This window comes from Platalea leucorodia, assembly GCF_965183815.1.
Source record: "Platalea leucorodia genome assembly, chromosome: 9".
In the NCBI taxonomy this organism is placed as follows: domain Eukaryota; kingdom Metazoa; phylum Chordata; class Aves; order Pelecaniformes; family Threskiornithidae; genus Platalea; species Platalea leucorodia.
The window spans coordinates 40,379,418-40,492,654 of record NC_138831.1 but is presented as its reverse complement, the minus strand read 5'-3'; the positions used below and the strand labels follow the sequence as shown (position 1 = coordinate 40,492,654).

The 113,237-nt window shown below is 40.7% G+C and overlaps 5 protein-coding genes across 11 annotated transcripts in view; 2 read left to right on the top strand and 3 right to left on the bottom strand.

Annotated features, from left to right (window-relative positions):
- Positions 1-18,202: 18,202 nt before the first annotated feature.
- GATM (glycine amidinotransferase) lies at positions 18,203-32,326 on the bottom strand (the record flags this gene model as incomplete). The annotated part of the gene is made up of 9 exons (XM_082321376.1): positions 18,203-18,315; positions 20,276-20,392; positions 20,494-20,557; positions 22,458-22,622; positions 22,915-23,052; positions 24,368-24,558; positions 25,788-25,983; positions 31,612-31,827; positions 32,258-32,326. The coding sequence occupies 9 exons, from the start codon at positions 32,324-32,326 to the stop codon at positions 18,203-18,205; spliced, it is 1,269 nt and encodes a 422-aa protein (XP_082177502.1).
- A 15,588-nt stretch (positions 32,327-47,914) lies between these two features.
- On the top strand, positions 47,915-64,550 carry SLC27A2 (solute carrier family 27 member 2; the record flags this gene model as incomplete). Its single annotated transcript, XM_082321671.1, has 10 exons — positions 47,915-48,392; positions 51,412-51,621; positions 52,891-53,049; positions 53,579-53,703; positions 57,396-57,590; positions 57,939-58,029; positions 59,618-59,816; positions 60,429-60,526; positions 63,111-63,241; positions 64,374-64,550. The coding sequence occupies 10 exons, from the start codon at positions 47,915-47,917 to the stop codon at positions 64,548-64,550; spliced, it is 1,863 nt and encodes a 620-aa protein (XP_082177797.1).
- A 2,074-nt stretch (positions 64,551-66,624) lies between these two features.
- Positions 66,625-80,348, bottom strand: HDC (histidine decarboxylase). 2 transcript variants are annotated; one of them, XM_082322107.1, is made up of 15 exons: positions 80,306-80,348; positions 78,964-79,050; positions 78,008-78,107; positions 77,102-77,259; positions 76,075-76,247; positions 74,895-75,008; positions 73,378-73,500; positions 72,428-72,562; positions 71,318-71,461; positions 70,996-71,062; positions 69,990-70,152; positions 69,797-69,887; positions 68,520-68,618; positions 67,722-67,823; positions 66,625-67,534 (listed from the first exon to the last, which is right to left on the bottom strand). In XM_082322107.1, the coding sequence occupies exons 4-15, from the start codon at positions 77,127-77,129 to the stop codon at positions 66,776-66,778; spliced, it is 1,998 nt and encodes a 665-aa protein (XP_082178233.1). In that variant the 5' UTR covers positions 77,130-77,259; positions 78,008-78,107; positions 78,964-79,050; positions 80,306-80,348; the 3' UTR covers positions 66,625-66,775. The 2 variants fall into 2 exon arrangements, with proteins under 2 accessions (XP_082178233.1, XP_082178234.1); XM_082322108.1 differs by lacking the exons at positions 78,964-79,050; positions 80,306-80,348 and having other exon boundaries at positions 77,102-78,586.
- GABPB1 (GA binding protein transcription factor subunit beta 1) lies at positions 79,576-105,517 on the bottom strand. 6 transcript variants are annotated; one of them, XM_082322112.1, is made up of 10 exons: positions 103,947-104,077; positions 97,188-97,291; positions 96,743-96,850; positions 95,674-95,841; positions 95,005-95,199; positions 93,746-93,893; positions 93,281-93,394; positions 88,134-88,319; positions 86,682-86,797; positions 79,576-81,701 (listed from the first exon to the last, which is right to left on the bottom strand). In XM_082322112.1, exons 3-10 carry the CDS (start codon positions 96,848-96,850, stop codon positions 81,549-81,551), a joined length of 1,188 nt encoding a protein of 395 aa, XP_082178238.1. In that variant the 5' UTR covers positions 97,188-97,291; positions 103,947-104,077; the 3' UTR covers positions 79,576-81,548. The 6 variants fall into 6 exon arrangements, with proteins under 6 accessions (XP_082178238.1, XP_082178237.1, XP_082178239.1 ...); XM_082322111.1 differs by lacking the exon at positions 103,947-104,077 and adding an exon at positions 98,244-101,328; XM_082322113.1 differs by lacking the exons at positions 97,188-97,291; positions 103,947-104,077 and adding an exon at positions 105,016-105,517.
- A 7,592-nt stretch (positions 105,518-113,109) lies between these two features.
- USP8 (ubiquitin specific peptidase 8) overlaps positions 113,110-113,237 on the top strand; it is a gene marked incomplete at its 5' end in the record, with an annotated part of 16,597 nt that continues 16,469 nt past the window's right edge. Inside the window, one exon of the mRNA XM_082322055.1 lies at positions 113,110-113,123. Coding sequence (XP_082178181.1) covers positions 113,110-113,123 — 14 coding nt within the window. The remainder of the gene's footprint in view (positions 113,124-113,237) is intronic.

Here is a 113,237-nt window from a genome sequence, read left to right as displayed (position 1 = left end):
CTCATTTGCAGAGAGCTGTTAGTAACCTTGGACTCTTCTCACTGTAAGCGTCTTAAATATGAGCTATTCCTCACCAGGGAGAAATCAGGATTTGATACTGCACAGCAACGAACAGCTGAACAAGCCAAATCCTAAAAAATGGCTGCGTATGTTCTCACGGAAGTCATGGTATAGAATCCATCAGGTTCAGGAATTAATCTGGCCAGACACCACAGTATCTATATGTTAACCTGAGTTAAGGCAGGTTTCAACACTACTGAAAAATCCCACCCTCCAAACGAGTTCCGTTTCCGAATCTCTGACCTGCTGTTTATGGAAAGGGAAAGAAGTGCAGTGATGAGGTAAATGTGTTTATGAATGTACTACTGTTACCTTTCTACTCTAACAGCTTACAGCAATGACTTTACCACCCATATTTATTGCTAATCAAGATCAGCACTAGGGGAGGAGGAGGAATCATTTCTGCCACAAAGTTTGTACTAAGTCAAGACGTTTTTTCCTCATCACGTGAAAGCCATAGCCCAGGCAGACTTACTTGCAGCCTGTTAATGGCTAGAAGTATCTCTTTTCTGGGAGTTTGCTGTTATTTCTCACAAGCGCTCACATTTTACCTGGCACCTCTTCTGTAGAGCAGCAAGCGCAGCCTGAGCTGCAACAGAGCAGCAAAGTCGAAGCGTTCAGCAAGCTTCGCTGAACTCGTGTTTGAGGAGTTTCCTCAAAAGCAGCACAAGCTACTTTGCCAGCTAATCTTTCCAGCCTGCAGCTACAGAGCAAAGCGTGGCTGTGGACCTGTGTCAAAGGTACATTTGTTAACACATTTCCCCCGGAGTGCTAATTAACATTTACATCAAGTACTATGAGAGTGAAAAAGCTTCAACACAAACACACTGCAGGGAAACGCAAGGAGCAAGTTCTCTCTCCCCCCCAGATGCAGTGTACTGTTTGCCCTTCAGGAGCTGGTGAAAATCCAGTTTGTTTTGTAATCTTCTGTTCTCTAAAATCAGATATTTCTGCAAGTTAATAACTAACCAGCTTCTTTTTGTTTAAAAACCTACAAGTGCATTTAAAAGTCTATGAAAGCAAGGCCCTGCTGGCACTGGTGCGAGCCAGCCCGCGCGCACATCTCCGTGCTGAGTCACAGCACGGGCGCTCCCCGGTCTAACTACAGAAAGTGACAATACTTTTTATGATTTTATAATAAATGTAAATAAAAGAACATCAACACACTTTCGCTTGCATCTTGAAACAAGATTGAACCCTCTTAAACTAAACACTAAGATAGGGAACACAAACAAAAATATTTGTAGCTGGATCTTCAGTTGCCACATTTTGGGACACCGACAAAGAAGCTCTAATGAGTAACATTTGTACCCACAATAAAATGCAGGCAAAGTTATTTGCAAACACAAATTTGCTTTTAAAAAAAATGCAGAGGCAGTTGCTGAACAGCTGGTTAATGAACTCTTCTCAATATTATTTCTCAATACTTATTGAGAAAAACGTGCTATCACATTGACGTAAAATTTTTAAGACTGCAATATAACCTAAATATGGTTGAAAAAATCCTCTAGGTTTTTCCCAGGAAAAAAAGAAGTTTTTTCCAGTTTTTAAAGGAAAAACTAGAGAATCCCAGGTTTACAGAAGGAAAATCATGTTCTGTGAGCCATAAAACAGTAGTATATAAAACTTCACCTGTTTTGTGAACTTTTAGGGCATGAGAGAGTGCATATTCAATATACTCTCTTCTGCCACAACCGTGCATCCTGCCCAGGCTCCCACGAACTCAAATCTCAATGTTTAAAGTAGTGCCAATATTCTTTAAACAAGGCATACTTGCAGATGTAGAAAATTTTGACTGAGCAAGGGGTACAGCTGCACGCTACTTCCAGAAATCAGCTTCTAACTCTCCGCCTCCACAGGAATCAGGATCCGAGATGAATAATATATACTATGAAAACACAGACGTTTTGATTGCAAACCCGTCTAGAGTTCTGTGAACATATTTTGTTATTGTTGCCTACTTGCCAAATATTTGGGGTGAATGATTTTCAGCCTCAGTGTTTACAAACTGCTGTCATTGTTTTGTCCCTGTTTTTTTTTTTTTGTGTTGCTTGCTTCTGCCTTTTAATTGGATATCCTACTTTGTAAACAAGAAAAGAAAAATAACAAACAGTAAATGCAAAAGCAATGCATATTATTGTTGGAGATACTCAAGTGGGGGACCCTAAGCGCTAACGGGAACGACAGCCGGGGCAGGACCGTGGGAGATGCGCCCCGTGATCAACGCCGAGCAGATGTTCCAGCAGGACAAGGTGACTGTGTTTCTTTCACTTGACTGGCTCTTGAAACCAAACGTATTTTCCTTAGATACACACATTTCTGTATTCACTAAGAATATTTTTTAACGAGTAGCAAACACTCAGGTATTTTGCAGACTGCCAGTTTTCTAAGTTCTCTGTCTTAATTCCCAGTAACTCCCATCAAGAAAAGGCAATTTAAAGCTAAAATCTAAACTGGCACATTCCTGACATGATCTCCCAGAGACTCCTTCTCCAAAGCACAAATGTCTGGCCTGAAATCCTGGCCTCAGAACAGGCAATAGCAAAACTTCCACCAGTCCCCTCCGAAATTTGTGGAGACAAAAAACCCCCAGTATTTTGGGGGAAACCAAAATGGAGGTAAAATGCCCAGCTCCCAAAACACTAATCGTTTAATCTCATGTAGCAGGATGAGATTAATATAAACACGCTGACCTGTCCAAATTGGAAATCTTTCAAATTTCAAGCACAGGAAACAACACGGGTTTTTTCAGACAGGATGTCAGAGTTACCCCCGTGGTTGTATGTGAGCTGAGGACAACGCTGTTACATGAGATCAAATTACACACACAAGCAAACAGAAAACAATCTCCGAACGTCACTGTTTGAGATTTGACAAGGAGCACAGCTGACCCATTTGGAAGGTGAAATGCTCTCGAGCGAGCTCTGGGAGAGTATCAGGGGTTTGCTGCTGGACATAGAGTTCCATGCAGTTAAATTGTCAATTTGTTTGCCCAAGTTAATGCTTATCTTACCCTATGCTTGCTGCGGTTTTACTAAACACATTTGACCTGCAAATCTTAAAGCAGTGGCTTTGCTAAAATTGTAAGAAGTTTCTGGATTTTCCAAGCACCTAAGAAAACTATTTTGGTAGTTTCCACAGCACAGAAACCTGTAGTTACTCAGATATTTGAAACTTCCAGTGAGGTGGATGACAGTCGCTTAACCACACACATTACCATTTCATTTCTATTTCTAATGTTTAGCACAACCTTGCTCTAAGGAATTTCTGAAGTTGTTTACAAAGGCTGATGCAGAGGTTGTGTGCAGTCTGGTCCAAGGGCAATGGTTTACTGAAGTCACTTGCAAACAGCAGAAAGAGATTAATATTTTCTGTAACTGGGGGGTGGGGGGGAGGGAAGTCCTCACCTTGCACCAAGGACCATTAGAGACAGGGCTGGTTTCCAAAATATCTGCTCCTTCATTTTCTTCCATGTCTGATTTGTTGAAAAACTTTGGTTTCCAATGAAAAACATTAAATCACCCTCCGGGCAAAACCAAACCAAACCATGCAGGCTCTAGTATTCCAGTTGGCGAAAGCCCTGCAGTAAGCCACACACCAGTTTTATGGTCGCTGGTCTAATCCAAGGTTGCAAATCCTGGTTCCTCGCTGGATTTCACAGAGCTTGGCCTTTCTTTTAAGCCTTGATAGCTCCTCTTGTCAGGCATTTCTCTCCCTCTGACCGTCCTTGCGGATCCAGGTTTTCACATAACAAATGGCAAACGTTTATGGCTTCCCAGGCGCTATAGGAGAACTGACACTGAACCTCTGATCATCTCAGGAGAAGCCTGACAACGTAGTGCAATACATGGCCACACCTCTCCGCTGCCAGAGCTGGCCTAGACCATAAAATCAGAAGCAAGGTCACCCAGCAACCAACCATTCCACGTCACTACAGTAATAAAGCCAACTCACATTTGACTTACTGCTTGGGTAGATAAATATTTTTATTAGATGAAAGAAACCAGAGAAGATGGCGGGGAGCTGACTGTTCTGAGCCGAGATACATTCATTTTGATCGATGCAAAGCTCTCCGCAGACACGTGCGGGCCACGTACAAACCCACAAAGCTCTGTTTGCAAATCCCGTTGGGGTCAAACCCCGAAGCCCGTCTCCCTGAGGATGAGCAGCCCCGTGTGCCCCAGCAGGCTGGGTGGGTAACCCCCGCAGAGTCCCCTGCAGCAGAGACCGTGAGCTCCCACCCGGGTGCCGGCAAGACTTCCATCTGCCACATGCTCAGCTCAAAAAAGTTCCACTCTCAAAAGTCTACATAAAATAGGGACGAATTTACAAAGCAGACCTCAGTTCCCTGCCAGAGTCCCTAAAATCAGGCTATACCATAAGGCTGCCTAAGGGAGCGTTCTCAAGCAAGTGGATTATTTTTCTCAGGGTGTGGAGCAACCACGTACCTAACGGAGCACGCTCAATTTAGAAGGTGTCATTTCTCTCCAAACACACCGCGTGCATTATAGAGAGGGGCTACAATAAATATAAATACAAGCAGGTAACAAAGGATCGATCCTCTTTGTTCTGTTTACACTGCATATCAGGCCGTGCCATTGCAGATAGCTGGTGCCCTAACATTTTGAAACTGACTGTGATCTCTGACATCTATTTAAAGACACACATGGCTTCATTTTCCGTGCAGCTGCTTGGCCTGCTCTGGAAAGGCCTCTCTTTAAGAATCCCCAAAACAGAGGAGTCCAGGGTCACTGGCTACTCTGGAAAAGTAAGGCCACTTTTTCCTCTCTCTAATATGCACCCTTTCTTGCTGCACAATTCTTTATAAATATCTATATGGCAGGAGACAACTTTTTTTTTTTGGTGGCAACTGTGCAGAAAGATTAAAGTTAATTCTATCAAAACATAAAATATTTTAATCATATGTTCATATTGGTGGCATCATTAAAAGTTAGCGGTACAGGAATCTGATTTTTAGACCTCTTTCTGCCACTGAAGCACGAAGTGCATAAGTGATTTGCTCAAGACCACGTGCTCAATTATATACTCATCTTTTCGTTAATCAGATTGGATTTCATGAGATATTTCTCAGCAGTTTAATTAAAATTGGTCTTTAAGGAGTTTGAGATTACATTTTACAAAATTGTCAGTAACTAGAAGTGTCTATCTAGGCTACGCCATGAATAGTTACAGGCCCTCAAACGCTGTGAGTAGTGTATGTCTAACTGTGAGCCAGGTGTACGCACTGTTGATGACGTGTTTATTTCAAAGAAGTGAAGTCAAACGTGAGAAACAAAATAGGCAAGAAGTATAAGGGCACAGATGTCTCTTTATGGAGAGACAGCAAAGGAAAGGATGAGTGCAGATTTGGAAACCAGCAACCTAGTCTGTCTTTGCCATTGATTCGGTGATTTTGAGAGGTAAATCAAAAGCTCTGTGCCTCAGTTTCCCCACCTGTGCTGCGAGACTCAGCGCTAGTATCTCACAAGACCAGCTGGCTGTGCACTGAAGATACTCAGTGTCTTCACCAAACTTGCATCTCTGTCTATTGACACGTAGACTCCTTCTATCATTTGCCCACACAAGCCCCAGGGAAAGCAAAGTTGCCTTATCCCCACAGCCAGCTCAACCTCAGGCAGAGTGTAAGAAAGACAGGGAACGGAGCGGGGGGGAATTATACCAATCTTTCCCCAGTTATTCACAAGGGCTGTTTACTACAGCAGCTTCAAGGACCCTGTTTTCCACCATTCCTTTTACTCTCTTGGGCAAAAATCTCTGATCACTAATTGCCTGCTGAATTTTAAGAGAGCAGGCAAGGGGCCTGCCTGGAATATCAAATTGCTTTGCATTTTGTTTTTTCTCTAGTTTCTCTTCACAGGTCGCCCATTTAGTGACATATTAGCTATGTCCCCGAGCAGGCGAAACTAGCCTTCTGAAGTTTGCTTGCATTAAATAGCAAGCAAAAGTCCTGTATCTCATTATCCACGTAGGCGTCCATGCTACATCTTCTGCTTTGATGACATTCTGTGGCAGTAATTTTCGCAGTTTTTCTGGTTTTGAATTGGCCATTTCCTAATTTAAAACAGAGCAATCAAAGGAAACACTTTCCCCATACGCAGCATAACATAAGGTAAACTTTCCTATGGTTGCTGTGGAGAAGCAAACTCACAAGGCTTTCAGCTTCAACCTTTAGTGTAAACCAGACATCTGTTCCGAGTTGTGTCAGATCACAGGAAGGATAGCCCACAGCTTGGTTTACTCCAGACTAATTTAGGAAATCAGGACTCTCCCCATGGATTAGTCACTAACTTCTTGGGCAGTGACAGGCCAGACACATTTGTCTCCGCAGCTCAGCGGTTTTCCCCTGTAAAACAAGGGTGACGGCTCTTCCCTGCGTCAGAAGGTGACCTGTGGCTGGAGGATTTAGCCCCCATACCAGGCCAGAAACTAAACTTTTCAGCCCATTCGTACATCTGCAGTCCTGATGTCAAAGTCCACCAGGAAAGGAAAGAAGAGGAAAAAGAAAAGGGAAAGCAAAGATGGGTCTAAAGATGGCTTTGAAGTACAGCCCAGGAGTGGAAGTCAGGAAGCGAGAGCTGTAATTGCAGCTGGGTATCAGTTTCCTTTTTTATTTCAGGAGAGCCCACAGCATGGTGCAGCTTCTCTCTCTCCCTCGGAAAGCGGGCAGGAATAACACTCACCTCTGCAGGAGACCAGAAGGAGCTGTTACATGGAAGCGGCCTTAGAGACAAAACAACTCTTTGCATTTCTAATGCAGAGGCAAGTAGAAAGCATCATGAACATGTCTGAAATGACTGTTATTTCTTCTGGACCAGCAGGGAAAGCTAAAACTATTTCTCATTTTGTTTGCTAAGGAAATTGCACTGTATCACTTGCGGGCTCTGCCTGAGTTCCTTGCAACAGGGCCAGCTTCCAGCAAACTCAATAAAGAGGAGATGTCATGTTCACAAAAATAGGTGGTGCGGCAGACGGAAGAGGTCCTGCAAATACCCACAGAGCGAAAGGCTCCCAGGTGAGCTCAAGCCATCACGACAACCCCTGCGAGAAGGCGCGCTAGAGGGAAGCTGCCAGTGCTACAGAGGTGGTACATCTGACGTCAGGCTCGGGCAGGTTTATCCCAAGCTGCCCCAAAGCTGGCACTGCCAAGCCGTTAGTGACACCCCGACACTGTTCATACCTCACCGAGCTGGGTGTTCAGCCGAACACACGGTGGGTGCAAGCATAAGACTCAGACCTCAGGTCCTACAGGCCTTTGACCCGAGCCCTGATAAGGCTGCCCGTTATGGAGGCTGCCCTGGCCTGTCAGTAACCAGCCGCTGCCACAAGCAAACGTGTCAGAACAGGTTAATCAACAGCCCACCGTAACTTTAAAGATATTAGTCAACACTAAACGAAGGTTTAAATCTTTTTCCTTCCTGAGATAAGCTGCAAGGCAGGGATCAGGGCTGCTGTGAGAAAACATGGACTCTTGGTATAGTGAAATAAACCTGTTTGTTCCAGTTAGAAAAGGTTTGTGAGCTGAACTCAGGGGCCAAGTTATCACAGAAATGACTGCATCTTGAAGACCATTGCAAAGGGTTTAGGTTTTGGTATTTGCTAGGCATACCTTGAGTGTTTGGCCATTATAAATCCCTTCTTGTTTAGGAAAGAAATCTCATTTTGCATCATACTGTGCTTATCTTTTAGCAAAAGCGGGGGCAGGATCTGAACATGCTGGTGTTTGCAGACAGCAGTGGTGCAGTACAGCCCGTCTCTTAGCTTCACAATGAAGAAAATGAGCTACAATTGTGAAATCATTGCCTAACAATTGATAAGGACAACCACTGCAATCCTCTTCCCTGCCTCTCCTTGGCCAGTGTCCCATTTACCACACATTACCAGATATATAGAAAAGAGAATGGCAGTGTGGTTAAAGTACAAGCCACACACATAGAAGACATAGATTATTTATCTCCACGTCTTGTCTGATTTCCCCTTTCACCAAGGCCAAGTAGCTCAGTCTTTGCAACTCCTTCTTTTCTCCTTTCATGACTATATTTACCATCCTTCTGACAACCCTTGAGTTCTCCCAGGGAATGGGGCTTTGTAAATAGGGTTGGGGGGCAGGAGCTGGAGAGACCTATCCCTTCAAAACAAAGCCACGGCAGGTATATTGAAGAAGGTGCTGCAGGAGGCTCTTTTAGCAGGCCTTTGCTTTGCAGAAGAATGAGGTTTCTCCTTGCCTTGCTTCAAATCCAGACAGCCACCCCCATTTCACCCTTCTTTTCAGGAACTCCCTAAGGCACCACAAACACCTTGCAACGTGAGATGCCAGCTCCTGATGTCAGCCATCCCAAGAGAAGTCCAGCCCACCACAAGACCAAAGAAATTTGCTTCAGATTTTTTTGCCCAGAAAGGAAGGGCGGGATATATACAGTTCCTCAGTCTTCAAAACTCTTGGGAACAGCAAGCCCACACACCCAGAAAAAGTCACTGTTGCCACTACCATATTGAGGGATTCAATGACCATTTTTTCCCCATGAGAGGAAAAGCCTGTAGTAAACCAAATACTTTTATATATTAAGTATTAGATAAACACTGACATCATAAAGTGTTAAGTAATGGTACTTTTAACAATAAAAAAAAATTAGTGTTATTACTTCCTGTTCTACATGGATGCCCCACACTCAGTGGCAATCATATTGCTCACTAGTCAACTGCAGAAAACACTAACAGTTCTGGTATAATTTTTACATGAGCTGTGTAACAGAGCCCGGGTCACTGAACTGTAGCTCCCTTGAAGAGTTCAGTATTACAGCTAGCTAGGCCCAAACTCTACGCGACATCCCTGTAAACATCAAGCAGGTCACCTAATACAGTTATTTCAGTGCCTTGCTGACTCAGAAGTAATATAGAGAAAGGAGTAAAGAGGATAGATTGGGTTTGAACTGAAATTTGCTGTTCAAGAGTGCATCACTGATGTACTACCAAGAGGAGACTTCAATTTGCAGAAGAAATAATGTGCGATTCACAGGCAATTGCTGCTTCTGTAGAAACGTAAATTGTATTTTGTCCTAATGGCTTGGAATTCCTTAAGGGTAATGTGAATAACTTCCAGTTCATCTTAACTCCCGGTTCTTCCAAATACATTTTATATTTCTAAGAGCAAGCAGTACATTTTCATTAACAGAAGGAAATACTCTGAACAGTAATCTGAGGGAACAGGAACTGCTGAGATAAACCACATCACCCACAGAAATCTCACCTGTATCGCAGCTCAATAAAATACCAACATTTGGTCTTTATTTCCTGTAGAGAGGGAGGCATAACTGAACCCCAATGAGTGATCTAAAAGAATGAGGAATGACCCCATAAATGAACGACTTCTGGGCCATAGTTTTAAAATTAATGGCTACGTCAATACATTTTTGTGGCACTCAGCCCATGTGAGGAAGATTTCCAAAGGCAGAGATCAATCCTCATTTGGCCCCAATGTCCTTTCTGACACCCTATGCAAGCCTAAACAATACAACTGGCCTTAAGGAAGTGTCCGACTGTGTCCTTGCACTCCACAGCAATTGCTTTTACATATATAAATATGTACTTTTTGATGCTGAGAAACAGTACTTTATGTATGATCAAACAAATGATACCTACAGGTGAAAAGCATTTTGAGGTGTTTGCGCTGTCTTTGATCAAAACATCAACAGGAACAAGATGAATAAACAAAAATTGTTCTAAAACATCCCTTAGGGTAGACTGCAGGGAAGTTTCTGACATCACAGCAGCACCCTCTAGTGCTGCCATCATTGGAATTTGCCAGCACTTCCTAGACAAAATTCGGTATTTGGTATCAGGATGGCAGCTTCACTTGTTCTAGAGCGGACGGTCCCTGAGGTCTCCCCGCTGGCCAAAATCTGGCATACGGGGCCCTGACTGCTGAGAGCCCTGCGCTCATCACATCCCACAGGCTGAAGGGGGCCAGGCCCTGGCGCGGGTGGAAGCCACCGTGGACTGACGAGTGGGTTAGTCTGTGCAAACTGCCAAATAGGTGTCCAGACTCATTGCAGGGCTGTGGTTTTGGGAAGGGGTTTCAACGAGGCATTCCCTTTTCTACACCTCCCTTAATGCACGGGGGTTTACTCTGTAAATGCTTGCCTGGCCTTCGAGGGCCTCACACAGGCAGTGCTAAAGGTTATCTAATGAGCTCTTTTTAGGGTACATGCCTCAATGAAGGTTTCATTGACACAGAGCTCACAATAAGGGCAGAATATCAACACCATGTTGCAAACAAAATGAGACACAGATGACTAAGGAAACAAATCCATCAGTACTAACAAATGCTTGAATAAAGAGCTGCAGTTACTTAGGATCCTTGTGCTGTGTTAACAGCACCTACAGCACAGCACAATATCTCCAACATGATGGGAGTAAAGAGCAGTGCAAAGGCAGAGATTATTTTTTGATTGTTCAGTGGAATAGAAACGAGCCTGCTCCCACAGATTTCAAATAATGTAGAGATGCAACACCAAAAGTAACTACTGTCAGTCACAACAAAATAGGTGCATAAGTCCAGGTCCATAAACCAGCTAAAAATTCATCTGCCGCAGCGATGTACGTAAAATAAAAAGATGGAGGCAAGATTGAGTATTTAAAACACAGTGGGTGAGATACCATACTTTAGAAGGGGAAGGTTAGGTATGACTTTAAAAAACCACTTACTGCTTTCCTGAAGTCCTGGAGTAGCTGCAGGGCAGCCAAGCCACAATGCCCACCCTTTCCCCCCCTCAATCCCTGCAGCTGCAGGGAAAGCCGGGGAGGAATTAGTGTTGCCTCCAGTGCGGCACGCAGCCACACCCAGCCACAGCCATTAACAACTTGGCCTTCATCTCCTCGCGCTGCTATGTGTTATCCTTTGTGCCTGGGAAGCACAAATGTGAGATCCTACTAAATCAGACAGAGAGAAGTACCAGGCGATGGTGAAATGTCTGCACCTGAGCCCAGCCATGCTCAGAGCAAACTGGATCTTATGGTCAGAGCTGTAGCAAGTGTAGGGCAAGAGATTGCCGTGTCCATTACACTGTTTCTGCCATGCTGTCTAAGATGTGGGTGCATGTAAGTCCCATAAGGTGCTTCTCTCTATCCTTAACTACAGACCTACCTTTTATTATTTGGCTCTAATAATTCTGAGTGCCGCACACGCAGTTCTCAGAATCTGCCTTTCTCCAAGTGCCACAAATGTGGCAAGGCCACAGTTATAGTCACACTGGGTTTGTCACTTTAGCATCTGGCACCCCAACCAGATGAGGCAAAGATCCAAAATCTCCCTAAAGGTAAGCATTGGAACTTAAAAAAAAAAAAAAAAAAAAAAATTCCTACTTCACCGTAGCTCTGCTCTAAGGCAGTAGGACAGGCATATTACACATCAGGAAACAACACCAATAAGATGCCAACACAGAAACACAAAATAGTATTTCTACACCTTTTTCCACATGGGAACACAGAAGCACAGTTAAGTCTATCAGGTCCCTAAACTATCATCCACGTAGATAACAGATAGATCAACCTACCTGAGGGAGTTACCTTAGTCTCTGCCAGTTCCTTCTCCTGCTTACCCCTGCTAGCTGGAATCACCTTCATGTTATCCTGTCTGGGTCTCAGCCAAATAGCTTCCCCCTCATTCTTGTCCTGCAAGACATAGAGGGAGCAGGGAGATGGTGTAAACTGTCAGAGCATCCATTGGATTGCTAGTCTATTTTTTGTGGGGCTGCCCAGTGCATCACACTACCAAGCTTATGAAAATAACATGGCAGCAAGAAACTGTTTGGAAGTTTCTGTTTCTCATTCACACATCTGACTTCATTAACTCACAAATCGTGAGAATTTGCTATAAACTAACAATGAACCACTAGCTCGGGACATCATTCATTATCATAAAGCTATTTCCTGCCTGCTTAATTAAGCTCTGAGAGAATGCTCTAGCAGAAGGGAGCAGAAGCAGCCCCTCTTGGGAAGTGATAAATGCCCGAGGCTGAGGGGCATCCTGACAGTTTCAGCTCAGCTGAACACACTGGGTTCTCTCCCTAGCAGGAGTAAAGAGCCTCGGCCAGTCTGAGAGGCTGGAACAGGGAATTCAACTCTAGCAACACCTTTGACTAGCAGAAATGTCTGTGAATCCAACAATCTAATTTCTACTAGCACTGCATAAAACCAGAGAAAAAAATATTTTCCCCAGTGGGCCTAATTTTTGATCTAAAAGCCAAGACTAATATGCTGTCATGTAGACATCAGCCTACCCTTCTTAAGCATTGACATAGCAGTTGCAGAACTGTTCACCAAATTGCAGTTTGGGTTATTAATCATATGGATCCCAAAAAATAGAACCAAGAGAGAGTGTTTTAAGCTAGACAGCAGAAACATCCAGGAGATACCAAAACAAGAAACAACCATTTTCTGCTGGCACAGACACAGCCTCAAGCAACTGACTGGAGAGAACCATTCTTTCTCTTCTGCCCACTAAGTAGGGCAAAAAACCCCACCTCCTTCCCCCACGTTGTATCATAGCAGCACTTAGCCTTCCCCGCCATGAACTACAGATGCACAGCAGGAGGCTATCCCTGCCTCAAAGACTTTACCTTCTTTCCACATCCTCTCTGGTACGGTGCTGAGACTTCAAGAATTAAGAAGTTAAAGAGTTATTAAAAAAGTTATTTTAAAAGTTATTAAAGAGTTAAAAACAGACATGAAGAATCTTTATTACAGGCATCTATGCAAATACACATGGCTTCTCATAACCAGTGAGCTTACTGCAGCCAAGTTTCAGAAACAAAATGGAAGGAAAATCTTCGCTGCCCAGGGCCCCTGCCCAGGGAGTGGTTAGCTAATTCCCTGCAGCTGAGCTGAGCCCGCCCTGAAAAACTCTCAGTAGATTAGGCAACTGATTTATCACCTTTCCTTATCCTTACGCCTCTAACTGATGCAGTGTTTTAGGCCTCCCAGTCAAGTCTGTGTTTCTGCTGCTTCTTTTGATGGTGCTGTCTATTTTGAAAGCTGAAGCTGACCTTCTGCCAAGCAATAGCAAGTATTTAAGGCTTTCTCAGTAAGTGAAAAACAGATTATGGAGAATTCAAGTCCAGCCTGCATTTAATTTGCTTTATTTACGTATAAACTGCAGCCTGGAACAGAAGTGGTCAAACACCATCATGCCTGCTTCCTCCAGCCAATCGTATCCTGTTGCCCACATGTAATTTGGCCTTAAAAATTTGCTTGTAATTAGATATCAAAGCAAAAACCAAGCCCTTCTGTTTCTCACTGTAGATTCCTATTTCCAGGGTCTTGTCTAACCAAAACCAACTGTGGCACAGGCTGACCTCCCTCTCTGCAAGAATAAAAATAACTCGGAAGATTATATGTATCAGTATTATGTGGTGGCATCCACCATAACTATATTATATATCATGTTCCCTTCATCATTCCTCTGAAGGTTTTGCTATCTCTGCATCACTCCCTCTTGAATGGGTTACTGGGGAAAATGTTGCTTCTCATCAGCATTTTTCAAGTTCTTCCACTATAAAGAAAGCCCACTAGAGCTTTAAAATTTACCTTTGAACTTTTTTCATCATTGCATCGTCCACACCATAAGTTCTCTCCTATAGCAGCACAATCATATCTCTAAATAAAACTGATAGGACAGAAAAAATTGTGAGACACGTAATGTTACATTTGGTAATACAGACATGCATATCCACCCCAGGGACATTTGTAAACATACCTGTGAATAAATTCTCATACTCCCTGCACTGGTGGGAAAATACTGCAGCTCCGGGAGAGATACAAACTTTGTCCTTGCTGGTCTTGTGCTGCAGGAGACTTACACAGGATCCCACAGGGTTCCCCGATAGTCTTCAGGACTTTTGTAGACTGGGACAGTTTCCAGGCATTTATTGTTTAACCGTCGCTGTGCCTCATGGAGTACCTAAGGGTGGTCCCCTTTTAACTTAGGTGGAAACAGACTGGCCAACTGACCAATTTAAGGCCAGTGAAGGAGTCAGGTCTGAGAAGGTCTCAAAAATATTCCAACCACCAGATCCTCTGTCCCGAAACAATGGTAGTAATGCTTCCTCGTGTCCGTGCATTTCTGCTAGTGTGTCTCTCCACTCTGTATTCTGACACTACTACTGAAACGGAACAGAAAGCTTCTGCTCACAGGGAACAACTCCCCTGCCTGCCTTGTTGAAGGAAAGATGACTTAAGAGACAAGTCTATTCCCAAACCAGCTGAAACCTCCAAGGATTAGGTAAAAGAACTTGTATTACCAAACAAAAAAAACCAACTTCAGAAGCATACTGGTGGTTTCCAGGCTGAAAGACTTGGTACTGTGTGTGCAGTTTAAGGTAAAAAAAGAGCATTTGATAAGGGATAAGCAAAAACACTGGCAAGAGGCTGAAATGTTTATGAAGTCAGAGTTTTGGCACCTAAATTTGGTGCTGAATAATACCCTTTTCTAAATGGAATGTCTTTTATGAATGGAAAAGAAAAATTCTGAAGCTTTGAGACTATAGGGAAGTGCTCATCCCCTGTACTCAGCACTGGTGGGGCCACACCTCAAGTACTGCGCTCAGTTGTGGGCCCCTCACTCCAAGAAGGACATGGAGGTGCTGGAGCATGTCCAGAGAAGGGCAACGAAGCTGGTGAAGGGTCTAGAGCACAAGTCTGGTGAGGAACGGCTGAGGGAGCTGGGGTTGTTTAGTCTGGAGAAGAGGAGGCTGAGGGGAGACCTTATTGCTCTCTACAACTACCTGAAAGGAGGCTGTAGCGAGGTGGGGGTCGGTCTCTTCTCCCTAGTAACAAGCGATAGGATGAGAGGAAACGGCCTCAAGCTGCGCCAGGGGAAGTTTAGGTTGGATATTAGGAAAAACTTCTCCACCGAAAGGGTAGTCAGGCACTGGCACAGGCTGCCCAGGGAAGTGGTTGAGTCTCCATCCCTGGAGGTATTTAAAAGAAGGGTAGACGTGGTGCTTGAGGACATGGTTTAGTGGTGGACTTGGCAGTGATAGGTTAATGGTTGGACTTGATGATCTTAAAGGTCTTTTCCCACCTAAATGATTCTATGGTTCTATACCTAGACATTTTTAGACACAATTCAGTTTGCATAAATGGGTACAGAAAGGGAGCAATTCCAGCTCATCTGTGTATTAACTTCACCTAAGTAAAACAACAAAATTCCTGGTTACAAAAGAAAAGTGATATTAATTCTTGAAGCTGCTCTTCAAATAAGTATTACAAGTAAGAAGGCTAAAGCTAAACTATGACATTAGAAACTTTGAAATCCATTTTTTGTCATGGTCTAAATAGGAAAGCATAGTAAAACCATTTCTTTCCTGTTAAACTAGAAGCCTAAACTTCCTAGTCAGTACTTTTGTTTGGTTGGGTTGGTTATTTCAGCTTCCTAAAATGAACTGAAGAAAAAAAAATCTGAACTGAAGGAAAAAAATCAGCAAGACAAGCCTGCTGTAAAGACAGCTTTGTGCCAGCATTAGAGCTTATGCATTTGTCATCAAAGTAATAATTACTACACTTTCTTTAAAACCGTAGGAAAACATGTAAGTGTTGAGTAGGTTCAAAGAGTACATGGTTCCATGGAAGTGCATCACATGCCTAAAAAGAAACAGCCCACAAGCAACAGAGCCTGAGAATCACAGAGGTGCGAGAATCCATACAAAACAGAAAAGGCTGTAAAAGAATTCTATCATTTTTCCCCTCAAACTGAAAAAAATGAATTTGACACAAAGGGTGAATTACAGCCCTTGTTGGATTTTTTTGCCATTTGGTTCTTGCACTTCACCCAGATGGGTATAAACAACTACCCAAGGTTCAATCATGTCCACCATTGGGGATACCCAAGCCTTAATTCAACACTACAAATCAGAATAGCATACAAATGGTGGTAACCAAAAAACTTTGGAGTTAAAGCATTTATTGGGAACTAACTTTAAGATATTAGTCCAATGCTGAAGCTAAATGTATCTTGAGTGTTTCCCTGTGATGTCAAAATCTCCAGTCTATACTATTTTTGAAGGAATTACACCTTCATTATCAGAACAAACAGGCAGACATCCCCACCAATCCCTCCTTTCCTATTGCTCTGAACAACAAGAAACAACTGATCACATCAGAGCAGACAGCAGCATGTTTTCCAGAGAAAGGGAACCTTAAGGTCATGACACATGCAGGGCTTTCATTGCTGGGGGTCAATCATGCTCATTTAGGGAGGAAAAAAAGAAATTGTGATGGTCTTATACCCCAAGTGCTTCAGAAGAGTACACTGAGATGAAGTCAGAGCATTTGTAATGTTCATTTAAAGCACCACTGCCCTGTCAAGTAGGGGTCATGTATAACATGATAAAGTCTCCTTAATCCTGGAGGTATCAGGGGTCCACACATCCTGCTACTAATCTACACTTGGCCAGAGTTTGTAATGGTTTCAGCTGTACTTTGTGATTACTTATGCCAAGCACAAACACACAGACATCATTTCAGCACTACAGCATGCAGAACAATGGGAAAGATGAGCTGCTGTGCACGCTCCTCTACCCAGCTGTCAGCTCCATTGTCAATATTGGAAAGAAAAGCTTGGTTAAGGAAGACTCAGATTAGTTTCCATTGTCTAAAGAGCCTTGATTCTAAAGGGAAAAGAGGGACAATCTCTACCTGGTCAAGTGGTGGCAGCTATCTCATTAGCTCTTCCAGTCTAGCGTATCTTAAAGCATTCTAGATTGTTGACGTATAACCTGTTTAGTCCCACCCAACTCTGGGTAAAATACAGTCTAATAGTAAAATACTAGTGTGATGGTAGTTTATATGTGAGCATGTTACGCCTGACATCTGATTTTGCAAGACCTTTTCTGTCAAGGTGCACTGCATTGTCTGATGGAGTAGATCCCTCCACATGCTGGTAAGGAACATCTATTAGTGTTACTTTCCCCCACCAATCATACTTCTGTGCAAAACAGAAGCAGCAACATACTGTATGAACAATATCATACAAGGGTTTCCTGCATTATACAAGTGCCTAAGATGTTACAAGTTTTACAGAAAAAAAAAAAAATCCGTGTGTATTTTGTATTTCCATCTGTATTCTAAAAACATGTACCCATCCAGACATTGCATGCTTACTCATTTTCAGAAGGGCAACAAATTGAGAATGCAAAAAACTTTATTAGCATAAAAAGTACATATTCAGTAATCAATAGTCAGATTCCTTCACAGCATCTGGCATGTTTGATACATCTTTCTGTATCTGCTACAGCTGGAGGAAGAAGGGGTTGTAAGATGTCAGAGGTTTAGGATTAGAGGGGGGTTGTTAGTGGGGGTTTTTTGTTTTGTGCTTTTTTTTTTTTTTTAAAGTTATGTAAACAATTCAGGGTGAAACCTGTACTAGCAGAATATTAGCTATCATTTGTACACTTCAAAGTTAAATAAAACCCAATTTCAGCAATACAAAAAGCAATATAAAAAAGTATTCAGATGCATGACAAATGCATCAGAAAATGTAGAAGGACATAGGAAGTAAGTGAACATGTTTTAAAAGCTAGATCATACTGGAAATTCTCTGTAAATATCTGTATGGCTCAACATGAAAAACATTATAAAATTACTTGGTTCCATAAGAGATCTGTACAGTTGCATCTACTTTAACTTCATTAAACACAAATATATTAGAACAATAGACTGATTAAAAGGAGTAAGAAAAGTTTACTCAAGTTTAACATTTCAAGCTGCCTATTTGATAGAGTAACTAGACAGAGGTAGATGTCCAATATTAGTGGCCAAGCTATTCTAGCAAGACCCTTTAGCTAGCTTGTCAAGTTTTTACATTCAAAGCCAATGTGAAATGGCTTCATAGATGAAGAATGTCTTTCAAAAAGCCAGCCAGAAAACCTGTTTTGCTGATGGAAGTAGTTTCAATTATACTGCTGAAAGCGAGGAGTATGTAAGAATAAATCATTTACCAGACCACTGTAAGGACAGCACTGATCAAGCACTAGAGCTCATGCAGTCGTTTTAACAAAAGTGAAATTAATTTGTTAATTTCCTATGCTTAGTTTAGAAGCTGAACCATTGCTGCCTATCTGGCTCATAACTAATCAAAATAAGATTGCAGGGTACCACGGCGGCGGATATCACATGTCCAGCAATGGAAACCACCTCCCAGTGAATTGGCATGGCGAATATTCACTTTAATTGTAGAAATGCCTGCAAGAAACATACATTGCATACTTTAAAATTAAAATCTCAAAATCATGTGGTAAGCTTTGATCAGAACATTAGATAATCAGGTCATATGGCTAGATGCAAGTACGGAAAGTATTTCCTACTCATTTGGTAAGAATTTCTTTTCCCAAAGTCTAGGCAGAGAACAAGCTAGGAACATAGCTGGCTTGTTTATTCCAGTGATACCCTCAGGAATATACAGTGCCTGGAGCACAGATGGTGTTTGATGTGTTATGATGTGCCAGTCATAAAAAGAAAAATTCAGTTTTTGCGGTATATGAAGAATTAGCTGAAATTCTGCTACAATATATGACCAGGGCACATTTACATAAATCTGTGTGAGCACTTATGGTTCAGACACTAAATGTGCTCTTTCAAGTGCCTTTCAAGAAAAGAAGCATTCAAAGTACAGAGCTCTGAGTCCCTCTTTCTCCAAAAGGGGAAAGAGGCTGTTACACTTAATACCTAGGTTAAGCTTCCACTTCTTTTCAGCTGTGGCTTGGCTTATACAAAGTCTTGACAGATAGACTAGGATCAGAAGACTTTTCTGTTATGAAGTTGGCCTTTTTGCTTCTTAGTACTTTCAGGAGCTCAGGAGCAGCTCAGTAGAATCTATCATCTAGGTCAGCAATAGTTTTTTTCCCAGTAGACCCATCTCAGTCCTAGGAACTTACTGACTGCAGGAGTTTGTTTAGAACTCACACAGACTGTGAAGTTCAAGTGTGAAAGATATGTCATGATTAGCATTAATAGCCTAATTTTTTAAGTACTTTCACGCATTTATAAATCCTCAGCTCCTTGGTCATGCAGAGAATTAAAACAACCTAAGATTGAAAAGCTAAGTGATTCACTAAAGGTTGTATAGCCAGTCTTTAAAAGCAGATTAAAGCATTATGTTGCATGGTTCTCACCTGCAGTTTGTCTCAGATTTGAGGGAAGCTTCAATAAGTGCACTCACATGCATGGCATCAACCCTTCTTCTAGGTTCACAGTTGCTATCTTCCACCTTTGGATCATTCTCTCCTTCCCATCATTTTTCTCCCTTTAAAGGAGTCTTTTGCTATTGGGAAGTATTATCTTTTACTCTACAATACAATGATCCCTCACTTCCCTTGACTTCTCATCTACCCGCAAGTCGTCTTCCTACCCTGTCAACTTTGGTATCACCATGTACTTATCCTGCAGCAATAGTCAGCTGGCTGTACCACCAAGCAATCTGGCTACCCTCCTACTAAGCAACTATGAGCCACAAGTAGATCTACCCAAATCCTTCCCTCCCAGCGTGACGGAAGCAGTTGGATTAACTGCATGCACTCAGATTTTTAAGTCTATATTATTTCTCTTTGGAGTTAGCTGTGCATAGTAAGAATTTCAGATTTTATATTGAGTTACAGTTCTCCTGCCACTGCATATCTAAAGGAATTCCACCCTATCACAAGGTTACATCTCACAGGACTGAGATTCTCCATAAATGAGCAGAAATACCTGGGTTAAGTGATCTTAATTTGACAGTTTAAAGTACAGTGAGTTTGAAACTAGAAAAATTTGAAAGCATTTTGGCAATGAGGGATAGCCAGCTCTATATGACTCAGCAACATGCGCACTCAACCTCTCCAAGACAGACTGACTTTCAAACTGAACAGTTTTACGTTAAAAAAGCTCATTCAAAAGCATGCTAGCCATAACTTTAATTGCTAGTCATACCTTTATTTGCTGCAGGCTTTAGGGGGCACAAGATGCAAGAAGCCCATATTCACATGACCAAAGTATTCAGGAGAGAAATCACTGAATGATTCTTACTTGCTAATCCAATTGTTTGAGTACCTTTTCTAGTGCTGGCTGCTTTGACTACTTTAAGTGAAACCTCCATTCATCCTGATGTGTATAGCTGGTATCAAGATCATTTTGTTTTAAGTATATGTTGAAATATGTTAGGACATACCCAGATTTTCAAACATCTTCTGAATTGATGTCTCATTGGCATCCACCATCACACGTTTCTCATCCAGCATGAGGACATTCATGGAGAGCCATTTAGAAGACATCCACAGTGGGTGATCTAAACACATGAGATTGAACCTTCTACTGTACCAATGTTGCCCCATATTAATACTCTTAAGAATACTCTTGGAATTCTTAGAAAAGAAAGAGTGAATATACCATCTGGGATGAGTGGCACTGGGGGGCGAATCACGGTCCAGCCTGCTTTCTTGAAGAGCTCAATCTGAAAGAGACATTTAATTAGATTCTAAACAGGGTTCTTAAAGTAGTATGTCCTCCAACCTATGCCATGTTTTCTCAGGCTACTTCAATATACATGACATCCCCTTCCCTCCCTTCACTACCCTTGCCCTCATTCAAGTTCCATCTACAAACCCAGTTTTTATACAAGCATTTTTTTTTAAAGCCTTTTCAAACTTTGCATACCACTAGCATTTGTTTCTACTGTTTTTATATATGCTAGGTATACTAAGATATGTTAAAGACAAAAGGTAACACATCCAGTTTAGAGCCTGTGAAGTAAAGATATTAGTAACAGCACAAAAGTATTAAATTCTTTATTTTTGGTATTATTTCTTCCCATATGACTGTAAAAGCCATTGATATGAATTACACTGCCATTTATAGAAACAAAACCACCAAAAATACCCCATAAAATTACGTTTGCATCATGCTTCATAAGAAACTTAATATGCAGTTTATTTAACAAAAGGAACAAAATAAAGGCATCCTAGGGAATAATTTGTGTCTCTAAGAATTACACAATTAAGTGAAAAATAAGAGGAGGATAATTTGGCTAAGGAGAATTGACTTTTCAACTTCACTGTCTGAATACTTGGATGAGCTCTTTATTCAAGTGTTACCACGAGGTGGAGCTCCGATTCTGAAAACCCAATAACCAGCCTGGCCTGCTAGGATTTTAAAGAACCCCCCCTTTCACCCGCACCTCCCCCCCATTTCCTGGTCATCCAGAACTGCCAAATCAGTTTTTGTGAAAGAAAGCTGCATTTATCTTTTCTATCTATCTACGCAGACAGCATTTTTCCATGAAAAAAGTCCCAGCACATGGGTTTAACACACGGAGACCAAGACCCTCCTCTTGCAAGTAAGATTATGAAAAACAGGGGAAGGGAAAAGGGGAGGAAAAAACTACGATTGTTTTTAAAAATATATTCTCATAACAGATATTACAAGAGGCAGTAATTCAATGGGACCATTTGCACTGAAGACACTTGCTGCGAGGAGACTAATATTACTCCTAAGAGCTATGCTGTGTACATGGTTCCATCGTCTCCACTGCACACAGCTCTATCCCACTGATTAAGTATTGGCTCAGCTATTCCCATGTGGTTGTACAGCTCCCAAAATCATGGGGATCCTCACAAAAGTCCTCAAGCACTGACAGTACAGGTAATATGCCTGTAACAGAGATGAGCTCTTACTCTGGAGGGCTTTCTGATCTGATTGCACTGTTTAGCAATATTAGCTTTTTCCAAGAGTGAAGTACTAGGTTCTACATACTGAACCATGTCTCTCCTCTCTCCTACTCTTCAAAGAGTATTTCTCGCTCAGCTATTCACAGCTGAATGCTTGAGCAATTACCAGCCTCCTGCTATTGGTACAGTTAACGATATCAAAGGAGAGGCTTCCAAAATAAGAATAAAAAGGGGGATTACTCATCTGAACAGCAGAAAACCCTCAATTTCTCCTTGGATACAATTAATATCTTAAGTAGTGGAAGTGTTCAGAGAAGCAGTATATCCTATGTACTTGCTTTGTTACTACATTATTACAAAATAGATCACTTCCACCACATTTAAACAATGTAGATAGGAAGAAACACACAACACATCCACCTAGCTTCAGGTGAAAGAAAGCACAAAGAGCAGTAGCAGAAAACTGGGGGAGAACAATGGTCATTGTACTGCTGAGAAAGTTCTAGAGTCCAGATGCAAATACATCTACAAGTTCCTGAACAGCTGTTTGAGTGCTATTTAAATTAAATAATTTAATATTAAAGTGTATACAAAATAAACTTGTGGATTAGCAATTATCCAGCAGGGACCTAGACCAGCTGAGTCATTTTTAAACACAGAACACTTTCCCCTCTGCTACACTCTTACCTGATGGCAGGGACGGTCTGGGTTAGAGAGCACAAGATAAGGTCCAATGATATTAAAAGTTGCATCAATGTGCATAGGGTTAGGATCCTTAAAGGATATTACATGCACTCTATAGTCTGGTGCAAGATGTCGTCTCATCCATTCAATGCCCATGTAATTTGTAACCTGGAAACAGGACAAAGTAAGTTTCACTAGGCTAGAATATAAACTGCATCCAAGCTTAGTTTATCTAAGGTTTTATTTAAATAAATATTAAAGACAAAATAATAGAAGTTTGTGCCTTTAGCTAATCTCTTAGCTGTAAGACAGTCTCATCCTGTATATGAGACATTCTACAAATAGCAACTTCTTTTGTCAACACTATTATTTAATGCTGTCCAGAAATTCAAGGAGACATAAAAACCAGTATCAATCATGAAGACAGATACCAAAACTGTTGGAAGAAACCTTTGTTTACCTGGCTCCTTTGTACAAAGATATCTCTTCCAGCTCTAATGAAGTCAGCAGCATCAAAGCATGGCTCAAATTCAGTAGTTACATATTTTCCCTGAGCAGCCAGCTTATGCCTGTCTTCAACAGAGCGGACTGGATAATCCTAGTTATAGAAAAAGGAATAACAACTTTAGGCTGGAGATAGTAAGGGAAAGTTTTCAAAATATTTGCTATGGAAGAGTATTTTGAAATGAAAAAAATATGTTTATATTGATAGCTAGTATATTCTTTGGAGGTGGTTTGGTTTACTTGTTACTAGAATAAAAAAATAAAGCGTAAATGTGGAAGTTTAAGTAAAAGGTTTTAAGTACATTCAAGAATAGATGATGAGATAAGAGATAATAGTTACACCAAGAAGTTAATTGCTCTTCAGAGCCACTGTCTCTACAATATTCTGGCTTCTGGATGAAAAGTATTCATTACCAGTGGAGTTTAACTATCAGTCCAACAAATCACCGCACAGCGATAGAAATACTGGTATGCAAGCTATTGCCTAACAAAGGTGGATTCCTTACTTTTTCCACATTTTAGAGTAGAGCAGTACTTCAAGGTAGAAGGTAGGAATTTAAATAGATTTTAGAATGAAACAATGCAATTAAGAACAAATGAGGTAGGAAAAATATCACAAACAAAAACTACTGGATAAGTAAGCATGCTTTAGAACAGGCTCTGGAAGTTTTCTAATACTGACAGATTACTCTAAGGTAATTTTGTTTAACAAAGACTTCTTTGCATCATTGATAAGATGTCACTGTTCCCAGAAAGTTACAATCATTCCACATCCAGTTTTACTGCACTTATTGTAGATGCTCTTACCAAGGCCCTAATGTATTTGGGGGCCTATAGGAAGCTACCAAAATTGTCTGAGTCAAAATTATTACAAAAGAAAAAAATAAGAAAATATTAACTTCAATATTTGGAAGGTAAATAGTCACAGTTTAGATCCTCCTCTATTTCTTTTATGTAACTTTGAAAATACTAATCATCACGCAAAACAAGGATTATGAGCTTTTTTTTCTGTGACAAAATATATATTCTTTCTGATTTTCCTGATACACTCAGGACATATCGACATTCTCAGGGAATCTCAATTCTTTAAAGTAATCTTTGTAATGTCTTTCTAGCATTGCTTCCTCTTTAGTAATGCTAAGTTACAGCCAGTAATCAAAACAATTCCAAGCAGACTTGAATTCAACAGGCACAACTTCCTGTTTCTTATTCTCTAATTGCACACACTCAGTTTCACCTGGAAAGGCTACAGAACATTTGCATACATTAGAAAAACCACAAATTTCCAGAGCTGTTTTGTTTCCCCGCCTCTACCCCCCAATTTTATGAAACCTAGATATCAGGTTGAAATTATCAACAAAATTCTGTATAACCAGAACTGAAGTTCTGAAGCAAAATGAGAACAATACCTGATCATAGAGTTCATCTGCCATTGTGGGTTTGGGGGCAGTTGTCCACTTAGCACCACAGTTGAAATAATCTTTGATTATTCGTCTATATGCTCTGTACTCAAAGAACCGAGCACGCCAAGCCATAGGCGCTTCAATAATTTCATTTCCCACCACCAACAGAATGTCTCTCGGCATGGCAGCATACATACCTGAAAGGAAAAAGGCCATTAACCCGCAAGACAAATATGCTTTTCTCAGCTCTTTCAGCTTATTTGCTTTTCACCCTCCTTTTTACTATTACTTCTGTCCAAAAGATTGGCAAAAAGCGTCTTTACAAAGGCCAGGGAACCAGCACATAATTTGAGGTCCTTACATTCTTCAGTAAGTTTTCAGAGTGACATTTTTTTGTTCAAAATACATGCAACATTTTGCTACAAAGCCTCACTCATAACAAGTTCACAGCTAGATGAAAGCCATCCACAATCTACAAGCCTCCACTTCATAATTTGGTTAATGGAAATTAACTAGACAAATGCTTATGAATTACCCAGATGACTTTAAAAGGTGATGATGGGTAGCAAGTTTTCCAAGTAGACCTCATCTCTTTATATGCCATCCTTTTAAAAAGTAATAGCACAGAAGAGGAATTTGATGGAACACAGAACTAGTGCAGGAAGCAGTCCCGTTAGACTTTTCATTATCATTATCTGTTCCCTAATGAATTTGAATTCCACTAGAACAACTTAAGAACATATTTGACATGAAAGGAGCCTGGAGACTACACTTGATGCAAAGCTGAGTATGAGCCAGTGTGCTCTAACTGCAAATAACCAAAGCCACATGGTGCTATACAAGGAGGAATGTGGCCAGTAGGTAGACAGACATTAAAATTTCCTTGACACTAGTGAGGATCCTCCTGGAAAACTGTTTCTAGTTTTGGCCTCCATAGTTTAAGATGGATCCAACTCTAGGATCCAACCAAGGGCTTATCAAGACAGTCAGGGGGGCCTTACAGCACATGACCTGGGAGGAAAAGTAGAGGAACCTCAGCTTATTTCATGTGGCAAGTAGGGGACAAAGCAGTAACAGCCTACAGCTACTTTCTGGGCCATTAAACATGACAGATGAACCCTTCTTGGTTCTGGCAGTGACAACATAGCAAGGGAATCTGGCAACAGATGCTGGTGTGGGAAGTTCAGGTTAGGTGTTGGGAAAACATCTTTCATTAGTAAGTCCATGCAGCACTGAAACAGATCAGCAAACCAGGTGGCAGAATCCCCATCCCTGGAGATTTGCCAAGTGATAGCTACACAAAGCCATCACTGACCTCATCTAGCACTGGCAACTGCTCCAAGCAAGAAGGTAGACTAGATGACATCCAAAATATCTCAGACAAGAACTAAACAGACAAGGCCTTCAACAACGGAATAACATTTACCTGTAGACTCAAAATCAGGTGTTTTGTACTTCACAGACCAGTCAATTGGATCAGGCCTCTTGACAATTACACCTTCTCTTTTCAAAATATTGCACATCTCTTCGATTTCAGCAATAGCTTTTTTTAAATGGTCTTTGGGGAAGCTCTGGCCTCCAAATTTCTGATAAAATCCCCAATACTTTTCATATGTGTTGGCCTAAAACAAAAGGACAGGTAAGTGACAAAGAATAAGCATCAGTTATTTTGGTAGAGTGAATTAAATGCATAAGACACAATTCTTAATGTTCAAAGTTTCTTGTTCTTCTTTCACTGACTTCCCATTGCTCTGTATGTGTTATGACCATAACACGTCGTAGTGTGCCTTATATTTGATTCCTGCAATATTTTAAAGAGTTGCTAAGAATTGTTAATGTCATGCTGATTCTTATCATAAATAAATAAAGGGGGGGGGGGGAAGGAAGGGAGAAGCTTCAATGCTTCAGATAAATGCTCAATTATTCTTGGTTGAGAATCCCTATCCTGGTAACACTCTGCTGTCTTTATTTTTTCTTACTACTTCTATTTATACACACCATTGGCAAGGTTTCACTCAGACGTTTTATGATATGCACGGGTCCAGTCATTAAACTTAAGTAAGTGCAGGTGCTAGGCTAGTTGTGAATGGCTGATGTCTTCACAAATACTTACACACAGTAACAAAGTTAAGTTTCAGCTGCATGTGCTAAGCAGGCTCATTCAACTAGCAGATAGCTTCAGTACTGCTGACAGACTGTACATGTGGCATGATGCCCAAGAAAAAAAGTCTGCTGAGGAATAGCAGGAAAAACAAAGGGAAAGCCATTCTGGAATTTGGAGAAGTACACATTTCATTCCCATTTGCAAGTTTAGTTTGACTTTTAGATAGGATTTTCAGGATATTTAATTTCCTCATATTTTTGGATATAGATGGCTCAAGTAGCTTATATCACTTGTTTCTACTGATGGAAATACTATTATAAATAATGTAATAAATATTTCTAAAAGTCTCTTCCCCTCTTTAGCCATAGCCCTACAGAAAGTCTCATTATTTATCAAATTACAGATGAAAACCAAGAGACTACATTACACTTCAGTTAGTATTTAGGGGCTACTATTGCCAAGTGGCCATGAAAGACTCGGTCCTTATTACACTACACCTGTATAAGCACACCAAACAGCAAACCCTATAGACTCTGCTATTTAATAAGGCTAGCAGACATGTTTTTAAATGAAAACAACCTTGAGCTCATCTCCAAAATGCATACATCTGTAGTCACCTTGTTAAAACCTCACTTCGGTACTGTCATGGTGGTGACACCAGGAATTCTAAAGCCATCCCAAGTACAGGTAACATGCCTTGTTGGCTAGAAGCAGCCATACTTCAGGTACAGCAGCAGTCTAGAAAATGCAAGAGATGATACTAAATTCACCTGTCAGGGTTGGATTAAAACAAGTACAACATTTATAGGCCTAAATCCTCTGCTCCTGAAATCCTGTGATAGTCTTCTCAAACTAAAAACTAATTCAAAATAATGTCCTAGTTCTCATGGTTAAGAAAATCCAGACACGTAATCAAAACAAATGATGCTGCTTCAGTTCAGTGTATCTTTGAAAGTACTTCATTCAGATTTATAAGCTGTGAAACCAGCAGTTTTGATGGGTCTCTGCTAACACTAACATGACAGAGGAACAAGTGCATAAGGAGCCCTTCTGGAACGACAGCAGAAGGGGTCAGGAAGAGGTGAGCAAGTGGTCAGGCCTTCCTTCTACCAGAGTCCTGCTCATTCAGGCAGCATGAGTGACAGCAATGGGATGCAGGAGAACCTGCCCTCCCAAACAGGAGGTTATCTCCTCACACTGCAGTCCCGACTGCCTTCCAGAAAGCAATGTTCTGGACAAAAACAATGTAATGATGTTAATTTTGTGCTAGTACTGTCAGTGAGCCCTGAGCAGGCAAGGCCATTCATCTGAAGGCATGCCTGATCTCCTTGAACAATCCAAGCTATCCACTGTATTCTCTACTATTTCTGGATATTTGCCCTCATGCTAGAGAGGTAAGATGGAAGAGAAAATTCAACCTTTTGGACATCCTTAACATTTATATAGAGAGCCCAGGCAAAGGTCTCAGCGTGGCCATCCTGCTCCCCCAGTACTGAAGCTTCTTCCTATCCTTCCTGAAGGAATTTATTCTTTTTCTCTAAGTGAGGCCTTGGGTAATTTGATCACCTCAGACTTGCCAGCTGTTCAGAAGTCACATGCAGATCATATGAAGCGCCTAGCATTCCTATAGAAACCTGTTCTGCTAATGAGACAAATTTGTCCTAAGGAGCAAAGCTAGTTATTTTCAGAGCCACTCATAATGTATTTGAATATCATTAATTCCTAAGAGGTGCAGCTCCCCTCTTCACCAGGTGTCCTCTAGTACTGCCCTTTTTCAAACCTGAGAAATGACACTTGTGTTGCACTAATATCATGGCATAATCTTAAGACAGAGTAAGGGTTAACACCATAACACCATTCATATTCCCTAACCTCTGAATAACTGGGAAAAGGATATATGATTGGGACATCTATTTCATACCAATTCAGGGTTGAGATTTCAGGCCCCTTTGATCATATACATACAACTCATTTCAGACTGTTCAAAAAGCACCATGGCCAGAACACAAAAGAGAGCTTTAAGTAATCTCCTCAATGCACCTTATAACCTACTGTCTGAGAGTACCTGAGAAACTGTAGCAGCATTTAAGATAAACCCTTTCTTTTCAGAAAGAAATTTAAGAGTGTGCTGTAAGGAAAAGATTGTCTTTAAGAAACAGAATTACCCCCTATAGTTGCTATATATTTTAAACATTTGTTGTGGAAAATAATCAACATTATCAATGTTAATGCTCTCAAGATGTACCTTAAAGCTAGTAATGACAGTTATTAAACTTAGTACACTGAAACAAAACAAAAGTTCAGATCAAAATGCTTTTTGCCTAACTCAGTAGTAAACACACACACACACAAGCTACTCACTCAAGATATAATTATCTGTAAATATAATATAATATAATGATCTATATAAAATATACTGAAATACATTGCAGAGTACAAAGCAATAAAGCTCAACTGTTTGACTAAGTGTCAACTGCTTCAGAAGAATACATCTGAACAGTGAGATTTTTGACCAAAGTGCTAATTCAAAAAAAGGGCATCTTCCTAATTAATGTAGTTGTTAACCTCCTAGTTAACACTTCCCATGTTTCCCAATAGTGTATTTACCTCTACATAACCTACATAGCCCATTTCAAGCTCCCAAAAGGATATGCAATAAAGTGTTGGCTCATTAATATTCATCAAATATGTAGGTCTCCCTATTCAATTCATTCCTTCCTCCTTCTTATGCCAAGTACATCATTCCTACATCACAGCAAAGACTTGTGTATACCAAAACCGTGTCTCAAACTACAAGAGAGTGCTGAATGCAGCCATACTTCCTGCACTTAAGTGTTTTGTAAACATACATACATACAATCTTAAAACACCACTTAGAAGTATCTCAAAGCAAGTATTTACCAGAACTGTTATACTTTGAGATGTGTTTTTTAAAGCATGTCAAGTCAAAAGCCTCAATTTTTCCTTATAGAACTCAAATTCTCTAGTTTTAAACTGCCGTTTTTATAACCAATGACCCTCGTTCATACTTGGCAGAAGGCATGTGATAGACATCAACCCTAGTGTTGCTACTTACAGGGACAGTGGCAGGGATTTCTGGCTGCCGTATTACACTGGAGCAACACACACATACACACCTTACCTTTCAGCCACATAGTGGAGATATGAACACTAATTGAATCTATTAATATCTTTCGGTATTGGCAAGGTAGGATTTGGATTAGTTTGGATTATTCAGCAACGCCCCCAGGTAAAGTTACTGTTGCAGTTTCTTACAGCATAATTTAAGACAAAAGCAGAGAAAACTAGAGGAAACCACATCTCGGCTGGCATGCTCTATTATATTACCTGTTATGGCCAATGTATTCTTTAGACTTGGCAGTTTACATAAAGCAAAGCTAAATCTTGCTTTAACCCCAAGTTGTAGGTATTTGAATTGCAGAGGTAATCCTATACTTTGACATTCCTCATTGAGCTTTTGATATTGCATGTAACAGAAAGTGAAGTTTTGACCTCACTTGATTAGTTATGGCTTAATAGGCACTAGAACCAGGCTAGCTCTATAGCATGTGACACTTCAAGTTAGACATTTGAAAGAATATCTTCTCTGATATTAAAGCAAGCTGTTGCTCACTACCTGAGAACAGAATTTTGCCTCATTTAATGTTACAACGTAAGAAAGTTAGAAATTTTTTCCCTTACTCTTCCTGTACGTTCATTATGGCAGTTTTAAGTACATAAATGCACATATGTACACTTGTGTATTAGAAATGCCAATCCTCATTCACTTCTTTTTCTGAAGCTGCTAGAGTATCTTTGGAGTGTCTGAAACAGGATTCCAGAGGCTGGAATGAGCTTCAGCTTTCAAGGAGTAAATACAAGTCATAATGAAGTCAGTGGTAAAGTTTTCATTGCACTCACTGGGGCCAAGACATCATCTCAAATGTCCCAATGTAAGTCAACTGATTACTTTTCTATCTGGGGATTAGAACTACCAAGCTGCGGTAATTCATTCACACTCCTCCAAACAGTTCTGCCCAGAATCATAGCCCAGATTCTAAAGAAAAATATATAGACATTAAACAGGCTGGGAGAAGAGAAGTCTTCTTCACAAGTACATACCAAACTTCCTCTAAACTACCATTTCCAGCACTTTAAACATATTTTCAGTATCTTTGTTTGCTATTCCTTCGATGTCAGATCAGAAGAATTCCCTTTCTTTTTTTAACTGAGGTCTTCTGGTCAACTTTGTCAAGATATCCTTTAAAATATTACTAAGGTCTCTTCAGCAAAGTAGTGTGCCAGCTCATGTTGCTGTGATAGCCAGGGATTACGTGCTGCCTTGCAGGCAGTACTGTACTGTGACACTGGAAGAGAACAATTCAAGATCATCCCTACAGATGCAGGTAACAACACATACTTAGCAACTTTAAAGTCCAGGTAAAGTACACAATAAAAATCTGGAGCGAGCCCATTGTTTGAGTGTTCCTGTTCTAAAACACATTTCAGAGAACGAAGAAATGTGGATTTATTTAGGTTGCTGTTGTAGTTTTAGGCACCAAAAAACTCTGAAAAACAGAGGAGTATGTATTTCCATGCAATACTTACTGTAGCACATGAGAGTTCCAGTGAGCTATTTAAGAGCCATTTAAACAGAATGGTCCTGCTAGTCTACAGCTATAAAACTCAATCTTTCTCAGACTATTAAGGAGAAAACTATATTTTTTTTCCAAGTGGTAACCCTGCTTAGTTTTGAGCCCAATTAGAAAACTATACTTTTTTTTAAGTGGTAACCCTGCTTAGTTTTGAGCCCAATTAAACTTTCATCAGTCCTACCAACTATCTCAACTGCCAGAGCGTGTAACTTGACAGCATCAGGGCTATATTACTAGAGCAGATCGTACATATTAGAGATTCTCTCTACTACTGACTTCTGTTAAAACAGCTAATTCAGCTGAAGGTGGGAAGGAAAAGCATATCCCCCGCTAACATGGCTACGCTGTAAAATTTCACAGATGTAAACAACTACTTTGAAAGAAGAATCCTCAAGAATAAACACCACACCTTGTGCACTGTAAAGCTTAAGCAAATTGTATGTATAAAACCCACATTATTTCCTATTTAAGGTTGGTTTTTTATTGTTTACCTTAACCTCCACAGAAAAAGGGGGGACACAAGCATTTTCAGCTCTTCCCACAATGACCTCTTCCAGTGGGTCCCATTCATTGTATGAGCAAACAGGACAGTCCTTAGGCACAGAGCTAGTAGCCTTGTCATCAGCAGCACAGGTGTTCTGGGAGGCTGTAGCTGCCTGGGTGCTCTGGAAAGATCGCTGCACCCATCCTGTAAAGACTCTTCCAAGCTTAAAATAAAAATAAGAATGAAAATTACGTTTCCCTTACAAAAGGCAAAAAGCAACGGTTCAGTCCACAAGTGCCTTACATTGTAATCCCAAAGCAACGTACACTATTTGGAGCATTAACAGAAACACACGGTTTGTTACAGCCATTCTAATTTATTCACAGCCTACTAGATGCTTAAAGGACAATTCACCTTTTAAAATACACTCAATTTAGGAGGGTAATGACATAGTAGCACAGCACTGACAGTGGCGAGTAGAGTCACTGAACTCTGTGCCGCTGAACTGGGAGGATGCACGGGTGAGCCTCAGCCAAAGAAGCCTGCAGCCGTCCCGCGCCCGCTCACCACCGCCCGGAGCCCCCCCGACTCCCGACGGAGCATCCTCAACCCCAGCCCCTCTGAGCCCGGCGGCGGATCTGCGTGGCACCAACCCGCGAGCCGATGTAATGCGCCGCTTCGGCCCCCCGGCTCCCCCCGCGGAAGCACCGCACTCGCAGCATCTCTGCTGGCAGGACGAGGCAGGACGGCTCCGCGCCCGCCCCCACCGGCAGCACAACTGCACCCCCCGCCCGGCCCCCGCCTTTATAGCGGCCCGCCACGCCCCCGGCCCCGCCCGCTGGCCGCGGGGGCGCGGAGGGGCGCGGAGCGCACGCCGGGGGCGGCAGCGCCTGCCCGCGTACGGCGGCAGCGGGGCCCCGGCGGGAAGGGCCGGGGCCGGGGGAGCGGCGGGAGCCGCCCAGGCCCAGCTGGATGAGGCAATCCCCAAAGCTGCCTGACGGCTGCTTTCAACAGACCTGGATTTCGTTTCCACAAGTGGCTCTTCAGCAGCAATTTAACTTTGAAGATCTCCAGTCAGGTTTAAAATTCTTCTCTGAAAAGTGTACTGAAGTGCATCACTCGGTTATTTTTAGTCGTCAAATATGCATATTCTTCATTAAACCTGTAGTGGACAAAAGAAATTCAATTTTACCAAAAATTCCAATAATTCATATGTTAGGAATTCAGATTTTTAGACTACAACCTAAAGATTTTGTGATTCACCTAAAAATATTTTAAGGCTTTAATTACTGAAGGGGTGTTTCAAGAATATCCCAAACAATTTCAAATTCTGCCTTCTCAAAATGCATATTGTGATATGATGAAAAATCATTTTAAATAAAAACCTAAAATGGTTAGCTCCTCATAGACCTATACTTATTTTCCCCTGCAAAATCTCTCCATGATAAAAGCGATGGAATTATCTTCAAAAATAGTTCTACCTCAGTCTACAACAAGAAATGTGTTTGCTACCAGCTCTACTCATATTTAGTATATCCCCCTTAGCCTGATACATTATTCTATGTTTTCTCAATTTTGCATACAAGTTCACTTTTAAATTATTTGATTTTGCCGTACAAAAGCAAAGAGCAGACATAGCAAAAATTAGTTTTGCCTAAGTTACTCTGTTTAAAGTTGTAAACATCTGCATCTTTCTTTCAACCTTATTTTTGGCTCTGCCTTTATCACCCATGCAGTGCCTAGCATTTCTTCAGCCTTGTTCAATACTCCTTCAGGCTGTGCTTCATTACCCAGAGCTAGGACGGTGGGGCGTGGCTGCAAACAGACCTGATATTTAACGTTACTTCTATATGCAAGATGGTGGGTAGTGCTAGTCAACTCATCTCTATAGCAGGAAAAAGGTAAACATCAGTAGTATTAATGTATATTGTAACATAAGCTGTGGTCTTAGAACACAGCAAATCAGCTACAGTTTAAAAATGCTTTAGATATATGAGTAAGCAAGTTTTATTCTACTGGGTAATCAATCATTCAGTAGTTTGCCTTTTTGGCACAGGTAAACACTGCACCTTCCCAGGAGAAATAGGACAGTGCGAGGTCTCTCTTCGTGAATTTACATACTTCTCAGAGCAAAGTTAATTATTTTAGTCGGTATGATATCAAGCATGCTTTGCCCTGCTTCATATGACTGCACAACCTTTTCATAACTCTCCCATCTTAGTTTGTTAGGACTCATTTGTAACACAATTGCCTCAAACACTATTCTTGTATTGAAAAGGATACAGGGATATTCTTTTTAGTTTCAAAAAGGAATTTTCTTGATGCTACTTAATTCCTAGTTACCCATTTTTGTCATCTATTTAATTAAAAAAAAAGCTTCTAACTTTATGCTAGTTCTGCTCAAATGCTTGTTATTTGATTCAGTTGATTTTGCTAAGGTCACTCTACTCACATTGACCTTTAAAAAAATTAATGATTGGCTTGTGTCTAAATCCAAAGGTCTTGCTTCTTTTTCTGTCCTTCTCGACTTATCAGCTAGTTTTGGACCTTTGGATCATTCTTTATCAACTCAGTTTACATAGTTTTTCTGACTCTGCACAATACTTCTTTTTCTACTTACTACATATGTTTGATGCTTTGTACGGTCCCTAAAATTGTCCTCACCATCATTACAATGAGCTTTGTGCTCAGTGCTCTACCATTTATTTATTTTCCTGCTGGACTGCATTTTTTCTGCTCACATTTTTTTCAGTGAAAACATTCTTTCCCATATCTCAAAAGTCTGTTTCTTCCTTTCTTAGGTGTAGTTCCTCCTGGGCCTAAGCCAATCTTCATTTAAGTACAATCAAAGCAGAAATTCTTTCCTTTTCCTAACTGGCACGTTTATGGTCTGACCTTGAAACCTTTACTCACGGTAAATAGCATTTTCCTTCCAGCCTTCATGGAGTACCAGTCATTTGACCCCCAGACTGCCCTCACATGGGCCTTGATACCTGCAATGCTATCAATGCACTAACCATCTAATATGCACTCTAGTGGTATCCCTGTGCTTCTTTCATCACTTGACCATCTTCTGGGTCACTTGAAAAAATCTCATTTGTCTCCTTAAAGCAGTCACTTGTATTTTTCTGCCTACATCTTTTTATTCCTTAACACCCAATCCAGACTTCATACAGTTCGCATTTATGGTCTATGGAAGTGTCATTCCTCACAGTCCCCTCTTTGGCATCAAAATGAGAGTCCTCTTGCTTCTTGTATACTAGGTAGCTCTTTATATCTTCTCCTTCCTCTTCTACAAGAGGGGCTTGATCTACCAATGTACGTTTTAACAGTGACATAAATCATGGAGCACACCACCAGTAATGATTATTCAAATGTAAATAAAGCTAAGTTCATTCATGCAAATACAAGAAAGTTACTTAAACATGTGGTTGACTACACAAGTGCTGAGCTCTTTGGATCAAAAAATCTCATTCCAAAGATCACATCATTAATGTTATTACACACAATTGCTAGAATTATTATAACACCTTGAAAGTTCAGCTCACTACCCAAAAGCTTGCCAATTATTTTCAAAATTATGTGCTGATCTAGTGGAGATATTTTCTTCCACTGAAAACCTCACCTCAGTATGGAATTTTAACCTGAAACAGGAGCAGGAGCTTCACATTGCTATTGTTGAGATCTGGCCTATAAAGATTAACTAGCAAGTCTTTTGGGTTTGGTTTGGTTTTGTTTTTAATGGGGCTCTATGCATTTTTTATAATATTCTATCTGTCATTTTTGAATGACATAAGGTGCCTTGCAGGCTTATATAAAACCATCTCATCCTGATAACTAGGTAATCCGCTTAAAGCCATGTGGTTCCAGTTAATAAAGAACAATGTTCTGGCCCAACAGCATTAGAGAATAAGACATTAAGTAGTAAAATCCACCCAAGGATACTGAGGGAGCTGGCAGAGGAGCTTGCCAAGCCACTCTCCATCATTTATCAGCAGTCCTGGTCAATCAGGGAAGTCCCAGATGACTGGAAGTTAGCAAATGTGACGCGCCTCTACAAGAAGGGTCGGAAGGAGGATCCGGGGAACTACAGGCCTGTCAGCCTGACCTCGGTGCCGGGGAAGGTCATGGAGCAGATAATCTTGAGTGCCATTACGCAGCACGTGTGGGACAACCGGGGGATCAGGCTCAGCCAGCATGGGTTTATGAAAGGCAGGTCCTGCTTCACTAACCTGGTCTTCTTCTGTGACAAGGTGACCCGCTTAGTGGATGAGGGGAAGGCTGTGGCTGTTGTCTACTTGGACTTCAGTAAGGCCTTTGACACTGTCTCCCACAGCATTCTCCTGGAGAAGCTGGCTGCTCACGGCTTGGATAAGTGCACTCTGCGCTGGGTTAAAAACTGGCTGGACGGCCGAGCCCAGAGAGTGGTGGGGAATGGAGTCAAATCCAGTTGGCGGCCGGTCATGAGTGGTGTTCCCCAGGGCTCAGTGTTGGGGCTGGTCCTGTTCAATATCTTCATTGATGATCTGGATGAGGGGATCGAGTGCACCCTCAGTAAGTTTGCAGATGACGCCAAGCTGGGTGGAAGTGTCGATCTGCTGCAGGGTAGGAAGGCCCTACAGAGGGACCTGGACAGGCTGGATCGTTGGGCCGGGGCCAACTGTATGAGATTCAACAAGGCTCAGTGCCGGGTCCTGCACTTGGGGCACAACAACCCCATGCAACGCTACAGGCTGGGGGAGGAGTGGCTGGAGAGCTGCCCCACAGAAAAGGACCTGGGGGTGGTGGTTGACAGGCGCCTGAACGTGAGCCAGCAGTGTGCCCAGGTGGCCAAGAAGACCAATGGCATCCTGGCTTGTATCAGGAATAGTGTGGCCAGCAGGAGCAGGGAGGTGATAGTGCCCCTATACTTGGCACTGGTGAGGCCACACCTCGAGTACTGTGTTCAGTTTTGGGCCCCTCACTCCAAGAAGGACATGGAGGTGCTGGAGCGTGTCCAGAGGAGGGCAACGAAGCTGGTGAAGGGTCTAGAGCACAAGTCTGGTGAGGAGCGGCTGAGGGAGCTGGGGTTGTTTAGCCTGGAGAAGAGGAGGCTGAGGGGAGACCTTATTGCTCTCTACAGGTACCTGAAAGGAGGTTGTAGCGAGGTGGGGGTCAGTCTCTTCTCCCTAGTAACAAGCGATAGGACGAGAGGAAATGGCCTCAAGCTGCACCAGGGGAGGTTTAGGTTGGATATTAGGAAAAACTTCTTCACCGAAAGGGTGGTCAGGCATTGGAACAGGCTGCCCAGGGAAGTGGTTGAGTCTCCATCCCTCGAGGTATTTAAAAGAAGGGTAGACGTGGTGCTTGAGGACATGGTTTAGTGGTGGACTTGGCAGTGCTGGGTTAATGGTTGGACTCGATGATCTTAAGGGTCTTTTCCAACCTTAACGATTCTATGATTCTATGAAAATTCTAGTTTAAAACCACAGAATTAGAAAAAGCAACAGGAGACATGCAGTAGAGAGAAGTTATTCTTGGCAACAAGACCAGTGTTAGTGAAGATCAAAGTATAAACTCAGCTATGTTTTAGGACAGTACCTGGTCTCAGTCTCACGTATCTTTTTCTCTAACACAGATCTATTAGAGAAACAGAAGTCTCAAAGGATTATACTACTGTTTAAATGTGAATTTCTATCTGTCCGAGACTTGAGGTCCTGCCTTTCACAGCAGATGTTGTTTAGATTTGTAATGTGGTATAGCAACTTGCCTGAAGCACTTGAGGGACCTGATGTTTAAGGTTAAGGAACAGCTTACCCTTTCTTACCAGTATTTCTGCTATATTACTGATTTAATCGATTTAGTATAAGATACTGGTGTGAGCTGGTCTTAACATTTACATATATTCAACAGTTTTTACTTATCCTTACTTTTACTTTACTTACAGAAACGTACTCTTTTCAACAATACAATTGTGAGAGACTTCAGTTCCTTCTAGTGCCTTGTCAAGGATACTGCTTGCTAAATTCCAACAGTCTACACCCACAAGAAGAGAATTTGGCACAGCAAATCTTATCTGTTAGCTATCAGGAACAACGTAGAAGAATCTAGTATGCTTCTTAGAAAGCAAATTTCAAACTTCCTGAAGTTCAGAATTCTGGACCTTTCTAGTTGGAAAGAATAAATGTACCTCAAAATATTAAAATTAATTTTTTTTTTCTCCTTTAAGCTCATAGTTTTGTTGTCAACTCTGAACTCTAAAACCAGTCAAAATAGTTTGTTACACATAATTAAAACAATTTCTTTAATTCAACATTTTACTTTAGCTTGTGACCTATAATAAGAGCTGAAAATCAATGTACTATTTTCAAAGTCCTTTGAAAGGTATTTCAATTTTAATTAAATAATATAAAATCTTGCTTTATCATTCTTCACACTCAGAAGAAAGATATAATTAGATTCAGTCCCTTATCCAACCAAACAAGCTACATATGTAAAATGGCAGGAAATTCTTTCTCCCTAATCCCAGCTTCACCAAACCCCATTTTATCTTTAAACTTGCTGACAAACTCTACATGGCTTCTGCCTATTTTGTCTTTTATAGTTATTGAAGGACAAATCCTGTAGCTTTCCCCAGTTGCCAATTGTGGGTACTTTTTGGAAGATTTTCTGTTCTTCCTTGTCAGGACAGCTTCACTGTGTGACATGCTGAAGTGGCAAATTCTCCATCAGACTGAATGCAATCTGCTACAATGGAGTTTTGACTACAGAATGAAATACTTACTCCTATGAGTACAAGAACTAAGTAAAACTGATTTCCTCTCTTGTTGTACAATTCATATGGTAAATGATAAATCCTAATCATAAATTGGATGGTATTTACCATAATCAGAGATCAGAATTTATAAGGAATCTCCATTATGTGGATACACTGGTATCTAATAGCTCTGCAACCTTTCTGCTAGTTGGGGCACTTAAGGGGTCTTTCAGCTAGCTATTATCACGAAACTTGCAGGAACTTAATACCATTGAGACCTATGACCCTTTCTCAAATTTGTCTGAAAGTAGCCAACAGGTTCAAGTTACAGGGAGGGGAGGGAGGAACAGACACAGACATATATGCACATACACAACCCACGGTCATATAATGTTATGTTCTTAGGAAGCAAGACTAAAACCTCCCTTGTCTTTAAGAAATTAAAAGATGAAAAAAATTCTCCTGTTTGAAAGCAGATGACTTATGTAGAGGTTTTCTGTATGAACCTATAGATCAAAATTTTTCTAAGATTGCTAGCACAGTGGTATGATTCAATTCTTAGTGTATTATTTTATTTATGCAAACATTGCTCTTCATATCTTTCTGTTAAAATGTCTTTAAAATTTCATTGCAAAATGCCATCAAGTCACATATACAATCAAAATGCATTTCAACATATGTAATTCAAAAGAACATATCAATATTAAAATGTATTGCACTAAATTTCAAGCATGTCTGATAATTTAGGAAAGAATTTAACTTCTTTTTTGGGAACCAGGTAGCTGGAATACTATCCCCACCCAAAACAAGGCTCAGTAACTGAGCAAAGGAAACAGTCCAGGTAGTAGAGGTGCACGTATGTGAAGGGCAGGACACTGGCCAGTGAGGAGATAGAAGTTGCAATTGAAATAGCAAACACAACGACAGAGCTCTGATGAGATAATCGTTAGACAAAACTTTTGGCTTAAAAGTAGTCCAAAAAAAAACGTTTGGAACTTTGAGCAAATAAAATAGTCCTTGTTGACTGAATCCACCTGATTTCAGGAAGATAGGACTTTCCACTATCCTTCCGGCTCACAAATCACGTTATATCGTAGAAATGACTCATTTAATAATTAATTTTTTTTTCCTAACAGAGCTTGCAGAAATCCACATTCTGACTAGCTACACTGTATGTGCACGTAAACATGAGTACCAACATACATATAAATATCTGTTTTAATTTTAGATGTCATGTTTCTATTATAGAAAGGTGACAGAGCTGAAGAAAGTTCTATGAAGGCAAAGGATCTGGTGATCATAATCCATGACATTTTACACTCTGTCATTTCCAGAGGCAGTGCAGTGCTGACTACTGAAAAACACAGGAGGTCCAAGCTGCAAAAGGCACATCACTTGGTGGGATAGATTTCATTCAGGCCAGTATTTCCATGTATACAGTAACACGATCTGCCAACATTTTCTAGGGTCAGTACTGTGACAATACTTTCTGTCAGGGCTGCCAAATGAACTTCATGGCTCTAGGACATTTGAAATCTCTTGAATCTCAAATATATGGTCTTGCGACACAGCCTGTTGTACATTAGCATTTAAAATTTGAAAACTGCTTCACATTTTTCTTGAAGAATATTTATAGAAATTATTAATATAACTTTGCTGTGCCCCTGAAATAACAACTGCATCCAGTTTTCTTCTCACTCGAACTGGAGTTCAAATTGCAGCCATATCACATCATAGATCTGAACAACAGTTTCAAAAATTCTGGTTCCTTTAACCATTGTGTGAGTGGCAAGTAAGCTACAGGGCTCCTAATATGAAGGGGGTTTGCATGATTTTTATGGCAATACTTGCCATTTGTTCCACTTGTTTTCTTTCTTGGAAGGGACAGGAAGCCTTGGCTCTCCAGGAAAGGACAGCCCGATGCACCAAAGTTATTAGACCTCTATTTACTTTAGGGAGAATGCTGCAAAAACCAGCTTTCCTCTGCTTCTCCTTTCTACACTGAACCACAGAATGCCTTGAAGAGACTCCCTGACAAGGGGAATAAGCCACACAACCTCAGTCACTCTGTGCAGTTTCTTAAGCTTTTGAATATTCCCTTTGACAGACAAGCAATTACTCAGTTACTATTTTCTAGCATATGCATGAGTTTATTACTGTGAAAGAGGTTGGAGTACCCTTAGACTAAACTAGATGGCAGATCTTGTCTGTTCAGTTTGCTACTGCTCAGTAAATAAGGCTCTGAGAATAAAGCCTCTTTTCCCCCCCTCCCTTTTTGTAAGAAAACACAGTTCTTTTTGATAAGCACATTCCATCACTTGATGCTCTTGTTGGCAGCATCTATGAATGTTGCTCATACTGTAATGCCCCTGAAAAGTTTGCTGAGCATAAGCTTGCCTTGATGGTAGGATAGTAACAAATTACACAAGTAGGGTTTGATTTGAGTGTCTCCTTCAGAGGATTTCATAAATTCATTGTGAGTTTTATGCTGAACCCGATTCAAGCCTAAAGTTAGTGGTTAAAAAACAACACTGGATTTGGACATATGGATGTCATTTACTCTTCCATCACAAATGAAAAAAAAAAATGGCAACATCAAAATTTGGGGGAAAGGAGTAATTTTAAATTCTCCTGAGGTCAAGGCTCAGCTAAGCTTTCTGCTTAATCCTTACCCTTTCATCTCTCCTTGGCCACTTCAGTTCCTGACAGATAACAAGCCCTCAGCAGAGAGGAGAGAGCAAGTAGCTTGCTTGCAATGACTGGAATACCTGTACTAACCTAACTATCTGAACTCCGAACTACTGCTGGCATAGCTCTGGAATGAGTTTGGCTGTGTATCTGTCATGAACTAACAGAATTCAAAATCTATTTATGGGATGGAAACATTTTCTCAACTCCATGAAAGAGAATTGAGCAAGGCTCCCTTTGGAGTTTCTGTATTAGGAGATGAGATAATTCCTGAGCTTTGACAGCTCCCTTCCCTGATCTTGAAGAGCACATCTGTTCTGATGAATCCCAACCATGTCCGTATAAGGAAGATGAGGATGGCCTCAGTGCCAAGAATCTAGTTACCATCCAACACCAAGAATCTCTCACATGTCGCTGTAGAATATTACAATTTTGTTCCTAGAATTTCTTACCAGTGGCTTCTAACACCTCTGCAACAGAAAGATGAGTCTCACTATGATTCAGACAGCTTCACCTAGAATTTCTTTAGCCAGTCATAAATGAGCAGAGAGCCAAGCCTGGCAATCTTCTAGCAAAACAAGTTCTTAGTTGTAAAATGCCAATTTCTTGAAATGGAAAGGTTTCATTAAGAGGTCTTAGATCCAATAAATTTAGGCAGAACAGAGGAAAGGATCCCTTTCCTTCTTCCACTTTCTGCTCCAGTTTTCCATGCAGGCTGCTGGGAAGACAGACACTCACAGTCTGCTGTGAGTGCTACAATTACGCTACGAGCCTTCTGGCTTTGCAGCAAAAGGTTAGATCTCCAACTAGAGCTACTCAAGGCTTTTGAAGACCAGGTCCCCTCTCAAGATACCATATATGCTTCCAACCAGTGGGCTAAACTACTAAGTCATGATAGGCAGGATGGAGTAGCTAAGATTGCATACATAGTAATAGTATTGTCGTTTCATGCTACCCTACTAACCACCTCTCACCTTCTGTGGAGTGTAGCAGATCTCCTGTATGTCTACACTATTAGATATCTATACGTGCGGCACACAAATCTGGACTATCTATATGGTTTTGTCTAATGAGTCATGGCATGTTTATTCACACCCAGATTGCACCTTTTTTGTCTTTTAAAAGCAATGTTATTAACATAAAGGAACATAAAAGAGCTTGTGACAGAGTGCAGCAAAATAAAGGCACACTGTAACATCTAGATTTCTTGCTCTTTGGAGGGATCTGGGTAATCCATTAGACAAAACTTTCTTGGAAATTCCAGGGTCATAGGAGTGGTTCACACACTTGGAAGGAGACTTTTGGAAGTTGGTGATTGCAAAGTATTTCAGTGAACAGATGTGTCAAATCAGCTGCAGATTGGACCAAGCAAGTCAGCTCAGCTAGCTGACCTATTAGAAGTCCTGATGCATTACAAATTTGTAAACATCATCCCTCAGAAGGGGGGAAAGATCTAGAAAAATACCAACAAACCGCTGATGTTAGCACATTTTAAGTGGTGCCAGAGCATGTATTTCACTGACCTTCATCTCCTGAACCTCTGCCAGACAGGGAGGACAAAAATGGAATGGCTTGAACTCTGCCATGAGTGGGTTTAGTGATTTATCTCTCCATAGACTATGAAATCGGTTCTTATATTTACAAAATTATTTTGCCTGGTTAATAGGTACCTTGCAACCCATATAGAAGTGGGAAGGGAACAGAAGGAGAATTTGAGATGTAGCATGTAGGGAAGGGAGATCAAGCTGTTGCTTATTATCTCCTCATTCCCTCCTTTGCATCGGTCCTCATATTGGTACTAATATGACCCTTTGATGAGCCTGTTCTACTCAGTGAGTTAGCAGAAAACTTACCCAGCAAAATACAGTTTTCTGCTGGCTTAGTGAGCTGAATTCATCACTGAAGTGTCAGAAGAGCACCAGAGCTGGAGCAAGGGAGGCAGTGGAGCTAGGAGGCCACATAAGGAGGAGAGGGAAACAGAATCACCCCTTTTGGCAGCACCAATGAATTAGATCAGGTCAGCCTGTCTCATCTGATTGCAGCCTTACAGAAACACTGTGGTAATACTGCAAATAAAGCTTTAATAGCAACTGTAGTAGCTGTGAATTTCAAAATGAAACAGAAAGCCATTTGAAACTGGAAACTGTAGACTTGAAACTGTAGACTTCAGTTTAGCAATCCTGAAAAATACCCAGTTGAGGCTTTCAGTGGGAAGGGTCAGGTGAAACAGGTAAGAAAAGAACCAACCCAGCTGACCTGTTACACAGGTTCACTGAAGCCACAAGTCATCCATTCTGAATCCTATCTCTCTGCCATTCATCAGTAGTTAGGTAAGTGTTGTTTTGTGGTATGATTATTGTCACTTGAGCTAGCTAGAACGGAGCATGCTGCCTTGTACCATTACAGTGAGGTCTCCCATCAAACCATAAACAGAAAACGAGAAAAGAGAGGAGGTTGTCTGCACAGAAAATGCTGCAGCCTGGAGCATCCAATGGTTAGCCAATAGAAGGAGTGCTGGGCTTTCCCATGCTCCCTGTCCATGTACCTTCCCCTTAACTAACAGTACAGTGAGCTTGAATCCCAATTTAATACAAACTTCCAGTTACTTGTTACGCTCTGGTGACATCTCGTGGATCAACGCAAGATATCCCTGCCTGCTGGCAAACCCTGCAAAGCCTCGAGTGTCTGAACCTGCGGAGTGCAAGTCTCTTTCCCAAGTCTAAGGAACTCTATAGCATCTGACAAGGTTTAGCTTTTCTTTATTTTTTCCTTCCTTTCCTGCTCAGTGCAAATGAGCACTGTACCAACAAGCCCCCTGCAAAGAACTGAAAATAGAGGTAAGCAGGAAAAAAGCAAATGAGAAACCAGAGCACAGAAACTGAGAAAAGAGGAGACTAGTCAATAAATTTCATTAACTATATTTTCTAGTAATAAAACAGATTCTAATGTCTAGAGCTGAGTATAAGCAAGTGTTGAGCAATTAGAATTTCATAGCTGAAATCAAGAGGAACCTATGCACTGCTTGCCACAGTGGCAGGAGCAAGCAAATAATTAGCACCACATTATCATAGCTCATTGCACCCTGCAAATATTAAGCAACTAACCCTCCCAGTATGCCTGTGGGCATTCACAGGGACTGGCGCTAAAGACTCAGCTCAGATTCGAGTTGCGACAGTAAGAAATGGAAAAGTTAGTAATACATTGCTAAAAATATTAATCGATTTTGGATGGTTAATTTTGGAGCCTCCACTTCAAAATACTTAGACATTCATCATATAAGTTAAATTTATATAAGTTTATTATATAAGTTAATTATGTACATTTCAATTATAGCCTCATAATATAGGAAAAAAATCACTTCTACATAACAAGAAATACAGTCCCCTGTGACCTCTGCAGGTACCTTGAAATTCGATCCACCCCCCATGGAGGATATTGATGCAGAGAAAAGAAAGAGTTCCATGAATGTGAGCTATCATGGAGCTACAGTAGAAAGGTATCTGCTTTTCAAGTACTTCCACAAAGCATTAGGAGACTGAAAGCTGGAAATGAGGAGACTATGGAAACGGAGCATACATGGGAAGTCATAAACTCATTAACTGAACACCCACTGAAACCACAGCGAGCAGCTGGGAGCAGCATCTTTTCGCCACTCAGCCTATGACTGTGCAGGCTCTGAAGGGGTGCTCGGGCAGTGCCAAACATCGGCAAGAGGCCTTCTGCAGAGCCAGGTCCCAGCACAGGACAGCACTGCCGACTGCCCACAGCGGGCCAAGCCCTTGGCCAGTTTCCAGCACAGGCTCAAGCACGCATGCCTCTTGTAACACTAAACAAGTGTCAACCTGTCATAGGAAGCTCCATCAGCTCTCTCCAAAAAATCTGCATTTAGAGTAGCTAATTGGAAAAAAAAGGAAAGATAAGGTATTAAATAGGGTTTACCAAACTACAAAACCTAGCAAACAACTAAGACAATAAAAAAGCACTCCTTGTCCCTAGGCTAACAATATTTAAATTGATACTTGGTTCAGCAAAAATACTGAAGCTTACATACTTCAATTTCTAGCCAAAGTGACAGCTGTTCAAGCAAAAATATCAACGTACCCTATGGCAATCCATAACATTAGTCAAGCACAAAATAACCTGCCTGGATTAGTAAGTCACTCACAAAAATAACTTAAAAAACAGAAAAGCACCAGCCACTTCTAAGTCACACCACATCATATGTGACACATTTCATGATATATTAACCTCAAACAACATATGAATTAGCAGTTGATTACCTATTAAAACTGCTATGGCAATGAGAAATACTTGAACAAACAAAACTATATCTAGCAGTGGACTAACACACCTTCACCCCTTGGGATTACTGAAGAAAAACAGATTGTCCCAGTGTGCAGCACAGACTAATTCCTAACAGGGCTTTGCTTTGTATGGTTTTAGAGAACAAAACAAAACTTAGTGCTACATCAAAAGTATCAGAAGGAACCCTATAGGCATAGGTAGCTAGGGCTTGGTAAACGTTAGAGAAAATAACAGGAACTGAGGAAGTGTAGTTTGTTTCAAATTTGGAGGCTATCTAAATGCCTAGTAATGCTGACATAATTACTGCTTAAACTGCTGAATTCTAGTTGCCATTGCTAGATTAAGCATCGGTAAATATTGCCTCTGAAATTTAACTGTCTCAGCAAGCTAGCTAGCTCATCACTGAAATCTTTGTAGAGCTGAAAACCTTTATGAGGAGCCTGTAATTGGAGGACAGTGGGAAAGGTTTATCTCAACGAATAGCTTAGAAGAACAATTTATTGTGAAAAACCTGGCCAGCAAAACAAGTATTTGTTGTGTGGAAACTTACAAGTTTTTTAAAAAATTAGTCCTGAATAATAAGGCAGCCCAAGGTCCTTCAAAATGTCACTGGGGCACACTCATGATCAATTAACCTGAGGCTTTTAGCTCTCCAGGCTGCTGATTGCAATTCCCTACTAAAGTTACAGACCTAATGCCACTGCCCAGGCGAGAAAGTCAGAGATGTAACTGAAGAAGAAAAGGTTACATAGGAAAACTCTTCTTCAGAAAGCCCATTGCAGGACCACAGCACAATACTGCTACACCGTCTTCTGAGCCAGAGGCTGGAATTAGTCATGGTAGTTCAGCAATGCTTTGGGAAGACTGGCTGTGAACGTAGCCAATAGGGTGTACTAATTCCAGTCAGTTACCATCAGATAAAGAAGCTTTCAAAAATATTCTGTAGCTTTTACACCTCTGAAGTAACTCTTAAAAAAAATACTTGAGGCACCAGTTTGAAACAGTAGCTCTCTTACAGAAGAACTGTAAAAAACCTCTGATTTGTCCAAATGCTAAAGCCTAACGATAGTCAAAATTTACCCTAGACATAAACCAGTTAATTTTCACCTGCGCTAGCTCCCTGAACCAGCTCCTCACTCAGTCCCATGAGTTCTAACGCTGGCTCATGGGGAGGAGTATGTGAGCAGGAAAGGCAACACTGGCTGTTGGCCACTTGCAACCCACTGGGTCCAGTTTCAACTGCAGAAGCTGCCTGGGAGGTCTGACCGCAGTTAAGCTAACCGGACAGCTCTGCTCCCTCCCACCCTGCTTGAACATCCAGCACTTGCGTTGCATTACAGCTAGCCACAGCTCACCTAACAGCAAAGTGAACTTATCTGGCAAGGGAAACAAACTCTGCAGTGAAAAAAGAAGTTTCCTGACAGATCAATGACCCGAATCAACTCACCTTGTGGTGAGAAGAAGTATCAGATTTGCCATAGAAGGGGAGCAGAAAACTGTGAACAAGAGGGCAGGAAACTGTCCACTTGGTGGCACTTAGCAAAATATAAAATTAAAAATAATTTAAAAAAGAAAGAAAAAGCAGTCCTTATTCACAGTAATGGCTGCTTAAACTTCACCAAGAAAAGCACTGTGTTCTGGTCGCTGGGTCCAGTCAGAAGGGTGAAATTCCTGGAGTTTCCTTCAAGGTTGTCTGAGCAACTAATGTGTCTCTTAGCCTTGGACAAGGGCAAGACAGAGAGACTGAGACTGTAAATTCCTTTTGTGCATCTAGAATGCTAATAACTGCGGGGTTTTTTAATTAAAAAAAAAAAAAATTAAGTCACACCCCAAATTTTCAGTTGGCTCGGCTACTATTTACCTAGTAGACTATTTACCACCCAGTGAGGAATAGCACCAGGGCTAGTACAAGAGGAGGGCAGGAACATGTTCCCCAGGGCAGCTCACCACTTAGTCTGCCAGGAAGCCTCATCCTAAATTTCTCCCGGTGTGACCCTTGACTAGGCTGGGCTGCCTTTGCCACTGGTGACTGCAGCCTCACAAGGGGACGCGCGGATGGCCCGTATCCCACGCAGGATGCATTCAGGCTCTGAGAGAGGCACCGGTCCCGACTGCAACAAAAGATGCCAACCTTCTGCCCTGAGCCTGCATGTCCCTTCTGCTGCACCGCCGGGCCCAGCTTCTGACACGGCACGCAGGCAGGGGGCCCGCAAGCACCTGCCAGGCTGCGACTCCACCCTGGCACGCACCACCTGCCGCGCTTCGATTCCCTACGGCGGTCATCAAGCCGGCCCTCTAATTATGGCGGGGAGCCACTGCCATCAATTCAGACAACCCTTCCGGGGGCTCCGAAGCCCGGGAGGAAGGCTCGACGGCGGAGCTCTGTCAGCACCCGACGCGGCCGCGGCGGGAGCGGGGCCCGCCGCCCCCGGGCTGCGAGGAGGCGGGCGCGGCCGTTGGTCCTGCCCGTCCCTCCTCGGGCGCGAGGCGCGGCCGTTGGTCGTTCCGCCCCCTCGGCCGGCGCGAGGCGCAGCGGTTGTAGGCGAGGGCGCGGCGCGGCGGGCAGGGCAGGGGTGGCGGCATGCTGTCCGCCCTCTGCACCGCGCTGGCGGGGCTGCTCCTCCTGCCGCTGCTGCTGCGCTGCGCCTGGCCCTTCTTCTTCCAGGACCTACGCTTCGCCCTCACGATGGCGCGGGTGGCGAGGAGGGCGCGGAGAGCCGGTGCCCGCCGGCCCGCCAGCACCCTCCTGGACGTCTTCGGGCGGCGGGCGCGGCGGACGCCCCACAAGCCGCTGCTGCTCTTCGGCGACGAGGTCTCCACCTACGAGCAGGTGGAGCGGCGGAGCAGCCAGGCGGCGCGGGCGCTGCGCGACGCCGCGGGGCTGCGGGCGGGCGGCTGCCTGGCCCTCTTCATGGGCAACCGGCCCGCCTACGTCTGGGTCTGGCTGGGCTGCGCCAAGCTGGGCTGCGCCGTGGCTTGCCTCAACTCCAGCATCAGGGCCGGTTCCTTGCTGCGCTGCTTCCAGAGCAGCGCGGCCACCGTGCTGCTGGCGGCCCCAGGTGAGGAGAGCACCGGCCCCGGCCGGTGGGGAGCGGAGCCGGGCCGCGGGGGGCTCCTCGGCTGCCCCCCGCGGTGACGGGGCTCCTCGGCGGGGCTCTCCCCAAGGGGGGGGGGGGAGGAGGCCCCCCCGTTTCTCCCGCCTTGGGCCCCCCGGGGACGCCGGGGGTAGGCTGGAGCGGAGGGACGCTTTCTTCTGCTTGCATCCCCTCCTCCAAAGGTGAATTTGGGGATTTGAGAAGTTGCTTCAGACCAGACGAAAGGACAAGGTTTCCAAGCAATTTGCACCGTGTTTTCATTTTCAGCTCACGTACAAGATGTGGGCATTGAGCTCTGATACCCTGTTAGCTATTTCATAGAGTCATAGAACGGTTTGGGTTGGAAGGGACCTTTTGGTAAGGGTAACAAAGACCTAGAAATAAAATAGCCCTCCATCATAAACATGATTAATTCACAGTTAACATTCACACAAATGTCCAAATTAGAAATAAACAAGGTAATGTAGCAGAATCCTCTTGCTGCAGCTGGACAGCGACTTAGACACATGAAGGTGGTTGCAGTCTATATAAAAGCCTTTGTCAGGTTTCAGTTCAAAGAAAGAGGCATGAACCCATGTAGACAAACCATATTCCTCTTCCATAGAAGAGACTTTGACATATTCATATGTTTTAAATGGAGAGCTACATTCTGTTCCATATAGAGCAGAGACCTTATTTCATGCCCAGTCCTTTGTATATATTTGTATGTATATGCCTGCATACAGTATGAATGACTGACCATACGGGAAGTCAGAGATACTCTCTTTATCTGCCTAGAGTTAACAACTTCTACATGAATATGTACTCTGTTTCAGCATAGATAGTTGAACTTACTCGTCTATTGTATGTAACAACTGAAGTATTTTATATGCCCCTGAACTTTAGAAGTTCAGATGAAATATTCTCCTTTCGTGATAAATGTCTGCCTCACTGAGAATAAATTCTGTGCAATCTCTGAACTTCCAAAATTAATCAATATTGGAGTTACTAGCATATGTGGGAAAAGCTTTTGTGTGGGATAGGAAATATTTTTCCTCCTTCTATAACATACTTGCATCAGATTTTCTAAAAAGGCCTTCCGCTCTGAGGAAAAAAAAATAGTAAAGAACATAGAGCCTAATTCATAAAAATTTGCTACATGCTTGACTCCACTAGGGATTGCTGGACATCAGGAGAGGAAAGAAGTCTAGGTCTCTTCTGTTGGACCTGGATTCTTTCTGTCCTTAAGTTTCATCCTTTATTATCTCGCTACTCGATGCAGAAGATAAATATTGTCTCATCAGAACTCACCATCACATGAGATCCTGTGTGTCTGCTTGCACAGATAAGGTCCTGAAAAGAAATATGCCGAATTCATTAGTATAGTTTTTATGTCATTGAAGTTACTTATACCTACAGTAAAATATGGATTTCAAAGTTTGTCGGAGGGTTGTTTATCTCGGTGAAAGTTTATTGGGGGTTATTTATCGCTAAGGTGCCAGCTTATTAGATACTTGCATAAGAGGCCTTATTTTATCTCCTTCATGCCTGATAGTGTCTCAGGAGCACTCCTCCCACCCAGGTTTATTCTTTGTGCAGTCCAGTATCTGTGCAGTGCTGGAAAGCATAGGTGGAATGTAGGAAGACAGCCCAGGCTCTGCTAATATTTTGAGGTTTCCTTACCTGTTCACTAAAAGAAGCCTTCATTAGATTTTCCCCGAGTAGCTTGGTGGCTAAAGGGCACACATGGTAATCCCAGGATGTTGGACCAAAGTTACAGCAGAAGTACAAAATTGTTTGATGGAGAATTCCAGAGTCTGCCAGACTTGAAAAGGTAATGCTTTTAATAAATTTTTGTGCAATTGAGACAAACTTTTGGTGTGGATCTTGGCTTTATCTAGTCAGTTAGTGTGGAGATATAATTTCCAGTAATAGATTTAGCTTTCAGTATTAAGTTGCCTCAGAGATTTGTTGATTTAACAATATTTAATTTATTCCTTGCTTTGAAATAAAATAGAAGTGGTAAAAAATAAATTACATGTTATGGAAAGTTTTATATTGTGATGTTTCAGTGCAATTGGTGTTGAGGATTCTTTTTAAATCTTGTGGATCATCTATTCAAGTAAAAGTACCTGTCAGTTGGAAGGCTTTTAGTCTGGATTCCTGAAGAAACAAGGTTCATACAATTGCACCAGCTGTCTGGTCATCCTCACTTCATTCTATTATCCAGCTTCTTAAGGGAATAAAAGTCTCGAGGACGACTACATTCTTTCCAAATTGGTTGAAACTGGCAGTGGGTAGAGACCTGCATTACTGCTTCAATAAGAGAAAGGCAGGCAGGACTTTATCATGCAGGGAGTTAGTCTACTCATTGCACATAAATGAAGTCACGCGCTCATGTTGGTTGGAGATACCAGAGGGAATACGAGGAGAACCGGGATTAATCAAGACGTGCAGGAGGCAGGCATCAGAAGAGACAGAGCACAACTATCCACGAGTCCAGGCTTCAGTAGTACCACTACTTACTGAGCAAGTCACTCTTCATTCTGCTTTTCAAGTGTTTCTTCCATTTGTGTTGGGACTTGAGAAAGATGAGGTTCATCTTTATGTATAAAACATAGTGGTGATTTAAGCAGCACCTAACTTTGCATGGGCACTTGCCAGGTGAGGCATTTCCCCACGGTGGAGAGGGAAGGTAGCAACATGGAGCTGGTGATGCCAGCTGTACTCTCCCTCAGTCCTGCAGGGTCTGCAGGCAAGGGGAAGTGTGCTTGGATCGCTCCTCTGCAGTTCTGTTCCTGCTGCAGAAAACCAGATCAAATCAAATCAATCCCAGTTCTGTGGGGAGGCACTATTCCTCTTCAGTCCTTTTTACCAGATTCTGAACGTGAATTTCTGCAAGAGCAGCTAAACACGAAAGCTGCTGAGCCAAAGTTGATGGACTGATAGTATAGTTCACAGAGTACAGAATTTTCTTATAATACTTTTTTCTCTCCTCTTTAAGAACTGAAGGAATCTGTTGAAGAAATACTGCCATTCTTGAAGAAAGAAAATGTTAAAGTTTATTATTTAAGTAAGACATCTGCTACAGAAGGAGTTGAGAGCTTTCTTGATAAAGTAGATGCTGCTTCAGATGAGCCTACTCCGTTGTCTTGGAGATCAGATATAACCTTTAAAACTCCTGCCATGTACATTTATACTTCTGGTACTACAGGTAACGTATAAATTCACAAAAACTATGTGGAAGGCCACACATTCTTACCGACATTATGATTTTTTTAGTAAGGAAAGAGAATCTGTTACTTCACATTAAATTCCTACTGTCATTCATTCCCCCTCAGAAAACTGAAAATTTGGTATCTGTATCTAAAATCAAAAAGCACATAGAATGTCGGCTGACTTTAAGCACTAAATCTGGGGGGAGGTACTGAAGTAAAAGCCCATTAAACATACAGATTTTATGCCAGTCAGGTCACTAGACATCTGCTTTTATCCCTGGAGACACTGCTGGCCTAGGTACATGTCTTGGCACCCACCTTACACTCAGTATCTTTGGATCATGAACTCTAAATGCTGGCCGTTAAGTTTTTGGGTGTCAGAGTACCAAAAGCAGTGAGGGCAGCACAAAATACAGCTAGTCATGGCCACTGTGCAAAACTGCAGCTGGTATAGGAGCTGCAGCCTGCTCTACATAAAGGCATCTAGCGTTAAGAGCACTAAGCCACAGCAGAAACTGGGTGACAAGGATGAAGATGAAGACAACACCTGAAGACACTCAAACCTATAGCTTCATTAAGAAGAGCGGGGTATGCCTCCACACTAGCTCAGTCTTTGAGCCTCTTAGGGCAGGAACTCCCCTGGAAGGGAAGAAGTACAAGTTTGAATCCTGTTTGGGCTGCAGGAGGCAAATAACTCCAGTGTCCATCATCCTTGTTAAGGGTTCTGACATCTCTTTTCTTACAGAATAGGCAAGCACTACCATAATTTTGTCTTCTAGCATCTGTTTCAGCCAGTAATCAGTTTAACTGTATCTGATGGGAAACCAAGAAAAGATTCGGTAGGGGGAATTCCAGTTTCATGTAGGATTATTCAGAGCTGCAAGGAGACACCTAATTCCAGGAGAGATGCAAGATCCAAGATTAACCTGTTTTTTAGGATTTCTATTCCCCTTGCTCAGCATGCTAGATTCTCCAAATCCCATTTCCTCATTCTCTAGGTACTTGCTATTCCTAGGTACCATAGTATTGGGAATTTGGGTGCTTAACAGGGGGGTTAATCACCTAAAAGTTACATGTGGGAAGGCATATCCTCACTAAGGGTAAACACCAGTGTGTTGTGTAGACACAGGCTGCATACCTCCCTGAACTCTGGAGCTATCACTTGCATCAGTGAATGAGAGAAAGTCTTTTCGTAAGCCCTTGTGAAATCGACTATGTTTATTGTTCGAATGAAGTTACACACCTTTTTGCTTGACTTTAAACAGGTCTCCCCAAAGCTGCAGTGATTAACCATGAACGCATAATGCTAGCTTGTGGTTTGTTTGATGCTGGCAATGTTACCTCAGAAGATATTGTGTATACTGCTCTACCGCTCTATCATAGCTCTGCCCTCCTCGTTGGAGTCCATGGATGTATCATGAAAGGTACCATGCACCTGACTAGTATGAATGAATGTGTTACTGTGCAGAATTCATGCACAGATATGATCACAGATACAGTAAGCCTTTCCCTAGCTACCAAACTTCCAGATTAAATACTTGGTTGTACATGTCTCTGCTACCAGAAACTCCGTAAGTCAAGAGGCGTTCTTGTTTCTCTGTCATCTTCATATCACTCACACAGATCTTCGCCCTGTACAAGTTTTATTTCATCACCTGGACAAACAGGATATATCCTATCTTACATGACAGCTCTTTGCACAGTTTTAGGGTAAATTTCTACAGAGTTTCGTCCACAATAATAGCCTTTAACTTCTGATTAATAGAAATAAGAGTTTAAACCAATTATTCAGCATGGATTGTATTTCAATATGTTTTAGGAAGAGTACTTGCAAAAGCTATATAACCCTAATTCTACAAGTTTTCTGCAATGTTGTGCTAAGAAATTCTATATGGTCTTACGTTATAATAAGAATTGTTCCTTCTGTTATTTGTTTTACTTCTTTCTACACAGGTGCAACTATTGTTTTGCGTGCCAGATTTTCAGCAAGCCAGTTCTGGGATGATTGCAGGAAATATAACGTAACAGTGATACAGTATATTGGGGAAGTGCTTCGGTATCTGTGCAGTGTGCCACAGGTAACATTAACTACCTGTCTTTTTTGGCTAATTAAATTACTGGGAATATTTGTTATATTACACTTAAAATCTAACCATAAGAGGAGAGGGAAAAATACCCCAACAAAAACCTTCCCTAATGAGGTCTGTAATCTCATTGAATACTAACATGAACTTTTTTTCAAGGAAAAAAAAAGGAGCTTTTGGCTTGAATTAATGATTCTTTTGAATAGTGGAACAATGACAATCCATTAATTGACATTCTGTTAAAATTGGTAGAGAAAACACTTACCTTATATGAGTACTCCAGCTGCAAACCAAAAACGAGGAGTTCTCTAGGAACCAGTGGACCTGTGTTTTGGACAACATGAGTTTTGGAGTTTTTGTAGCTAAGATGTCCTAACCCAAGGTAGTCAGGTGATCCCCAGGTGAAAGTGTTAACGTGATTATTTAAAGAGTGCCCCCTCTGAAGATGCGCTTGACATACTGTCTTCATAGGGTACCTATTCATAGGCACTTTCCTGCTGAGATCCCTGCAATCACATTAGTTAATCCTTAATTTCAAAAATGTGTTTGCATAAAATAACTTTCACAGAGGTAGGCCTAGTGAACTGCAGTTAGAACTTAGTAAGAACAAAGGTGGTATCAGTCAGTCCATCTAGCACTGTTTGATAACTGTAAGCCAGAACAGAGAATCAGGTGCACAGTTTCTTTGTAACTTATGTATGTGTGCAAAATATCCAATATACAGAGGTTTCATTCTGGTGTCAGTTACAGAGATATGAAATAACTTCACTAGAAATCAGTAGGATTCCTCAGGAATTGGGTATCTAAGGAAGATTCTGCTATACTTTTTATTATTTCTTCATGAGTTGTTAGCCCAAAATGAGCAGTTAATAAAATAAAGTTTTATAGTAATCAGAAGACTTAGCCTCTGGATTGGGCCACTAGTTTTAATAAAAAAGTGTGGGTGGAGGAGATTTAAACTGAGTTAAAGAAACTAGGCACTTGAGACATATAGTTAAGAGTGGTGATAAGTTATACGTCAGTCCTGCAGTTCATGGAAAACCCCAATTAGCAAAGTACTCATAATTAGCCAATACTCAACTGGTGTAAATAAAATAGGGAAAAAAGTGAAAAACTAGATTATCTCCTTTCATACAGAATGTTTTTTAGGAAAATAAGCTTAAAGAATGAGCTAATTACTCATTTTTGATAGAGTTGGGTTTCTTGATAGCATGCATGCACGCACAAATATAACTGAGTCACAGGGCATACCCTGTAAATTCCTGAATTGAAGCAGTATCTCAAAGATATGTACAGTTGCCAGCCAAGTATAAATTAGTTCCCAAATGGGGTGAGTTTGGTAATGTAAGCCACACAGAGACATTTAGCTTAACCATTAAAGTGACCTGTTAATCAAAAATAACGTGAATGGCTGAACCTGAAGCCCACTGAATGATACAGTTGAGTAGTGTTTGAGGCTGTCTTACAGATTATTCATTATTGGTGGCTGTTTATCTACAAAGGCCAGATTTTAAGATGGACACAGATAGCTTAGCTTTCATTATTTAATATAAGGGGTTTTGTTTACTCAGTACGTGGAATTCAACACCAGTGGAGAAAACACCTTTACATAAGCAAGGTTTATAAGCTTAATATCTGATCCCATGTACCCATATGCATGCTCCTTTGAGTGCACAAGTCTTCCAGAAAGATGGGATTAACATTTTAAGAATGCAAGAACTTGACAGAATGGATACTATTACTTAAACTGTCATGGTGCCAAGAGGGCTTGGCCAGTTATTGCAGATGTAACAGAGACACAGTCTTTTCCATGAGGAACTCACAGTATAAGCAAGATCCACATTGACGTAGGGTGTCATCTATCTTAACTAATGCCATTTCATTATTGAACTTCCTTATTGTGCTAGTAACTTCTTTCTATGCTATCATTTCTTTCCTTTACATATCCACAGAAGAAAAAAACTCAATATGTGTCACAGTTTTCTTTCTGATTTTATTTCCAGCTAACTTACGTAGTCATTTCAGAACAAATGAACAGTCCAAGTATTATAGAAATCACCTTAAGCGTGAATCATTAAGTCCTTCCTTCCTCCTTTCACTAACTGTAACTAATTAATGGCTAAGTACCAAATTTTCTTTATCTGCCTAAGCAAATGGGGAAGAAAGATTGAAAATACAGACTTAAGAACAACAAAAGATAAGGGACAATGTGGATCCAAGCAGCATCCTGTCCCCAGTGAATCATTTCCAAATAAAATGTTTAAGCTCAGCTGTATAAATGCCCAATCAACTGGAGTCTCATGAGAGGCTAAGGTATTGTGTATGGCGTTGTAGAGCATCATCTACAACAAAGATTTTATAAAAAGTGAACACCAAGTCATTTAGACACTATGCAGAATTTCAGCAGATTTCATTGTTCTATTTTAAGCTTGGTTCTCTGCTAACATGTTAATGGCATATCTCTCAATATCACAGAGAGGACTATGTATTAATGTATTTCTTCTTTAGATTAAATTTAAACATCCATTTCTAGACTATTCTGCAGAAAAGCAATACTAATCCAGACCTTATATGACTGAAATCCAAAATAAAGTTTTACAGTATTTCAAAATTGTTGCCATTTTACTGTGGTATTTTTTGGTCCTTTCTGGGAATATGACACTATAAGACCAATCCATGTTTGTCTTAATAGCCAGGTTTCTCTCTTGAATTGCTCCTTGAAAGAGCATTTTGCAATTCCAGCATTCTGTGCTCATCTTCTACTTTGACCATCTACTGCATTGCCCTCTGCACTGTTTCCTGAAACACAGAGAGCCAACATACTATTCAGCATGAATACACGTTCCAGTCTGTTGCTGATAGAATAGCCTTATTCTTTCAACAAAGTATTCCAAGTTAAGAAGCCAATATATATTTAAAAAGACTCTTCGTGCCTTAAAATGCTATTAAATTATGTAATAAAAGAAACAGTTGGTTAAAAAGGCAGGAAATGGGACAAAAGAGCCTTTCCATATTTTGCTAAAATTCTCTCAGGCTATTGTTACTCATTAGCACATTAGATATGTTTATGAATTACAAGTGTCTGACACAGTTCAGTACTTCCTATTGTTGAGGATAACTATAAACATCTAAGAGAAGGCATAAATGGACTGCCATCCTCGCTATGTGTTTATCACTTTACTGTGTAAACAGAAAGATCTAATAGCACTATTAAAAATTATATGAAATGTGGTAACAGAATTTTTAGCAGGCTCAATCCTGCACTTACAATGGTAGAAGGGATTTCCTTTCCACCCAAATACAATTTTAAATCCTGCAAACGTTTTGCTGAATTCAGGGTAAATTACACTCTTCTGCAGATAGTCACCACAAGGCTTACAAACAAAATAGTTTAACATGGTGCCTGAGTTTCATTCTGGCTTTCTGCATAGAATTATTTGTTCCTGTCTTCATCCAAGTCAAGTTAACTACTAACTACAGTTAGATATACAGCCTAACTTGCTCAGTAATTTCTTTTCCTTTTCCATATCAAAATCATGAGCTTAACTGTAATGATGTTTGCACACATTTTGCTTCAGAATATGCTCAATACTTTTAGACTAAAATTTCGTTTGGAGTTTTCCAGAAGCAGAAATTCTGCTTTCACTCAGCAGAAATGTGAATTCATGACCGTTTCTTGTTTCTAGAGAAACAATGATCAGGATCACAAAGTCAGACTTGCCATAGGAAATGGAATAAGGGCTGATGTTTGGAGGGAATTTATCCGAAGATTTGGAAATATTAATATTTTGGAGTTTTATGCATCAACTGAAGGAAACATTTCTTTTGTTAATTACACTGGAAAAATTGGTGCAGTGGGAAGAGTAAACTGCCTGCAGAAGGTAAGAATTAGCAACAAAACCTGGCATTTTGTCCTCGGTGAAGTTTGGTGTATTGCCAAGGGCATATACCAGGCCACTTGTATGACAAGTTGGGAAGAACCCAAAGCTTAATTATGAATTTGTTTAGATGAGAAGATTCTCCCCAAGTAGTCTATAGCTGCCCGTGCTAGATATCACAGATACCTCTCGCTAGTTCAGGCAAAAGAGCATTTAGACTCAACACATCCAGTTGAAATGTGATGAATTCGGCTCCTGTTAAATAGAAAGCTGACTATGTAGTAGAATTCTGAAAATATTTTTCAAAGATTGAATATTCATATGTGTATACATTTTGCAAATTTTCACTAGAAAATCTTACGCTATGAACTGATTAAATATGACGTAGAGAAAGATGAACCAGTCCGAGATGAAAATGGATACTGCGTAAGAGTTCCCAAAGGTAAAAACTTAACTCCTTTAAAAAATTTCAGAAAGGTATTTACTTTTAAAAATTACATCTCTTTGCATCACTTCTATCTGGGAAGATGCTAAGAATTGCTATTGAGTAAGCCAGGTTTTTAAATACAAGTTAGAAAATATGTAACAAATCACATACTATTATAATACAGCTTAACAGAAAGGTAAAGTACAGTGGGGAATGCAGCATCTGTATACTTAGATTTTAATAACTTGTCTAGTTTTAATAATGGACACGCTAACATTTTTGAGTACAGATCATGACTTTCAGCAGGAGCTATTTAATTCTTCTCAGACTTTGTACTTAACATGCCACTAAAGAAACATTTGCAAAATAGAAAGCAGTTCTCTTTTCCAGCAGTGGCTGAAACTTTTTGCCATTGGCAATGGAGAAAGCACACATGAAAATACTTTTTTTATAATATATCTTAATATCAGTTTTCATAGGAGGGGTTTATGTATTGGCACAGGCAAACCTGTGTTTAAATGAGATACTTGCGATACTTTTTTCTTTTGTTGCATTCTGTTACATGTGACATTCTGTTACATTACTGTGAGTGAGGACAGAAGCGCTCACCTTCTCTGTGCATAAGGGAAGAGGTTGTTACCGACTGTGTTAAATTCTCATTGCTGAGGAACATACCAGTTATGTTCAGAGTGTCTGCCCCATAGGCATGCTCTCCTATGCCAACTCTCCCTACACAGTCTCTTGAGTTGGGATGAGGAGGGATGTGCACACATATATTCCATATTTATATAAACGCACCCAATGTTTAAGTTGCTGAACTGTAGAGACGTGGAAAATCTCTGAAATGTAAGAGAGAAACCCATGAAAAACTGTAAAATCCCAGGCTTGACAGGGGCAGACTGTAGTTTATTTTGTATTGAGATAAAATTCACTCCAGTGTGTAAGATCCATGCAAAGCTCTATATAACATGGGGGTTGAGTTTCAGTTTACATAAACATACAGGTGTTCCTGCTCCCTTCATAAATTACTCCAGCTCTAGCACATGAAAGATTAAAGAAGATGCTAAGCAGCCTTTTGGTCTATTTTGCATTCAAAGTAAGCAAGCTGAACCCCAATATTTGATTCCTAAATCCAACTGAATCTTTTGGTTGAGGGGTAAGGCTGCCCCACGCCAACTGAGTTATGTGGAAGTAGCCCGTATCAGTGGTCACCTTCTAAAGATATGCCTGATGCCATGTGTAAGTTTCCTTTGTGGAGACTCCTGTTGAGTCAGGTTTCATAAACTGAGGTTTATGAAGTTGTCTAGAGAAACTGGGAAACTGTTTTCTACTTACCAGACAAGACCTCAGAGATTCTGTTCTGCTGCATTAATACAAGCAGGTGATAAATTGTATTATCTGCTGGCATTTTTGAGGGCTAGTGAATTGAGAAGACAAGGTGAAACTCAATCTGTACCTGCACAACTGATTTTAAAAGATGACAATTATGACAGGATTCTCAAATAACTGTATAACATCTGCAAACTTCATGATGTAATGAAAATTAGTTATTTTTTGGCAATTTACACTGTGCTTTTTAAACAAATGTTTTTCCTCTTCATAGGTAAACCTGGACTACTGATCTGCAAAATCACCCAGTATGCACCGTTTAGTGGCTATGCAGGAGCAAAACAGCAAACAGAGAAGAAGCAATTAAGAGATGTCTTCCAAAAAGGAGATTTATATTTTAATAGCGGTGACCTTTTAGTGATTGACAATGATAACTTCATTTATTTCCATGATCGAACTGGAGATACATTCCGGTTAGTGTATTTATTTAAATGCTTGTCACGAGAGAAAATTCTGACTCATTCTCAGGTTTGAATTCATATCCAGTATTTCCTACTGACTGACGAAGAGGAATTTCTCTGATTTCAGTCAGAAGAGAGAACTCCAAGTCACCTTCACTGTTGTATTTTATAAATTGTGTTCATAGTTACATACAGTGCCTACAAGAGGTTCAGCTTTGGGTGATGAGTGAATGCTATTTTGAACAGTCAGAAACCACTCACATTCATAGAACAAAAACATTGTGGTTTCACATTCACTATACTTTTCAAACTCAGGAAGCATAGAGCCTAGGATGGAATCCAAGGTAAGTAATGTTTTGGGGTTTTGTTTGTTTAGAGCCATTTTAAGCGTGATTAAACGAAATGTCTTAAATTCTTCTGAGATTTGAATAATCTGGAATGCATTGTTGAATTTTGCGGCATGTTTTTCTCTACTTTTGATAACAAGTTCCTTGTTCTAATGCAAAAGTGCTTTCTGATCTCAAGCTCAGTGCTCAGCCCATTGTAAAGTCAGACATCAAAACACTGGAGATCACTATATGTAATATACATAGAAATCATGACTATTGACTGCTTATTTTCCAGGTGGAAAGGGGAAAATGTTTCTACAACAGAAGTTGCAGATGTTTTAGGACTGATTGACTGCATTCAAGAAGTTATTGTCTATGGAGTATCTGTTCCAGGTATGAGTGAAATACATGAAGTATTTCAACAAAAGAATTTTTTAATACATTAACAAAATATCAATATATTGAACTGCAGAGGTAGTCCTACTTCAGCTTATTTTTCATAAGCTACATTTGATACATTCCATCATTTAAATGTATGCAATATTAATTGGCTAAAAAAAACATAGCCAAAGCTTATATTAATGTAGTATGGCAAGAATACTAAGAGAAGAATGGAAGAACGTTTGAGATTAAGTATCTTGGATATCAACATTGTTGAATCTTTTACAGGAATATAGCTCTGCAATTACCGTAGAGTGGGACAAACAAAATAGACTTGAATTTCTAGAAGAACAAGAACGTCACTTAAATTGATTCCTCCCTTTTTCCCCTTTCTTTAACAGTCTGAAGGAATGCAAGAAGTTCTGACATGTTTACTGACTTTTTTCTACTCCTCAAAAATCTGTGAAATTTTGAACTTTTTCTAAACTGCTTAAGTGCTTATGGCAGCTTTTTTTTCCTTTTCTTTTTTTCTTTTTAATTTGAGAGGCACTGCTGCTAAAGGCAGATTCCCAGAGATATTGGAAGACAAAAGAGGGAACAGATAGTTTTACTCTACTTTCTTGTCCCCTGTGTTTTGGAGGCACCTTCCTGTCCATGTTTCTCACTTACCCAAGATTCGCAGGACTCCCATCTAGCTCCTCACTGCAGTTGGGTTGTGATGGACAGTTAACATGGAACTCATTCTGACAGTGTAATGTAGGGATCTGAAATCAAACAAACGAGGTTATATTTGATTGAAATCCCGAGTAGAGTATTGCATTGCACAAGTGGTTTGGACTAGGTGGCATAATACGTTGCATGCCCTTAGAGTAGTCTAAGGAGGAGGAGGGATTTTGGAGCCCCTGTTAATTAACAGATATTAACAGGTATAACAGATCAATTATTAATTCATTAACAATATTAATTAACAGGCATCACACTTTTCCAGAAAGGCTTCCAGACTATGGTATATCATAACATGGGTCTCATCAATGACGATTTAGTATTTTAGAATTGAAAAGTGTGTTAGAGATGCCACTCTTCCTACATCCACCATTTCCCTCCACCGTTTATTCAACATGCGAGAGATTCTGTTAATGTTACGATCCACTCGCTATTTCCTCTACTAAAAGTGGAAGACATGAGAATAGAAATGCCCAGTGTTTCTGAGGCTAGAATAACAAGGCTGTTTATAAACCAAGATGATCTATTAGAATAGTGAATTTAATTAAAATAAATAAACTTTTTATTAGTCAATCTGCTACACCTGTTGATCTATAATTAAAGCTTCTCTCTTTAAATCACTCTTGTTTTCAGCTGCTTTGTGGTAGGGATAAACACACAGCTGCCCTAGGAGACATTTCAAAAGAAAGGTAACAACATAAACGGTCTAGAGTTCTTTATGTATTTCTCAGATTACACTCTACGAGATGAGAAAGATATGCTCTTATTCTCAATGGTCTTGTAAAACCACATAGAAGAGGTGTTAATAATTATGGAACAACTTTACGGAAAAAAAAAATATTGTTCAAACTGGTTCTCACCTGACATTTGTGTAAGAACTGGGTGGACTGTGTATTTTTTTTTTTCTGTTTCACATAGCACAGAAATATTTGTACTTTAGTAATGTAGCTGGGGGTGATAGTATACATCACCTGAGAACTCATTAATGCAACACTCTAGATTTTGAATAAACAAATTGGAATGCCAGGTGTCATCAATACATGGCATTAAAGGCAAACAGAAACAAGACTCAAAAGAACCTGAAGAACAGTTATCTTAAATTAGCATATGCTTGTGCTCCACTTTTCTTTAAGCATGGGATGCTACTCTCTGTTTTCACTTCCTTCTGTACGCAATTCTGTGAAAGCATTCATCTGGTTCTAATGTAAACCTTTGTATAAGAGTATTACCTATTTCTTCTTGCGTTACCTGTAATCCCAGAAAACAGAAGGAACACCAAAAGGTTTGTGTTTAAATGGCGTCCCATCCCTCAGCCACCAAAAGGGTGCTCTCAAAGCACTCTCGGTATGTAGTTAAACAAAAAATCTGAAGTACTTGGATTTTTGCAGCGCCTAATTAATTGTTCATATGGTAAAAAACAGTGGTAAACTGGGTCTTGTTCCTTTCTATCCTCTTTGTGCATGGATCAGCTTGTCAGCACAACAAGTACAAGCATATTTACCATGATTTACTGTAAAGTAAATTAACCCACAGAGTTAAATGCTGCTGCAGGCAGACTTCTGCCCCAGAGTACTGAGAACTGATTTTTCAAAGTCTTTCCAAAGACTTTCAAAAGAAGGATGATTTTCAAAATGTCTGCCATCTATAATTGTGATGCTGTGCTTTCAGGAGAGTTTGGCATCTAGCATGCTGAAGCCTTAAGAAAATCTAATCGCTTAGATATCTAAAGGAAAATATGTTAGTATGTTTTCTAAATTGGCTTAGAAAGAAGGGTTCACTTATAGGAGAAAGAAAGAAGAAGAAAAAAAAAAAGTTAGCCTGAAGCTCAGATTTATATAAGAACTACAGTTATTTGCTGTCATTATTCCTTCAGGTTATGAAGGCAGAACAGGAATGGCATGTATTCGACTAAAGGAAAACTGTGAATTTAATGGAGAAAGTACTTACAGACATGTTAACACTCACCTTCCAAACTACGCAAGACCTCGTTTTATAAGGATTAAGGTAAACCAGTGTTCCTAAGTAGCTTTTGTGTGTCCGCCTGCATTGTGTTTTCTCTCTTTTCTATGAGGACTATGGGCTTCCTAGTTATACTAGCAATTCTCAAAAAGGCTTCTTTTGTCTCTCACTTGCTCTTGTCATTTACCAATATGAAAGTAGAACTGTGCCCAGATGTTTCAGTTCAGCCTGAAAAAAACAAGTTGCCTGAGCAGCTGCAGGGTACCCAGCACATTTTAACACATAAAATCAGGAAGATCCCTCAGTGAAAAATATTATTTCCTGTGGGATTCCTTCAGCACAGTAACACAGCTGTGTTCTCAGTTTAGTGTAGCTCCCTCTACAGACTGTTATATGCAAAATAAAGATCCCCACACAAACAACGGCTTGCAAGAGAGCTGTCTTTTGCCAGAGAGGCCTTAGATTTTTATCCTACCCGTGAATAAATAGCCAAATTCTAAACTGATGTTTAACTTGAATTAGGAAAATGTTGCAAGAATGTCACTCTCGCTGTACTTCTCAAGTTACTTATTTAAAATAAACATTGCTCCTTTGAGAAGGGTTGTGTATTCACTGAGATGATTCAAGAGGACTAACACAGAGATGCTAGCGTGCCTAATTATTTAATCAATCTTTAAACTTTTGAGTTATACAAACAGAACAGTTGACCAGTCAAGGTAGTGGTTTGTCTTGCCATCCCATGTAAAGTACGGTGAGTCTTGCCCAGTCTCCGACTGCCATTTTCTTTGCTCTTCTTTTCTGAGAAAAATTCTGCTGTTTTTTGATCCAAGAACATAATTAAATAATTTTCTGGATAAAACCTGTGATTGTCTCTGACTGAAAGCTGAAAACTAGTGTTTTCTTGCCTCTTTTAAACAGAATCGTAAGGTAAGCCTTTCGATAATGTTGCTGTGGCCCCAGCACTTCTTACATTCAGAGTAATTACTGGCCCACATATTCCACCGTCCAGTTATTATCTGATGAATGCAGATAGTTTAGACCTCTATTAGTAAGGCTTTGACTTCTGTGCTGTATGGATTTTCTTTAATTATGATTCCCTTTAATTTTAGGAAATCTAATCTAATTCCCACAATTATATGCTGACATTGATAAGTAGAGATGTAATTTTGTTTTGTAGAGTGACATTGAACTTACAGCAACTTTTAAGTACCGTAAAGTACAACTAGTGGAGGAGGGTTTCAATCCAGCAGTCATCAAAGATCGCCTTTATTTCCTGGATGACAAAGAAAACCTGTATGTACAAATGACCCAGGACATTTATAACTCAGTAAAAAAACATCACTTCAAATTGTGAGCATTTAAAAAAAAATATATGTTTTATAATACTCAGTTTTTAAAGCATCTGTTATTCTAACCTTGCTAGGAAATCCTATTTATTAATATTAGCAAATATCAGTATCTGAAATAAAGTGTGAATGTGAGATTGTTTTAATAAAGCAGAACTTATCCAACTCTACTTGTATCTTAGCCTGGCTTCTCCTCTCCTTCATAGTTTGAATCTTACCTGCCTTCCTGCTGTGTATGGATGGGTTGTTAATGATGCTGTGAATGTTAATATTGTGCACCTAAGCAGGTGAAAGTGGGTACAATGTAAGACATCTTTATGCAAATACATTTATATTCATATTAAAGGGTGATCCACTGTATTAGTAAAAATTACATCCCTAAGTCAAAACACAAAACTCATTAATAAGACCATTAGTGGAGCTTACAGTTGTCTCAAATTAACTAATCAAAAAAGTCTGTATTAGATGCTTACATTAACTTTTATTCATTGCAGCAGAGATGCCCTCTTATTTTTTATGCACCAAATAATACATACACAGAATGCGAACAATTCATAAGAACTAAGGCGTATTTTCCTTCAGGTGCAACTAGAGTAATGGCAGGCCAGATACTTCATAATAAAGTGTGGCTTAGATTTCCCTAGGATTTAAAAAAGGGCAAATAATATTACAGAATGGAATAAAATAAATCTGTTCTTACTAGAAAGGGCTAGCAGGCTAAATTTTACTGCTCCTTGGAACACATGCCTCAGTATACCCCACTGTGAGTTTAGCTGACGTTGTATAAAGTTATGGAAATTGTTCTGATTAACCAGACTCATTGTTTATATAACTTGAGAATAGTTGTACTGGGTCAGACTGAAGATCCATCTGGCAGAGTACACTGCCTTCAAGATGGGGTGATTGTAGATGTCTGGAAACAACTACCAAGAAGGCAGCAAGCATCTACCAGTGCTTTCCCAGAATAATCATAGAATCATCAAGGTTGGAAAAGACCCTTAAGATCATCGAGTCCAACCATTAACCTATCACTGCCAAGTCCATCTATACCATGTCCTCGAGCACCCCATCTATCCGTTCTTTAAATATCTCCAGGGATGGAGACTCAACCACTTCCCTGGGCAGCCTGTTCCAATGCCTGACCACCCTTTCGGTGAAGAACTTTTTCCTAATGTCTAACCTAAACCTCCCCTGGCGCAGCTTGCGGCCCTTTCCTCTCATCCTATCCGTTGTTACTAGGGAGAAGAGACCAACCCCCACCTCGCTACAACCTCCTTTCAGGTAGTTGTAGAGAGCGATAAGGTCTCCCCTCAGCCTCCTCTTCTAGGAGAATAATCTCCTAGCGATCATCATGCCTCCTGACTCAACAGTAGTATCTCTGAATTTAAAGCTGCCTTCAATAGATTTTTCTCCCCCCAATTTTTGCAATTATTCTTGAAAAATCTGTAAAATCATTGGCTTCTTGTAGCAATTAGTTTGCTGCATAGAGACCCTTTCTTCTGTAATGCCTCTTAGTTCTTCTGATATGGGAAAGGGTGAAGTATCATTCCTGCTCCCTTTCCTCATGCACTTGTGATTTACAGACCTTAGGTAATGCTTAGAAAGGCCACAGGTGCTTAGCAAGGGCAACTGCTCTTGCAACATGGTGGCGTAAAGCCTCCTGTGCACTGTAACTGATGAGCACAGATGGAGTGGCAGGGCTTGCTGTGTGTTTAAACTCGGGGAGTTTTAAAATTGCCCTAATACAGCAAAATCTCTTAGAGAGGTTACATCCTTCTTTTTGCACAGTTCAGAATTGATGTTAGCATTGTCTGCATACACAGATCCTCACAGCAGTCTAGAGAGTTTAAGTCAAGGTATTAAAAAAAAAAAGAAAATCAATGGTGCAACTAGAGAGCCAAATTGTTTACCCCCTGCTGAGGCCAGCATATTTTGTCAAAGTGGTTCTAGCCTACCACCTATCCGTTACCAGGACTGATAAGGCAGAAATTGGCATTTTCTTTACCACAGTCTACAAAACAGAGAGTTTCGTGTTATATGCCTACAAGATTTATTTGACATTTTAATCTATAAATACACAAGATTTCCACCAGTAAAAGCACAGGAATTTTCTCAGTGGTCATTGCCACTGCTTACATATGGAACAAAATAACATGTAGTATTGCATATGAATAAGCAAACTTTGGTTCTCTTTCTACCTGGAGAGGTCTTAAGGACCAATCTCTTGTACTTGTTAAACAATGGCTTGCAAAGGACAACAAGGCAGCTGGAGGCCACACTGAATGCTACACTCCGGAAAGCTTGGCACACTGTAGAACTTAATTAGTTTTTTGAAGGCACTTTTTTTGAGCATCATCACCTCTTCAGGCAGCCTGGAAAGAATTCTGGCATTTGCATGAGACTCCTTGTCAGTGGCTGCTGCTTTGGGGTTACATTGCTCAAGACCACCAGTCATTGGCACACTGTTGCAGCTAAGGGAACGTGCTGTCTTTTTTTTGCCTTGCACAGATAAATAACTGAATAAAAAAGAGGTTAACTTATGTTTGGTAACATTTTGGACATCTTCTGGAAAACAGTCATCTGGAGTATCCCCTTGACCTTTCACTTGTTGACTAATCATGCACATACTGGGACTCGCTTCTAGCTTCTTAGGCTGAACTACTATTTTTCTGGAAGGTGTTTTGTATTTTCCTCCATCTAGATAAAGCTGAGAAGCACTACTCATGACATCAGAACTAGGCTTCACTATCATATTAGGGATTCTTGCCCCATCACCAGAATTGATGCAGTGCAACCCATAATTCTGGCTAACGATCTGAGCTGCAGTGTGTTGAATGATGTTCCAGTCTTGCAGAATATCTTCCCGGGTTGTGAACTGAGACGTTACAGTAAAGCGAATGATGAACTTGTCATGAATGGTTGCTGGAATAAGGAAGAGCCTGCCAGAACTGCTTAGTTCTTTCAGGAGTTTTTCTGTCAGCCAGTTGGGACCCTGTTTTAAATATGAATAAGAAAAAAAATACTATTGTTAGAATTTCTAGTGACATCCAAACATCTCTGTAAGAATTCCAGTATGAGAAATTCTTACATGAAAGTTTATTCACAGTTCCTAATGCCTGGGGAGAGATCAGCTGTGGTCAATTAATTTGAAAGAAACATGCAGAAGGCCCAATCTTTACCTTTAAACGAAATACAACCAGTCCAAGATGTCTCTTGGCAGGAATTTCAAAGAGTGGATCACTTTTAACCAATGATTCAAAGAATTTGGCTGTTTCAGTACCCTATAATTAAGGAAAAAAAGTAGTTATGTATTGGTTTGTCACAAATCCACTGTAAGACACCAAATTAAGTAGTTAAAAAGAATTCCTTTCCTTACTAGAACACATCATTCCAATGCATGAATGGCAGCAAACAGAAGAATGACAACAAAGCTAAGAATTTTAAAGTCTGTCTGTTTGCCCCAGCCCTTGACAATGAACAAGAGTAAGGACTATACATGGGAATTTTCTAGAAGAAGGTTTGACAACAGAACGTGCCTTCTCAGATTAGAGTCCTTTTGCGGCAACCGCTGATCCACAATATGATCCCTTGTATTTACACTCCATCAAAGACTTAAGCCTGTAAATTTTCATAGCAATGGCTTCAGCCATCCACCACAGCCTGCCTCCCAAACAGCTGCCGCTTTGCCTCAAAGAAGGCTTCTACAGACAGCACCCAGTAATGTGCAGAAGGCACTGACTTACCGAGTCGCTTTCCCTTGCCTATTGCTTCCAAGAAGGGTACAGGAAATATTTTGTCTACAGAGTCAATCTTTACAGATTACTTAAAGAGTAAAGCAAGCACGCATTTAGCATTCACATGCAAGCTTTGTGTGCGAGAGGATTTCTGTTACTCATCTTTGCATCACTGAATTTATTAAACTCGGCTACCAATAAATGAACGCAATACATTTACACTTGCATTGTTAATTCACATACATGTCGGACATGAGCTTGAAGCTTTTTCACCCCGAATGAACGAATCACAAACCACAGCTTCAAAGAACGAAATCGACGACTCAGTGGAATTTGCCAGTGCTGTAAAAACACAACAGTGTATCAACGAGTGCAAAAACAACAGAAAGGAGCCTCCCTTTACACCGCTAGGTCTGGTGCTTCAGACTCAGGTCAGAAATCTCTGTTGATGCAAATAATTTCATATTACTGAAAACCTGCTAAGCCTAGGAAATAGCCAAAGAAACGCTATGTCTACGTATTTTTCAATTATTTCCAAAAATAAGATTTTGGCTATTCCCCTTAATCTATGGCCTATTTATGCTTAGAATGTTTAGTTAATTACCAGCTAATAACAAAACCTTCTTGCATTTAAAGAGCATTATCAATTTAAGATGTGTCCATTTACACTTTAGGACGGAGCACTCATTTCAGTTCCTGGAATGTGCATATTTAAGTGCCATCCTGACTATTTTCCCAAATCAACTATGAACGGCGAGAGCTGATACAGGGATAGACCCTTCCAGAGGAAGTAACACCTCTACTGCATGGAAAAGAGTGACAAAACGCGTGAAGGCGTACTCCTAGGGAGCTACACAATTACACGCAGGGTCCTATTTAACCACAAGAGGGACTCGTTGATATATTCCCCCCCTTCTCTAGTGAAAAGCACTATTGATTTCAAGAAAACAACTATCTTTTCAGGACTAGGGTGAGATCATAGCAGAAACAATTGGCAGTGAATATTCTTTTGTTTTACTGGACTGAAATCTGCTGTAAGATGGATCTAAAGTGAAATGCCTCTTAGCTCTCCTATGAATACCTTAATCTGAAGAAAAACATAATTCATTCTACTACTGTTTCAGAGCATGGTGTTGCCATTGCTTACTCTTTTCTCTTTTCTATTCCATATCAGAAATACAAGAAAACCAGCCAAAATGCCATCAGTAGGAATTACTTCAGCAACACGATGCACAGAATGACCCTTCTAACTAAGGTGGCAATGCTGAATCCCCATCTGTGTAAAAATCTTCAGTACTTCAATCTCTATATCTGAAAGCAATTTTAGAATAATTTTCATAACCAGGGCTCACTTCAAAGTTTTACTATTTAATCTGGATTAGGATCTCAATATAATTGGTTTTATGCTTTTACGCTATAAGACCAGCTATAAGATAAGCACAGTCCAGAGTGTGAGGAATTTCGCATTCTGTTTGAACATTTTATAGGCAATTTAAAATATCAACTCAAATACAACTTACCATGAAATCAACAGCAGCCCCTGAATTAGGATGTCTGAGGTAGACAGGGTTAACACTGAAGGTTTGATGTAACTTGTATTTATCTTTAACCCTGTCAATTGTAGAATAAACTGTATTTAGCAAAGAATTGTGCAGAAAAAGACTTTGCAATTTGCATGTTATCCTTTTGGTGTTGTGTTTTGCCTTTACTCACCAAAATCCAGTGCAGTCAAAATGAACCATCATCCATTTAGAAGGGTTAAAAGTAAAGGAATCTGCATATTCAATTCCATCCAAGAACAATCGAAATTCAGGACATACAAATGCTGTTCCTGCATATGCAGCATCAATATGAAGCCAGAGTCCCTCAGCATCACCTGTTGGAATTGAAATTGTTGTTATGTAAGGGACATACGGAATCAAAGTGTGTGCTTAATCTCTCCTCTCTGAAAACTGGGTGCATGGTTTTGCAGGAGGCAGACAGGCTGACAACAAATCAGCAAGCCAGACAAACAACTGACAATCTAGTTTTATTCTAAAGCTGTGGATCCAGAACCCCAAAATATAGGATAATGCTGAAATCAGATGGACTCTGTAACAAAATTCACTATTCCGTATTTGAGTGAGGCTTTTTAATGTTTGATTTCTGCACCTGCCTTTTTACTAAGTGAAATTCCCCAGTACAATGCAGTTGCACAAAGCTAGAATAAAGACACAGTGGCAAGCAAAAAGGACCCAAAGACAGAAGCCACACTCCAACCCATAAGAGAAAGTGCCGCAGGTCTTCAGCAGCTTCTTGGCAGAAGTTGTGCTGGAACAGAATCTGCAGCCATGTCAAATTTACCTGTTGAACTGGTGGCTACAAAGGATGTCCTACCAAACACTACCTTCAAAACTCCTTTGCTAGGTTAAATATTTATGTATCCATGCTACAACGGTACTGCACTCTGTCCTGTACAGTCCGTATTCCCTGAATAACCACATTGAAGACTTATCCGTTGACAAATTTCATCCATCTTGAATAGAATGTATTTTAGCATCCTAATCTAAATCTTACAGAAATCACTGCAAAGTCTTGCGCTGGCTCCACCAATCTTTGAGACATCTGAAAAACTCAGCTGATTAGTGTTTCTACTCTCCTTGATTTTGGCATGAAAAATTCTCATACTATCTTTTCTGTGCTATCATAGTTTAAAATCAGGGGAAAAAAAGACACTTACAAACTGGGCCCAGTTCTGAGAGATTGTCAAAAGCACAGACACCGGTTGTACCCAAAGTTGCACACACCTAGAAGAAAACAAACCTGTTAAGATGGCATTTTTTTAATAAATGGATGTGACACTTTAAAAGTGGAGGGGCTACCATATACCGTCGACATTATATTAAAATTTTTTGTTCAATAAAATAGAAATTGTTCTATAGACTTTCACATTCAGCTAAGGTGTTTTAACACCATAAGAAATGTTTCAGATGATGTAATTTTATGCTGACAGTAAGAATACGACACTATGTCAATACCCCCAACCAGAAAGTTGAACATACAAAGACTGGGACTAGGCCTTTCTTTCTGTCTTCTGCAATGGCTTTCTTCAAAGTTTCACCTCTGAGGGAAAAGTTCTCATCCACAGGCAGAAATTTCATCTTCACAAGAGAAATCAAGCCAGCCTTTTCTACAGAAGAATGTGCCTTTTAAAAAAAAAGAAACAGTAAGAAAGCAAGCTCTGAGGCTGAACAGCTGTGATAAGTTATAGCCTTATAAAAGACAATGGTTGCAAGAAAAGCAGAGATAAAAATCCTTATTATAATCCATACTAATACAAGTCTGAAAGTTTCTTCTTTGTGAATAACTGAAAGAATTAATACACTGTAATTCCAAGGCATGCGTATGCTCCATTTATTAGGGTAGTGGTCTCTAGAACGTAATAGTAGGCATCCTTGCCTTGTGTTTGGAGGGCCATTTATCAAAACTCAGATCTTAAAGGACCCTCTACCAATAGATCAACCTCAGTTTATTCCCTCCTCCCTGCCATAAGAAAATAAAACCTACTGAAGTGTGCCTAATTCTGGGCTGGGGTAGACTAAAACCCCCCACAGGAAAAAGCCGTTTTAGATACTAAGAGAGAAGCAGCATGAGGGCCTCTCCTGTTGCAGTTTTCACAGGGGAATATGATTGTTCAGGTCAGGAGTCCGCGGACAGAACAGGTTTGCAGGCAGAGTCACAGTACTGCGTAGATGTTTCCTCCAAGAACGAGCACAGAGACCTGGAGTGGAGACCACAACCAGGACCAGCACTGAGGTCACCCCCTGAGCCTGCCTGTCTCCGAGGGGAAGGAGGCTCTGAAGAAACAAGAGCTGAAGCAGCAGGAGATCAGCACCGAGTCACTGAAGTAAGGCTTTGTGAAAAACGGGAAGGAAGTGCAGAAATGAGTCATGTGAACTAGTCTCTTGAGGGCTACCAGGACCCTACAAAACCTCATCTCACACTAATTTCGTTTCCCCATCTGCAGAAAGCAACGTTAGAGGGATTCGTACATGCTTGTGAGACATTAATGTTTGTGTTTTTATCTTGGTACAGAAATGCAAGTTCACATTGTATGGTCTGGGTGAGAGAGCAGAAGCGAATTTGTTTTCTTTGTAACCATAAGAACCTACTTGATCAGATGCATAAGCGACGAGGCGAGAATTGAGTGAGGACTCATCAGTGTCTGGCTCAGAAACCTTCATCTCCAGAATTTTGTTTTTCCTTGCTGCCAGCAGCGCGACCAAGGTTGATTCACTCACAGTGCTCTGCAAAGACATTGCTCGTTTACTGCACCATATTGCTACTTTATTGATTTACTGAAGTGCTCAGCTGCCCGCCCCTTCTTTTTTTCTACTACTGCTTTTCTGGGATGCAGGGGGAAGTCACTAGCTGAGGAGCAGCTCTCTGGGCCAGCAACAAAAAACAAAGCCTTTTAACTGCTGTATATTTTTAACATGCAGGACCAAGTTGGGGGGAGTACATAAATCACATTTTCCTTTTGTTCTTCTACAGCTAAAACGTAGTATCTCCCATAAAAATTACAAACCTGAGCAAAGCTCCTTACAAGAACACAAAGCCTCAGCACTGATTCTCGGGGACACTTGCTTAGGCCTTATGAAAGGAAGTAAAGGTTCAGGCCCTGATCTTGCAACTCTGAGACACACAAAGTAGACATGAGAAAAAGGAAAAACAATTTCTTGTGTGGCTAAGGACTGCTGGCAGAAGGACAGTGGCAAGAATTCCCCCTCTAGTTATGTAAGAATCACTTTAGTGAATAATTTGGTGATGTGAAACAGACTGAAGAAACTGAATCTGACTCTCATTTATCCTTAATAAGGCCACAAGAGTACCTGCTCCTTGTCCGTAACACAGTTAGGACTAAAAGCAATAGCAATTCCTATTGTATAATCTTCTATATTTAATGCTTAAATTTGGGAAATTAATGTCAAATTGGGATTTGTCTCTATTCAGTCTCATAGAGCAAATCTTGTTGGTTTTGCCTCCAGGAAGACTATCACCCAGAAGGAAATCACTTGAGTGAAAACAAAATGTTGATGAAGCCACCTCTGATCTCCCTCACCTGTAATACCCCTCCGCCCACACTGTCGGGATGGTGGTGCAGGAATTTGTCTGGAAGGCCCAGCATTTTAGCCAACCAATCCATCACATTCATTTCCAGTTCCGTACAGGCTGGACTGGAGGCCTAGAAAAATCAAAAAAAAGAGAATCAGGGTGTAATTCACCTGCAAACACGGTAAGAATATAACCCTTAGAGTAAACCACATATCACATCTTAATTAAGAGCTATTAACACTTTTTAATTGTCTTGGGAGAAATCTCACTTAGATGCAACAAAGACAGATGACAAGCTTTGTAGCATTGGATATATAAGCAGCTAATTGTGTAATCCTATGGCCCATACCGAGCAGAACACAAAGCTCTTGTAATAAAAATTACGTTGTTTGGTGTGTTCTGTAATACAGACCTCTATGTTAAGGTTGAGGGTGAGCCCCAGGTACCTTGCTCATTACCAGTTGCTCTCTTGGAACACCAAATACAGAGACTCTCACCAGCCACCTTAAAATGCTCTCTCCGGATTACCTGCATCACCTCAGTGTTGAGCTTGTAAACTCTCAATAATTTGAGAGTCATTAAAAAGAATCACAATGAGCCATTTGAGATGAAACCGTGGAACTGCAATTCACCACACAAGAACATGCTCTTTGTCCCTAAAGAGAAAGGGCACTGATGCGTCTTTCAAGTGAGAGTTAAGGGAGGCTTTTTGAAGAGCAGCAAAAGAAAGGTTAAAGCTTCTTCTGCAGCATCCAGCTTTCCACTTACTTACGAAAGAATCAGTTTATCTTGTAAACTTAACAGAAATCTATCAGAACTAGGTTGAGGGCATGGAAATGGACATTTCTGAGTGTGCAATGAGCTAATCTGATACAACTACATTGAGACCATAACCATAAATTTCTTATAGGTTTATGAGCTTTTACTGTTTTCTTACACGGAGACATACATCTAAAAATCTGGGCAACCTTGCCACTGGGGAAAACATTGGCTTCAGAACGCTACTGAGGTATGTAGAGTCATAACTAAGTAGCGCTGTGCAGCTGCTGCAGGAGGATACAAAAATACTCAGATATTCTGGGACAGGCCACCAAACAATTATTTTCAGAAGAGGAAAAATAGGAAATGTGTTCTCTCAAAGGAGCAGGAGAACTGGAATGAAGCCCAACCTAGCCTGCAGTCATGGATGGTGGCTGCTCTATTGCCTGCAGTGCTTGTGTAACAGTCTTGGCACTGAGACTAGACAACAGGGAACAATGTTCACAGCTAGATATGCAAAGAATTAGAAAACAGACATTTCTAGTGGTATATTTTCTTCATTCACCTCTTACTACTAGGCAATGTTTGCTCTTAATGTATTCTATTTTTTTTTTCCAAGTGATATTTTTCATTTTTGCAAACATACAATTGGTTAAAGTAAATAATTATACTGACTCACAGAACAAGAAGAATGACTATGACCTGCTCCTGTGTAATACACACAGGAAATGAATATCTAAAATAACAACAACAACAAAAAATTACCCATGTGAATCCCAAGCAGTTAATTGCATCAGCCAACATATCTCCAAGGAGTGAAGGCCAGGAAGTAAGCGCTGGAAAGTAGGCATGCATGTGTGGACTTTGCCAATGAACTACCTAGAACAAAATTATCTAGAAGTTAAGTCTGAAAATGTCACAAAATTCTGCATGAGATGTAGTGATTAGCATCTGCTTCAAGTCATGGAAAAGGATCACAGCAACATAATATGTGCAATTATAGATCTGCTACCAGAAAGCTACAGAGATAATATCAACAGGAATGCAGCACTAGCAAATGATAACACTGTGTCGTTATTAGATAAATTCCAAATTATAGCAAACGCATTTATCTGAATTAAACAGGCAGACAAAGATTCTGAACAGGAAAGAATGGTCTTTTGAACATTGCACAACAGAGTCAGTAATCTTTATCGAAATATTTATCTTTATAAGGGCAATTCTTGCAACAAAGTTGGTCTTGCTCATTTTGTCAAACAACAGCTTGCCTTTAGCTACACATAGCAACTTACAATTAGATAGCCCCCCTCGATACACCTGAAGGAGCTTGTATGTGGGACACCAGCATAAGCATGTTTAATGGGAATACCCCTCCTACAGCAGACCAAGTTTCTGCAAACATCTATAAAGAAAATTTTAAAATAGACTTTGAAACAGCTTCTTACATAAAACGTTTAATTAGGTAATATGAACTCCCTTAGCAGAATCTGCAGTATTTATGTACAAGAGGAAGGAGGCATTTACATTCAAAGAGCAGGAGACAAGTCGTAGATGTAACATGACCTCGGGCGAGAGATGTTTCACCTTGCTGTGCCCGAGTTTCCACATCTCTGAAATTGAGATGATGCAGTTGAGTAGGTAGAGGCCTTGGGAAGCTAAATTCACCAGTGTCAGAAAATCATTGTTTCCCTCTAAGCAAACATGAGTTATTCTTAATGTATAAAATACTTCAAAAATACATTCAGTCTATCCCCTAAAATTATAGTTAGGAACACAACAGTAATCTCCAGAATCCTTCTGTGGATATAACGTCTACAAGACTTATTCTACATTTTGGGTGCTTTATTTATTTAGATAAATGTTCTGCAAAACCTGTGCATTGGATTTGGTGTTCACCCCAGGTAGTAACGGCTTCTTCCTGTCATGATTATACTTTATTTCTTACCCCAGGCATAATAATCTTCTCTATATCCCCAAAGATGTTGTCCCAGCTGTCTGGGTCCATTGGGGCAGAATCCGGCAACTGGGCTCTCATGTAACCTGGCTGTACATCAGGAGTCACCCGTCTCTCTCGCACATTGCTCAGGTACTGGCAAATGTAATCCACCATCTCTTTCCCTGGAAGAGGCAAACCAGCGCTTTGAGTTTCGATTGCGGGAACACTAACTAGTAGTGCTAGCACTTCACACAGTCTGTCCTTAGCATTGGACAGGGCTTTGGATACTACTCCCAGGATAGCCACAGGAACTAACCTTCCTCCTACACCCTACTTGTCCCATCTAATGATGTAGGGACACAGCTTCTAGAACAGGCTTCATGGGGACAGAACAGATTCACAGGGTTATTTCAGTGTCGTCATTGAATAGTTCAAATATACCTTTAAAATACAGTCATGGTACAAGTACAGTTTGTTTGATTACTGAGAGGATAGACAGATTTTCTTGCCTACAAATTAACTGAAACTGCATTTCACGAAAATTAAATTTGCATAATGCCCCATACTTCCCTGTTGTTATAGCATACCCCCTTTTGCACCCTCTGAAAACAGCTGCACAGCTCCGCACCTTTTCTCCACTTTTTAGGCAATCTCCGCCAGCCCTGGGACCAAACTTTGCTCCCCATCTCCAGAACTGTGCCAGTATCACTGGAGTTTCATGGTGTCAGCTGGGGAAGAGCCACTGTCCATAACCCCTTAGCACAAGTCTATTCAGAATCACAGTTTTGCAGCTTTCCCAAAGTATTTTAAATGTAAGACCAAAAAGCCTACGTCATCCACTGACTCCAAATCCATTCATTTAAACTCAACCCTGGGACACATTTTTGTCTCAGCCTCAGCAGATCTAAGTCTCAAGGACATGTGTGCAAATTAAGAATACATAGCCCATCCTAATTTGGGGTACCACTCCCGGCCCTACAACAGTTGATCTCCGTGAGCAAATGCTACCCGTTTCCAAGAGCAGAGGATCACTCACCTCTCCGTCTGTATTCCTCAGGCTCCATACTGATTCCTTGTAAAAGCACCTCGTCAAACCTGGACCACGGCCTTTCGGGAGCTGTGGGCAGTTTGGTCTGGTGCCCTGCTAGCTGCTTCACCCTTTATAGCTCCCTTTATCTCTCAGACTCACGCATTCTGGAAAAGGTTTAACGTGGGCAGGTTATTGGTGAGTGTTTATCTAACTCCTCCCAGCTGAGGGCTTTTACAGTCTCTCGTATGTTCTCATCTGTGCTCTTTTGATGTGTAAGATAGCGTATCTCTACCAGGAGCTGCCTCTGCGCTAACCCTTTCCCATTTTCAAACAATCTTTCAGAAGTCTCACAGTAATCCATGTCATGAATATAAGACACTAACATCAGACTTATGGGAGAGAAAAAGCTCAAGAGCTTCACTAGCAGTAGTCATTAAAATAAGGCACCTAACAAATTTGATGCTGCAGATGGGGAACTTTTTTTTTTTTTTAATAAAAGAATTGCAGGACTGAGTTTTCCCGAGAAGAAAGTATACCTGCATCCCCACAAGTCTTCAGTCCCTTGCTGCTACAAGGAAAGGCCTTACAATTATTGCCAGTTCCAGAACTGCAATACAAAGCAGCAATGATCCTCTTTGTGCACAGATTTCCTGCCCTTCCAGATCAGACCAGGTAACCCTGCAGGGCAATGTTCCTCCACTGATATCACCCTAGAGTGCTGAGCTGAGAAAATGCATCTTTTTCCCCCAACCGTGCTTGCTTCTCTCACATATTATATGCATAAGCACTGGGATTTGGCCTTGTATCTCCAGAATTCCTCCAAGTCCTCCACCTGGACTGTTCTCGGTTTGGAAGAACAGCCGTGTAGATTCCCCCTTGTTCCAATTTTAGGACCTGAAAACACATCCTGACCTGTCTTTGTCAGCACGACCTTGGACACTGTACTCAAGGTTGAGCGCTTATGGTCTTCACCAGAAGGAACTCACTTGCTCTACACTGATACCAGGCAGCCCTGGGAAAAGAGAGAGGTCTAAGAGAGAGGACGAAGCACCAGAAATGATTACATAGTGCAATACATGCTTGCCCTATTCTTGCTATACCCTAGGCTCCTGCTCAGGGTTGGCCCTGTGGGAGACAGGACGCCAGGCTAGGCAGCCCCTTCGTCTGCTACACGACAGCAGTGTCTCTGTTCTCACCATACAGAAGAGAACCGGCTGTCCGAGCAGCTTTGATTTTCTGCCTCATGCACTATAATGCAGCCTAAACTCTTTCATTATTCTAGAAAGTTGTTACAGCCTTTCTCCGCAGCGTACTTTCTACAGAACAGTGTGAAAACCTTTCCTAGTTTCTGCTGCGATTAGATATTCGAGAAAGAACTGTTTCATAGATATGACAAAGATGCTCTGATACATGCACATCAGATTAATATACTGAAATAAAAAACTGATTAAAATGCATTGAAAGAAGAAGTGCAGAAAAAAACCCATACTATATGCGTATTCATCTGCTTTATCTCACATTTCTCTGGAAACATTAGGAAAAAAGAACAAGCTGCCTACACACTTAATATTAATTTATGACCCTTTCTTGGCTTTACTGTAAATGCTACCATAAAGGGGAACAAAGAAGGTGAGAAGGGACTGGCATCAAGCACAGGGCCAACTCAAAAAGAGCTCAGTTCTCAAAAAATGTGATTCTGGCTCATTACAAGTAACCGATGTATTACTTTAATATATGGACGGCTGTTCAAAGAAAGCTGGTAGCTAACTACATTTATGATTTCAATTTGGACCAGCAAATAAGGAGCAATAGTTTTAACAATGTTTTCAGAGCTAAACCACACAATAAATATTCCATGTGACATATACCCTACGCCTTTGCTCAGAGGTGATAGTTCCATCAGGTTGGTTTCTCGTTCTGTGCAGAAGATAACAAACAGCAGCTCCTGTTCAGAACTAGAATAAAATAGGTGATAATGAATTACAGGTAGGGTAAATATTGCTGGTGCTAAATAAATTTTTGTTATAGCTACCCTGCACTGGAAAGGATTTTGCTACCGACCGCGAGGAACAGAATATTTGCTCACAGGAAGCAGAATTAATAGAAAAGGTTCTTTTCATTGTTTGCTACAAAGGTCTGTGCCGTCAAAACCGTGGGAAATTCTCCATTTGGACGTGAACATTACCACTATCACCACTCAGACTAACGCCGAAATTCTTATCGGTATTAAGAGTTCACAGAGATTAAACTGTAGTTAAGTTTGTGGGATGTGAGGACACAAACGTTATTTTGATCACAGAGTAATTCAATTGGAGCAATGCCTAACCAGCACATTTAACTTGACTAACCGGTTCCTGCATTTGCTAGTGACATAATGGACACTTTCTTGAAAAAACCCTAAAATATAGCAATTTCCAGTTAGTCACTGCACAAGGCTCGCTTCAAGTCCTAGTACCAGCTGAGCATGATTATATCCTTGAAAATAATTCTTCTAAAAACCACCATCACCAATTTTCCATTTTTTATTACCTTTTGATTATTTTGGGGTCAAATTTGCCAAATTTATACCAATACTAGGATATTTAGGATTTTTTCTTAACTGCCAATTCTATAAACTCAAGTCAAAGTCTGAAGAAGGAAGATTTTACTTCCTATTGTGTAATGAAATTCTTTCCCCACTCCTCCCTCCTACCTTTGAAAGCTATTCTAAGCCTAAAACTGTTTTTTCATATTTTTCTGAATGCCTAACACAGCACAGCTTTGAGCTTCTAATGCGCATACAAAACAATTGAAATGGAATTGATTCTACACTATATGTATGTGGAAAAGATATTTAATTGTAAAATAGAAAAAGTAGGCCAGAGTACAGTTTTAAGGGTAATTCTTCTGTGTACAGTATAGGTAAACTAGACTTTTTGCCTAAGTTTATATAAACAATTCCATAAAAGCAGTGAAACATGGAACAACAAAGCAAAGCACAACGAGTTTTATCTTACAAAAAAGGAATCTGCACAGTAGTTCAAAATTTAATGTAACACAGCACTGAACAATCTTAAGGCAGCTCAGTCTAAGCACAGGACTAGAAGCCAGGAACTCCTGAGGTCTGTTCCCAGGTCTACCACAGATTCACGTGGTCTTAGGCCAGTCGTTTAACACTCCCTGTGTTGCACTTATACCAGTTATAAAATTGAGACAATAACACTCACTTACCTGCCTCAGGCAGTACGGTAAGGGTTCTTTAAAAGATTTTACAACGCTCTGAAGATGTAACGTGCTATATAAATCCTAAGCATAATAGATCACTGCACAGACACACACAAACACAGTATCACAGTGAAGAACAATGATGCTAGGTAAGAAGAGCATCACTACAACGTAAAAAAATTAATTGTCCAATTGCATAATTAAAATGCAAAAGTCTGTTTAGAAAAAATGTATCACTGAAATAATTTCAAGGCTATTGGGGAAAAGAGATCAATAGGAATATTCTAAAAGAACTACTATGTGTGTTCCAGTGGAGACATTCTTTTCATTACTGAACTTTAAAATGTTTGTACGGGAAAATTGTAAGACACACAAAGTGAAGTTTCAATGCCTCCACTACCAAATTTTAAATTGCCTCTAATATGTAAATTAAGATTTTTTTGTTCTTTTTAATTACAAATTACATTCTTCCAAGGAATATACCATCCACAATAAAACTGGCTGCTAGCTTACTTGAAATGACCTATAGGCTAAACATTTTTCTCATAATTTTTCTCATCTTTGCTGAAAAATACCTATGCAAGATGTATGTGTAGAAATTATAAAAACATGCAGCATATGTACAAACTGAAAAGTTTAAAAAATATTAGCTTCATATACATGTAAATCTACTTGGATATATCTGAAATTAAATATAAAAATTTCACCACCTAAAATAAAAAAAAACCAAAAATGGTTTTCAGAGAATCTGAGACAACTACTTAAAGCTGTACAAAGATTTCCACGTGGAAATGTCTTATTCAGAGAAGTTTAAGTTGTTACCATGTAGAAATAACTGTTAATTCATTTTGTCACATAATTCGTTTTCAAGTTGTCAGCTTAAATCAACAACATCACCCTTAAAACTGTTCTGTTTTTCAGAAGTTAGATTCGTACTAAAATCAAAAATTTCACAAAAACATTGGCTTCTCATGTTTCTGGATCCCTTCAAAAAGATTTATCAACTCATTTTGAAACTGTAAAAAAAACAACTATTTACAGTATTTCATTTTAAATACTTTTCACAATTTCTAAATTCAGAGTTTTTATGTTACAAGAAACTCATCAGAGCTCACGGCGTAAGTCCAGTTATCAACTTGTAGCATCTTCTCTATCATGTAATCCTGTGTCTGTACCTATATAGCGTACAGTTCAAGATTGTACTGCAGGTTTTTGAAAGTAACAGGCTTTGCAGTATGTTCATTTTTTATTAAACAGCTTCTTTATTAGTCTGGAGGCGGTTCATTGCCTCTAACTTCTGCCGATAGGCCTCTGCTTCTTGTTCTTTCTTTAGAAGCTGCTGACGATATTTTTGTGCTTCTCTGTTTGCCTCATCCAGCTGTTTCTGAAGAGTTTCTCTTTCCTATTAGAAACAGAACCAGCAATATTTTGTCAAATATGTATCAAATGCAAGTTAAAACGGCAAATACTTTTCCTTTACATGCAGCTCAAGTGTTAGGGTATCATGTAGAAACTGTCCAGTTCTTACTCGGGCAAACCTATATGAATGCTGCTGTGTAAAACAGACATCAAGTATCACACCAGACAACTCCCCACAATTAAGGCTCGAAATGTAAATATAGTAAACCCAAGTTTCTTTAGCTGCAAAGATACCAAGCAAGTCTTCATGGAAAAAGAGTGAAATAAAGTGGAAGCATGGTGATCAAATACTAACATAATAGATTAACATTTCTCCAATGACTCAATTCCCTTTGTTAATGTTTTTAAATTGGAATCCAATCTAACAGGATTGTCCCTTTCTGTTGTATTTCTAATCAGGCAGTATAAAGAAAAACTGTTACCTAGCAACAGTTTGCACTGGAAAGTGACAGCTGCCCACTAACCGAAATATATACATAACTGGTTTCTAAATGAAGTGATCTGAAGTGATTGATACTATGCAATCCAGAGGTATAATTACCTCCCCAAGGACACCACATTTTTATGAATTAACAGGCATGTAGCTAGATAAGCTTTTTCAATTCAAAAGGAGTAACTTAAGGCTCTGTCCTGCATACAAGTTTGCTGGGGATGGCTATAAAATGGTTTCCAAGCAAAATAATACAGGAAATGCCACTTCCCATGAAGCTGCCTTAGGAACTAAGGAGAATGTATTTCTGTCTCCAGTGATGTAGGTACTGTCATTTTGTTTGATGCTGCACTGAGCCCAATTGAAAAAGCAATTTGCTTGGAAAATAGTTTTGTTTTGATCTTCAACCAAATACCATTTCATTGAAGTGCATCATACTTTTATGAGTAAGGTAGTATTTGATTTCAAATCACTTTCCACTGTAGTTGTTACGTAGCCACAGGAAGGAGGTTGTCAGAGAAGCGAGCTATCTCCCAGAAAAACAAAACTCTTATCAAAAACTGAGGCCCAGTGAAAATAAGTTGCCTTTTCACCTTATTCCCAGCCCAGCAGTTCAGTATCACATTCCCATTTAATACCTCAAACAGTCGTTAGAAGTTTCTCCCCCCACATCCCCATAAGAGCATCCCTATTCTTCACTTCTTTGATGCACTCACATATTTTCATGATCAGAGCCTGAAAATACAAAATACTCTGCCCCCCTTCTACTTGCTACTGTTCTCAGTACTTGTCACAGTCACATTTAGCAGTCACATGCTGTGCTGAATGTGCTGGAATATAATGACATAGGTGATCAGATCATTGCTAACAGCAGCATCTGTATAGCAAAAACAACAGGTGAAGGAGAGCTGTTATTAACAGGTTATAAAGACTAGCTATAATACAGAACAGAACAAACTCCACTGAGTGCAACCTGATTCTACATAGGGCTTTAAGAGCTGAAGGAAGCTAGCTAGGGTTTGCTTCATTTGGAGCATATGCTGATAAAATGAGAGCTCATCTGATCTTGCTTACTTATTCGAAAAGGAAGTTCAGCTTCCACCTCTGAAAATTTGAATTCTGCTTTTTAAGCAACTTTATGAATGGCCAACCCATGTAGCAATGAGACTGACAAAGGCCAAATGAACGGTAGAGCCTACATCTCAAAGGATCTGAAATACACCAATGATGTTCCAGCACCAGTCCAACCAAAACATACTGCTATTTCTGTAAGTTATCTAGGTAGCTTAAGGGGAGCCAACAGCTTACATAAAACAGCCCCGTGGAGTAGAAAGTTGGTGACAAGAGCTACAAAAAAATTCTCAGGGAAGCAGTCATAACAGTTTATCCTGCTACAAGTGGAAAGCAACATTTCCCTCTTGAGGGCACTCAGCTCTGGGATATATGAGCTGGGCATTATCCATCTCATGAAACTGTCACATAAAAAATGTCAGAAATCTACTACTGGCAAGAAGCAAAGCTGCTCTATCTACTGGGCTGCAGAAGAATAAGACCCACCAGTAGCTCACTGGCCAGTGGTTCTGCGATGCATTACAAAAAACAAGGCGCTATCACTACTATGGAGTGTGTGCAGACTGCAAATGCTTGGGAGTGGAGAGGTTCTCAGACCACATCTTATGAGTATTTCCCACAGAAGAGAGAAATAGAGCCATGTACCCATCAGGAGTATAGCACATTAAAGAAGGGATAGAAAAAAAGGAAAAAAATAAGTCTCATTAGCAGAGACAAGAAGATAAAACCAGTATCTACCATACAGACTAGCAATTCAAAGCATGTAGATTAGTCCAGCAGCTAATAGGTGTAGTTTTCAGACAGTCATAGTCCTACCGTAAAGAGAATGAGTTAAGGAATTGAGGCCAAGTATACTCTCTAACTAGGCAGTGGAAAGAAACCAATGCTTCTGGAGAAGCAATGCAGATCCACAGTGGACTGAACAGTGAAAAGTGGTTCCTTAACTTTGACATCTAGAATAGGGAGGACTACATCTGGTCTATTATTTCACCAAATCCAGAAAGTGTTCTTAGGGCATTCTTTAGAACACAACTGAAAGAGTTCTAATTATCTGAAATCCTTTTGTATCAGCATAAAAACCTACCCAGGTAAAAATCAAATTAGACGATCCTCAGTGCTCTTAAGAAACTTTCTATTTTATCAGGCAATTTTCTTCATTACATGTAACTTTTCTTAACAGTCTATATATTGACAACAGGGACACACATAACTAAAATAACCAAACCAAGCATTCTTTTTAACAACAGAAAAAGCAGGGATATGAATTCACTAATATAATTAATTCACAATTATGACTTTTTTTTCTTTAGTCTAATGAAATTATTGTCCTGATTCTAATACATGTCACTTTTCAAACATGCAACATGGGAAAGACAGTCAAATTCAAGAATGAAAATAAAAATCACTGTATGTTAATGAATTATGCATGAAAATGAAAAACAGAGTATCTGTGTGACAGGGTTTTTTTCTGCTGCCATCCTATGTTTAAAATACCAAACTGTTTAGGAAAACTGCCATCACTCTTCAAAATGAGCTGAAATGTTTGAACTTAACAGACCCAAAAGAGAAAAAAAATTCAAAAAACACACCACACTACAGCTTTAGTCATTCACAATACCTTCACAGGAAAGTTTATCACCTCACATGAATGGAAGGATGTTCAACTTAAAGACTTTCAAACTACTGTTAACTGTTCATACACTATGAATTCAGAACAGCTGAAGAAAGCAGTTTTAGCCTTGAATCAAGTCTTTATAATGAAATAAAGGAATGAATCACCAGTGGGGCAAAGAAACGAAACAATAAAGGTTTTCTACATTAAAAAAAATATTTTAATGAGGGGAGGGGTCCCACTCCCTCCACATTCAAGTATCTACCACCTTCTACAGTGTTGAAGGTTGAAGTGAACCGACTTTATGTGCACTTCTTTAATGTCCCTGTTATCAAAGTGAGGTAGCACCATACCCCTGTGAACTACAATAAGGCTCCTGAAGTCAACTGGCCTCCATGCAGAGGCAGAGGTCTGCATGTGCATTTCTAGTTGTACAGGCAGCGACAAAGTCATCAAAACTTGCACTTAAAAGTAACAGATAAAGTAACTCATTTAAACCAACTTCTTTTGATATCTGAGAAATGTGTTTAAAATATATAATTGAAACTGGTAATCCCCTTAAAAGAATTATTTGTACTGTTATACCAACTATTTGTAATTAGGAACAGGTCAATTTATTCCTTAACCAATCTAGATTTTTTTTTTCCTTCACCTAACAGAATTATTAAAATACTTAAGGAAACGTAATTTCCTTTAGGAATAATTCAGGCAGATGTTTAAAAGTGTGAACAAAAGAAATGCTTTTATTGTAACAGTCATACATTTAAAAAAAATGCAGCAAGAAAATTTCAACTGTCATGATAATCTGTAATGACCACCACAGCTGCAAAGGCCAAAAGTATTTGATGTGACAACTTAGGGACAGGGAAAGCAAGTGATGAAAGGTGGTAATTATTGTTATTAGACATGGATAACATATAGCACATACTGTACAATAAAAGGTTTTCAATTAGGCACAATTCGATAATATGAACAGAAGTTGGGTAATACAACTTTTGATAAATGAAATATCATGGAGTTGACAAAATGAGAACTTACAGCCTAGTCAAGGCAGACAGCAATTTTCATAAACTTTTGACCAAAGCTGGTCAGCACAGTTAGAAGTAGTAACAGACGAAGGAATGAGATGGTTGACCTATTGTAGTTAATATAAAAAAGCTATAATTTTAAATTGAACAGCTACATCTAATTGTCATCTATAAAAAAAAAAAAGCTCTCTCAATGTTGTTACGTCTTCTGCACTATAATTTAAAAAAAACAGGATCGTGCAAAGACATGTAATAGTAAACTGCTCCAGAATTTAAAAAAAGAAAAAAAAAAAAAAAGAAAAAAGAAAAAAGGGACAGATAAAAATTGACAAACACAGAATCTTACTGTTTCACATTTCCATTAACAGTTATCTAGATATCATGAATGGAAAGGAAACATTGCTAAAAATATGATCTCACAATCAGGACAAGCATGTGGTCGTAACAGAAAGATGCGGGTACAGTACTCTCATTCACTGCTAGCAGAAAGAGTAGAATTACTCGATAATATATCGGTACCTAGTTTTAAAAACTAGCTAGTGATCTTAAAGGAAAAATAAAAAAATTAAGTTATCAAATACTTAAACAAGTGTAACTTTTACGTGCACGACCAGAGGATGAAGCAAACAGCCCTCCTATATTCTTTTTACAACTTTGTAAAAGATTAATTCCAGTAACAGGGAAGACTGAACAAGTTATTGTTTCACACGCTTCATTCTTTGGTAACACAGAAATTAAACTCTAGAACAACACAAAAAACCACAACCAGATACTCAGTGCCGAACACTCTGGTTAACACATATCACGTAATATACTCCTTACTTCTATTTCTGCAGACTCCACACGATTTTCAACAATCTCAATGCACTGTCTCTTCACTGGCGGTTCTTCGCTTATCACAGTTTCTTCAGCAATGTCTGTTGCTGGAACTGTTAATACTGAAAACATATTTGTACATATAAATACATTTACTTCAAACAATATTTGCACTATATAAAATTCATATAATTAAGTAATTTTATTAACAGCAATAAAAATGCAAAGACTTTCCCTTATGAAAACACGACTTTATTATAAAGTGCACTATAAAGTCAGTGTAGGGAAAATTTACTAAAAACTTTAGCTGCTTGTATGCTAGTAAAGAATTTTAAAATTCTTTGCTGCTGAGGTCTACAATAGTTACCTGTCACTCTGGAGTACCATTGACATTTTTCACAGAGTAAACAGACATGGAGGTGAACTGCAGCAGAGTTACCAGTCTGTCAGTTCTGTAACTTAGGTAGCAGACCATCTCCTTTATAATGTTTCTGAAGCAAATACTAAATACAAAACTGGCTTTTGATTTTGATGAATTAGTAGCCTGAAAATCCAGTTGTTATTAACCTTGGAGGAAAAAAATGGGAACCTAAAGAAATTCATACTCTAATTTACTCATGCAACCATCTGGCAAATAAATGTTGTGACTATCACTTCAATTACTACCTACACACATTCGTGCTTTCTGATAACTAGCTGTACTTGTTCAGACAGACTGTGAACCAAATCATCTGTCTTCACTGTACAACTCTTCAAGCTCCACACTGGGAGTCCTCATAAAGAAACCAGAGAAGGAATAGTTTGTGTCCAAATAGCAGTGGCAGAGAATCTTTATTAAAAAGAAACCACCCAAAACACACACATGTCACAAAACAGCACTTGCTACACTAGCAGCTTCCACAAAGTACCTATGGCCCAACAGGACAATTCGTGTCACCCTGGCTTCACTGGTTCTGCCACTGCTCCTCTAAAATCTCAAGCATGTAAGACTTGGCTTTTGTTCTGTTAAGAACACACTCCATGGGACTTGCACAGCTTGCTTCATGCATCAGATTTCTAAACCCAACCTTCACCTCCCTGCAATTTTTCCAGCAAGGCAACATAAGTACTGGAAGAAGGCTTTTGTTTTACTCCATCTTCTGGTTTTCGTAACAAGTTTGCAAGAATCAAACTTACTGAAGGCAAAGCAAGTAGTTATCACCTTTCCCTTAAATGTCCCAGTTTTCTTCCATAGTTTAGTAATTCTTCCATTCTTTCTCCTAATGCAGAGACTCGGCTGACACGTGGTAACTCACTGAACTGCAGTGGCTCACATGTCTGAGCCTTTTGCATTATAAGAATTCAAATATGTATTTAAATTGATAATTACACAAAGTTCTCCAAGCTATTTGCACCTAACAATTTTTTATTATAACTAAATTAGTTCCTCAAGCTCAAATCGTACATGTTTCCACTCACCTTGCTGTCCATCTGGCATGGTCACAATGATCGGTTGCCCTATTCCACTGGTTGGAATTGAATGCAGATTACCAAGCTGAATGCCGTCTGTAACTATAGTAATAACTTGCTGACCTCCAGAACTGACAACTTGCTGAATAGCACCATCCACAGATTCTGCAGTCACTACCTCTTCTGTGGCCACAACTATTAACAGATTAGTAAAGGAAATAAGTCAATTTATAAATTAAGCTTTATGATTTCAAATGCATTTTGGTACAGCTGAGAAAAAAATGTCTTCCCTGTCTTTTAAAATTTTATAAACTCCCCCCCCCCCCAACACATTACTACATATTATATTGTTAATAGAAATCTTTCACCAGGCCAACATAAAGCACTAACATTTTGAAATACACATGCAACTCTGTCCTGGTTTACCTTGCTCAATAGAATAATTTTTTTATTTAGCATGTTTCCTAACAGACACATCCCACTCAAAACTGATGCTTTGGGTTCAGTGTTAATATGGCAGCAAGAACAAGGGCTGTTTTTAAGAATACAAATAACTTTTCCATTGTACATAAGCTGGACTAAGTTACACTAGCAGCGGAATTTAAAAAAAAAAAAAACAAAAAAAAAACCAACTTTAAATACTAGCTTGAAACTGCTCCTCAACCAGTCCCTTGCCAGGTGTACCTCAGGACCCAGCCCTGATTTCTCTGCTTACCATAACGGTCTTCAAGACAATAACAGACTGAAGGACCTCTAGAGAATCTTAAAGTTTTGTCTGTACTACATGGGTACTTCAAACTTAACCACAACTTTTTTTATTACACAAAGTATAGAACAGGACTAATGGAAAAGTTCTGCAGAGTTGACATTTTCACACCTTTGAAGGAGAAAGATAAAGCTAAAAAAGTAAAATAAGCATTGTATGTATATAATTTTATAAGCAAAAAAAAAAAATCCCAGCTCAACTAAATATTTCAAATTCATGATTCGATAATGAGTATACAGCAGTGAACTCTCACAGTTCTATATTACATCCATAAGTCAAGGTAAGATAAGGAAAAGACTGCATTCAGAACTACAACACATACCACAGCTTGCACTATACACTGTAACTGGGGTCTCACACTACCACCCTTTTTTTTTTTTTAAAACAAGATACTGAGAGAAAGAGCACTAGTAGCACAATCAAAGAATTTCAAGCACACTAACTCTAGTTTATTTTCAATTTGTCAGGGTAAAAGCAAAGCCTTTGATTTAAATAACAGACATTAGAGTGCTTTCTATCTACAGAGATAAAATTAAAACCCTATAGACTGTGTTGTGATGCTCGAGATGAGAGAAGGCAGATAAAACCCTGAAGCTTTCATCTTTTAAGTTAATTACAATATAACACACATACAAAAATCACTCTGTAGTTCAAATAATGACTGCAGTCATTGCCTTCTGAAGATCTTTATGTTCAGAGATTACTGTCCTACAGCACTGTTTAAATATTCATAGAGTGTTTATTCAGTAAACCAAAACAGTAAGTCCTACATGAATAAGTGGTGTTGTATTGAACATGATTTGGCTTCCAAGTACAGGCTCAGCAGTAAGAAAGACCACTGTCACCAAAAAATCCAAGTTGCAATTGCCAATACTAGCTGCTGTGGCAAACAGCTCTGATCTTTCAGTTTCAAACTCAACATTGGGCTTTTAGTTGTGGAAGGAAACATTATGAGGACTTCTTCAGACCTTGAAAGAAAAAAATGGAGATTTTGCCTAAAAAGAAGTTACTCTGTATAAAAGATAAATATCCCTATAAATACAGTCGTTATTCCTCCCTTGCTCTCCTTCCGTATCTATATCCATATAATCACTAGTTACCACACTACTTCATATGCTGAAGGAAAGCTGAAGTCATTTAAAACAGCACCACTGTTATTTCCAAGAATCTCTGTATTATGTGCATTATTTCCTTCTGCAGTGCGTGCGGGTGGAGAACACCTGCACACGCAGCAAGACACATGCCTAATTCCAACATAGAGCACACCAAACACTGCATTCCAACTACACATCTTAAACCAGATTTTTCTTTAATCCAACTCTGAGTCCATACATACATTATGCACCACATTTCTATGTAACACCCATGTCCTCATATATACTTCATTTGAGTAACAATTAAAAAAAAGCATGATTTTATTCAGCTCCAGTGAGAAGCACCTTTCTTTCTTTGGTTTTACAATATTGATGTGTTTTTAACTGTCAGACATGAAGAACTAGGGGGAAGAGATCAGGGTAAAGTTAACTTGGAAAGAAGAGAAAAACCTAGACAGAAACGACATAAAAGGCAGAACCTAAGTGCTTTGTCCAAGTTTATACAGTCTTAAATACAGGAGGCTAAGTACAAGGTAAGAGCCAAAACCAGAATTCTCAATCTTACAATTTTTGACAGTATTTATAAATGGATTTTTTACAAGATGAGCTCAAAGGGGTTTTTTTGTTGCTGTTTTTCTTCTTTTTTTTTTTCCTTGAACACATATACTACTAATACACAGGTGACAAAGAGCTGCTTTTGTATACTTCACACTTTATAGACTATTAAAGGAGTAAGAACCCAGGAAATAATTTGCAGACAGTAAGATTCTGCAAGATTGCCCATACATCTACATAAAAATCAAAGCAGAACAACTAAAATAAACAGGAGGGCTAGGTATGATGCACACTGCATTACTGAAGGTGGGAAGCTACTGCATCAAGACTTCAAGCTTATTCCTTCTGGCCTGTCATCTCCTGCCTCCTCTCTAATAATTCTTATCTTCAGTGGTTTACTGACATGTAACGTAGGTTACACTGCATCACTACATGGGTAGGGCCATGAAACGTGAGAACACTCTGTTAGTTACCAAAGTCTATCTACTACTGAGTCCCAGACACACATTTAATGCTCCGTAATCCTATGCAATCCCTTCTCAAGTTTCTCTCCTACAATTAGATCCGAGTTTCATTGAAACATATTAATTGATTGAAAACATCAGCAGCTTCTTCTGTAATGAAAGGCACTGCATTCTGGTTTTGGAATCATCCACTTCACTTGTAATATTTAAATGTCATAAAATAGTATAGCTGTACTTAGGTACTGCTTTGAGCAGTAGTAGAAGAGCTGTTTCAAGAAGAAAACCTGCAGGACTTCAAAATATTTAGAGATGAAAACTCAGGTATATGTTGGGATGCAGCTGTCATGCCAGCAAGTCTGAGGGTACAGATCTCTCCTATATTTTCAGTGAAAACTGTGTCCTTAAGAACGATATCATCTGCAGAGCTGAATTCTCTGAGAATTTAAGTACCAAAGACTTTGACCATGCAAAGTACCTCAGTTCTGTAAAATTGATCATACTGACCATCACCAACAAAAAAGCAAAATAAATGCATTTCTTTAGAAATGTGTTTAGAAAAATTCAGGTTACCATAAGCATCATAAATCCTTGATCGACAAAGGGTTGTTGCTCTCCATAGTGACCTCCAGTCACTGGCTTTGAAGTTAGGCTCATCTTGCTACATATCACATCACTTATCAGTGCTCAAAATCCCAAGCTAACTTTGAAATAAGGCTATAGTGCTACAGGTCAGTATAATAAATACTAAATCAACAAAAAAAGCCATCTGGCCTACCATAAAACTCCAGCAGCTACAGACATATACTGCCTAAGAAAACTGGGGAGCAACGTATGCAGAACAGCACCGGGCAAGTAAAGCATGCATGAAATACTTCACAGCTTTCTTTAGAAAGCCAGGTCTCCACCAAAACACCTTTGGGACTCTCAGAATAACAGAAGTTTTTATTCGAGTACACCATATAGCCTACTTCAGAGACAAAAACTAGGCATTTGTGTGTCCCAACGCTAACAAAGAATTAACATAGCACCTGACCTCCTGAGTGCTGGTTTTACCTGATTTTTTTTTTATGCAATGGCAAGATATTAACATACACGATAATGGACAAATATGGTCCGGAACAGAAGTTTAGTGTCATCCTCTTATAAAGTAACTTCCAATAATTCAGAAGCTTTTGATCACATTTTAACTTCATTGTAGATGGTATTGCAACTTGCTTAAATTATAAAAGGTCTTTTCCTTGCTTGTATCTCTCTCTTTCTCAAACCTGTCAGTGGTAATGACTAGTCTTTATAATCCACTTTGATTATAAGACTTCTGACTGCTATGTCTTTCTTCACTTTGCACGTTGTAATGAACAAAAGTGGAAAAAGTACACAAAGCAAGCACCACATTATTCAGAAAGAGTGGAGAAAGATATCCAGGGCAACTTGCAGAGTATAGAACCTTGACCAAGTTTTTTTTCAGACACAGCAGTAACTGGCGAAGACCCATGGGGCAGGGGTGAAGGGGTTTTGTGTTAAGAAAGAGGAATGCAAAACTTAAGAACTAGGGGCAATGGAATTCCTTGTGCCTTCCTGGCTTCTTGTCATGGCCCTACAGAATAAGGGAGCATGCATACAGCTGCAGTGAGGGATGCAGGCTGTTTCTTCCTAGGAGGGAAAGAATGTATTACTAGGCTTACGTTTGTTTACCTGAAGTGCCATGACAGCACACCAGCCTGAAGTGGGACATACTAATCGCTACATTGTATTATAAATGCAAATGCATTTATAGACAACATAGAATGCCTCAATGTTGAAAAGACGACCCATAGACATATCTAATGGGCAAACTGCACATTAAGATCACCAAATATTCTTGTGCCTTTTGGGTGAAAGATTAAGAAAACTGCTGACAAAGTATATGCAGACAACATTAGGGGCCATTTCCCAATACTTAACAGAAAGAAGCATTCAAAGAAAATTCTCCCACCAAATGCAACTAGACTGTATGTAGACAAAGATATGAATTCAATCTCCTGAATTATGCTTGCTTTCAGCAAGATGAATGCTACTCACATTAGGCACAGAACTACCAGCTGTGGTCAGAAATCTTATTAAGAACTAATTGTACATACAAATCTGGCAACCTTCCAGCAGAAAGTAAAGGAAAAATTTTGTTCATGCTGAAAAAAGGAAGGAAGAGTATCATCTCATTTCTGTATGAACTGTATCTCCGAAAAGCACCAATTATGTACTTTTAGTTTAATAAATGAGGTTAAATGACTGCTTTCTAACCTGGTGTTTCTGAAGAATTAGACAGTGGAGCTGATGCTTCTGCTAAAGCTGCCAACGTGGCTAATACTGATGTTGATGAATTTCCAAACTGTACAGCAGACACTCCTGTTTCATCTAGTGGGATGAAAAAAAAAGTTAGCTCAAGTTTTAAACCAGTGAAGTCCCTTTTTTTATTATTATTATTGCACTGAAGCTTCTAACACACACTCTGTTCTCAGCAACATTCTGCTAAACCAAAGTGCTATTCTGAAGGCAAGTTTGTTAAGCAAATACAACTTCTGATAATTATCTCTGTGAAGACTGTTGTTTTAAGTACCTAGATATTTACAACACATAAAAAACATTGAAGAGGAACATGGTAACTAGTCTATTCTTACCACTGTTTTTCCTCAAGTCTTTTCACTAAATGGTGAAAATCAGTTAAAGTATAAAATCCCAGTAGCTGTCCTACAGGCATCTAAATACCTGTTCCATTTGATGTATTTGCAGAAGATACCAGACCTGTTAGGTTCACCACCCCTCCAGGTCCGATGATGAACTGCGGTGTTGCTGCATGTATCGTCACAGTGTCTGGACTCTCTGGATTTGTATTGATTTGGTTCTGCATTGCAATCTAGGAGACAAAGGTAATAATATTCCAACTGTAGGTATAAAGAAGCTATTTACCTTGTAAGAACTAGAATTATTGCACATTCCACTCAAACAGGGAGGATCTCCCTCATTATACTCACGCAATATACACACATCGTGTCACATCTTGTACTCTATGTAAGTATATGAGAAACATTTTTTTTGGCTGAAATCTAAAGACAAAAAGTCTGTTGAAGTGAAAGACTGCTACTTCTCCTTAGCAGTTATTGTAAACAAAGAGGACCATATAAAGACAAGGCCCTTTTGTAGATGTGCAAGCTCAAGTATCTAAAATAGAGGCCTGAAGAACCAAGATTGCTGTCGCAGCTACATGCCACGAAAATCGGCTCTGACAGCTTAGTAATTGCTATGAATTGTAGATGGCATTCTTCTTTCTGTCCTTCTTTGAATTATAATTGACTTTTATTTACTCTATCCTTTCCGCAATGAAGAGGAGGCTGAAGGAACAGACCATAAGTTCATACAGTTCAAGATGTAGGGGAACGACATCATACAGTGGCATAATGGTATTTTTCATTTGCTTTCTGTTCTTTTCTCAATAATGCTTAGCACTTAATTTGCCTTTAAGAACACTATTGAATAGCGAGACAATTCCATTAAACTAACTATTATAATCCCAATCCTAATTGCTTCTCCAACAATTCAATCCTAGTTTCTCTAATTCTGGAAAAAATGTCATCTCTTCTCTCCTCTCCTGAACTCCAATTGTTAGAAATTAACATTCATATACTAAGCTAATTTAACACTAGCCTATAGTCAAAACATATTGCCAGAGTAGGGAGCTAAGTTTTACACCTTGCTTGTGAAGACTCTACTTAGTTCTGTGTACTACAACACTCAAATTTAAGAAAATAAAGGATACTTATCCTTGACTTTGTAGATGGTGAAAACACTCTTCGGCCAACTAACGTTTACTAACATTAATCTCATTTCCACCTCATGAAATAGACTGGAGTTTAGCAGTATCAGTCAATACATGGTCTCACAGCTGCTATATTAAAAGCTTAGTTTATCCCATGTGTAAACAAGTACTTTGCTGTAAAGTTCCCTTAACATCATGAATCAAAAGTTACCTGTAATATTTCTGCAAGGTCTTCATTTCCATTGTCTACTGCAATATCTAATGCCGTTTTGCAAAATTTACTCTGAGCATGAACATCTGCTCCGTACTTTATTAAGAGTTCTACAACTTCTTGGTGGTTGTGTTCAGTAGCCCAATGAAGTGCAGTCATTTTGAGCATGTCCTTCGCATTGACATCAGCACCGTGCTACAAACAAGATCATCGCATAAACTATGTCATTAGAAGTATCCGAATTAAATAATGCTGGTCACAGAATAAAGCCCAAAATTGTCTTTCTCCAGCAGTAATGTCCTGTTATCTTACATTTACAGATTTATTAAAAGTACTTCAATCTAACTACCAAATAAATTATTTACCTCAGAGGATTAAAGACTCCCTAAAACATAACATGCCTTGGTTCTAAAAATTGTCACTCACACAATGTCAAATTAGGAAGTAGTCTTATTTTGAAACAGCAATAAATAATTCACCTGAAATCATGATGACTTTAATGCTAAAATAAATTACAGTTTAATAGGAAAACAAAGCACTCAATGCACACAATATAAATATTCATATCATTTCAATGTTGGTTTCATGATTAAAAGGAAACTGCAAATATTTGATCATAAACCATTGTAATATCCCCACCTCAGACCCTGTTTCAGCAGCAGCCTTTACCTTAAGTAAGACTTCTACTATGCTGGCATGGCCCTCTGATGCTGCCATATGTAATGGAGTTCTGTCCACTTTGGTTCTGGCATCCCGACTTACACCTGCTCGCAGCAACACTTCTGTTGTTGAGTAGTGTCCATACTGTGCTGCTAGATGAAGTGGAGATGTGCCCAACTGTAATGTAGTGGAAAAAAGTGGAGTTTTAACACATGTCAGTATGAAGTATTTCTTCTTATTCTGGAGCTATGAAACTCAGGTGTCAGGCCACCACTTCAAAATCATTTTCCCTTGCAGTCTCAAGGAAAGAAGCTGTCAGGGCTTTTACAGAGTTTGAAGAGGAAAAAAAAAGAAGTTTAAATGTATAATTTTTTTCCAATAATCACAACACACTAAAAACAGCTCACTGGAAGCAACTTTTTGAGGTCTGTGCTGTGTTTTTTCTGTCTTTTTGAGGTGTGATGTTTCAAGGGGCCTAACCCCATTTTTAGTGTTGGTCAGCATGCCATACCAACACTGGAAGGGACCTGTGGAAGTCATTTAAGTCCAACCTCCTGCTCAAAATGGAGATGACTTGAAAGTTAGGTAAGTTAAGTAGATTAAGGCTCTAAAGAGCTTGTAAATACCCTAGAATTTTGGGTACCTAACCTCCCTATACAACCTATTTAAAAATAGGCACCTCCAAAAGACAACTCAGAGTCCCTATATCAGGAAACCCTCAGCTGCACATAATAGATAGTTAGGACTGCTTTCTTAATTCAGACCTCTTACTATACTAAATGCATAAACACAATAACTAGGAGGATGATTGCTGCTTTCTCCCATTAACCATTCCAAAATTTATCTTAAACACCACCAGAACAAGCTCATTCACAGTCTGTTACTAAAATCAGCAGGAGGTCATATGAATAAACAGACAATTTTAATTTTAAATTAGGCATTAGATGACGTAACTGCAGAATTCCAAGAGGAAATTCCCAAGACTTGCAATATAAATGCTTAATTGTAATAATCCTATATTCTTCTTCAGGTGAGAAAAGTAAGATGATTTACCAAACACTGCAAAAGTTTTCATTACCCAATCTGTGGTAAAAGGTGCTCCATTTGCCATCAAAATGCGAACTTCGTCATCTTGACCTGCTCGTGCAGCTTCTAAAAGTTTCTTTCCCAAATCTACTAGTGACATCTAGCAAAGGACATAAAGGAATACAAAGAAAAAGTAATAACATTAATACTATTTTAAGTACACACATGCCACTGTCATTTTTTTAAATTATTTCTTAACTACTCTGAAAACTTCAAAAACTGGAGTTGGTATTTTAGCCATGAGAACAAGCTTTATTGATTACAATAAGCAGCTTGATTTTAGAATTACTTTTGTCAGCCAAACAGAACTGACACTGAGGTGAAGATTTCAGTATTACAATGCTGTAACCATAGCAGCTGCAAAGTTATATCAAACTAAATTTAAATTGAACTGGATGCACATTTCTTATAGCAGAAAGTGGTTTAGAAGCTCTCACCTGATACTGCAACCTGCTGCAGCTTTGTCCAGCTTTCAAATGGTACTACATCATGGCTGCTATGTCACACGCCCAAAGGCATTACAGTCACGTATCCAAAATGCCTATATGTATTTAAGAGGTACCACTATGTAAACGCATTTAGGTAGATGCGAAACACAAGACCTTTCTGACATCTTGTCCATCACTATCACTTCATTTTGTTCACCCTAAAACATAATTTCTGTATTCCTAGCTATAAAATAATGCAATAGGTATATATTATTGTACTATTTACATCAGATAGACGAACTAAAATGTCTGCCTGAAAACAAACATTACTACCTGCTTCAACTGTCTACAGTTACTAAAAACCATGTGAAGTGCAAAATTTTGACTGAGACATGACCAAGATCCTAGCTGAAAAACTTTCACATCATCTTTAGGTAATCACCCTTTTACAGCACTCAAAGTTCCATATAATACAGACCACACAAAACTATATATACATGTAGACAAATGACACCTATCTATGTTTCTGTTGCATCAAAGATTTCCTAGTATAACAACTTTTAAAAACTACTCTATTTCATATTTGCTATTAAATTTGTTCAGTAAAAAGAAAATTTAGAACTAAACCATAACTCATGCTACTAGCCAAAATATATCATTAATGTTTTAGTCCTATACCTATGTTTCCCACTACCAGGATGCTAAGAATGGAATTACTTTCGTAAGTTTGGCTTCCAGTCTCAAGCAAAGTTAAGCCGGTATTACTAATAACAGCAGTTGCAAGGCCATGCAGCCAATTTCCTACACAAAGTTAGAGTATATCAGTTCAGAAAGAAATCCCAGTAGGACCATTTTTTATCTCTTTTCTTAAACATACACTTCTATCACAAAACCAACATACTTAGAAAGTCCTCTGCACCTAGCTCAACTGGCAAAATCTGTGTGGTATATTGCTCAATAAGCTGAAAGCTACTGACTTTGGAAGAAATTAGAGAGGAAGATGGAAATACTGCAAATGCAGAATTCCAACATGTATCAGTAGAGCCATGAACTGGAGCAGTTTACCTCTTTGTCTACAGAACTGACTGCAGGCAGCAATATCCCCTTCACCAAGATAATACTCCATTTATGTCCATCCTTCTAGTACACATGGACATGTCGATTTGTCTCCAGCCAGAAAAAGGAAGAGGAGCAGGAAGGTGGCAGGACAGGACAAATACTGACAATGGGAAAAGGAAGGAAAAAAGGAGCACAGAGTCAGATGCAGAGGAAGGGACAACAGTTGACTCTCTTCCATAAAGAAAAAGAGCAAAAAAGAAACAGGAATAAGAGAAAATCTACTATCCCCATTAAAGGGAGACACGAGGAGTAATGATATAAAACAATAACAGGACAGAGAGGGCATTTGGCAAGTGCAGCAGTGAAATGAAGGAATATAGCACTTTCTTTATATGGCACCCTTTGGGGGGCGGGGGGAGGGGCACACAATTTAAGAAGGAAAAAAGCACACACAGACATACGCGCTTTTTCTGGTGGTCTAATACCTCCATATCAAGGTCCTCAGAGGCAAAAAGAAAGCTGGAACTTAATGCAAAATACTGAAGTTAGGAACTAATTCGGAAAGAATTAATTTTCCTAATATTTATTTTTGTTTTAAACACCAGTAGAGAAAAGGAACTAAAAGTCTCGTTTTGGAGTTACAGAATAATTCAGGCTGGACAGGACCTCTCAAGGTCACCTAGTTCAATCTCCCAGTCAGAGCTGGCCCAGGCTGTGCAGGACTCGGTCCTGCTGAGTTCTGAATGCCTCTGTGGATGAACATCCCACCACTTCTTCAGCCTCATTCCAGTGTCCAGCCACCTTCATGGTGAGAGCTGCCTTCTGTGTATACCTGTCTTTCTCCACTGACCAAAAAGACAGCCTTGATAACAAGCTTATACTTGATGTCTGCTAGACAACAAAAAGAGGTGAATTAAATTACAGTCTGTACATCTAAAAACTACACCTATTTGGAACCCACTGACCACATCTACACTAGTGAAATAAACTGCAAAGTTGTTACCAAAACCCTATGCAGCAAAACCAAGCAGCAAAAAAATTCAATTACGGTGGTCTGCAAACTACAAGTCTCACTCCCAGGAGATGTTAGAGCAAGCTTCAGCCTGAGACTGACACCTTTTCAGAGTCTCTCTGAAGCACTACTGTTGAACACACTGTCAGAGTGACAGTACATCAGTTTTCAATGCAAAACTAAACAGCATTGTACTACTCAGTAAGAAATGTTCTTATCAAGGAAAAAAGAGGGACATGTAATATCATACATGACATAACCTTCATTACCACGTGTTACTTACATTAACCAACACTCTCTTGGTTGATATAAAGTGTTTATATTTTAAACAAGAACAAAATATCACAGAAGTTCACATATGTTTCACGATGCAGAATTTTAACTTCAGTTAAAATGACATAAATTTATTTTAGAAACGAAGTAAAAGTTTCACTTCTCATAGGGTACTTGAAAGCATGCTTGGGCCATCTAGTGGAAGAAAGTTAAAAACCTAGCAAAATTACACAAACTCAAAAATCACATCATATGTCAATAATGCACCAACAACAGCAACTGATGAGGCCTTTCCAACAAAAGACTCATGCACATTTAGTCACTTTTAACCAACAAATGCTAGCATTCACAAAATTTCTCAAGAGTAGTCAACCCAAAGCTGATTTCTACTTGACAGACCGTTCCAAGGACCGGTATTGTAAGGTCAGGAAACCCTTGAGTAACAACATGCCCCACACTTCCCCCCATGCTCTTCCACTGCTAGTACTGGGACACACCGAGAAGGGGCTGCAGTGTCAGAATTGCACTTTCTTCCCTTTCCAGAAAAATTCTTCAGCTGCTCTCCTCAGATCAGTTAGTCACACTACAATAGCACAGTGACACTATCAAAAGCAAAGTTCTATATATAGTACAATAAAATATATTTAAAATTTAAATAATATTTCCATTTCAAAGCAGCACTCAGTCAAGTACCACTGCTACTCCATGTAGTGTTACAAATGAACTCTGCTGAACTGTGTTAGAGGATACTCTTCAGTAACTGTGTCACTTCCATCAAGCTTGGCTAGCACGACAGCTGGATAAGGCTTTATAAGGGGATTCTTTCAGACAATAAAAACATCACCAGCTCTGAAATAAAGTCTTGCGACTATTATAGTTATTCTTATGGCAATCTGAGTATGTTTTCAGGCTTCTAACAGCTCCTATACAACTGTGTTAACAGAGAGTTCTGCCTACAATTGAGTAAATAGGGAAGAGCTTCTGCTGGGTTTGGACTTCTCTGCATTAACCACCTCCTGAACTTCCACATTTCATTACTGCAATGCATTCTGTCCAGTATCGTTAGCCAGATGCCACGATGAACTGGTAATTAAAATTTACATCAAATTATTATTCCTATTTTACTTCTGTTCAATAGGAAATCATACTGCTTTTTTGTATCTATCTTAGATTTAAGTTTTTATACATTCTGTAAAACTCTGAACATCATGCTGTTACCAGAGGGGTATATAACTTGACCAGAGTTTAGGTGGAACTGTGCGCAAAATGGGCTCTGTGGGGAGGAAGAAGAGCTGAAAAACATGCAGCTTGGGAAGCCTGGGGTCCCACACCACAGCCTACAGGCAACAGAGCAGCAGAACCTGCAGTCCACAGGACGAAGACTAAGTATGGCTTAAAATATTGCAGCACCTTTCAGACTCATGTCCCGCCCCAAGGATCCTCGACCCAGCCTTTATTCCCCTTCTACCACTGCAGCGGTGAACATCAGCCAGTCAGAATCAACAGGCACAAAACAGTTGCTGCAGAACACCCGCTAACATGGAGATCTTGCAGCCGCCAGTGTACGCCAAGGCATGCTCCTAGAAGGGACATACTTACACTAGAAGAGCACGGACTGCACTGGTGCAACTTACTGGAAGGTAAACTAAATCAACATACACCCTATCTATGATGAGGATTTGCAATCATTCCTAAAAACTCCAGGATGATGTTCCATAAAATGCTAATTAAACAGGTTTCCCTACTGAAGATATCTTGGAAGATAGGTTGAGACCCGTCATCTCTCACACCCCTTACGTCTGGAAAAAGAATGCCCTTTTCAGAATGTCTTTTTCTTTCACTATTTAAAAAAAAAAAAAAAAAAAAAAAAAAAAAAATCAGCCTGCTTCCCCAGACCTGATCTTCAGAAATGCTATCATCCTACTGATTTCAACATTGCACAGTATCGCTAGAAATTCAGAATAGCAATTTCTAACTAATTTTATATGTCTATCCATACCAAGGTCAAAAATATTTTTAAGTACAGAGTATAAGTAATCAGCAATAACTTTTAAAACCTTTAATCAAGCACTCAGTTTTCATCATTATTAGAATTGAAATAATAGGATCAACTTGCTTTGTTTTTTTACATCCTGATGTAACAGCACAATACTAGAACTCAGAACAACTCTTCAAAAAGTTTTTTATTTCAATTACAGTTTTGTACCTTTTAAAGGAACCAGAAGGTCTGCATTAAACTTAGGTGTATTTCCATGTGCTAGCATCTCTTAAAAACTTGGGTATTTTACCTTGTGTATCATTTAATAGTGATTATAGCGACTTACATGGGATAAACTCAAAAAGATCCTGTATTGTTTCCTAAGGGAATCACGCCCTTCCAAATGTATTTTGACAGTGACTTCACACGTCATACTTCAAATCTTAATATAAATATCATAGGCTTAGAGTATCCACAGCTCTATTACGATAATGAAAATTACACTAACATATTAATAAGTCGGCTTTAATTCCAGCACTTTCAGCTTTCCTCTATGACTGTGTTGTGTTTGCAACTAAATTCTCTCCAGTTTGTTTAAAGAGCAACATGACCTTCATGTTGGACTATGTATGCATCAGATGAAAAAAAAACTGATCTGAGAAAAGAGATCAGAAAAGCAAACATATTGTTGGAATAGTTTAGTGGTTAAGATAGTCAAGGTTGTATTTATGCAGGTCTGTCCTCCAGTTAGGTTCATACGTTAATTTAAATTAGCACCAATCATCAAAGTAACTCCATTAAATAATGCAGCTGGTAGAAAAGTCTTGTCCTTAAAAAGGAGAGCACAGATTTGGCAGTTATCTGCAACAAAATGCAACAACTAAAAAACATGATTATGCAACAAGGGTGAACCACTGGCACCAACCAAGATTTGGGTTGGCACTGCCAACAACTACAAAGGTTTCACAGATAAGTTTGGCACTGGATACCAAAAAGGTTACATTACGGCAGCTACGACTGACATGAAGAATCTAAGGGCTTGTGATGTAGCCTTTGAACTGCTTTAGAGCCTTAGGAGTGTATCTCAGATTAACTGAAACTTGAAAATATCCTCAAACAAAAATCACCAGCCTCTCTAATTAAAGCATCTGTTTTATCACGAGGAATCTTCCTCGGCAGTTTCTGTCTAGCACACAGGCCCAAAAAAACCTAGAAAACAAACTGTTTTCAGCAAAGAAAGTGGGTCACGAACAAGAGTCTACACCTAGTGTATGCTGATCTGCCATAGATACTCTTAACCTTACACAGCAGATTTGTGTACCATTACAAGTATTTCTATGTGCGTACACACATCAACCAAACTACTTAGTCTTACTAATACTTCAGAAGTCATGACTAATTTAAAGGAAAACATTAAGCTACTCCAAGGTGCGCATTCACAACTTTTAGCACATTTAACTCTAACATGCAGCATTTGCCATTAAATAAAGCTGCCTTAGTAAGCAGGTTAGAAGACAACATACAATGCTTTAAGTTAAAAACTCTAAGCACGCAAGACTTCCTAGAGGGGGCTTCACCGACGTGTTATCAGTGTCTCACCAACAGGAACGACTTTGAGTAGCAGGAGATAAAAGAAAAACGACAGTCCGAACTAACACGTCTTATCCCACGCTTAGGCTCCCGTCGTACGCTTTATTAAGAGTCCAAAGCAAGAGTTACAGACTCGGGGTGAGGGACACTGCAGAGGAGGGAAGCGCTCCCCTCAGGGCACCTTTGGCGCCAAGCTCCAGCACGCAGCGCAGCCGCCCCCGGGCCGCGACAGAGGCCGGCCACGCCGCCCCACGCGAGGCCCGAGACCGTCCCCACGCGGCCCAGACCGGGCTGCCCGGCGGGGAAAGACGCGGGACGAGCCGGGACGAGCCGGGCCCCGCTCTGCCCCTCGGCGGCCGGGCCCCTCGCCGGGCGCACCGCCCTCGCCCGGGCCTGCGCGGCAGCCGCGGGGAGAGGGGCCGCCGCGGGCGGCCGGGCCCCGAGGCGCCCCGTCCCCGTCCCCGTCCCCCCCCCTCCGCCCCGCCGGCCGCGCGGCGGCCCCCGACCCCGGCGCAGGCCCTGCCCCGCAGGCCGCGCCCGGCGCCCCCGCGGGCCGCCCAGGCCGCCGCCGCGGCCCAGGCCGCCGCCGGCGCTGCCCGCGCCCCCCGCGCGGCGGGGTCCCCGGAAGGCCGGCCAGCGCGCCCGCTCTCCCCAACAGGAAATCCTGGCTGGGCTGGGCGCTGCGGAGGGAGCCGCGGCGCCGGGTTCCGGGGGAAGTGGAATTATTTTTTACCAGCGAAGAGATCAACTTCCACATCCGGTAACAGGGCCCTATACAAAGGCGCAGACTGACCTGGAAAAGCTTGGCCGGCCCGGGGGGGTGAGGGAGAGACGGGGCGCGGGGATGGGACCTTACCGTGCTGCCGGCCCGGCCGCCGCCGCCGCGACAACAACCAGGGGCGCCGGAGGCCGCCGCTCATCGGCGCCCAAAAGCCCCACACAAAAGTCCCCGCTGCGCCTGGCGGAGGGACACGGCGGGCGGAGGGGAGGGGCGGGGAGCGGCGCCGCGCTGCCCCGCCGCCGGCCCGCGCCCGGGCGAGAGGCGGCGCGGCGCGGCCGCGGGCAGCGGCTGGAGGGGCGCCCGGCACTTACCATGGGGTGCAGGGATTATCTTATTACACAGACATCCCCGGCAAAAGGGGCTCGGCGGAGGGATACGGCCTCTGTGCCGCCCGCCGCGCATGCGCGGCGGCGCGGGGAAAGGCGGGGGAAGCGGGGACTGGAGGGGCCCGCCATGTTCCGTCCCGCTTCCCGCCCGGCGGGGGGCAGGGCGCTGCCCGCCGCTCTCGGCCGGCCCCGGCGGGTGGAGGCGAGCTGTCACCGCGCCGCGGGGGCGGGGAGCCTCCCTAAAAGAGGCTTAAATAAGAAAGAGGGTGGGCGTCCCGCACGCCGGCCTTCCCGGGGCTCCTCTTTGCCGCAGGGTGGCGGGGCTTGCTCTTCCCGCCTCATGGCTGCTGGGGCTCCGATTGTGCTCCCAGGCGAGGGTGCCCTGACTGAGCAAGGGCTTCGCTGCCTTGCCTCCCCCGAGCTTTAGCTACGCTTTGGGATCACAGAGATGGGATGTGATATGGATGACCGCTCCAGAATGATCCTAAGCCCTTGCTGCTCTGTCAGAGAGCTCCGGCCTTCAGTCCCAAACTGGCGCTGGACCTGCCATCCCAGCCCCTGCAATGTTTCTCCTAGTTATGGTTCAACAGTGCAGAACGGTCATGCTCACATTCTCCCCAAAGCTATTGCAAGTCACAAATCTTCTGACACCACTGTAAAGCATAGATCCCGTAATCTACATCCTTTAGAAAAAGGTATCAATCACAAAATTCCACTCTCTTATTTTGGAGATCGTAATACCTACGAGATACTTGTAATCAGAGGAATACTTCTAACAACATTGTTTACAGATCCATTATTTTTTGCCCTTGACTTACCTAACACAGCTTTGGAGAAAATACAGATAACCAGATTCCAGAGAGCGAACCTTGTCTCACAGATATCACAGAACTGAAACCTCGAGTCACTGCTGAAAGAGACCCGTTCAGGTCAGGAGAGACAACTGCGTTTCCCGCGCGTGGCGGCAGAACAGCCCTCGGCTGAGCGCGATGGCTTACGCTGCCCTGGCTGACCGGACTCCCTCCCGTTCTTGCAGTATTTTTGATTCGAGTTAGGCTGCAGGGAGGAATTCTCCATGCGCTTTTTGGAAAGCCAGTTAATCCTTCTTTATATGTTGTCACCTGGCCCGGGGGACCTGTTGACTTATTTTTCTAGGGGTGATCAGCCAGAAGGCGGCACTAGAGAACAAGTCGAGACACCTCCTCTCGGGGCTGTCACTTGTCACCAGGGCACGGAAACCTTAAATCCAGCCTTCATCACATCTCTTTTCCGTTGTTGGTAAGTGTTCTGTGTCTCTCAACAAGCATTTAGCTTGCCATATTATGGTTTTTCATGTACATGGTAGCAGCAGATACAGAAGACATTACGATGTCCTCACAGGCGTGCGGCAACAAGCAGGAATGCCTTGTGACATTAGCTGCAGTGGAAAGCAAAACGTTCTGTATTATTGAAAATCTTTTATAGAGGTGAAGAATGCAGTCTGCATGTAGCCCATTAGTACTTCATAGGAGTTTTCATTATTATGATCACAACTTCCATCTTTAAAATAATCATGTCTAATGTTGGGTTTTTTGACAGAATTCACTGAAAGTACATTTAAGAGAGAGACATTTGGTGTCTGATGTAGGCAAGTCAAAACACATTTCACATCCGTAAAGTACCTGGTTTCTTTTCCTTTGTTTTACCCCACTTTATAAGATAGTTAATTTACAGTTTTTGTTAACTAAATCTAACACAGTCTATTAAAAAGCAGACTGATTCGACTGTTTAAAATTCTTCTTTTATTTACTGCTACACTGCTACACAGTAACATATGTGCTGATAGGAAAACGTGTTTTAACCTAAGGCAACAGAGTATGTTATAATGCAATCAACATATTAGCATGTTTTAACAAGTTCTTGAATATGGTAAAGCTAATTGTACAGGCAGGTCCTCCCCAACGCCTTTCTATATATGGCTGGGGTTTGCCCATACAAGTAAGACCAAAAGATTTTATGACACAATTTCTTCATATAAGAGAAACAGTAAAAGGGAGACTCGTGAGTCCAGTCTGGAGAGCAGCTAGTATCATACTTAACATTAATTTGCACACTGAGATCCGAAGCCTCGACATCCGTGGACTTACTCCTTTCATCTTGTCATAACTTTCTGGCATGACCCATCTTGGCTAAAACAAACGGAGCAGTTCTGAAAAAGGCAATTATAAGAGCACTGTGCTTTTAATATTCTTCAGTTCAGTTTAATGTTGTTAGAGTATATCAACTTACTTTGGTATTAACCTCTCTGCACAATATAGAAGACTTAGACCTGTACTTGTTTCTCCTAGAATTTTTACATCTCCTCTCTTATACGCACTGCTACTTAAAGATGGAGGATATTGTTTGAGCCTTTCATGTACCCAATACCAGCCAACGTTACTGTACCTCTACGTACTGGGATACAGTTACGCCTTCTGGACAATGAACCAGTAGTATTTTGGAAGGCTACATGAAGACGGGCATCTTTCTCATTTTGGCTTCGTGACCTCCCTGTTTCCCCAAGTGGCCGAGGGAAACTGCTCCAGTTCACAAGACATTTCCATTGCAAAATGGAGCAGTAGGTTAAAGTATCTTAATTGGATCCCCCACCTTGACACAGTTAGGGGACAGACTGGGACTGTGGCAGGACAGAGTATCATTCTGTTTGTGCAAGATCTCCATGGCATGACTTGCCTCACCGACTGACTGGAAACAGGCTCGGCACCACCCTCTCCCCTCCCTTCTCCCATGTTTTAAATCCCAGTATGACTATATCGGCATGTCAGCACGTACCTGCCATCCCTGCGGTACGATGCTTGTAGTAACACCACAAGCTGCACAGAAAACACAACAAAAAATGAGGTTTGAACTTACAGTGTCCCCAGTCAATGCAGTTTTCTCGGGGGGGGGGGGGGGGGGATATTTTCGTAAGGGGAGGCGTCTCGCCTTCCCACACCAGATTTCACAGTGCCTCAGAAGGGCCGGTTCAACCCCCCCTACAAACGCTGGATGTCCCACAAAAGGTGCCAGACATCAGAGCCCGCTTTTAGCGGCTTGGCCTCGATAACACAAAGCGCCCAGAAACGAAACGAGGCTCCAGGCCAGGCGGGGAGCCAGGCCCACAGGGGGCTGGCGGGGCCGGGCCGGGCCGGGGCGGCCTCGGCCCTGCGGAGCGCCCGGCGGGCGGCCACGGCGGGACGGGGCTGCGGCTGGCCCCGCGCTCCCTGGGAGCCCTCTCCAGGGCTGACCCTGAGGAGCCAGCGCGGGTGGCGACGATCTGAGGCGACCTGCCTCTCCCTTCTCCTCACACGGCCCCCAGGGCCGCCCCCGCCTCCGAGGGAGCTCACGGCAGCAGCGGGTCCCCGCCCGCCCCGGCCGCGCCCCACAGGGCCCGCAGGCGAGCGGCTGGGCGCCAGCCTCCCGCCGCGTCCCCCCGCGTCCCGAGCCCGGCCCCGCAGCCCGGATAGGGCCGCGGAGAGTCCCCGCCCCCGCGGGGGAGCGGAGGCCCGGGAGGGAGGAACACCGCCGAGTTCCGCCTCAGCAGCCATGGCCGCGTAGCGTCTTCTCGGCAGCCGCGCTCGGACATGGGCCTGCCCCAGGCCGCCGGGCTGAGGCAGCGAGTCCCCGCGGCGGTGAGTACGCAGCGGGGCCCTCCGCGCTGGCCGGAGGCGGCGCCCGGGCCGCCGGGGGAGCGAGGCCTGCAGGGCAGGCGGACCGGCCTCACGCCCTCCTCCGGCCGCGGCGGGAGGGGGGCGGGCGCCCTTGGAGGGGAGCCGCGGGCCCGGCCCTGCCGTGCAGCGGGGGGGGGGGGGGGGGGAAGGCGGCCCTCAAGGGGCTGCGGAGGGCGGGGGGAGCCGCGCTGGGCTGTGGCGGGGGGAATCGGGCCCGGCCCGGCCCGGCGGGCCCCCCTCCGCCCCGCTGCCGGCGGCGTGACCTTGGGCAGCCCGCAGTCCCCCCAGCCGCAGCCCAGCCGGGGTGACAGGAGAGCGGGGCCGGGGAAGCCGCCCCGGAGCCCGAGAGCGGCCGGAGGAAGGCGGCACGGGAGCAACGCTTCCCAGAGCGCACTCCTCCGGCCGGAGCGGGCGAGGCGGCGAGCTGCGGTGTCATGGAGACTCCCACAGCCCCGGCCGGGCCGCACCGGCGGGGTCCCGGGCCCGCAGCAGGGCGCCGCAGGGTTTCTGACCGCCCCGTTAAAAACTGGGAGCAGTTGTCAGCCTCTCTGTCACCTCCCCGGCTTCTTATCACCTATACTGTTTGCGTATGCTTTGCAGATTTTCATTTATCTAAATAAGAAGTGAGGCTATTTGTGTTCTTAGTTAGACTGAATAACTTTAAAACCTCATGTATAAAATCCAACTATTTTTTAAGCAACTTACCTTTGTACTGTCTTCCCTCTCCATCAGTATCAGTTCAACTGTTGGATGAGCAAACTGTCAGAAAGGATTTTCTCACTGTGTGAACAGAGCGGTTCCCGGGCTTGGCAGTGCAGGTAGTTTCAGCACGGTACATGGCCAGAGGCAGACCCGCAGTGTGTTACTGCCATGATGACTGGTGGTACCCAGCAAAATGATGAAAGTTTGGGTACTCTGCGTGAGCATAATGGCTTTGCTATAGGAAGCCCCAATGGTTATAATCAGCCTATGCACTCTAAGTGACAGGACCGAGGCCTGTAGTATTAACAGTACCAGAGCCTGAAAGAAAGCTGGAGGGCTCACAGAGATAGATAAGCTGATTGATCGTATAGTTCAGTCATGTTAAAATACTGTATCTCTAGATGAATACGGATAATCTTAACAAAATCAGCTCTTGTCTACAGGGTGCAGACAGTAAAACTTGATTCCAAGAGAACTGAGGAACTTAATGCTCATGAGAAACCCGTTTCTCATTTGCTCAAGTCTTAGAGACAAAAATAAGTAGGTGAATAATACTTCATTACATACCTGAATTGGTGATGCACAGTACTTAGCATGTCAATTTATTTCAGACTGCGTTAGTGTATGCTGCTTGCAATATAACTGCTTCTGTGCGTTGTTCTTGCTATGGTCGTTCCACTTAAAGCTTACTCATATCCTTAGTAAAACAGGCATGATAATTAGATGTTGAAAAACCTGTTACCAACAGGTATGTTTCCCTGTCAGTGTAAAACTATCCATTCTAAGTATTTTAAATGCCCATAAACATCCAAGCATGACTTCCCTTATATTTTTGGGTATTGGCCTGGTTTTCAGCACTCTAAGTATGAAGAAGGAGCCTGAGATAATACTCCAGCTGGGGGTGGAACAGATCCACGGTTTCAAGTTTGACCTTAATTTTTTAAGAAAAAAGTTAACAAACCTGAAATAGGTTGTTTTCTCTTCCTCACAGGGTTGACTAATAGTAGATTTAGCTCTTACAGCTTCTTCAGTTAATTGTATTTATGGTTTTATGATCCAGTTCTCTTTTCTTGCTGGGAAAGAAGAGATCTCTCTTCCTTAGAGATGTATGAAAGATCCACATATATAATTGGAAGGGTTCATCGATGCCTCAGTGTTGCCATTGTATTGATATGGTGATTATAAGTGTGGAGGGAAATGGAATGCTTGGCAAAAGTGAGCGTAATCTAGTCAATACAGCCTGGAGCAGCAAGAGTTTATCCTGATAAAATGGATGTGATTCTGATAAGAAAGTACAGTTCATTGCAGCTCCTCTAGTGGAAACAAATACAGACCTTGTACAGAACTTGCATTAGGTGGTCTATCTCCATGCATTTCACTACTGTATGTTAACTACTCCTGAATGTCTTTATTTGTGCAACTTATTTTGCTGGAGGAACCATTGAGACCGGGTCAGTTAGGAATCGGATATCTGCAAAAAAATTTAGGTTCAGTATCAGCTAGTTATATTTATATATGGACATGATTTGGATTCCGAAATCAGTGTCTTCCCAAAGCCTGCTCAGAGAATGGAAAAATCCCCTCATTCATTTGAGTATAAGGGAAAATCAAGTTACAAGCACATCTTAAAATTTAGTAGAAGCTTAAAGAGTTTTAAGGGTTCTTCTGAGCCAAGACGCTGAGCAGTCAACTGGCAAACTAGTGGTCAGCCTGTAGGCTATAGTTAGGGGATTTTTTCTGCATAAAACTGAAAATGCTAGTTATAGTTCCCTAGTTAAAGTTCTGTATAGAAGAATGAATTAGAAACTGCGACTGAAATTTCATATTAACTTATGACATATGCTGTATGTAATTCTGTTAAATAAGCTGTTGAGAATTTGATTTTTTTTTCTTAGAAAATATTATTCCTAATCCATCCTTACTCATTTTACTGCAGCATATTGTATGAACTATGGTGCTGTGGGAGGTCAAAGAATAATACCTCGTTCATCAGATACTGTGGTTAGTAGCTCATATTTTGAAAAGAGGTATGGAAATTTCTTCAGATTAGGAAGTAAAAGTAAGTTCAGTATTGAACTTGTGTGACAATTTAAAGACCTGCAGTTATAACTTACTAACCATAGCAGAAAAGCCAGGTTTTGTTCTGGGCCAAAACTCGGATTTGGCTCTTATCCACTAGTTCTACATCTGTATAGATGAGGTTCCAGAAGAACTGCCCATATCAAGGTGTGTCAGCAACACTTGAGAATTTACTAGCATCTTTTGCCTTCCATGAAATTGTTCATCTTGCACATAGTCTTGGTATTTTTCCTCATATGCACACAGATACAGTAATGTTATATTCGTATCTTTTTTGGATGACATTTAGTTACAATATTCTGTCAGAACACAACCAAATGCTGCCACTTAAGATTAAGAAAATACTGGTTACATAACAGAGCAAACATTGAAGATATATTTGGAAAGGACTTAGCTTCAAAGAAGAAGTCTATTTACAGTTCCAAGAGGAAAAAAAAAAAAAAAAGCCAGGTAGAGACATGCTCTGAAGGTAGGATTAGATAAGCAATGCTAAAATCTTATTAAGGAGTGAAGCCTTTCTTCGTAATTCTGTGAAGTTGTAAGAAGTATGTCTTTGTCTTAGGCAACAAAGCTTTTAGTTTGGAAAGGTCTGTTACTTGGGGCAGGGGGTGTGTCTGTGTTTTGTTTTGTTTCTACTAGAAGAAGAATGCAATTCTTCTAATGAATTTTCGGCCTTGTTCTAAGCACCTAAATATCTCCCTGAAAATTACAGTTGAACATAAGACATCTTATATGGGGAAGACAATGTTTTGAGGGGGGTATGGGATACATTATTCATTTTATGTATTAAAATTAATATTTGAGGATTTATTATTTACTTCCTAGAAATTATCTGAAAATTGGTCTCCTAAGGAAGGATTTTTTACAAGTTTATCAACTTTGAAAAGTTTGCTATGTAATTGGAAAATTAGCAAGTATAGCATCTGTGTTAAGCAGTAAGTTACCTAGCTGGATATTGTTTAGTCTGACCTTGGCATGCCAGACCATAAGCCAAAGAATCATCATTAGACATGTATCTTTTTTATATTTATTTCCAACATGAACTTAACAAAGGTTTGGGTTAATTTAGTGTCTTTATTTGATAACCAGTTCCTAGACCAAGAACAGTCAACCTAGTCATACTATATGTGCAATGGTACTTCAAAGAATAACAGATATGTGCCATGGGAAGGGAACACATTCCCATCTCAGCTTCTCATTCTTGGCTGCATATGCTGGCTGCCCTCCTTGCACCAGATGTGTAGCCATTCTGCCTCTTCAGCAAGCTGAATTGGCTCAGTAAGAGGTTGGACAAGGACTGCACCAGCATGAGAAAGAGGGAGGGAAATGAGGACCACCTCATTTGGTGGCAGTCAGCTACAGATCAATTCAGTTCTGTGAAACTTCACTCTGAGGTCACTGGTTTTTTGGTCACGCTTGTCATGCTGATCATCACCTGAAGGGTGGAAGGGAAATGCCCTACCTTCATCTTGTTAAAGGCCACGTGGGTTTTCACTACTGGGATATAATTTATTTGTTGGGATCATTTGAACATCTTTCTTCTAATTAGTTCCCCTTAATTTCTTTGGTATTGCTAGCACTTTAATGTGTCACTGCTTGAGCAGGAGCTCAGTCCCTCCCTTGCCACCCTTAAGGGCTAAAACAGCTTACCTTGTATTAGATTCAAAGATTTTTAGTTAGACTGTCTGTATGAGACTTAATGGACTGCTCTATGCAGAATGTTAGATGCGATGATGTAATAGTCCCTTCTGGCCAAACTCTGCCTGACTACTTCATGACTACCTGGAGAGCACTTCCAAGTGAAAGCAGAAGGACAACGATACCTAGGAGTTTAAGACCTATGGTATGTTCAGGAAGTTCCAAGTTGACTCTAACAGTAGCAACCAACCTTTTCTCAGCTTGTCTCTTACCAAGACATTAGAAGTCACATTTCCATGGGTGTAGTGTGTATTTGCAGAGGTTTGTGCTAAGGTAGTGATAACAATTACCAATTACTAATTTCGGAGTACAGAGAAGTCAGCTAATTTTTTATAATATACTTACTGGTGTTATAGTTGAATAATTTTGCTGCATATGATGATTTTGAACATTCTTAAGTCAGCATTTCTTTTCTTATTATTTTCTTATTCTGCTGTTAGCAACGTATTACTAACATTCTAAATAAATTACCTGGAGTGGTTTCAAATAATTCTATCACTTTGGAAGGATTAATTGATACTGTTAACTGTTCAGCCACTCTGTTTGCATCAGTAATACTTAGAACTGATGCAAGAGGACCCTTATGTATAACTAACATTTAAATAGTTGCAGTTTAACCAGCTACATTATTCTTCTAACTTCTGGCAAAGAAGTTTTCTTTGACTTTTGGAAATACTTTTTTCCTTTTATTCTTGTGTTACAAATAATTGCCCAGAATAAGTGACATTTTTTTTTTCTTTAAATATGTGTCTTTCTATGTAAGTAATTCTGTTTTAATAGTTGTAATACAGATTAATATTAAAGACACAGGTGTATTGATAAGTACTGATGCTGTAGTATTATTATAACATTTTGCCAGATTGTAGTGGACC

Excerpts from the sequence above, each read along its gene's own strand:
- HDC (XM_082322107.1), bottom strand. The coding sequence starts at position 77,129 with ATGGAGCCTGAGGAATACAGACGGAGAG. Across the intron at positions 75,009-76,074 it reads AGAAGATTATTATGCCTGGG|GTAGTTCATTGGCAAAGTCC; the intron begins GTAAGAAATAAA and ends ATTTTGTTCTAG. Across the intron at positions 73,501-74,894 it reads ACTGCTTGGGATTCACATGG|GCCTCCAGTCCAGCCTGTAC; the intron begins GTAATTTTTTGT and ends TGATTTTTCTAG.
- GABPB1 (XM_082322109.1), bottom strand. Across the intron at positions 95,200-95,673 it reads TAGTAGAAGTCTTACTTAAG|CACGGTGCTGATGTCAATGC; the intron begins GTAAAGGCTGCT and ends TCTTGTTTGTAG. Across the intron at positions 86,798-88,133 it reads CATGCCAGATGGACAGCAAG|TATTAACAGTTCCAGCAACA; the intron begins GTGAGTGGAAAC and ends ATATGTTTTCAG.